Source organism: Thamnophis sirtalis, unplaced genomic scaffold (assembly GCF_051295495.1).
Source record: "Thamnophis sirtalis isolate CommonGarterSnake01/CBP01778 unplaced genomic scaffold, rThaSir2_p1.2 scaffold_5, whole genome shotgun sequence".
Lineage (NCBI taxonomy): Eukaryota > Metazoa > Chordata > Lepidosauria > Squamata > Natricidae > Thamnophis > Thamnophis sirtalis.
The window spans coordinates 105,786,411-105,924,987 of NW_028261385.1; the positions used below are offsets into that span (position 1 = coordinate 105,786,411).

Sequence of the window (138,577 nt, forward strand, 5' to 3'; positions counted from 1 at the left end):
CTATTCTGGTTCACAAAGGTATTCAAACTAATCGGCTATAAACATTGCACGTGGGTACAATGTCCCAGTGTCTTGGAACTACATTTCCCATAAGGCAGTGTCTGCCTACATTTCCCATGAGGTAGTTTCTTAAAGGAGACAGTTCTTAATTTCTACACTAGCTATATACTACTGGGGCAGCACAGTTTTCATGTGACTGTTTCTTTTTCTTTTGAAATGCCTGTGCATTCTTTAGCTTCCTCTATTTTTATCTTGCCAGAGAACTGGAAGGAAGGAAACGCAGAATAGTTGTGAAATATCTATTGATTGATCATATTAAGAGCCCACTGTCTGGAAACAGGGGAGAGGATGCCAAGGGCAAGAGTGATCATGGATGAAAATACAATCAGATGCAAATATGTGCCTTATGCTTTGTTTCCTTCAGAGGTTTCTAATGAAATTGTTAAACACTGTTCATCTTCTGCCTAAGTATTATATTTCAGGGCTTTTTTCTCCTGTAATGATTACACTTTTTTCTCCTGTAATGATTACACTCATGACCTTTTTGGCGAGAAAAGAGCACTGGATCCTGCCAGGTTGTTTTTTTTACAAGTCCTATTATTTTTTATGCAATGTATAGAGAAAACTCATATTGCTACTGTAAAATGTCAGATTCTGAATAATAAGTGGTGTTTTTTTTTTTAATGGGGATCTGGGGCTAAACAAGAATTGTTGATGTTTGATATCTCTTTAGTACAACTGTGCTCAACCAGAAGCACTTTTGCAGGAGAAACTTCATCCTTTTGAGGAACTGAATGCTGCAGTCCCCAATTAAATTTTATCTGGATGTTTGTTTCCACTCTGTACATTTGTGATATCCACAACAGACAACATAATATGAACTTTGTCTCAATAATCCAATACAATCGCCTGGTTAAGTAACATCTTCCAAAAAAGCAATGATATCAGAATTCCTGTTGTTAGTTGTTTACCAATGCAAATTGGCAATGAAGATATCAACATGTGTGGATAGGGTCTGCCTTTCAGAATCAACCATCAACAGTAAAGGACCAAGCAGTCATTGTCGTCTTGCACTTGGTTGAACAGCCATGAAAGCCTTGAAAAAAGATAGTTAAATGCCATGATGTGTTTTATGTTGTACATACAAAGATCAGAACTGTGCAAGCCATTTAGTACTCTACGGAAACAAAAGTTGGACTTTGAAGAAGCAGGATAGGAAGCGTATTGATGCCTTTGAACTCTGGTGTTGGAAACATTTGTGAATATCATGGCTAATCAAGAAAACAAATAAATGGATCATTGAATAATCAACCCCAAATTCTGACTTGAGACACAAACGACCAGGCTTAAATTAACCTAATTTGTGCACAATATGTAAAGACCCAGCTCTCTGGAAAAAGGTTCTAATTCTGGGAAGGGTAGAAGGAAAGATAAAGAGAGGATGTCCAGCAGCAAGGTGGATTGGACTCAGTTATAGTTTTTAATGAGGGCACCACTGGGAATCTTGAAAGAACAGGTTAGGGCAGAAGTGGCAACTTTATGATCTGTGAACTTCAACTCCCAGAATTCCTGAGTGAGCACGAATGCCTCAGGAATTTGGGGAGTTTAAGGCCACAGGTCATAAAATTGCCATAGTTGCCCACCCCTGGATTAAGGATAGATCAACATGGAGATCATGATGATCTCCATGGTCAATAAGGATTGAAAAGGATTTGATGGCACATAATCAAAATGAGTGTCAGCCTCTACTTTGCTTGCTTGCTATTGGCTGCCATAGAAACGGGGAGGGTGGGGGTTTGATGTATTTGGGAGGGGGAATTATTGGTGCTGGAGGAGTTATCAGGAAAGGAGTTTTGTTCTCACCATCTTCTGTGCATGCTGATGGCTTGTGTTTGGTCTTAGTCAAAGTCAACCATCTTTGCATAGCAACTGGATGAGGCCTTTTGAAGATGCACCCCACATGACACCAAAGGGCAGATTGGACATTGGGTTGCGGTAATTGGGGGGAGGGTGCTGGGAAACGTTTGATATGTACATGTTTGCACCTTTTGGGTTCAGATCTTGCTTGCTTTCGCTGCTATCAATTCATATCTAGTAAAAGTACTTTATCTCTATTCAAATGAAGTTGAGGTTTTTCTTTCTTGGATATTGAAGGAATCATGCCTGACATTAAGCAAGATCTCACTTCGCACCCGTCAGGGAGTTAAAAGCTTCTGTGGGGGAGCAGCCAAATGTTTTTCTTGCATCCCATTCCACATCATCGGTGGTAGGATCAAGTGGACTGTAATCTGGGAAATTGAGCTATTAAAAAATTGGTTTACAGGGTCACAATATTCTTTTTTTTTAAATGCGCCTTTAAAAAAAAAGAAAAAAGCAAAAGCAAGCGAACTCCAGCCTAAAAGCAAAACCAACTTTCCAAATAGAGACAGCAGGTGTGGAAGAAGGAAGAAGTTGCAAAATAACTGGGGGTGGGAGGTGGGAATCCACACAGTTCTCCTCCTTTTTCCCTAAGGACCCCATGTGCCAATTCGCCATCATTAATCCATGAAACGTAGTTAACGGAAAATATGATCCTAGAGGGGCAAGATTAAACGCAGCAGCAGAGACCGATTGCCCGGGCGGGCTGCTACCCGGTCACTCTCTGCAAGGCTGAGTTCCTGAAAGTGGCTTTATTTGAAAGGCAGATAGTGGAGGAGGCCGCAAAACGTTGAGGTAATGGTATATTTTTGTCCCTTCTGTCCCACTCCCCCGCCCGGGCCACTCCGCCCCCGCCGGCCTCCCAGACTGCAGTAGATCGTGCGATCCACACTAATCAGCCTCCGCTCTGCTTGCCTTTCTCCGGGAGACGGCGGGTTACGTCATTCCGTAACACAGGCAGCAGCTGTTAAATCGGCGGGATCTGCAGAGCTCCGGCGCTTTTTTCCTCCTCTCCCCTCCCGCCTCCCTCTTATTTCAGGTTTAGGCTCCGTTGCCTGGAGAAAACACGGATGGGGATTTTGGGAGTCGGAAATCTTATGGGATGGCCCCTTCGGAACCAGGCATCTTTTTGAAGAACTGTTTTATGGTTACAAGGTTTGGACTACAAAAGTCCAGCGACGCTTGGCGGCAGTAAAGTGGCCATTCGGATGTCTGCAGTCTAGATCTTAGTTACACCAGCTACGTAGGCAGAAGAACTTGGTTAACTGGCCTCTTTCATCTGCTGCGCTCCTCACCAGAGACATGGTCCCCCCCCCCCCCCCGGGGCCTTTTCTGCACAAGGGTTCAGTTTGTTAAAACATGTAACTCCAGCCAAGGATGCTTGTTTCTGCTTCTAAATCGAACTCGGAGAAATAAAACTGCAGGAGTTATAATATTGAAAATCCTAGCCTCTGCTTGCATAAGCAACCCCAAGGGCTTCTAGAGTAAAAGGTTTTCTACTTAACCCTTTGGTTATGTGCAGTTCTTCCAGCTTTCTCTCCTTAAGGCTGTGTTTTTATTTTTGCTTTTGTGGCAGGTGGTGATAGTAGTGGAGCTAACAAAATGTAGGAGAATAATAAACTTCAGTACGATAACTTTTGCCAGCTTTCCTTATAAAATTCCACAAACAGGCAAGGCAAATACAGAGAAAATGTTCCTTCCTGCCTTAGAATTTTTAATATTGCTCAGATAAAGATCAGAATGTGAAACCACCTGCTGGTACTACCTTACCTTTAATATGATGAATGTATCTAAATGCAAATAGCAAAGCCCTCTGAAACATGAATATACAAACTATTGCAGACACTGGGCTGCTCTTGGTGTGGATGGAAGCTATTGTTTGCCAGTTCTGTGGGTGTATACTCAGAAGGACAACTGGGTTGTTACCCCTAGGCATACATAGGCCTGGACTGGGGCAGGCAACAGGCTGATACGTGTTTGTTTTCCAGGCCACTGCATAGCAGTTTGAACTTTATACATATCACCAATTTTATTTTTATCCTTTCCTTCAGACAAGAAATTACTAGTCACTGTGAACAATGCGAAACTGACAGGTGTCTGTTTGAAAAAAGGGTCTTGAAACTCATTGCTCCAACATGTAGAAATTATTGTAACAACCTTTGCTTCCTTATAAAGAAAGAATATTTGAGATCCCAGGGTTTTAAAAGTGATTGTGATCTTTTTCTTTTGCCTCTCTAGGTAGCTCTCAGCAAGCCACAATCTCTTCGCACCAAACCACTGATGACGTCTTTGAAGATATCAGTTGCCATCCTGGGCTAATAATAGCATTGGAAGCTTGGGCATTTTAATAGGGGAAACCACATACGAAGAAAGAGCTACAGCAGCGAGATACATTTCAGAAGAAATGTGGAAGGGGAAATCACAGGTCACCCGTTGTCTGTAGACAGATGCTTATCACCTTGCAACAAGAGAAATATATTCCTGACCTAGAGAAAATTATTGTGTTAAGGATTATTGAGAAAATTCTGTAAAGTGCTAAATATACATTTATAAGCTAAACACTGGAGACCTTATATGTATCCAAACTGGCACACAACTGAATTCTCCCGTTCTTGGTCCTTTTCCATTGTTTCTACTTGACCCAGGCTAAGGGACTATACTCATTAGTAGACACCTGCCAGTGAGAATAGTTTAAGAAAGGCTTTTCTAGTTACCATGAAATACATAACATGTAATACCTGTTTTTGGAATAAGATTTAAACTAGAGAAAAAGAAGTAACCTCCTCCTTAACTGAGCAAAACAAAATTATAAAAAAAAAACTCCAAATACTGTTCAAATTGCAAAGCTATATTTTCTTAAAATAAGGATGTTACAGTAAGTGAAGGAGATTGCATAGCTTATATTCTATTCACTTCCCAACCTACCTTTTGTTTATCCCTCCTATTGCAATAAGTTGTTTTGGAAAAGGAGAGCAACTGACAAGAAATCTAGAATTCTATTCAATGTTAACACAAACGTGCCTTTTTCAAGAGGCAACTGGACTTTCTGGTTTTTCTTTGAAGACATTTCACTTCTCATCCAAGAAGCTCTGAGAAGCTTCTTGGATGAGAAACGAAATACCTTCAAAGAAAAACCAGAAAGTCCAGTTGCCTCTTGAAAAAGCACCTTTGGGACAACCATGACCTGGATGACAGAGTATCTCCATAGACATCTAGTGTTAACATCTGCTTGCTGAATGACACAAAAGATTCCCCTTTCTTTGAAGTTTCTCAACACCAGATATGTTCCAGAGGCCTCCTGCCTATCAAATAGCACAGGCATCAGTAGCTAATACATTCTAAACCAGTGTTTCTCAACCTTGGCAACTTGAAGATGTCCGGACTTCAACTGGCTGGGGAATTCTGGGAGTTGAAGTCCAGACATCTTCAAGTTGCTAAGGTTGAGAAACACTGTTCTAAACTCTTGCTCAAGGTAAGTATATTTGGGAAAAAGGACTACATGTTAAATTGGATTTTTCCCCATCTTTTTGCATAAGCATTAAAGCACAAAATTTACAGGGCTCTTCTATAAAAAAGAAGTCTGGAAGTTCCTTTTTTTTTTACTAACAATTTTTAATAAAAGACTCAACACTTTCATGAGCTGGAGCAAACATCATCAGATGGGGTGAAGTTTGGAGGAGGGAGGGAAAGACAGGGTGGCTATGCAGATGCAGGTTACATAAAAGTCAGATTACAAATGTCTTATCGATAATTGTACAGCAGTGCATTAAAACCCATTGTTGAAACGTTCAGAGGTTAAATGAAACATTTTGATTATAAGTGAGTTCAGTGATTTCTTGCTCAGTGGTGCTTTTTTCTCCCGAAACAAAACATTTTGAAGTCTGCCACAGAGAGTCCTAGTTAGAATGCTCTGATAATACTTCATCCTTTTTTTTTTTTTGAGTCCTGATGTTAAATTTGTGTCTACTAGTTTTTGTGCAAAAATGTGTTTCATTTCTAATCCAGAGGGAAATTGTTGATAGATTATCACAATAGAAGAACAACATGTGAAGGTGGCTCTGGTCTTACGCGTGCTTATTGGGGCCTGTGATGCTGCTGTCAATGTATATGTGGGGGCAAAATAAACATCTGGGTTTGTTGTAGGGTCTGGTTTTATCCTGTTTTTATCCTTTGTGAGAATCTGTTTCGGGTAGGGTTGCTGTCTGTATGCAACCTTCCAGCTAGCGCAATATAGACCGTAGTTTATTAATGATGCATTTGCCTGTGCATCAACTGTGAGCTATAGTTAACAACCAATCATGTTTCTGCAGTACAATTTTTAATAGATCTTCCCTACTAAGAGTGCTTTTTCTAAGGAATTCCTTATATCATTCCATTATTTTCTTAGGATGTAGATGTTTGGATGTTTTATAATGCCGTGTATATAGTCCTGCAAAAACATAAATACTTGGGAGACTCAATTACACATATTGTAGCACTTGCTAAGGTCACAGATATTTTTGAATAAAATATATCAAGGAGACAATGTATGTGGTTGCTAAGACTGACAATAACTTCATAGTATAATCAGCTACTCAATCAATACATAATATTTTATTTATCTTATTTTTACAGGAGGCACAAACTAGAAGCCTGCATGTAACTCTGTTGTAGATTGGTCTATCATTTGGCTCCATTGCTGAAAATACTGGGCCAGAAAAACAAGAGCTTTCGTATGTCAGCAATCATCCATTTGTCCTTGACTTTTTTTCTTTCTTTTTAATCACAAGGAAGAAGTAATCTCTGCCAGCATCACTGGCTAGCTGGCACAAGTACTGCCATCTTCTGGAGATGTTTTGGTCATTTCTGATGAATGGAAAGGAAGTGGGTTAATCAATTTTGGTGTCATCAACAGTGATGTTTGAGGATGCTTGGAAAAAATATTTTGTTACATGTTCAGAGATTAAAGCCAAAAAATGAACACTTATCTAAAAATTCCAAAACCACAATCATATGGCCACCCTCATCAGTCAGAACTTGATTAGAACTTCAATTCTTTTGCACCACTGTAATCCAAAGATACGAAGGCAGTTTATTCTCATTGCCGGAGCAATACCCTTCCTTCTGTCAGTTGAAATGGCTAATTGAATTCTTATGCTGGTAGGAGAGTTCTGGTGCAAAACAAAAGAGAAGGGTTATTGTCACCCTTTTAGGAGGATGGCCACTTACATGCTTACCTGCTATAACTAAAGGGGGCAAGCCACAAGCTGCTGCAACCTAACAGAGTCTCAAGTTGCCAGTCCTTCACCCCACTCCTGATTCAAGATAGAGAGGAGGCAGATGTAGTCTTCATAAGGAAATAAATTAAGTTCTTGCTTACTGTTTTGTTTTCCTTCCCATTTTTTTGCAATAGCACTAGCACTTAGACTTATATATCACTTCACAGAGTTTTTACAGCCCTCTCTAAGTAGTTTACAGAGTCAGCATATTGCCCCCAACAATCTGGGTCCTCATTTTACCTACCTCGGAAGGATAGAAGGCTGAGTCAACCTTGAGCCAGTGAGATTTGAACTACTGAACTAGCTAGCAGTCAGCTGAAGTAGCCTGCAGTATTGCACTCTAACCACTGCGCCACCTGGGCCCTCAAAGAATCAGAGGCACCCTAGCTGTGCCTTTTAGATCCTGCTTTGTTCCCATAACACAGAAAGCAAACACCATAAGAATGAACAGCTCCAGAAACAGATTTATTTATCAGAGGTTTCTGAGTCATAATAGCCATATGCTATCCCTGTCACTCCTATTTTCTAACTGCAACCCATTACTATTTATTTTTGCATGCCTAACACTACTATCCTAGTGAGTGGATAATTCAGCAATCATCACAGTGAACAGTTTTGCTGGAATATTGGCAATTGCAGCATCAAATCAGGCTCAACTCTTGAAACTTCATGGTTGCATCCATGGAGATTTAAGATAAAATACAAAAATGATTTACTGTCTTCTTTTAATTTTTAAAAATGTCTTAGTTAGTTTACAGGTCTGCATTTACTACTAGTCTCTCTCCCAAGCAGAGGTGGGTTGCTCCTGGTTCGGCCCGGATTGGGTGAACCGATAGTAGCGGCAGCGGGAAGCTCCGCCAACCCGCCTGGACAATTCTGCACATGTGCAGAAGTGTCACGCACGCGTGCAAGTGCGCCCAAACCGGTAGTAAAAAAATTGGCAATCCACCACTGCTTCTAAGGACTAACCACACCACACCTTGAGCTTAGGAGAGCCTGACATGAACAATATATGACTTTTTTTTTTTGTATGTCAATTTCTACTATGCACACACTTGCATTCCCATGAAATAAGGTACTCTGTGATAATATCTACTGGTAAGCTTTAAACTGTGTCTTAGAGGTATTTTACATATAAGAGATTCAAACTGATGCCAATTGAAGAGAATATATGTAGCTCAGGGTTGCGCTGTGGAATCCTTGGTGCCAAGACTGGTTCTTGCTTGCAGCATTTTGTTACCTGACTAGGTAACATCGTTAATGCTACAAGAAAGTGGGATTTGCTTTTGTTTATGTGCAGTAGCTTATCCTGTCAGTGTTGGTGGTGATATGATTTTCTCCTTGGTAGGTCCTTGACTAAGCTGCTGTTTACTACTTGTTAGTCTGCAAGGTCAGAGACACCAAGGACTCCCACAGATTAGAAATGTTTATTATATTTTGCCTTTCAGTTTAAATAATCATCAATGTGCCTTGCAAAATTAAGATTAAAACAAGATTCTCTGTCTTCCACATGTGCAAGAGTTCAGCCACAGAGACAGCAGATTGCATGGCTATTGAATTTTTTTTTAAATTATCCCAATTGGGATTCTCCATCAAAGAGAATGGAGGGTGGGACAGAAAGATTCCAGCCACCTATGACAACTGTTAAAGGAGAGCTTGCGGGGCAGTTTAATCATTCAGAGACAAATGCAAATGCCAAGGTAATCGTGATCAATTACTCCTGAAACAGATTGGAAGCTAGTGAAGCTGTGACAAAAAGAAGAATATGCTCCCAAATAAAAAAGGCGCGTTCAGGAGAAACATGTTGCGATTACTATATTAAAGTCTCATAATAATTAAATTATAAGTCAGTTGAAGCAAAACCTCTCTTTCTCTAAGAACAATGTAGATGATAAACCCACAAAAAACTTAGTTTGCTGGAGCTCCTGCTGAGCAAAGCTCAGTTCAGGGTCATTCCTGATCTAAAAATTGGACAGGAAAATATAACCCATTTGACACTTGGTAAAAATCCCTATTGACAGATCAGTGGTTCCATGAACTAGGAATCTGTTCTCTGAATAGTTGATTTTTGTGTATCATGTTGCCCTGCTTCTGGCTTTAGTCACCAGTTCAGAGACTTGACACCTGCGGTAGAGATATCGATGGGTCACCAAGATACCTTCAACCTGCGGTAGAGATATCGATGGGTCACCAAGATACTCCAAATCTTCAGACAACTATTTCAAGCATTTTGATGATACTATGGGAACCCTGAAGAATACCCTCAATTGTTCACCAATTCCCTAACATCCCATCTAGGGCTGCCCTAAAATATTGTTGTAGGACTATTCGGGATGGCAGCACTGTTTGGGATGGTGGCAGGATTGAAGGAAGTGGAGGGATGTGAATTTCCCAGAGACACAGCACACACTCTGCAGTTCGTGTTGGAAGAATTCCTGGAAAACAAGGTGGAGAAAAGGCCATCACTGGTCTACTCATTCATGGCTTTGCCTTCCTCCTGCAAAGCCTTGCAAAGCACTAGCAGCTTCTGATGCACTGAAGCCCACGGACCAGTTCTCCGGGGGTGCTTCTAACACATACTCTGCACCTTGCACTCTGGATCACCATCGGAAAGAAAATGGCAAAGGTTAGCTGCCAGCAGTAGGGGGTGGCAGGGGTAGTGGCAGAGTCAGGACAGCCAAAAGGACAGAGTTGGAGTGGGAGATAAGGATGGCATTGCCCTGGCCTAACAACTGCAATAAGGACCATTGGGACTCTTATCACGAAGCAGTGCAGTCCCATGGTATTTTATCTAATGACTACATCACTTAGTGATGGAAATTGCCATTTTAAGTTGAGGGCTACCTATGTACATATTCAACAAACAACCAATAATGTACCATAGGAAGATGAGGGTTAGGAATACTCCTTCCCATCTTCATGATAGATCTACAACCTAAGGGGGATGGGAGTTTTAAATCTCCATGCAACCTCTCTGCTGGGGTTGCAAAACACTCAGGATTCACCCTTTCAGCTCCAGGGGTGATGAATCTGGTCCCCTACCATGGGACCTGTTGATGCAATACTGGTAGTCCTCAACTTACAACAGTTCACTTAGAGATTGTTCAAAGTTACAACAGCACTGAAAACAGTGACTTATGACCATTTTTCATACTTATGACTGTTGACCATGGTCACGCAATTTACATTTGGATGTTGTCAACTGATTCATATTTACGATGGTTACAGTGTCCCAGGGTCATAGGAACATCTTTTGCAACCTTCTGACAGTCAATGGGAACCTCAGATTCACTTACATAACTGTGTTACTAATTTAACAACTGCAGTGATTTGCTTAACAAATGTGTCAAGAAAAGTCATAAAATGGGACAAAACTCATTTAACAAATTTCTCACTTAGCAATATAAATCCTGGGCTCTATTGTACCTGTAATCCAGTTGATACCATAGCATTGGAACAGGAAGTATGGGCATGAACTTCCAGCTACCAAGAGGAAAGCAACAAAGTGAAGCACATTGTGTGGTTGAATAATATGTAGAAGGCTGTGCAGGGGCCAGGTATTTTGAGGTCAGCATCTGAGCTTTTATTGTATTGCACTATTAACCAGTGGTGGGATTCAAAATTTTTTACTACCAGTTCTGTGGACATGACTTGCTGGGCATGGCAGGGGAAGGATACTGCAAAATCCCCATTTCCTCATCATCATCTGGGACTCGGTAGGCAGAGAATAGATGGGAGCAGGGCCATTCAGAGGTGGTATTTATAGGTCCTCCGAACTACTCAAAATTTCCGTTACCGGTTCTCCAGAACTGGTCAGAACCTGCTGAATATACCACCTCTGCTATTAACCCTTGGAGGGATTCAAGCCCATTGCATTTTATATTGAGCTACAGCTTTGCAGAGAAACATTTCCATTCTTGTTTACCCCAGGATAGACAGGAGCAAAGCAGTAGCCATTGCTGTGTTGTCTATATTTTTTTAGCTACTCTGCAGCCTCTGAGCTGTTGTGTGGGAGCACAACCAGACAGTGATGGCATCCATTTTGACAGAACTGCCTTGAAGAGTCAGTGTTCTAATAAACCCAGCAGAAAAGCAGCCTCTCCACATTCCTTTAGAATATCTAATGTTGAGCAATAAAACCTAAAGTAATCCATTAAATACCAGATGGAATATTAAGTTATGCAAGAGATGGAACAACTGGAGAGCATTGTTGACCTGCTCAGCGCAATCTGAAAGAGATCAGCATCTGCTTGAGCTGGGCAGGCTGGCTATTAGGCATAAAGAGCTGGCTGCCTTGGGCAGAAAATTCTGGTAGGTATGACAGAATAAAAACTGAATTTCCATCTTCTTGAGTCAATGTTCCTCCCCCCGCCCCACCAGATTACCTAATCTGAGTTACCTTTTCATGCCACCGAGACCCAGGCACAAGGCAGTGTAGAAAGGCTACAGACTGATTAAATATGCTCAACAGCCTTTACCTGAAAAACAACTTCAATCTAGATGAATGGATTTCAACTCCCAGCATTCTCATTAATGGCTATGCTAGCTAACTGGGAGGATTCTGGGACTGGTCTAGCAGAAAACATGGGCATTCTTGCACTGCAGCATTTGTCAGCAAACATGATACGCAATGTGCTGGGCTACAAAACCCAAATTTCCACAAGATGGCAGCCAAGAGATACAGTAAACCCTAGAACAGAGGCAAGAGAACAGTAAGTTACCTGAAAGACAGGACTGCTTGTGCTATGTGCCCACCCACCAACTCCTAAAGTGACCTCAGGTAGCAAAAGAGACTGCTTGTCCTGAGGCAGTGCCCAGGGTGATGGGGAGGGAGGGAAAGATGGGGGAGAGAGAGAGACTGACTGACTGACTGCAGAGTTGTCTGGCTAATTTCTGTTCATGACAAGGGGTTGGAGTTAGGAGAAACTTTTCCCCCAATGCAGCAAAACTTCTTGGATGGCCCTCTCTACGCTAACACTTGTATTTGTTACATCAGGCACAGAGATTCATATATAGCTTTCTTTTATGTGCATGAAACTCCCTTCAGATACAAGAGCTCAGTTGCACCGCTGAAAAGCTCCTCTAGTTAGCTTTCTGTAATACTGTAGGAGAAGCATAATCCAGGCCACAAATTGCTTCTGGCAGTTTCTCTCTGGAAATTAAATATGATCAGTAGCAACTGATAGCCAGACGTTGTTTGCTACAAATATATTTCATGAAGAGATGAGTTTGCAGGTATTTCAGTGCAGAAGCCAGATCAGATCTGAGCATTGAGGTGTTTAAGCCTATCTGTGATCACATTGAAAGAAGAGACAGATTTAAGGAGTAAAGAAGGACAAACTCTTCCACTTGAGCAAGGCAAAAAGGGGAGAAAGGGCAACTGAAAAGCAGAGGCACAGAAGGAAGAAGACCCAGCTATTTATCTGCTTCTTTGGATGCTTAAAACAAACCCCACCCCCATAGAACATCTAAAGTCATAAAACCAAATCTGCTGCTATCAAGTCTTACTTGGTCCCTAAACTAAATCCTAAAACTAACCCAAATTTACCCAGCTGACTTTATGCTTAAGATAGGACTAGAAGTCACAATCTTTCAAGTTTCCAGTCTGGTGTCTGAATCATTACACCAAACTGTCTCTCCCTCCCTTTTTCTAGGATTCTTAAAAAATGAAAGGCTACTTTTCTGCCATTTTCAAGTGGGAAAGAAATAAAGACTGTTGTCAGCCCTCAAATAGGTATAGTATGTCATGTCTTAAAAATTAATACAAATTTAAATTTCCCTACAACCAAGCCCATTTATAGAGTGGTTTGATCCCACCCACTCGCTTCTCTTTCTCCCAATTCTGAAGTTATCTACGCCTTTGCTATTTAATAGAAGCTATGATTAATTTCAGATGGTGACTTCAGAATGAGTTATGGCAGTTCCTGAAAAGAGAGGGGAATTTGCATTTGCTGAAAGGAGGAAGATAGCAGGTGGACTTGAGGATATTCCCCAAAGATCATGAGTGGGAATGATCAATACTTTTGAGAAACATATGGGCTTATACATTGTTCTGAGTAAAAATGGGATGGCCCTAGATTTAGTGGATGGCCCTTGATTTAGTGGATGTGCAAACCCAGCCCATTATTATTTGCATCACAGTACATAATTCAGAGTTTTGTGCGAACCTGACTACAAAAAACATGGTTAAAACAATCACAGCCTAACACAGCACACAAACTTAGCCAATGTTTGTTTTTTATCTCAGTGATAGAACTCAAGGGAGCCAAAGTCCCACTCCAAGCCATGAAATTTCCCAGCATAAATCAAACCCTTTTTTCTAGATTATTTTACAGTAAAAGGAATTAATCTGCATGTGAATTGAAACTTATCTCTCCCATCCACTTTAAAAAGGGGCAATTAACAGAAAATCTTTAATGAAACCAAGATATTGATCACCACTTCTCCTCTTCATTGAAGATTTCTATTTAACTTCTTGTTTCTACAGGGACAGGTTGCTATTGCAAGCTTGGAAAATGTATAGCCAAGGTCACACAAGACTTTGGGTTCTTCCCCTGTTTCATTGTGTGGCTTAGCAAAAAAAGCAAACAAACCACGGGACTGTCTCCAAAGATGGTGCACTGGGGGAATCTGGCTTCAAGGGAGCACAGAAAGGATCGGACTGACTAGACGCCACCAGCCACCTCACCCCTGCTGGTTGTCGGGACTGAGACAAACTATGTTAGGCAGGTTTTGCTTTCGTCACACACACACACACACACACAACCCCCTCCCCATACACACGTTAAAGTAAAAAAAAAATACCCCAAATCCTACTCAGATTGGGCTGCCGTCCAGAGGTCACGAACCTGATTTTGAGAGAGTTCAAGACATTAATTTCAAACCATCAAAATTGCTAGCTCGGGGGAAACAGAAAACTGCCCTGCCTGTTGTAACTGGGCTCAGATTAGCGCCGCTTCCCTCATCTCCTTCACGGGAAGCAGAATCGGGAGGGGGCTCTGAGCCGTATATCCTCGGGAGGGCATAGCCATCCAAGTCCGCCTTCCCGGTGTCCTCGCGCCCCTTTCCCCTTCTCCGCCAAATCGCCCTCAGCCGAAGTACGGCTGCCGTCTGCAGGTGGAGTCGCGGCAGCGGAAGGGGAGGAGAAAAGGACGCCGCAACCTACTTGAATAATTGATAGGCTGGGCTGCGAAGGGGAAAGCTAGCAAATGCAGAGGAGCAGCCGGGCGCCGGGCTCCCTGCGTCGTTGCCGCCGTCCGCTTGCCTGCTCGCCGGCGATGAGAGAATTGCGCGCAGGTAGGGGAGCTCGGCCGCCGCGTGGCGCCTCTCCTGCCAGGCTAATTAAGGAGGCGCGGGAAAAGGGAAGGAGGCACGAAGGAGGAGGGAGAGCCGGCGACGGCTCTTAACCGTGACAGATAAGTCGAGCCTCCATCTTCAGAAGCAGTGTACCCCTTCGTGGTCATTTACTGAGAAGGGCTGAGACATTCAGACTCCTCTCTAAAAAAAAAGATTAAATGAGTGAACGAATTCCTGGACAGAGAGATGTTTCGACTGGGCTGAGCTCTAAGTTGAGCACAAATCACATCCCTCCCCAGGTGGAGCTGGTGGGTGGAAAAGAAGACGAGGAAAGAGAGAGAGATGGTCCAGAAGAGTTACCATTTCTCCCATATCCTTTCTTCTGGGGCAGTTTAAAACATTGCAGGCAGAAAATGCTGCAAGAGTTGTTCCTTGGGACTGCAACTTGATGCCCCTCTTGAATTGCTACCTGTCATTGCTATGGTTGAAGGGACAGTATTAGAAGAAACGGTGCAAGCATCTTTGGGATCCTTGGCTAATAAGAGATCTTGATTTCTTGCACCAATAATTATGGTCTTTGTATGTGCAGGAACACAGTGGTGTTTAGATCCAGCAAATGTTTTCATTGGTAAGGCTTATCTATGAAATATAACAAGGATTTTGTTGTTAAGAATGTTCCTGAGCAGGTATAAAATAAGAGAGGAATTTATATTTAGGCAAAAAAAACCTATCCCAAAACTCATCAGCCTGACAAGAAATGCAATTGAAGATTGCTTGCCATTTGTCTCTGTGCCTGCTGGTCAGCTATGTTGGTCTTAGAGGTATTTACGAAGCAATGGTGAACCAAAAGGGGCTCTGATTGCTCCAACTGCATCTTGTCTAGGAGGCATTATTGTAGGTTTGGTATGAATGAAGAGATCTTGCTTCCATTTTCATGCATTAAAAAGAGATGATCATATTCATGACTTGGTTCTGCTGCTCTGCATGGAGCAGATGTTTGCATTTGTGTTTGACACATACTGATCTGTTGCAGCAAAAACAGAAAGAGTGTGTGCATGTGTGTGTATGTGTGTTCTGTGGCATTTTAAGAACTAACAGATTCATTGTGGCATAAGTTTTTGTCAAGAGGATTCTATTTCATCAAACATCACTGTTACCTTCAGTTGGAAAACTGAATTCTCTGGGTGATAAAGAAAGGTTTAAGTTGGTCTTTCAGTGACTATGGCTCTGTCCTGTTTTCTTCTATTTCACATCAGGCTTGTACAATCTTGATGTCATTTATTTAACTGATGGATGGCACATCAGTTTGTTTGATCTACTCATGCAGCCTAAATTGTGCCCTTTCATCAAAGATAGGGAAATATACTCTGACATATTTGAAGATAGCCTGGTAAATGATATGGAGTGCTTTCTCTTATCTCTTTACTGCACATACAAATTAAAAATGTTGTAATATCCACCAGGAACAAAAGAGGATATTTCTTGGAACACTGACAGTAAAAAAAATTGTTTTCCATGAAAACCTAGGCAAATGAATTTAAGAACAACTATGCTAAAACTTTACAGTTTTATATCAAGCTGCTCTTTAAATGTTTGCTTATAAATCACTGCACCAAAAATAAAAATCTCCCAGTATGCACTTAAATTCCAATTTGGCTGCAGAATAAATGCTACCTTATTTCAACTGAATGTTGACAAGTGATTTTAAAAGGGAAACATGATTGGATTAGTAAATCTGAGCCCAGTTAACCAGTCTGGAGGAGTTTGTAATTGCTTTTGGAAAACTAACATCTGATGCCAGAGATGCTATCATCTGACATATGCTAAACCAAAAAGTATTGTTGCTGTATTTTCCTTTTCAGCTTGGAGTATTTCCATTTTTAATGGAACTAAGGGAAATCTAAGATAGGACTTATTCTTTTATACTGAGATTGTCCCAAAAGAGAGTTCCACAAATTTTCCCTTGTAGTAATATAGTCCTACTTTTTTTGCCTTTAAATGTCCTAATTATAGATAGGAATTATTGCATGTTCAGATGCGCAAGATCAAGATTTATTTTTCATTTAGCCCAATTAAGGAATAGGGATATCGTTTTCTCCTCAGCAAATATATGTATTTGTTTTGCATAATATCACAACCTGCACACACTCCTGATGGGTGACATCAGTAAAATGGCACATAAATGCAGACCAAAGCAACATCTGGTAATCCAAACAGCACTAATCTATTATCTTTCAGATGTTCTCTGGAAGACCTATTTTCACTACGTTCCAGAAAACCTTCTTTAAAGCAGGTATAAAAGAATCTACTGTCTATGAGCTCCTGCCCTCTTAATCTCACAAAAGTGGGGAAATATTAATATGATTTGTTAGAGAGGACACACTATTGATCAATTCTATATGAAGAAGTTGGTCCTGAAGGTATTTGGGACCAAATTCATATAGGGCTGTATTGGTTGAAATCAGTACTTTGAACTGTACCCAGAATATGAACAGTCAATGCAGGCTATTACATTTTGTATCAACAGTCATTTTTAGTAGTCTTCAAGGGCAATCTCAAGTAGTGCATTGCACTAATCCCAGAATTTGTAGTTCCATACCTGTCAGAAAGAGTGAACATCTTCAATTTAAGCATGTTCTAATGAACCAATATGGGCCTGCTACTTTTGCATCTTCAGAGGCACCTGAGTTGCTTTCTTACATGGACTCAATGAGAGAAGTAAAACTTACACCAATAATATTTTTAAAGTGGACATTTGTAGTACCGTATATTTCAAACATGGACTAAAGAACTAGTATCCAGTAATACCTCATCAATGGCTTCATGTCCCTTAAATGGTATCTACAGATTTGAGATTAAAGTTGATTCATCACAAATTGTATTCAGGGTATATTTGACACCCCAAAGGATGTATTTGAAAGGATGGACATCAGATTTTCTACATTGGTGATTTACAAAACCGAAGGTTCATTAACCCATATTATATGGGCATGTGATCATCTGGTATATTTTTGGAATAGTATTTTAATGCACATAAGTCGATTCAAAGGAAAATATTTAAATTTTAAGAAGTTAACATGATGTTGAATTATATACCAAAGCTTTCATTGTTTATCGGAAATTATGATTCTATCAAGCATGGGGGAATGATTCAAATAATTATATTGAAAAACCTCTGAGGCACCCTGCAAGGGAACACCCACTAGACCAACTTATCTTCCGCAACCACACAGCACCTCCAACTCCCAACTCTTGTAGATGGTACAGAAGTAAATTGTGGTCAGTGATACCAGTTAACCATGAGAAGTCTAAAAAGGGAAGGATGGAAATAATTGTTTAAAATAGCTGGCTCCAGGAAAGATCGTATTTTGAGGAGATGGCATACTAATATCTATTTCAAGGCTAGCATCATCTCCATTGACTATCTCCCAGACCATCTCTCTCTCTGAGAACAATTAATCAATGGAAAGGCTTGTCTCCCTGAACTTGTGGATGCTCCATTACTGGAGGTTTTCAAGAAAAGAACGGATAGCCAGATACACAGAGATAGAAACTTGATGGACATGGATGGCAGAAGTCATATCAGAGAACATTCTAGACATTTCATTGGCATCTACAGGCAGGAAGGCACCTCAGATAACTGCATGACGCTGCCCCAGGCACCACTTTGACTCTGCCCATAGTCAAGAACACAGTGAACAGTAAACAGTTATAACATTTTTCTACCAAGTGGCAGATTTTTACAATGTCAATAAACTCCTGAGATGATTATCATAACTCACCTGATCACAGAAAAGGAAGATTCTGCCTTTTTATTTACAAGAGCCAGTTTGAGATATATATTGGGCTAAATCTGGAAGGTTAGTAGGTGACTTTGTCCCAATTACCTTCTCTTAGCTCAGTATATTTTACAATATTGTTTTGTGAAGATCAAATTGCAAAAGTATATATAGTGCCTGATGGCTTAAACTTCTAAAGCAGAAGGTCATCTTGAGGACCACACAAAGTTTTATTGAGGGCTACACAATGGGCAAATCTGTGAACCATTGTGGAGGTTTAGAAGTTTTAAAGGCTGATATGAACGCCTTAATTATTTGGAAGATATACAACTGTTCCATAAGCTCCCACCTTTGCGAGATATGTGCCTCAGGGTGAGCTGGGAGCAACAAGTGATGCTGTAGATATGATGTGTCCCATGGACTCCATTTTTTGTATCAGTTTGAGAAGAAAGACAGGATATAAATCTAAAAACCTAAAATGACACTTAGAGAGGAAAGGAGAGGAGAGGAAAAGAGGGAGAATATGTTAGACTCATATATCTTTTGAAGAAGTAACTGAAAGATTTAATAACTTCTGAAGTCATTAACTTCAGTTATTAGCTATGAAGAACATAGTTATGTACTGTGATGGTTCTCTTTTGGCTAAAAGATATTTAACACATTCATTTTACTTTGGGGGACATGCAGACATATATAAATACTGATGTTCTTTTGAATTATATAACAATGGTTTGGAAATCAACAGGAGAACAATGAAAATAGATACTGCACATATTTATAATGGTGAAAACCTGAAATTACAAAATTGAAAAGACGTCCATTTCCTTTCAGTTATATAGTGGTCTGATATACGTCTCTGTATTCAAACGAGGATTTAATTGGTAAGAGTCTTAATTTGAAGACTGTTTAGACATTTGATCTGTGCATTCTAGTTTATTATTTTGATTCCCGTCTCAAACTATTATAAGTGAACAATTGTATGATGCGATATACTTACAAGGGTATTTTTCGCTCTTTCCTTTTTTGCATGTAAAATAAAATTTGAAAATGCCATTGAAGAGAAGAAGATAAAAGCTTCTTTTTTCAGAACTACTTAGGACAAAGGAAGAATAATTTTATTATCTTTTATTATTAGGGTGATTCTATTTGTTAATAGCCAAAAATCATTATCAAACTCTTATGTACAGCAGCACTTGAGATCTGAAATGAAACTTCTCCCATTATATTTTTGCATGGAAGTTGCCTTACAATCCATAAACATTGTAATACCTAATGTTTGTATACAGAAAAGTGGCATGGTCAAAACCCAACAGCTGGGAATTGGCAGAGAAGAATCTCCTCTCGCTCAGGATTATCATGTCCTAATCTGTCCAAAGACTGAGTCATAACTTTAGCCATGCATCTCTGACTCCTCCTCCTTGGCTCCAGTTTCGATGAGGACGCAGCCATATAAAGATGATATTGAAATGACCTGATTGGAAAAGAAAAGAGGGGGAAAGAAAACCCACTCCCTTCCCCCACCCCCAGTGGGCCTAACAACGGACCCAGGGTGGGGCCTGGACCCTCGTGCAAAATACCTAGAAGCAACGTTTCAGGTAGGACCAACGTTTCTTCTCTGGTATTGATTGCAGGAGAGTCTATTCTTCTTGCAGAATTAGTATATATAAACACAAAATTTGGAATACAGTTCTAACCCCTTGCTCCTTTTCAGGCCTTTGAGTCTTTTACTACTATTTATTGCTCAGAATGGAGACTTGTCTGTTCTTACCCCAATTCCACGCCTACAACTTTTGGTCCATATGTGCTTTATACTATAGTATTAAAATGTTCAGAATTAGAAATGGCAGGTGGATGGGATGGAAATCCTCAGCAAAGACAGTAAAGTCCACATTTTGGATAGAGAGGATCATTGGTTTGAAAGAGGAGTAAAAGAGGCCATTTATGTTAACATTGAGCAGCTCTCTCTCAACAGAGGGAGAGGAATAAAACACCACCTATCTCCTATCTACAACACAGCCCTTGCAGCAGTTCCAAGAAAATTTCACAACCAATTGCACTTTGATTCAGGTGACACTTAGGTCAAAGAGCTCTCGGGGAGAGTGCTAACGACCAGTTTACTGCAAAGAAATGCAATTCTTCTTTCACATACACGCCCCCCCCAATCCTGTCAGAATCTATCTTTCCATCCCCCCACTATCCATTCTCCTGTCAGTATCTATCTTTTCATTCTCCCCCCCCCCCGCCCCCGCCATCACAACTGGTGAAGTTTCTTGGATAAAAAACAAAACCTTTGGTCTTCCTTAAAGAAAAAGAAAAAACCAGTCCAGTTGCCTTTTGAAAAAGTACCTTTGAGATAAAATGAGGATAGCGGAAGCCCCTAGTTTCTCATCTGTGAAATAGAGATGTTCTTGCACTGATGAAACTTGTAGTTTGGGATTTGGAAGCGAGATTCTCAGTTCTTCATTGCCCTCAAAGTGGTGCTGAACCTCAGAACAATATTGTTGGAGATTTGGGGAAAAGAGTGCAATCTTCTAAACAGAGAGTCAAGATTCTATATTCAGAAATAATGGCGAAGCCATATAGGAGGAAATTTGTCTTTCTGATTGGTGTGTACCAAGGACCTGTGGATAGCCAGAAGAACTGAGGCGGAGACGGGAATAAAGGCTAACAAATTTTATTCCCTGGCAAGTACAGGCTAACTTTCAGAACCGGCTTTAGACAGGAACGCGCGCTGCTCGTTTGGACAGCTCCCTATTTATACAGGAGCTGTCAAACAATCAGCCAATCAGGTGTCGAGCGCTTCCCGCTTAAACTCTTTATTTTAACGCATGCTCAGAACATGACACTCCTCCCCCCTAAGTTTGCGCAAGCGTAGTCTTGTAAATATGCTGGACGCCGCCTGATTCGGCCGGACGCCCTAGGCCCTTCTGCACCGCTTGGAGGCTCTGGTTGCTCGACCGAGGACTCTGCGTCTGAGGATGGTGATCGCTCGGGCCGTCGAAGAGCAAAGGATGGTGCTGGCCCACCAAGTAAGTCGCCACTTCAGTTTGGGGCACTGGCTGCTTGTTCTTCTGCGGCCTCCTCGTTTCGGGGCCCCGCGCCGCCCATTGGAGTTGTCAAAGGTGGTCGGTTGCCTGATGGCTGCTGGCCGGTTGGTGGTTGGCGTCTGCTCCGCAACTGGTCGCAGTGGCATTTCCAAATTCTGCCGTCATGGAGCCTGACCCTGTAGGAGCAGGGCCCAGTCTGGTCAGTCACTATGCCTGGTAGCCACAAGGGATGCCCTCCATAATTCCGGGCATACACTGCCTCCCCCTGGACGAAGGATCGGGACCCGCCCTGGGAATCCAAAGGAGTTGGGGTGGCATAGGCAGGGTGCAACCGGTCAAGGGTTGTTCGCAACCGGCGTCCCATGAGGAGCTCGGCTGGGCTCGTATTGGAGTCGGGCGAAGGAGTGGAGTGATGGGCCAGCAGGAAGGCGTCAATGCGTTCTTGCCAGGGGAGGTGGTCCATTTTGGAGAGAGCTTCTTTGACGGACTGCACGGCGCGCTCTGCCAAGCCATTGCTAGAGGGGTGAAAAGGGGAGGTGAGGGCATGTCGGATGCCTTGGGAAGCCAGAAATGCCTCAAACTTCGCAGCCGTCAGTTGTGGTCCGTTATCGGACACCAACACATCGGGTAGGCCGTGGGTGGCAAAAAGGTGGCGCAGGGTCGCGATGAGCGCGTCTGTCGAGGTGGAGGACATGTGGACGACCTCAACCCATTTCGAGAAGGCGTCCACAGCAATGAATAGCATGCGGCCCTGAATGGGGCCCACGAAGTCAACGTGGACTCGGGACCAGGGAGTGGAAGGAGGTTCCCATGTCCGAGGCTCGGCTTTTGGAGGCAAGGCTTGGGCGGCCTGGCATTGCGGGCACCCGGCGACATGGTTGGCAATGTCCTGGTCTAACTTAGGCCACCAAACGTAGCTCCTGCCTAGGGCTTTCATCCTGACGATTCCCGGGTGTGCGCTATGCAGCTGCCTCAAGACGGTAGTCCTCAGTGAGGCCGGCACAACTACTCTATGGCCCCAAAGTAAACAGCCGCGCTGAACGGACAGCTCCGCCAGGCGTGATTTGAAGGGAAGGAAGGTGGGGTCTACGGGTTCCTTTGGCTACCCTCGCTTAACCCAGTCTAGCACCCGGGATATTACCTGATCCCTTGCGGACAACCGGGCGATGTCGGCGGCAGAGATTGGAAGGTGGAGATCGTCAATAAGGAACACAGGTGCCACAGCAGCAGGGTCTTCCGAAGCTTCCGGCAGGGGGCAACGGCTGAGTGCGTCGGCATGAGCAATCTGCTTCCCCGGGCGGTGGTGCGGAAGTTTAACGTGGCCATTCCTGTCAGGGACCCAGCGACGTCTCGTCGCGGTAGAAAGTAAGCGCGGTTCTAGTGACTCAGCGAGTGACTTCAGCAGCAAGTGACTTCAGCTTCTCGCACCTCAGTTTGGCAATCCCACCCTCGTCGCCAGTGGTGTGTACCAAGGACCTGTGGGTAGCCAGAAGAACTGAGGCGGAGACGGGAATAAAGGCTAACAAATTTTATTCCCTGACAAGTACAGGCTAACTTTCAGAACCTGCTTTAGACAGGAAAGCGCGCTGCTCGTTTGGACAGCTCCCTATTTATACAGGAGCTGTCAAACGATCAGCCAATCAGGTGTCGAGCGCTTCCCGCTTAAACTCTTTATTTTAACGCATGCTCAGAACATGACACTGATTTTTTGATAAAGCCATGGGATCAGAAAGCCAGGATTCATAAGCTAATGTCAAACCAAGCTTCAACTTAGTGCTTCTTGCCCAAAAAAATTGGCCAGAGATTGTTATTGGGGTGACACAAACATTTTATTATAAAAATATTTCCAGGGCTACCTATCACAACTGACAGCAGTGTGGAGTTTATTAGTATATAGTTTGAAACATAGAGAATAATTTGTCCTATGGGTTTTATAGTACTCAGCAAAGTAAAATCTACCTGATGCTAAGTATAGTTTGTTTTAAGCAGAGTATTTTAAATAAACCACAATGGCTGGATTCCATAATGTGCTAAGCTTAAGCCATTAACACAATACAGCTTGGTGGGATATGTGCAGCCAGTTACTGGAGAGAATTACATTTTTCAGATTAAATTTAACATCTGTATTTTCCTCTGCAGCTTTGCCCTTTTAAAGACTCTTTATACCTTGTCCTTTTAGTTTTCCTTCTAATATTTATGTTTATTAAAAAAAACAACTACCCCAAATAATGATGATTGGGATCTTTTAAGATTGTGGCATGAGAGAAGGATTTATATAAAAGGACCTTTTGCATAGTTTTAGGCAATAATTTATTGTCCTTAATCTGGCAGGATGTTTCTCATCAGTGTTAAAATTCTTAATATATTATTAAATATTAAACATTAAACAATAGAGCACTATTCAGTGCGATATGCTTTGCATTAAAATTCAGCTAAAAGCCAAGCAAAAGATATTTAGAATGTCCTTCTATAACTTACTACTTTTGGATCATTCATGTCTAAATGAGGTTACCCTGGCTATCTGGCAGAGAAAAGCCATTTTCACATATTTCTCTTGCTGTTAAATGACTGTTGCAAATTTGGTTTTGGTTGCTTGTATTTTAATTATGTATTTTTGTTCCTTTTACTTTTTGCAAGGGCCTAAGGGTAATATCAATAAAAAAGAAAGCACAGCAGGAAAAAAAAAATCTGAAAACAACATCATAATTAAAGATAAGCACCAAACCTCTCTTAAGAGAGTAATTATATACAGTATATACTCATAGTTTCATGGTTTAGTTCAATTTATTTTTAGAGTCCTAAATACATTTAGGGCCAGAAGATCTTGAATTGGCAAATCTACATACCACAATAAGTTAGAATTTAAAACACCACACACACATTAAGGCTTAGTACATGATATATAACCAACTTTATCCCTCTGTCCAGCCTATTAACAAAAATTAATGTGAGGATAAAGTAAAGATGATACTTTCATGTATTTTACCCTGAGCTTTCATACAAAAGAATTGGTATAATAAATAAGTTATGGGTAATTCTGCTTGATATTTATTACTGCATGAAGTAACTAAGAGAGTAGAAATTCTGTTTTTTCTGCCTCTGATATCTATTTTGTATTATTCCTTTTTATATTTTTTACCTAGTGAAATGGTTTAGGTTAATTCCTGATATAGAAGAGCAAGATTCAAAATATTAATATGAACAAAATATTAGCAAGATGTCTGCTTTAGAACCCTAATCCCATCTATCTTAATATTCTTGTTGATAGAAGCAGGCAATATTAATAACAAAGAATTATGTTAGCAAAGACCTCCACTTACAGAACTTCTAGGTTTTGAGTAGATTCTCACCCTGTATAAGGAGAATTTTACATAAAGAAAAATAATTTATATTTATTTTATTCTTTTCATTTATTTGAAGAAAAATAATCTATTAAAGATTATTGACCAGGATGTGACTTGAGGCAGCTAAATGGAATTATATACTATACCTCTGCATTGTTAGCACCATTGAAACATGTGGGCTATTCCTTAAACATTCCACATACATTCTCAGAATGAGGATCATTTTGTCCTTCTTCAATAAAGATTGAATACATATTAGACTATTACATTTCTTCCTTCATTTCTATCTTTGTTTCCCTGCAAATGTTATCCCTGTAGCATCTAAGGATCTATTTTGCATGATATACCAGAAATCTCTGTGTATTTTTGTGGCAGGTAAACCATGAAATAATAAACATGGTAGGGACCCAGATTACAGTTCTTCTATAGATGATATGCTATGCTTTAAAATGTATTTTCACTTTCTACCTTTATGTTTATTTCATTCAGTTCTCTTTTTTTTTTTTTTACATGAAGCCCCTCCTCTCTCGTTTTCTCTGTGGTTGTGCCGCTCACTGGCTCACATTCCTGGTAACCTGCAGTGTCTCCCCAGGAGTTTCCTGCTCTTGCGCAGAATAGGCTCTTCTTTTTCTCATTTGAAGTGTGTCTCAGGAAAGAAAGGCAGTAGCCATTTAACTTCCAGGGAGGAAGTGATTTGGGGATAGCAGTTGTGTCTTCTGGAGACAGGCTGGCCAGTGTATACTGCACAGAAAGAACAAAGCCTACATGCAGGAGACCAACAAAGCCTCAACAGGCACAGAAGAGCCTGCAAGAAGAGAGCATGTTTTCTTGGAAGCGTAGTTTGACCTTTGGGACCTATGGAGGGTATGTATAGATCAACCCTGGCTTTACTCTACATTCCTTCAAGCTGTGTTATCGCTCTCCGTGTTTATTCCAGGGAAATAAAAAGGCTGCCATGTGCTTTTAGCACATCTGAGAATCTGGAGCCACTTGCAAGAGAAGTATGGCTTTGTATACCTTGGTGAGGAAGAGGAGTATGCTTCATTATTTCAGGATGCTTTTGCCTCAGGTTCTCTTTCTCCCTTCTCCAACTTGGTTCTCTCCAGAGATGTTGGAAACGAAGCTTCCAAAATTGCTAGCTATTGCTAATGTTGCTTGGAGTTCTTGGAGTTGCTATCCCAGGAAATCTGGAGGGAACCAGATTATGGAGAGTTGGCCTACATAGTTCTGGAAATGTAGAAATGGTGAAATTTGATAGAAGAATTACCTTTAAAATGTGTAGATACAGAAGGTCTTTGTAGTCTTTGGTTGTGAATTAGACTGGAGATGGAGGGCTAAAGTGAAGGATTTCATTCCATTTACATTTTTATAAAGACCTAATGGTATGCTTATAAGCCCAGAGTAGCAATATAAATTAGCCCAGAGTAGGTAACCAAATGTGTTTTCAGTTATTTAATATTAATATTAATAGGATACTTATTTTTATAAACTGTAAATTAAAGTGTGTGTCAATTAGCCCAGAGAAGATGATAGTTTTGCTTTTGATGGCAAAGCACTGCAGACTAAGTGCAATTTGGAATAATTTCTGCCCGCACAGTCTACCACATATCTGAAAAAGAAAAATACTTTTATCACTTGTTTTGCCCCCCTCCCCTTAAATTCCTTGGAGGGAACATCAGTAAGTATGCAAGGTGGGTAGCGGAAGTACAGTATTCTACTTCTGCCATCCCTCTGCATCCATCACTAGTTTGGTGCACTGTCTATGTATAGAAAGTTTCTGTGTTCCTGTAGCCTCTCTGAACAACTTAGAAATCTGCATTCTCAATTGGGAAGAGGTGCCCAAAAATACAAAAATCCCCTTGCAGAAGACCATCATTTCCCCAAATACGAGGGAATGACAGCCCTCCCTTGCACTCACTTTTTTATTCTTAAAAGTCAAGAGTGCAATGGCTGACATCATTTGAAATCTTGCTTTAGCCACAAATCCAAAAGATAGTTTTAGGCAAGTCCTCTTAATATTGAACTCTTCTCTTTACTTTGGATTATTACAAGGGAAGGGTCTAGCCCCATTATTTCCTTTCATTTTCTTACTAGAGAAGATCTGTGGAAGATGGAAGGGCTGCCCAATTTATTTTGACTTCTAATGCTGAGAGTGGACTGGAGGCTACAACATATGAAGAACAGTTGCAGGAAGTGGGCATGTCTACTCTAATGAAGAGAAGGATTAGGAGTGACATGGTAGCAGTCTTCCAGTATCTAAGGGACTGCTACGCAGAAGAGGGAATCAACTTATTCTGAAGGCAGGACAAGAAGCAACAAATGGAAACTTGTCAAGGAGAGATCCAACCTAGAACTAAGGAAAAATTTCCTGATAGTGAGAACAATTAACCAGTGGAATGGCTTTCCTTCAGAAGATGTGGGTGCTCCATCACTGGAGGCTTTTAAGAAGAGACTGGATATCCATTTGGCTGATATGGTATAGGATCTCCTGCTTGAGGAGGAAGTTGGACTAGAAGATCTCCAAGGACCCTTTCAACTATATTATTCATTATTTTGCTAGAAACTGTTTGGAAATATAATGGATATATGAGGTTTTTGTACAGAATCCTGGGAACAGTACTTGAATGAAATAGTGGGACTTCTACCAAATATTCCTGTTTTATTAAAATCTCAGTCATTCCTGCATGATTGTGTCTGGACTTTGGAGTTCCCTGCAGAAAGGGGTTAATGCATTATTAGGATCACTTTGAGCAGTCAAATATGCTATAGAAACGTTCTGGGTCTGAAATTGATGTCTTCCAGAGGTTTTGGATTATAAATAGTCCCTGATCACTGTCTGACCAGGCTGAACGTAGTTGATGGAAACTGAATGCCAAAACCACTGGAGGACACCAAGCTGCCTTCTCCTGCAAATGTTCTCCTTTTTTTTATAGCTATTGAAACTTGCCAGATAGCCATTATTCTGTGGTACCAATCAAATATCCCACTGTTGGAAGGTTTTAAAAGCTAATACATTTTGGTGGCCACTCAACAAGAGTTTTATTATTGGCCTCTGGCTGTTGATCCTATCCTTTCTTTTTTTTGATCAATCCATATTCAGTTCCCATTATTTCTTGTCCTCGGGAAACTAACTTTTTTAGTTTGAAGTAGATTATTCTGGTAATTATTGAGAAGATGTGTCAGAATTAGATTTGCAATGGGCAACTTCAGGTAACCCAGCTGTTCTTATTTGATTTTCTAGCTGCTTTAAATCTACATTACAAAGCTTACAGTGAACACTTTAATTTGCATTGGACACAAATGGTTTACCTATGTGAATGAGCCATGATGAGGTAATTTTTTCCTCTAATGCACATTTGTTCTAGAAGCACAGGATCTTCTAGGAAAGCCTAAAAGTGGGTTTATTGGAAACAGTAATTGCTGCTTACTGTGCAAAGTCTGCCTTGCCCTTTTACATGATTATCTGTGAGAAACTGATGTGAAGGCAGAGCTGCTTCCTCTGTTGTTGTGTAGTTCATTTGTGGATACTGTTATGATCCAAGTGGTCAAAGCAAGGCAGGCTTTTAGAGAGTCCTTTATTGCTTTGTTGTAAGTGTTCCAACAAACGGCCCTCCAACCAGTGGTGAGTTTCAATCTATTTTACTACCGGTTGGCTCATGCGTGTGCTCACACATTCACAAAATGCTTCTGTGCATGTGCAGAAGCATCCAGGTGGGTGGGTGGAGCTTCCCACCGCCGCCACTACCAGTTCACCTGATCCAGCAGAAACCTACATCTGCCTCCAACTTCTGGTAAGGCTCCACCCCACACTATCCTGAAGGCAGCCACCCTCAGTCCCCCCAAAACACCCCGTAACAAAGAAAGTCCACACAGTAGGAGCACCCTCACATGGCAAGGTCCAGGGTCCCAAGTCCAGTCCACCTGGTTAAGCGAGCCCATGAGGTAAACTGTAGTTCTTAAGGCAAAGTCAAGGCACAAGACAAAAGGCAGGCTTCAGGGAAAAGACAAGGTACAAAGCAAAAAGCAATTCTCACAAAAAGGAAAGGCAAGAGGCAAAAAGCAGTCCTCAAGGTAAGGGCACAGTACAAGACAAAAGGCAATCCTCAAGGCTAAAGGCAAAAGGCATGCGTTAAAGCTGGGGAAGTGTAAGTCAAAACAAACAATTGTTCCTGGCAAAGACTAACTCCCCACCACTTCTCCTTAAATCAATCCACTCCAGGTGTTCCTTGGGGTGTCCTTTTGAGTAGCCTAGCAGCCCTTCTCTGAGTATGCCTACTCTCGGCGCCCCATGCCCTTGGATCAAGCAGAGGAGGCAGCTGTTCCTCATCAGAGGGGATCTGCTGCCTATCTGCCCTACTGCCTGTCAGCAGCCCATCCTCCCCTGTGTCTGTTAGGCAGGCAGCTCTCCATCCAGTCAACCACCTCTCCCAATGCCTGGGAGGCTTCTGACAGCATTGTCCTCAGTCTCTGGCCTCTCCAAACATGCCAAGGGAGTCATGCCATCCCCATCAGACAGTCCTGATTCCAACTCCCCCAAACCAGGCTTTGCATTCCCAGTCTGGAAGGCAGAGTCTAACACAATGGAGGTACTGAAAGCCCATTGTTGTAGTAACTGTGGATGTTGTTCTGTGATACAGTTCACAGTTTTCTATCAGCTTTTGTCTGCACCTCTCTTCAAAGCTGACAAAAGGGCTTCATAGCACAGAGCCGACCAACAGGTTGTGTCAGCAACCACAGCTTCTGGTTCCCTTAGCTGAATGTCACAGTGTCATTAGTTTCCTTCACAGCATCTTTGTAAAAGCCTGTGTGAATGACCTCAAGGTCTCTTTCCAGTCTCCAGTACATTATACAACAATTGGCAAGGTATACAGTGGTCATTCATTGGATGACATGTCCCGTCCACCACATCTTGGCTCTGATAATAAGGAACTCAATGCTGGTGGACTTTTTGTGACCCAGAACCTCCAGGTTGGAGACAAGGTCTTGCCATCAAATGTCAAGGATGGAGCTGAGGGCACCCATGTGAAATTTCTCCAGTTGTTTGATGTGTCATTGACACAGAATTCACATCCACATAGGAGAGAAGGGATAACCACAACTCTGTAGACTTTGAGGTTTGTGAAGGTATGTATAATCTTTATTGTCATTGTACTTAAATACAACGAAATTGGTATAGACATTGTATAATTGAGCACTCAAGTATGCAGCTGCCCCAGCACTTGACTGGTCTTGCTGGTACTGGAGTCAGTTTCTTTGTTCAAAGAGCCACCACTCAAGATGATTCTTCCCAAGTATTTAATGTTTGTATTTGTCAACTGGGTGGCATCAACAGTGGTTTTTGGTTTTATGGCCTTCATATTTGTTACAGGCTGGTCAAGTATTTCAATCTTATTCAGGTTTATAGTCAGACCGAAGAGCATAGCAGTGTCTGAGAATTTACATAATACTGCTAATAATAGAGAATTTACATAATACTTCTAATTATAGAAAATTTCCATAATACTGCATAATAATACTCTTTATATAATACTGCTATTAATGCAGGTAAGCTCTCTGCATAACTAAACAACAGCTTAGTCACTGAATCCCAGACGGAGTGTATAGCTGGCTACAGCTGGAGGTAATCCAGACTGAAATACATCTGGAGCAGTGAAACATGTCTCCTGGCCTTCTCTAGGCAAATGGCTCATACACAGAAACAATTCTTATTATAGTATTGGATACTTTTTATTGCTTTGATAAATGATCCAAGCATATTCTACCAGCTACAGGTAATGCCTGCCACTTCGGAGTGGAGAAGTAGCTTGCTGGTTGCTATCTTGTGCCTTTTAGGGTAGAGGGAGCTTGTCATCTGTAGGTAATTCAGCTGTTCTGTCGTGTTACGACAGATGTCTGCAAAGTGCAGGGAGTCCTCAATTTACAACAGTTTGTTTAGTGACCGTTCAAAGTTACAATGACTTATGACTGTTTTTCGCAGTTATGATCTTTTTAGCATCCCTATGACCATGTGATCAAAATTCAGATGTTTCGCAACTGATTCATATTTATGATTATTGCTGGGTCCCAAGATCATGTGATCACCTTTTGCGAACTTCTGCGACCAATGGGGAAGCCAGATTAACTTAACAACCAGGTTATCAATATACCAACTGCAGTGATTCACTTAACAACTGAGGCGAGAAAGGTCATAAAATGGGGCAAAATTCACTTAACAGAAATTTTGGGCTCAATTTTGGTCATAAATCGTACTACCAAAAATAGTACTGCTACCTGTACTACGAAAAGGTAGGCAGATATTAAGAGAAAAAAAACCTATGGAAATTTTGTTACCTGACTTCAAAAACATACATTAAAGCATTTGGGCATCTTAACTTAGAATGAGGGCAGATAAGAAAAGATCCAGCAGAAGCATATATTTCTATCAGCACTGATAGAAAATGTGACAGAGATGTATTTTTCTCCCTCCCTTTTTTCTTGCTCAAGGAGCCCTGTGCAAGGAGAATCAGGACTCTTTCAAAGAAATAAATGACTATAGAAACAAATAGGGAAGATGTAATGAGGAGGGCTATAATCTTAGATTATTATAAAAGAAGACCACTTCATGGAGGACAGGCCTTTCAATGGCTACTAATCTAGTAAATTAGTCTAGAATCAAAAACAGCCTATCTTAAAACACCAGCTGTTGGAGACCAAACATAGGGCGCTGTTGCTAAGGATAGCAAGATAAATGAAAACATAAATCAAAGAAAGAAGGCTATTGCTATTATGTCCTAATTCTGAATTTTGTGGGTGTACGTGTCAGCTGCCAGGGTACAGAACATTGGAGTAGATGGTCTTTTGTTCTACTCTGTCAAGTATTTTGTCATGTATTCTAAAAACTTCTATACTGTTGCATTGTGGTTTTGTATGCATAGAAAACACATATTTCATATATGCCGAAGAGGAAGCCTTTCTATATCAGACTAGGATTTTTTGTGGCAAAAAGTTAAATCAGGTCAAATTATTATTTGTAGAACTTCCACATGATGCATCTTTTGGGGCATCATTCCAGGAGGATACTATTTTTTATTCATAGCCTTCTCCTCTGTTATTTATGAATGGTCCCAATATGATTCTTCAGGATTTCTCTTTCTAATTATACTTTCTTGTACATCCCATCCATCCAAATACTTGTTTGGAAGAAGAGATGGAGAAATAATTGTCACTGTAGCAAGTCAGAGTCCTATGCATCTGAAATGGAATGTGAAAAATCAGGCGTCTGGCAGCACCTTTTCTGATACATTTTATTAAAAGGCATCAGCATTCATGAGTTGCAGCTCACTTCACCAGATGTGGCTAGACTGATGTAGGATTTAAATAGGATGAGGTGGGGGGAAGAAAAGGGGGGTTATGCAGGCACAGGTTACACGTGCAACAGATTATCTTATCAGTTCATTATTGTAGAGTATTAAAACCCCTTATGCTTGTTGAAATCTTCTGAGATTGTCTGAAACTTTTTGATATATGTAGGTTCAACAATTTTTCATTCAGTGGCACTATTAAAGTCTCCCAAAAAATTGCTTTGCACGAAAGGGAAAGGCGGCTGTAATAGAAAGCTGAAGTGCCAAACTGGATAATATATAAAAGGTATCAGTCAGGGGTGATGAACATGCTGGCCACAAGACCATCGAAACATCTCCAGACATCACTGGCTTAAAAAAGGCTCCAGACTTCTGGCTTAAGAAATGGAGATGAGCATAGCCCCCTTAAGTTGGTCACAACTGGTGAGGTTAAACCTGCAGGGACACCTTTACATCAGTCCAATAATGGGAGGGAGAGATAGTGCTTAAGGGGTAACACTGGCATTAGGGAGACTTAAGTCCAAGTCCATCCTCAACCATAGAAGCTTCCTGTGTGGCTTGGGGGCCAGCAATTCTCTCTCAGCCTAACTAATCTCACTGGGTTGCTGCTGTGTAGAGGAAATGGGAAGAGGTAGCATATGCTGTATACACTGCTTAAGCTCCTGAATGAAAGGTGATTTGTGTCTAATAAATAATAAATAAAGCAGAATGCAACCAGGGATGCAACAATGGATTGGCAAGAATGATTTGTGATTGCATGTATAGCCTGCACAAGCTCTGTTCTTGGTTTTTAAACATGCTTCTGTTTGACTATTCACTGACTGAAGTTTAATTGCAAATGGCTTTTGTCTCTGAAACCATATTCAGTGTTGAATGCTTGTGTGAGGCACATTAATAAATGTATGCCTGTGATGACTAGGGGAATTTACCTAGAGTTTCTTTATTTTAGTGCTTTGCTTTGGCTAGGTATCATTTTAAAAACCTTCTCTTCCTGCCCATTAATAGTTATAATCTTTCCTTGAAAATAATTATGTATATTTCTCTGAATGGATTTTATAAAAATACAGTCTGGGCATTGTCTGAACTACAATCAGGCCAGTTCATAAGCTTATGAAAAAGAGTGTCAGCATCTGGGAAATTGACAGTTCTGCAGCTGTTGTTTGTTTTTATTATACTAACTGGCATGGCCTCCTCTTCATACAGGAGATCTGATGAAGCAGAACACTGCATCAGTGACATCTTAGATTCACCTATCCAGGACCCTCAGGCTGCCCTTAATCTAGGTGTTCAGAATAAGGTAAGGAGTCCCCTTGCTTTCTGCCTGCCTCTAATAATGCAGTTGTGCTTAACTCAACCAGTTATGTCTTGTCTTTGCTTTAGGAGCTACAGATAATCCTTGTTACCCTTAAGGACATAATTTAGCTTGAGAGAGAAGCTAGTCTAAGGTCACCCAGACAGTTTTCTGACTGTCTGAGTATCTTCTAAACTGAATGCCATTAGTATCAGTCTCCTTAGGGACAGGAACTGGGTTAGCATAGCTGGACGATTCTCAGCTTTTTCAGCTGTATATGCTTAGAACTTCAGTTCTTGGCACCCAAGTATGAAAGATTGGAAATGGAACTGGTATACTTAGAGATTTGGGGAAGGTTTTGAGCATGTTGGTTCCCCCCCCCCCAAACTCTTGTCTCTTTAGGTCATTTTGAGGGGTTCATGTAACAAACCTACCTTTTGTATCTCAGTTTGATGCTGTCAATAATATAATTATTTTATGCATTTCTTTGACCTTACTGCTTATAGTTCTTCCTCTTTCCTCCCTTGCAATGGCATATATATTGCTAAGTCAGTAATGGTTCCTGTGTTTTGTCTATGAAAAACTATCATCTAGGTGTTTAATGAACAAAGGAGAAGGTTCCATTCAGGTTTCTCTCATGAAAGTATTATATGTAGTCTTCAATTTAGGACTAATCATCTAAGAGATGGAAGCCAGGAAAAATATTGACAAGAATATATCAGTGGTATCTGACAGTTTGAAAGGTTTTCATGTTGAATATGCAGCAGATTAATTTCTTTTGTCTCAGTGAGAAAGATATGGATTCAACCAGAGGTAATTTTGTGGCTAAAATTTAGAAGAACATTTAATGGAAACAGACTTAAATAGGAGTTGATGCCCCTTAAAGTGTTTAAACAGAGCTGGATAACCTTACGTAAAGCACCTGGTCCTGATGTTACTCAGAATGAGATGGATGGTATCTAAATTAGACAAGTGAGAGAGAAAGAGAGAAAGAGAGAGATGATTGATAGATAAAATATGTTAGGAGTGCTATAATGCTGTCCTGTTTTTAGCAGGTACTTGAACTTTCCAGGGTCTCTTCCAATTACAGTATGTTTTTTTTAAGGTTTAAAATTTAAAGGTTGTCCTTTAAATGGCAAAATATTTGGTTCTTTTCAGACAAAAAAGAATATCTGAGTAAGGAATACAATAGTAATGAGCAGCTCACTAAAAGGTGTAAGACATGACACTTTTCCAAAGTGGCCTGGTTTCCAGATAATTAGAGCTTATACAATATGTTTTTTCTCTTCTGAGACAGCAGCTATCAGGAAGCACTCTGTATTTTGTATTTTCATTTTTTTAAAAAGCACTGTGCAGTATTGAAAACACGATCTAACGAAACAGTAATAATGACCTAAAATCTGGGGCCTGCAAATTGATTTCTTATTTTATGTGATTCCATACAGGTAGTCGACTTATTTGAAATGATTGAAAAAATGCAGGTATGTTTTTGTTTCATGATCAAATTTTGAACCTCTGATAACAAGCTGATTCTGCTGTGGAATTGTCTTGCCACCTGAACATTACCCAAATGCAATAATTACCTCAAAGGTCTCTGCCCTGTCTGTAGCTGTGTAAGCTGTTAACCCTCTCCACGCAGCTGGCTTCTGGTGACTCATCTTCCTTCGATGCCCTTAAATTTCACCCTGCCTGTTCCTGCCATGATATTTCTATTGGTTCATCTGGCTCCTGTGAGATTCTCCTTGTAATTTACGAAAATGTTTTTACCTCTCTGCTGTGTCTGTTTGTTAGAAATGGATGCTTTCTTTCTGCTGTGCTTCTGGAAGTCATGTAGCTCCAAGAGCTGTGCTTTCCCTTAGTGATACCTCAGTTCTCTTCCTCTGCCTGTGAGCTACATCTCTGTTTTCATTTGGGCCTGGTAATTATCTGACTCCAGGGTGAAATGCTTTTTGAGTCACTTCTCTTGCACATCTGTGTTCCCGCTTTCTTGTGTATTGGAATTTAAACTGAAATCACTCTACTGATAAACTCAATTGAGATTCGTGGAATGAATTATAAAAAGAACTAACTTACTTTCCAGGGCAGATTGTGTAACATATAGTTTGAGTCTAACACACTGTGGATGTGTTACATTTGGTAATTTGATGAATGTAAATGTGTTACATTTGGTAATTTGATGAATGAAATTTATTTTTCCATTTGAAGCTCTCAGAAGAAAGTGGATGGGAGCAGTTAGTTTCACTGAATTACTACTCTGATGAGTGCCTATGTGGTTTAAACTGAAGCAACCAGTGAGGGGAAAAATAACCTTTGGTTAATTGCATTACAGGCAGTAGTGATTAGGTTTGGGGATGGATTGATTCCCTCACTTGGTTGAGCAAGAAACCATATAGAAATAGTTTTGTTAGTTAAAAAAAAACCTCTCCTGGTTTATCACAGCTGATCCCTTCTGTCTCTTCTTCCCAGGATTTTAGGCCAATAATATTTTTCTCAAATGTCTTAGCATTTCTGAATATCATATTTGTTCTATAATCTGACTGTTACCTATAAGGAAATACATGTTTGCATGTATGTTTGAATGACAAAAGTCTCCTCTTTTGAAAAAAGGTGATTATTCTAGAGTGAATGATTAAGCATAGCAGCATAACAAAAGCATATTCTCTAAATATGTTGCCTATAATGAACTTTGGGGATCTTACTCTTTGCTCCTGAAATGTAAAATGGTTTGGTAATGAGGCTCTTGGTCCTGAAAAGAGCAGTGATTTGCTGTTGTCAGCTACAGCTTCTAGAGCCCCTCCAAAATTTGCCACCCAACCATAATATTTAACATGATAGAATGGAAGAGGTATTAAATATGTGGCAAACGATTATATTAACTGTGTTTAATATCATTATATGTAAATTAAATTGTGCTTAGTTGTTATCCTTGCCCCAGAATGTTATTTGAAGGCCAAATGGACTTTCAACAGCCTTCCCTCTCTAAGGCAGAGGGAAAATAAACCAGAGATTGATTGATTCCTTTGTTCTTCTTTCCTGCCTCTCTTCTGGCCTTCCTTGTCTCCCTATCTGTCTGTCTAGAGAAGTCGTTTGGATGAGCAAAGATGTTCACTTCCAGCCACACTCAAGGTCAGTTTCCATTGTTCATTGCATTTTTTGAATTAGGAATGATAAACCCCCAGGAAAGGGCTGCACATTATTCTATGACAGGACAAGTTGCACCATAGTATTTCAGCAGAATTTTAGTCAATAAACAACCCAGCAGGATGCTTTGCAGGTGAGATTTTTGGGGGCGGCAGTGTGGTGTGGTGGTGTCTGTTCTTAAGGACTTGAAATAGGCTTCACTCCCAATTGAGTGGAATCCTCTCTTTCTCCATCATGGAATGAACAGCAGTCTTCTGTTTCTGTACAACTGTGGAGTTAGAATTGCTGGTGCAGGGAATGGACACCCTTAGAGGAATGGGAGCAAGGCTTACTGGTTTTTTTTTTGGCGGAGTGGGGGGGAGAGAGGCAGAAGTCACAATGGGTTGTATAGTCTGGGAACAGACTCACATATTTGGGCCTGTGCCCAATTTGAGTTTTCTCTGTTTTTTATTTTCTTCTTTAACTCAAACCTTAGCTATGGCTTGCATTATGCTTTTAATGAAAATCCCATCCCTTAATGTGAGAGAACGTATACCATGACTTTTCAAAATTGTACCACTAAAATTTAGTAGTGCTGTCAGAGAAAGTCCAATATCTGTGGGTATCACTGTGAGTACTGATTAGAGGCAAATTGGAGATAGCCATAGTCCAGGTGAGGGAAGAAGAGAAATAAAAGAAATAGAAATAATTATAGTAATAAAGGAAAATTAATATTAATATAAATCAATACCCTTTATACCGTAGTATTGGCTTATTATAGACTTCAAAGTTATATTACTCTAGTCATGCTAGCTGGAAATTCTTGCCTCTAAGGGGAAGGCAGAAAACAGAGCAAGGGAAACCACCATTGTTTGTGTATATTTCAGTGTTCAGAAAAATAAACTATTTTGGTCTAGTGATTAAATTGTAAAATTGTAAATTTAATGAATTTATATGCCGCCCAATCCCGAAGGACTCTGGGTGGCTTACAAGATACAGAACTAAAAAGATAAAAAGTTAAAATAAGGGAAGAGGAAAACAGATTAAAAAGCAACACATCATACACTCAAACTAGGTGGGGCTGGACCTCATTTATGAGGTTAACAGCCCCAGGCCTGCCGGAATAGCTAGGTCTTTGTGGCCTTTGTGGCTGAGAGAGTGGGAAGGGTCCGGATCTCTGGGGGTAGATCGTTCCACAGGGCTGGAGCAGCTACAGAGAAGGCCCTCCCCCAAGGAGTCGCCAGCAGGCATTGTCCGGTCGACGGCACCGGGAGAAGGCCCATCCTGTGAGATCTTATCGGCCGTTGGGAGGTATTAAGGCACTAGGCTGGAATCCAAAGGTATTCCCACTTTAGGCATGAGAGCCAGTGGGTGGCTTTCATGCCTAAATCACTCTCTTAGCCCAACCCACCTGACAGGATTGCTGTGGGAAAAATAGGAGGAAGAAACAATATTGGGGCCATTCACCAACTTGAATTATTTCTAAAAATAATAAAGGTGGAATATTAATTAATTAAAAACAAACAAACAAATAAATAAATGAAGTGTTCCAAAGCAGACTAATCTTCCAAAACTGGCACCTTCTAATTGTACTGAGACTGCAGAGCCAAGAATTCCCAGTCAGCATGACTAGAATAATACAACTTCAAAGTTCACAATAAATAAACCAATACTATCATATAAGGGGCCTTAATTCAGGAATACTTCCAAATAACTCTGGAAGAGCAAGATTAAAAGGAATGGCAAGATGAAAAGGAAAAGTCACTCTTTGCACCTATTTCTTGTTCTCTTGTGATTGTAAGTATAATTGTGTGCCAATCTAGCAATTGCACTACTTTAGTTGAATGTTTCTTTATGCATGCCATAAAATATCCTTCTGATTTTTTTTTCTTTGATTCAATCATGTCTGGTTCTTCAAGATTCCCCTGGCAAGTTTTCTTTAGCTTCTGACATTAGTCAAGATTCTGTTACTCACTAAAACATAATCTTTACAAAATCTATCAAACAGGTCAATTGCCTGAACTCAGCAAGAAGCACCTTACAGGCTTTTAAAGTGGTAATCAGCCTTTCTCATTAACTAGAAATAAACTAGCAGACACTTCAATAGTCTTCATGTCTTGCAAGTCTTTCAATGACCAGCTTAGCTTGAGTTCTTGTAGGAAGCCATGGAGATGACCTTGGAAAAGTTGTTAAGGCAACAATGGGTATTGAAGCATGTATTAATGTTGGAAGTGGGAGAAGGGTATTAGAAAAAAAACCCTCAGATTTATTCTCTCCTCATTTACTGGAATAGGAGGAGGAGGAGGGGAGGAAAAACATAGGCAGGCTTGCAAGATTTTATTACTACAGCTGATCTCCTTAATTTTCCTGTGGAGTCAGTTTCGTGATCTGTTCTACCATGTAGAGTTGAAAGTTGAATACAAACTGGAAGTTTCTGAATTAGAGGCATAGACAACGTTATAAAGAGTGGGTTACAGTATTCATGCCTAAGCCTGATCTAGAAGCATTTGTAATATTATAACTCTGGCATTTCTGCCACAAAAGCAGATGGCAACATCCAGCAGACAGATCTGTTTAGTATTTAAATAGGACACCATCATGAAATCCCACCATAGACTATTTCAGGAAATTTTTAAAAAACCATCCTGGAAAAAAGCACCCAAACCATTGTTGCCAAAAAAAACTATATAAGTAATTTTTGACTTACAACCATTCATTCAGAGTTTAGAAAGTGCTGATTAAAATGACCCACTTTGGCTGTTCATACAGTTGTGCTGTCTTTGGAAAGTCTTTGACAAGATAGCCAGTTTACAAAGGCAGAGCAGCTTTCTGAAGACCCAGGGAGTCACAGATAGGAAATGTTCACCAGAGAAGCTGAGTCCAAAAAGTAGTGAAATAGTGGCTGAGGACAAAAGCTGAAAGGTCAATGAAGAAAACTGAGAGCCAAAGGAGCTGGGTGAATGAATTCATGCTGGGGTAGGCTGGGGTACCCCAATATGACAAGCAGTCTAAGCCAGTGGTGAAATTCAAAAATGTTCCCTACCGGTTCTATGGGTGTGGCTTGGTGGGTACGGTTTGGTGGTCATGTGACTGTGTGGGCCTAGCTTGGTGGTCATGTGACTGGGTAAGGGTGGCTTGGTGGTCATGTGACTGGGTGGGCAGGCATGGCCAAATCAATGTCACAATATAAAAGCAGCTGGACTTCACACAAAATGGCCCCTGCAACAAGCAGGAACCTCAGAGACAATCAGACGCAGCTGATTTTTAAAGCATTTTTTTACTACCAGTTCTGGCAAATAGGTAGTAAAAATGTTTTAAAAAAATAAAAACAAGTTCCGACGATCGTGTAGCACAGCTGATTGTCACACAGCTGATCATCGGGTTTTTTTTTTTTTTTACTTTTTAAAACATTTTTTACTACCGGTTCGGACAAACCGGCCTGAACCAGCATGGTGCAGGATAGAGATAGGGAGGGGAAATTGGCGGTTGGGTGAGTTGGAGGCAGTCCTTTACCGGAGGCTCTGGCCTGAGAAAGATCAAACCCAGGCGGGGGCAAGTACTTGCTTGATGATCCATGATTGGACTCCAATTGCTCAGAGCCAGCCGAGGTACCGGGGGAGGGTCTTTAGCGGAATTTATGGATTGATTTTCAACTTGTCACACCTGAGGAAGTGGACAAGGCCATGGGAGCAGTGAGTGCCTCCACTTGTGTGCTGGACCCGTGTCCCTCCTGGCTGGTTGTGAACAGCAGGGAGGTGACACGGAGCTGGATCCAGATGATAGTTACCGCCTCTCTCCGGGAGGGGTCCTTCCTGCCCATCCTAAAGGCGGCGGTGGTGAGACCCCTCCTGAAGAAACCGTCTTTGGATCCAACCATTCTAAGTAACTACCGTCCAGTCTCCAACCTCCCCTTCCTTGGGAAGGTTGTTGAGAAAGTGGTGGCCTCTCAGCTCCGGCGGTCCTTGGATGAAACTGATTATCTAGACTCCTTCCAGTCGGGATTCAGGCCTGGCTACAGCACAGAAACTGCTTTGGTCGCGCTGATCGATGATCTCTGGAGAGCCAGGGACGGGGGTCATACCTCCGTCCTAGTGCTCCTTGACCTCTCAGCGGCCTTCGATACCATCGACCATGGTATCCTTCTGCGGCGGTTGCGGGAGGTGGGAGTGGGAGGCACCGTTCTTCGGTGGTTCTCCTCCTACCTCTCGGACAGGTTGCAGTCAGTGTTGGTTGGAGGGCGGAGGTCGACCCCTAGGCCCCTTAAGTATGGGGTGCCGCAGGGTTTGGTCCTGTCCCCCCTCCTGTTTAACATCTACATGATGCCACTGGGTGAGATCATTCGGCGGCACAGGATAAAATACCACCAATATGCAGACGATACACAGCTGTATCTGTCCACCCCGTGCCAACTCAGTGAAGCGGTTGACGTGATGTGTCAGTGCCTGGAGGCTGTTAGGGTCTGGATGGGTGTGAACAAGCTTGCACTCAATCCCGACAAGACCGAGTGGCTTGTGTTTTTCCCTCCCAAAAATTGGCCTTGTATTCCAACTCTCAGGCTGGGGGGTGAAATTATACGCCCCTCAGACAGGGTTCACAATTTGGGAGTCCTCCTGGATCCACAGCTGACTTTTGAACACCATTTGTCAGCTGTGACCAGGGGGACATTTGCCCAGGTTCGCCTGGTGCACCAATTGCGTCCCTACCTGAACAGGGAGGCACTCAGAATAGTCACTCACGCCCTTGTGACCTCAAGACTGGACTACTGTAATGCGCTCTACATTCCAATTGCACGGTACCAGCCGAGGTACGGGGGGAAGGTGTTGAGCATACTTTATGGATTCAGTTTCAATTTGCTTCTCCTGAGGAAGTGAACAAGGCCATGGGAGCGGTGAGTGCCTCCACTTGTATACTGGACCCGTGCCCCTCCTGGCTGGTCTCGACCAGCAGCTGGATCCAGATGATAGTTAACACCTCTCTCTGGGAGGGAATCCTCCCGCCCCTCCTAAAGGATGCGGTGGTGAGACCCCTCCTGAAGAAACCATCTCTGGACCCAGCCATTTTGAGCAACTATCGTCCAGTCTCCTATCGTTGGGAAGGTTGTTGAGAAAGTGGTGGCCTCTCAACTCCGACGGTCCTTGGATGAAACCGATTATCTAGATTCCTATCAGTCGGGTTTCAGGCCTGGTTACAGCACGGAAACTGCTTTGGTCGCGCTGATCGATGATCTCTGGCGAGCCAGGGATAGGGGTCACCCCTCTATCCTTGTGCTCCTTGACCTCTCAGCGGCCTTCGATACCATCGACCATGGTATCCTTCTGCGACGGTTGCGAGAGGTGGGAGTGGGAGGCACTGTCCTCTGGTGGTTCTCCTCCTACCTCTCGGGCAGGTTGCAGTTGGTGTTGGTCGGAGGGCAGAGGTCGACCCCAAGGCCCCTCAATTATGGGGTGCCACAGGGTTCGGTCCTGTCCCCCCTCCTGTTTAACATCTACATGAAGCCACTGGGTGAGATCATACGCCGGCACGGGATTAAATACTGCCAATACGCGGACGATACGCAGCTGTATCTGTCCGCCCCGTGCCAACTCAGCGAAGCAGTAGAAGTGATGTGCCAGTGCCTCGAGGCTGTTAGGATCTGGATGGGAGCAAACAAGTTGGCACTCAATCCAGACAAGACCGAGTGGCTTCTGATGTTCCCTCCCAAAGATTGTCCAACTATTCCATCTCTCAGGCTGGGAGTGAAATTATACACCCCTCAGAGAGGGTTCGCAATTTGGGAGTCCTCCTGGATCCCCAGCTGACTTTAGAACACCAGCTGTGACCAGGGGGACCTTTGCCCAGGTTCGCCTGGTGCACCAATTGCGACGCTACCTGGATCGGGAGGCTCTTCAGACAGTCACTCACGCCCTTGTGACCTCAAGACTGGATTATTGTAACGCGCTCTACATGGGGCTGCCCTTGAAGAGTGTTCGAAGACTTAAGTTAGTCCAGAATGCAGCCGCGCGAGCGATTGTGGGTGCACCTAGGTACACCCTCGTCATACCTATCCTCTGAGAGCTGCACTGGCTACCCATTAGTCTCCGAATCCGCTTCAAGGTGCTGGTCGCTACCTATAAAGCCCTACATGGCATCGGACCTGGGTACCTGAGAGACCGCCTCCTGCCGATTACCTCCCTCAGACCGATAAGATCTCACAGGTTAGGTCTCCTCCGGATTCCATCTGCCAGCCAATGTTGGCTGGCGACTCCCCGGGGGAGAGCCTTCTCTGTTGCAGCTCCAGCCCTCTGGAATGACCTCCCCGTGGAGATCCGGACCCTTACTACCCTCCTGGCCTTCCGCAAAGCCACCAAGTCCTGGCTGCTCCAGCAGGCCAGGGGGCTTGTGAAACACCCAGCCCCACGGAAATTGTGAATGTTGCGCCTTTTTTTAAAGTGTTGTCTTGTCTATTTATCCCCTTTCCCTTGTCTGTTGTGAGCCGCCTGGAGTCCTCCGGGAGTGGGCGGCATACAAGACAAATAAAATGAAAATTAAAATTAAATGGGGCAGCCCTTGAAGAGCATTCGGAGACTTCAGCTTGTCCAGAATGCAGCCGCGCGAGCGATTGTGGGTGCACCTCGGTACACCCACGTTACACCTATCCTCCACGAGCTGCACTGGCTGCCTATTGGACTCCGGACGCTTCAAGGTGCTAGTCGTTACTTTTAAAGCCCTACATGGTATCTGACCTGGGTACTTGAGAGACCGCCTCCTGCCAATTACCTCCCTACGACCAATTAGATCCCACAGATTAGGCCTCCTCCGGATTCCATCAGCTAGTCAGTGTCGATTGTCGACCCCCCGGGGGAGGGCCTTCTCTGTGGCTGCTCTGGCCCTCTGGAACGATCTCCCCATGGAGATTCGGACCCTCACCACCCTTCAGGCTTTCCGCAAAGCCGTTAAGACCTGGCTGTTCTGGCAGGCCTGGGGCTGATGAGTTCCCAGCCCCACTCGAATTGTTGTGTCTGTTGAGGAGTTTTAATCTGTTTTTTGTAATTGTTTTGTCTTGTTTGTTTTTTGTATTACCCCCTCCCCTATGAGTTTGTTAGCCGCCCTGAGTCCCCCTGGGAATAGGGCGGCATACAAGTTTAATAAACCATAACCATAACCAACCATGATTCTTAGTAAACAACTGCAACAGGATGTGCCAGGATTGCTGTCATAAATCAGTGCAGTTATGTGATGTTTCAGACAATAGCAACAAATACAATGATGGGTCTAGAAGCTAAAACCTATGAAGAACACCTAAAGGAACTAAATATTTTTAGCTTAATGAAGAAAAGATTGATGGGAGACGATAGTAATCTTCCAATACTTGAAGGGTATTGGGAAAGGGCATTGATTTATTCTTCATAGCACCTTAAGGTAAAACAAGAAGCAATGTGTGGAAACTCATCAGAAGGGGATCCAACCTGGAAATAAGGAATTTCCAGACAGAACTATTTAGCAATGGAACAGCTTTCCTCCCAGAGCTGTGGATGCTCCATTGCTGGAGTTTCTCAAGAAAAGATTGGACTACTATTTGTCTGAGATGGTATGAGGACTTCTGTCTTGATCAGGGGGTTAGACTGGAAGAGCTACACGGTCCTTTCCAACTCTGTGATTCTACAAAATACTACAGAAACTGCCACCCAGCAGGGTGTCTAAATGCAAAAGTGCTTTTTCTCAGAGTGCTGGCTAAGCCTATTTTGGTGGGATTCTTAAAGGGTGTGTTTCTGCATGCTTTTGAGGGACCAAGGTTAAGAATTCTCTATATAAAAGACTCTTAGAAAAGACTCAAACGCAGCCATTTCTGACAATTGATTCTGTACATTGTGCTCTCAGAAATAAACTTTACTTCTGGTTCAAGCAACTGTCTGTATTCTTTACTCTCTGCTTGGAAACAAACTTGGTCAGATTTATTTTCAACACTCCTATGTATTTACTAATGGCCTCTATGTGTTTTCAGAGAGAAGAGGAATACATCCCATACCCCAGCATCCATGAGGTGAGTCAATGATGGATTCAGTTCATATGTTTTAATTGAACAAAGCTAAGTCTGGCTCAGGTTTGTCAGCTAAAGAAGGATCAAGTATCACTTTGGGTGATTGCACATCTGAGTTCTTTGATAGGATTTTTGGTCTCCAGACCTAGTTCCTTTTTTGAGCTTAATCCATAGCTATTTCAAGAGGATGAACTCCTTGAGCTCTGAAGTAGAAAGAGGATGCTGAGATATGCTTAATAAAAGTTGTAATCCAATTCATCTGGAAGAAGTGGAGTGAGGAGGGGTGATTTAAAGTGTTCCGATGTCTATAGCTATGGAATTTGATTAATTTCAAATGCAAGTGCAGATTCCCTGTCTTCTTTCTTAAAAGGTATTACAGAGGGGCTGGCCATACCCTCTAATCATCTTACCACAGTTTGGAGGTTACTGGATTGAAGGGACCTCTCACAGCCTTCCTGTATCAGGCCCTGAATTGCAAGATTTGCCTTCTCCTTGCAGTGGCAAAGTGAGGTTGGAGTGCGATCCAACAGCAAAGCTGTACCGCAAACACTTCCTGGGAAAGGTAACAGTTTATATTATTTAACATACTCCAAACCTTTATATTATAGGTCTTTTCTTTGTAATAATTTGCAGTATAAATCATTGGACACAACTTGGTTAAGAAAGCAAAACACTATACATCAATGTTAAAAATATTACTTTTCAAGTATTTTATTGAAGATTCAAACTTGAAATTTACTACGTCAACTCAATTTTTAATTTTATTATAATATAGTACTCTACTTGGCTAGAGTAGAGAAAAAAACATATAGAGAACGCAATATTATCAGTATAATATAACTTCAAAATTAATCAACTTCATAATAAAAAATAAAAAAGGCTTGGGAAATTATGTAATCAACAGCACAGTTCCAAAACTTTATTTCTATTGCTTGAAAGTCTTGCACTATGCTAGAAAAAATGAATTCAAATTCAAACAAACAACACATACCCTGTAAGTCAAGAATAGATTTTCTGATAAATCCAAGGTGCTACTGAAAGAAGATAATATATACATTATCATTGTTTGTTAAAGGCATTTGCATAATGAGTTACTTAGCTTACAGTACTAAATAAAACAAAAAAGACTACTAAAATGATATAACATAGATTAATTAGCAAAAAATAGCTAGTTCAATTTAAACAGCAAAACTGAAAGTTTCCATTCCTGTGCTTAAAAACATAATGTTCTCCTGTGTGCTGCTCCGGGAATCCAATCATGGGTTAACTTAGCCTTCTAGCCTTGAGACTGAGTATGCAAATATCAAAGTTACGCCTCCTCTGACTGGACTTCCGCTTCCTCCCCAGTCCTTATTACTCAGTCAAGCCTACGAGACTTATTTTCAACGCTCTCTTGATTAATTGCTAATATTTCTAGGTTAAGGATGAAATTACTTGGTTTTTCACTGTGGATTTCTTGCTGGATTGGAGGTAAAGCGGCAGATTGCTGTCAGCAGATTCCTCCCTCGCTATTTCCCTTAAAGGGATATCGGATCGCTGCAGCTGGAGTGGGGCTTCTCCGCCTGCCCTCCCTTATCATCAGCGCGCAAGGAAGCTGAGTCTCCCAGCGCTGCCACCCCTGCCGGATAGCACCCGCCCGCGGGCGCGGTCAGATCCGAGGCTTTGGCTTGTCGGAGCGGGTCTTCCCCCCCTTCCCCGCCTCCCTCCTTTGTGCCCTCGCTGGAGCGGCTGCCGGAGGATTACACGGATCGGCTGTTGGGAATTTCCCTTGCGGTTCCTTTGAATTTCGCGCCTTTGAAGCCGGTGACCTTATTTGGAAGCGCTTTTCACGCATGCGCTCTAACGCCTGGGATGAGAAGGCAGATTTTGTTCGCGCGCTTGAGTCTGCGCACTGCTTCCGCCCCTCCCTTTTCCCTCACTCGAGTTTGCTGACTCAGGGAGGAGGTCGCTTCTCTTAGTCTCTGCTTCCACGTGGCGTTCTTGGCGAAGTGCTTTCAATTGCATTCCTTTGTCTCGCTGATTGAGCTTTTTCAAACTCATATCATGGCTGATCAATTGCAAGGTACTGTCCGGCCAGTTTCTGAGCCCCGTTCCCCTGGCGAGGGAGGGGCCAGCCCTGGGCCCAGCAGGGCCGCGACCAGGGCCTCTACTAGTAGGCCTCGAGCCTCATCTACTGTTCGGGATAAGTCGCACAAGCGCAAGGACAAGGCCAAAGTTCCCCCCAAGGCATCTGGGGCTCCCATTTCTTCCCCTCCGGTTTTGGTTCAGCAGCCTGTGTCTCCGGTGAGGGTTGTTGAGCAGGGTTGGTCTCCTGATATTCAGCTCCCCCAGGGCCCTATTCCCGAGGTAGGGGCTTTCGGGCCTCGTTCTCCCCCAATTATTTCGGAGGCTAGTGGGGCTTCTCTTCGTTCACCTCCACGCGCTGGGCCCTCTGCCACGTTCACCCCCACAGCTGCAGGCCTCAGGCCTCTGGAGGGCCAGGATTTGGGCCTTTCTGCTGAATTCTACAGCATGATCTCAGAGGCTATTTCCAGAGGGGTGGATGCGGAATTAGCGCGTAGATCCCAGGTCTCCAGGCCTACTCTGGCCTACTCAGGCCTGGCTCCCCAAGCAGTACAAGGGGATTCTTCCATTCTGCAAACTGATCCTCCTTCCCCTTTACACTCTGTGTTTAGCGCACAATCTCCCTTAGTGGAAGAAGGTGAAATCCAGGATAGGGAACTCTCTGGTGACGAGGGCCTTCCTGTGGACCAGCCTCCGCCCCCTGGGCTTTTCAGGCACACTCTTTTCAAATCCCTGCTATATAAGGCCAAGACTACCACCCACATGGGGGAGGCAATTTCTGCAGAAAGTGCTGCTGTGGGCCTGGATGCCACCGAGCGGCTCTTTGCTGAGCAGGTGGCTCTGCAGGATTTTATCCCATCTCCCAAGCTTTTTCTTGATTTAATCCAAAAGCAGTGGGATGAGCCGACCGCGGTTAAGCCCCCTGGGTCTGGTGATAGGAAGCTTTTCACATCTTCCCCAGAGTTGGAGGCCCTCCTGCAGTTTCCCACAGTGGATGCTCCCATAGCGGCTCTTGCTTCACCGGCATTAATTCCTTCTGAAATTTCGGAAGGATTGAAGGCCGAGGACCGCAAGGCCGAATCGGTCCTTCGCAAGACTCATCAGGCAGCAGCGTGGGCCTTGCGATCAGCCACTGCAGCTTCCTTCTTTAATAGGACTTCTTTAGTTTGGCTGAGACAGCTACAGGAAAGGCTGGATCCGGAGGAACTGCGCCTCCATCAGGATGTCACCAAACTGATAGCGGCCCTAGAGTTTTCTGCTGATGCCACCCTTAGCGCGGCAAAGTTTGCTTCCCGAGCCGTGGCTTCCAATGTGGCCTCTCGCCGTTTGCTCTGGCTCCGCCACTGGCAAGCTGATATCAAATCCAAGTGGCGTCTAGCATCCACGCCCTTTAAGGGCGGGGCCTTGTTTGGTTCAGTGCTGGATCCAATTCTCATTGAGACTCGGGACAGACGTAGGGTGCTTCCCTCCACAAGTGCCCGTGTGGCCAGAAGGCCACAGCCTTATGGTAGACGGCAGCCCTTTCGGTCTGGGGACTCGGGGTTTACCTCTGCCCCCTATGTCCCCAACTATACCAGGGGGTTCTCCCAGGCACAGGACCGTGGCCAGGACCGAGTCGGGGCCAGAGACAGGGGGCGCCAGCAGAGTCAGGCGCAGAGTAGACGGTCATTCCGAGGAGCGGGCAACCGATCCTTTCGCAGATACCGCTGACTCGCAGGAGGTAGGGCCCATAGGAGGACGTCTCTTGGCCTTCGCCCACCGGTGGGCGGAGCTCACGTCAGACGCCTGGGCCCTTCAAGTAGTGAGTTTGGGTCTCACGCTAGAATTTCTATCCATCCCCCCGAGGAGGTTCATCAGGTGCCCTGTGCCCAGGTGCCCGTCAAAGCGGCGCCTTATGGACACCGAGATATCTCATCTTCTCACCATCAGGGCCATAGAGCAAGTTCCCAAAGGGCAGGGAGGCCTAGGGTTTTATTCCATCTTGTTCCTAGTACCAAAGAACTCCGGGGGATGGAGGACAATCCTAGATTTGAAACAGCTCAATCAGTATATCAAATACCAAAAATTCAAAATGCACTCTCTAAAGAGCATATTGGCTTCCATCCGCCAAGGCGACATGATGACTTCCATAGACATCAAAGAAGCGTACCTCCATGTGCCCATTCATCCGGCACATCGGAAGTTCCTGCGGTTTCACTTCAACGGCCGTCATTATCAATACCGGGCCTTGCCATTCGGCCTCTCCTCGGCCCCGCGCACGTTCACCAAGCTTCTGGCAGTATTGGCAGCCTCCCTTCGCTCAATTCCAATACGCATCAATTGTTATTTAGACGACGTGTTGGTGCTGTCGTCCTCTCGAGATCAGGCCCTCCGAGACCTACAGGTCACGATGGACGCATTGCGGGACCATGGCTTTGTCCTCAATCTGCCCAAGAGCCACCTGCGCCCAACCACGTCCCTCCTTCATCTGGGAACCACCATCAACTCGATGTCGTGCGAGGTTTTCCTGTCCCCGGAAAGGAGGCAGAGCATATACCGCCTAGCGCATCATGCGCTATCCCATCGGCGAGTACCGCTGCTGTCGCTTTCCAAACTGCTAGGGAAGATGATCTCCTGCATCAGCGTGGTGCCCTGGGCCAGGTTCCATGCGCGTCCTCTCCAGTGGTTCCTGCTGCCCTTCCAAAGAGCGCATACCAGTCATTCCCACATCAAGGTGCAGCTCCCGGGCAAGGCCAGGCGGTCCCTGCATTGGTGGATGTCGTCCAGGCTCCTCAGGGGATGTCCATTCAAGGAGCCGGACCGCGTTCAAGTTACAACGGACGCCAGCTTATTCGGATGGGGGGCCCATGCCCTGGACAAGGTGGCCCAAGGTCGATGGTCGGATCAGGAGCTGGCGAACAGCATAAACTGGCTGGAGTTGCGGGCCATCCGTCTGGCTCTCCTGGAATTTCGGGACATTGTATCTCATCACCATGTGTTAATCCTGACCGACAATGTGGCCTCCAAGGCTCACATCAACCGCCAAGGGGGAACGCAGTCCAGAGCTCTGATGCTGGAAGCGGAAAGGTTGTTCCATTGGGCGGAGCCCAGACTCTCATCGATTCGGGCGGAGCACATCTCGGGCGAAGCCAACACTCAGGCGGACTGGCTGAGCAGAGCGACTGTGGATCAGGGGGAGTGGCAGCTCCACCCCATTCTCTTCCAGGAGCTCTCTCGCCGCTTCGGCCTGCCCGAGGTGGATCTGTTCGCTCACCCGCGCAACGCACAACTTCCCCGGTTTTACTCCCGATACCAGGCTCCGGGGGCGGAGGGGGTAGACGCTCTACGCAGCCGTTGGCCGGCCGGCCTTCTCTATGCCTTTCCTCCTCTCCCGATCCTTCCGTCGGTCATTCAGAAGATATTGACAGAACAGGCGGAAGTGCTGCTGGTCGCTCCAATGTGGCCCAGACGTCCCTGGTACGCAGACCTCGTCCATCTGTCCGTTTCGCGTCCTTGGAGGATCCCGGACGACAAGATTCAGCTCCACCAAGGGGCTCTCCGGCACCCGGGCCCTCAGCTGTTGCAGTTAGCCGTGTGGCACGTGAGCGGGAGATGCTAGCGGCCCTCCACTATTCAGACGAAGTCATCTCTACAATTCAAGCGGCCCGTCGCCCGTCGACTACCCGTATTTACGAAGCTACCTGGCAGGCCTTCTGCCGCTGGTGCCGACGCACCGGGGTCGATCCCATCAAGGCCTCGGTGCCCCAGGTTCTGGATTTCTTGCAGTCCGGCCTCAACAAGGGGTTGGCACCAAACACACTTCGCCGTCAGGTCACAGCCTTGTCAACGGTGGTCGGGGGTGGCCAAGGCCGCTCCTTATCCCAGCACTTGCGAGTTCGAACCTTCCTTAAGGGTGCTTCCAACTTACGACCGCCGACGGTACATCGTTATCCCACGTGGGATTTGACCTTGGTTCTCAGGGCCCTTACAGCTGCCCCCTTTGAGCCTCTACACTCCATCAGCCTCCGCTTGCTGACACTCAAGACGGCTTTCCTGGTGGCCATAACATCGGCCAGGAGGGTGTCGGAGCTAGCAGCCCTTTCGGTTCGTGCGGATCTTTGCATCTTCCACCCGAACAAGGTAGTGCTTCGTTTGGATCCGACCTTTCTTCCAAAGATAAATTCATTGTTTCACAGAACTCAAGAACTTGTCCTGCCGGACTTTTGTCCTCACCCGTCTCATCCGCGGGAACGTCAGTGGCACCATCTGGATGTGCGCAGGGCTCTTCGTCGCTATGTGAAGCGCACGGCGTCATTCCGAAGATCGGAGGCCCTGTTCGTCTCCTTCCAGCCATCTTCAATGGGACAGAAGGTGTCCTCCCACACCATCGGCCGATGGTTGAAAGCTTGCATTGCGTTGGCGTATGACACCCACTCCAGACCGGTTCCAAGGCGAATCACTCCTCATTCCACCAGGAGTGCGGCCACCACAGCGGCCTGGGCGACGCAAGCGTCCGTGGAAGAGATTTGCAGGGCGGCCACTTGGGCATCCCCCTCGCCTTTTATTCGCCACTACAAGATTGATGTCTTCGCCTCGGCCGAGGCGTCCTTTGGGCGGAGAGTGTTGCAAAGGGTCCTTCCGTCTGCGGAGGAGCCTGACCAGCCTAGCTCCCGCCCTGGGAGTTCATTGCTTTGATATATCCCATGATTGGATTCCCGGAGCAGCACACAGGAGAATGACCGTTGTCTTACCTGAACGGTCCTTCTATGGGTGCTGCGAAGGGAATCCAAACCCGCCCGCGGCTTCGGCTGGTCAGGGCTCCATTTGACTGTGACTAGTTACTGACTGGACTTGACTCCGTAGTGCCGGATGACTTGCGGCTTGTTGAGGATTGACATAATGCTTCTTCGGTGGACTTCGTAATAAGAACTGGGGAGGAAGCGGAAGTCCAGTCAGAGGAGGCGTAACTTTGATATTTGCATACTCAGTCTCAAGGCTAGAAGGCTAAGTTAACCCATGATTGGATTCCCTTCGCAGCACCCATAGAAGGACCGTTCAGGTAAGACAACGGTCATTTTAGAAATATCACTAATAGCAGAGCAGTCTTGTTCTTTCAATATTTCTCCAATAAATGTGCATATATGTAGGAAATGTGCCTTTCCTGACAGAATATCCACTCCATTTTAGGAATATCCAGTTCTGAAAAAGTGGGAAACACAGAAAATTCAAAACTATTGTAAAAAATGTCACGGCTCTATTAGTCCTTGAAAGAACCATTGATGGCCACTTGGCAATCCTACAATATGCTGTGACTGTCCCCTTGAAAAAGTGCCTATGTCACAGCAGCATAGCACTTGGACCTATTACTGCAACTCTCTTGTTATTTCAGAGTGGGGGGGAAGAGGGAGTGCCTTCAAGTCACTCTTGATTCCTGGTTACTTGCTGGATAAGTCTCTGCAGCTTTCCTGGCAAGTGGTTTGTCCTTGCCTGCTTCCTAGGACTGAGAGAGAGTGACTGGCCCAAGATGGCCCAGCTAGCCTTGTGCCTAAGGCAGGATTAGAACTCCCAGTGTCCAAAGTTTGTAGCCTGATGCCTGGGTTACATAAGGTGGGTTAGTCAACATTTGTAGGAGAGACAGAGCCTGTTCATTTATTTGCTCATTTTCAAGCATTGTAAGATAAGACAATCATTTTGATTTCTTTGTTTTAGGAGCATCAGAATTTTTATGCCAATGATTCAGCTTTGGGCTACTTGGTTCTTTCTGTGAAGTATGAACAGGTTGAAGGGCAAGACAATCTTCATCTGTTGCTGAGGTAAAATTGCCCTTTGATGTCACCACCCTCATGATATCACAGGGCTAGTCAGCCTTTTCAGTAAGTTCTCCTTCCATTTGTTGGTTTTCTAAAGCTTGTTTTAAATCGGCAATTGCCGGTCCTTGTCCCAGTTTGTTTTTTAGACTTTTCACAGCGACTTGTTCAGTTAGGTTCATTACTGCCGATATAAGAAATGTGCACAAGTCTCCTTGGTGTTTACACGTAGCAGAATTTGCCACTGTACGTCTTTCTCTCCAGCAAATTAAATTGTGGTGGGAGAAAAGTGGCTGTAACCCATCAGGGATGATTGCTTGGTTGCTCATTAATTTATTCTGTTTTTTCTTGTTGCTCAAACAGAGCTCGAACGTCTACCAAGCATGATCTCATCCCCATCTCCTGCCTGACAGAGTTTCCTAATGCTGTCCAAATGGCCAAGGTAAGTGTTTCAAGCTTTACTCTTTTTCTATCAAAGCCTGGCTTGGGCTTTTGCTATTTAAGTCTCTGCTGTGATGGTTTGAAATGTTCCATGAAAACTCTGACTCCTCCAATTATATTATTGCAGCAACTATTATGACAATTCTCAAAGGTTGGGTGGAGAACCTTTACCTATTCAGGGATTACATGTGTATGTACAGGCATACATGTGGAGATATATGTTGCCCTTATACCCCTATCCTTCATATATGTCCACATGCAAGATCATGGATCCAGATCAATATATTTCTACAATCTATCCACAGTGGAGAAACAGCAATGTAGAGTAACGTTGGAGGAGGAGAAGAAGCTATAAATCTCTACAGGAATGAAGGATCTACAGAATTGGTTAGATCTAGGTCCCTGATGGATCAGGAAATTTCCTGGATGCCCTTGAGGAATTTCCTGCTTCACCTGTCAGCAATATTGTTAAAACCCTGGCCAATTTGTGGAACACAGTTGTCAATATGGTTCTTATGGCCCTCTTCTTTCAGTAGCACCTTGGATTTATCAGGAAAGCTGAGTGCATTTAAGGAAATTGGCGAGGGCTTGAGTATGGGACTGGCTTTATGACTGTGGAAGATGGTTAATTCTTCCATGGGTGATATATGCCTTTCCCTTTAGTTGAAGATCTCAGTTATATCAACTTTATTTTTAAAAAAGCCCTTCCTGGACCTGGAAAATCTTAGAAATTATAGAAAGTATCTACTCATGGATCAGATAACTGAAAAGGTAGGGGCAGCAAAGTTCCAGATGTTTCTTGACATAATTATTTGGATCCATTTCAAATGGAGTTTTTCCTATGAGGCTAAGACTGGTCTGGTTGCCTTGGATTATGCCCTATGGCAGAACCTAGAACAGCGATGGTGAACCTTTTTTGGCTTGCTTGCCATTGAGCGCTGGGGGGGGTCGTGTGCGGGCGTGCCGCACCCATAATGCAATGCACGACACACACACCCCCAGTGCGCATGCACACACTACAGGCGCAACCCCCCATTTTTTTGCATGCTTTTTTCGCCCTCCCCTGGCTCCAGAGGCTTTATAGGAGCCTGGTGAGGGCGAAAACAGCCTCCCCCGCCCCCCCGGAAGCGCTCCGAAAGCTTCAGAGACCTTCAGGAGGCTTCCCTGAAACCTTTGGAGCAGTCAAAATGACCCTCCGAGCAAACCGGAAGTGCTCAGAGGGTCGTTTTAAGTGCTCTGAAGGCTTCAATTACCTTCAGGAGGCTTCCCTGAAGCCTCCGGAGCAGTCAAAACAACCCTCCGAGCAAACCGGAAGTGACTTCCGGTTTGCTCAGAGGGTTGTTTTGACTGCTCCGGAGTTCAGTCCGTTCCTGAACTTCCGGTTTGCCCGTAGAGCCGGTTTTTCGCGCTCCAGAGGCTTCAGGGAGCTTATGAAGCCTCCGGAGGGCCTCCGGTGGGGGAGGCTCTTTTCACCCTTCCCAGGCTCCTATAAAGCCTCTGGAGCCTGGGGAGGGCAAAAAATGGCTTTAAAAAAGGGTGAACTCAGCTGGCCAGCACGCACATATGTGTGCTCTGACAAATGGCTCCGCGTGCCAACTGTGCCATTCGTGCCATAGGTTCGCCATCCCGGCCCTAGGAGGAAATGAATGTGATCCTTCTAGTTTTCCTGGAATTCTCAAGAGCTGCAATTGCCAACCCCAATGGGTCCTTGTGGACCGTGTGCTGGAACTGGTATATTTTGCAGAAATTCAAATCATTTGGATGCACCCCAAAGGTGAGGTTGTGTGAACTATTGCTCAACATCCAGATCCCTGATTTATGGAAATCCAGAGGACTCAATTTCAATTTCATGTTGTTTATCATCTACAAGAAACTGCTGTGGGAGGGCAAATTTGGAATGTCATAATGTCAGCTCCACACACCTCATTATCTATTTCAAAGGAAGCAGTGAGTAATTAGACTGTTGATTAAATTCAGATTAGATGGAGAAAAACAAGCTGAAAAAATGTTGAGGTGCTACTGGTAAGAAGAATGTGTGACTTGAAGCTTAAAATGGAATCTGTTTGGAATGGCACTGTTCTCATCCAGAAAGAGCAGATTTCCAGTCTAGGAAAGCCACCTAGATTTGAGCTGTCATTCGGTTGGTAGGGGATAGCTGTGGGGAGAAGCAAGTTTTCACAGCTATAAGCAATGGACTAATCCTAATCACATTCGAGTTACATCCTGTCCCAACTACTGCTTTATGTGGGGCTGCCCTTAGCAGGTTTCTACAAATTGCAACTGATGTAAATTGTTGTGGACAAGCTACTGATTACTGGAAGGAACATCAATCATAAGATTGAGAGATCTTCATTGATTGCCAATTGCATATTGGAGCCATTTACATTTTGGTTTTGACCTTGGCATTCCTAACAGCTTAGGATATAAATATCAAATTTTCTCAATATAAAGCTTCCAATAGTTTCTTGGCTGGCTCCTTTTCTGTTGAATGGGCTCCTTTGCCCATTGAATCCTTTACTTTCATTCACCTAATGCAGCAATCTTTTCCAACCTGGCAACTCTTCATTTTGGTACCTTTGTAAGATAAATGGAAGAGACTTGTGGGGGACTAAGTATAATGGTTTCTTTTCAGCTAACTTGCATGTAAAACTCCCAAGTATATATGCTTCATCCAGTCTTAATAGTGCAACAGTTTAACCAATTACAAGTTTAAAACCTACATTTAATTTCAAAAACCCACATTTAATTGCATTGAAAATGTATAAATGTGAGTTTAATAATTGAACAAGAGAAGGAATAAATTAAAAGACAAATCCCTTACAAATGCAAATCTATTGAAAATACAATGCCTCCTATGACTCGTATTAATCATAATGGCATTTGTCCTTTGGCTAAGAAGTCAGGTTCCTACATTAGGAATGCTAAGTCCTCCTACTTTGCCTTGCAGCTGCTTTGTGAAGATGTGAATGTTGACCGCTTCTTTCCTGTGCTGTATCCTAAGGTAACCCCTATATGTTTCTGAATGTAGAAAAAATATAGATATTTTTTCTCCAACCAGCTGCCTGCTAATTCAAGCTTTTTCTCCATCTCCTAGGCTTCCCAACTCATTGTTGCATTTGATGAACATGTCATCAGCAATAACTTCAAGTTTGGTGTCATCTACCAAAAATTTGGGCAGGTAAAAATACTTTTCACTCTCACACCTGTTGCTCATGTATATGTGGGGAAACTGGAAACAAACTTCAATTCCTTCCATTGCATCCTCCCTCTCTTCTGCTGCTTGTATATAGTCAATTATTTCTTGTTAATCTTACGCCCTCTGTTCTCAGTCACTTCTGCCTTATCTTCAGTCATCAAAAACAGCAGCAGTGAGAAATAATAGGTAAGGTTGGGTGGAAAAAGGTTACTTCAAAGGTTGGAGCCATTTCAGGCCACATTACTCTTTTTGAAGAAAAGGTCAATTGCCTTTTGGAAAATATAAAGTAGTATACCTATTATTAGAGATGTGGATTTTGGAGGATTTTTTTCTTCTGCAAATGAATTTGATTCTACCTTAATATTTTGCACGTGTATTTGGACTACATTATTTGATGTGAAAAAATCAAAATCTAGTCCATTTAACGATGCATCCACTGTACATTCAAAGAAATTAAAAGCTTTGATGGTGCGGAGAAAAAATGCTTTTAGTGTAACAATGGAAACAATGTTGGGCAATAGATAATCAAATTCCATATAGTTTTGAAACTGCTAAATTTGTTTCAAGTGGAAAATATTCTGCAGAACATTTTGATCTGAGAAAGTTTTCTGATTCCAGAGCTTTGCCACTTACAGCACAATAACTCTGCCAGCATCTTCATCCTTATGCTTTTGTTTTAAAGTGCCAAATAGAAAATGAGTACTCAAACAGCAATAAAAAAATTAAACAAAATTAACACTTTTCTAAAACTGTAAAACATAGATTAGTAGAGACTGTTTCATGCAGGAAGACACTGGATATACCTCCTCCCTTTGCTGTAAACTTAATATTTATTCCCCCACCCCCACCATACAGAAAGAGTTTTTCAGGCTAAAGTAAAGTAGATATTGAGTTTTCTGTTCCATGTTCAAGTCATACACATTCAGTCTGGAAAATCTTTGTTATTGTTTGAAGAGCTGATCAAATGAAAAAGAGGGGGGGGGGTTCCTCCAAGAAGACTTATAACCCTACCCTTGTTAACTGTGAGCAGACCAAACTGCTGTTGCTCTTCATTGTTCTGTCATGGTTCTTATGAGGCATCCAGAAGGGCCCTCAGCCAAGAACCACTAGAATCAGCATCAAAATCACTTTTCTTGTGTATTTAAATATTGTGCTCTGCTATACATTAACATAAAGTTTAATTTCAGTGCAGTTTTGAATTACAAAACCAGAGAGTTGTTTTTCATAGGCTTCATGAAGGATATGGCTGGGCCAACCAAGAAAAAAGGCAGTTTGGTACTTGGTACTAGGCCTTGTCTTTAGGCCCATCCTAAATGATGTTCCATCATTCTGTAGGTAAGGAAAAAAATGAAGCATTGAACAGGAAAAGAAGTTTTATTTTTCTACTAACATTTTTAATATTCTTTTTTTCTTAAAAAGCAAATACCGGAATGCATATTTTACCCCAAATACATTTTACTCTGGTAACAATTCTTTAAAGAGGTTGACAAGGCTGGGAAAGAGGCTTGTCCAAAATCACCCAGTGAGGCGAATAACTCACTGTGATTGAACCTGAGCACCTCAGCTGTACACCATTTCAGACTTATATCCTTTGTACAAAAGGATCTTTAGGATAATTTAAGAAAGAATAAGAAATGACTGTCTCCTCCCTCTTCCTTTTCTTCTCTTTTTTACTCCCAGACCACAGAGGAAGAAGTCTTCAGTAATACAGAAGAGAGTTTAGGCTTCTTAGAGTTTTTAGATCTCCTAGGCGATAGGATCCAGCTGCAGGATTTTCGTGGGTAAGTGCTTTCCATGTTAAGCCTACTACCAAATTATTTTTCTTGTATTGCTCTTGATGGCCTTCTTTTTAAAATATAATTTAAAATATAATTTTATTGAAGTTTTTAATAAACACAGTAAAAAACAATACAAACTAAACTAGAAGGAAAAAGTGTAGGAAGTGCAGAAAAAAAGAACAAACGGAAAAGAAAAAGGCAACAATAATAATAAGGAAGTGTCTTCCAAGCTTTGTTACACCAAGCTTAAGATAACATTTCACCCTCTTTTAAAGTTACAAATAAAAACCCTTATTTCCATAGCCTAACTATTTATCTGCAGTTCATATAATGTCATCTTTTCAGATGGTTCAGCAAAAGTCCATTAGGAGTTATCAGAAATATTAAACAAATAATTTATCCCTGATCAAACAGTCCAACTTTATATTATTTCTTTTTGCTTTTTACAATTTTAGCCTTTAAATGAGGGGTGTCAACATGCGTCGTCACATGACGTATCGTGACTTTTTTCCTCTTCGCTAAATCGTGGGTGGACGTGGCCAGTGCGTGATGCATCCAGCCCACGGGCCATGAGTTTGACACCCCTGCTTTAAATTATTCCAGTGGGTTTGATTTTTCATCAGTCTTTGGCATTCAAGACATTCCAACCTACTTTATAAATCCCATAAAGAGACCTTGTCCAGGATTCTTGTTGTATCTGTTCCATGTCCAGATCTTTTTCTTAATTTGTTCTTCGTATTCCCATTTTGGTGATCTCAATTTGGTTGTTTCATGCCTTCAAATTTTATAATGTCAATACCTGGTGAAAGTTTTTAATTTTTTTCTCATCTTTTAAAAAATTATCCATTGAAATTTGTATTTATTCTGAGATTTTAGGTAACACTTTGGTCCACTTATCCAAAAACTCTAGGATAAGAAAAAGATTGTAGCCAACGTAGCAATTTTGACTGGAGTTTTTTTGTTTTGTTTTTTGTTTGTTTGTTTGTTTTCTGGCCTGGCCCTTTGTTTCCCTCTAGTGTCCATTTGCAACCTTCATCAAGGCTCAGTTCCTAATATGGGTTTACTTCCATTTTAATCATTTCCAACAATAGCAATAGCAATAGCAGTTAGACTTATATACCGCTTCATAGGGCTTTCAGCCCTCTCTAAACAGTTTACAGAGTCAGCATATTGCCCCCAACAATCCGGGTCCTCATTTTACCCACCTCGGAAGGATGGAAGGCTGAGTCAACCTTGAGCCAGTGAGATTTGAACAGCCGAACTGCAGAACTGCAGTCAGCTGAAGTAGCCTGCAGTGCTGCATTTAACCACTGCGCCACCTCGACAAGAATATTAACAGATTAACAGAGTTGGAAGGGACCTTGCAGGTCATATAGTCCAACCCCCTGCCCAAGCAGGAGACCCCACGTCTATCTCTACCCTAGGATCAAACTCACAACCTCCTGATTGTGAGGCAAGAGCTCCACCTCTAGGCCACAGTAGTCCATAATATTATTTAAGATATTATTTAACTCTAATAACTATAATAAGATATCATTTAACTATAATAAGATATCATTTAACTATAATAACTAAGATATCATTTAACTATCTACTTGTTTTTCAGATCTTATAGCAAAAATAACCGATATTCCTAGTCTCCCAATCCATTTAACTTTCTTAAATGTTTTTTTTTTTTTGCCTTTTGCTTATTGTATTTTATTTGAAAATTCTTAAGTCTCTACTTAGGTTTTGTTAAACCGAAAGAAGTAAGTAAAAGTCACGGGTTCCAAATTCATTTTGAAGATCCCTAATATCCATAAAGTCATTATTAGACTGAACATTTCCAAATATGATTGGAAAGTGAAGTTCAACTAATTTAGTGTCCTTGTTAAAGGCTCTACTGTTGCTGAGAGCAAAGATATTGTCTTCCTCGGCTCCTGGCACTCAAACCCACAGGAAACCATTGTTTTATGGTCTGTTTATGAGGTGCCTACCTTTCAGAGCACTTGTGGGCTCCTGTTCTCTCCTTCTCTGGAGAGCTTTGAAGGACCGGCCTACCCACCAGTCTTTCATTCTACACAGCAGTCATCACTTCCACTCATTCATGGACATGTCTTCAGTCAGGCATGACTCACAGTGGAAGCCAACAGGGAAGATTTCTCACCAGCCCTGAAAGGTACAAAATGACTCAGAATACTTATTAGAGCTTAAGAATAGACCTGCTCTCATCTTTGTGGAGCTTCCCACAGTGCCTTCCTGGTATGGTTTGCCTATAATGATTAAACCATGCTACGACTCTTTTGTTTTCAGGCTAGCACAATGGATAAGCCCATCCAAGGAAACAGCATTTTTTTTTACTTTTTAAAATTAAAAAAATCTATAACTCTCCATCTTCTAAAAAAATCTAAGTGGCTTACAAGTGATAAAACAGTATAAAACCAACAACACTAGAAAGTCATAGCACCACAATTATTCTGCTCTAGTGTATCCATATTCTGATCGTGCCCTATTTCAATGCCTGGTGGAAGAGCCAGGTTTTAAGCCCTCTCCAGAATGATAGAAAGATGGGGGCCTGATGGATCTCAATGGGGAGGATGTGCCATAGGGCAAGAGCTGCACCAGAAAAGGCATGGTTTGAAGGACCCACAAGGTGATAATATATAAGGGAAAGCACCTGCAGTGTACCACCCTGTCCACTCAGATGGGATGGAAAAACACATATTTACTCAGAAATAAATTCTTCTGTAGGCTCCTTGTGAGTCTGTTTGCATCTGTGTGTGCCGTCAAATCAGGGTTGACTTCTGGCAATTGCCTGAACTAATACCAGCAGTTTTCTTGGCAAAGTTTTCAGAAATAGTTTGCCCTTTCCTGGTCTAAGGCTAACAGAGAGTGACCCACCCAGGTGGCTTGTACCTAAAGCAGGAGACTAGATCTGATACTCACAGTATCTTGGTTTCTAGCATCATGCCTTAACCACTACACCACACTGACTTACAAGTGAGTTAGTTTATCTTTACTAACTTAAAATAGCCCCTCTGGTTCATGCTCAGCCCAAATGATGGAAGGGTGCTGTAATATGCTAATAGGAGGTGAACTGATTCCTTTAAAATACTGAAAATAGAAGGGAAATGAAGCAAATAACAATCTTCAATAATGTGGCCATAGGTTTCCTTAGTGGCCTATTTTGTTTCCTGAGATATGTATCAGACTAAACGTTTTGACCAATAGTAGTAGATGCAATTATTACAGTCATGAATTAGGTCTCCAACTTTGATTAAAAAAAATTAAAAACCCTAATTTTTGTCCTTCTTCTCTTGGCGCTCTTCCCCTTTGCCTTCCCTCTGTTGTTCTGTTCAGATTCCGAGGTGGACTGGATGTTACAAGAGGTCAGACAGGAACAGAATCCATCTACACAAATTTCCGGGGCAAAGAGCTCATGTTCCATGTCTCTACAATGTTGCCTTTCACAGAGGGAGATGCCCAGCAGGTATGTTGAGTAGAATTCTGAAAGGGGCAGTCTTTAGATATTGTCAATTTGATGCTAATAAAAATTCACAGAGAAGGACAAGATGGGCTGCAAAATCTCCTTGAGAACCTTCAAATTATCTTAATTGCTTATATTTCCCAGAATGAGAAGGCAGCATGAACTCCCTTCTCAGTGTTTGCAGGACAGACACCCTAAAACCCCATTAATTGAATGCACTCCCTCATATGACTGGAGAAATTGAAACAATGTAGTGTGTATTGTACTTACAGGGATCTCTGTGTTATATTTTGGCCCTCTTACACTAATATTCTGCCAGAATAGATGTGTTAAATTGCTTCCTTTTTAGACCCAAACATTCCAAGGTGCTAGCCAAATACACTATAGTAGCAGTGAAAATTGGGCATTGCAAGGATGACCATGCCATCTATTATGTTTTACATGTTTTTGTAATTTTGCTCATTGTTGATTGTGAATAAAAAAAATCTGTACTTAAATCTAACTTCCAACTGTGCATGAGTTGGAATTTGAAAATGACAAGCCAGGATTCAGGACCTAGTCTTAAATTCAAACTATTACATGGGTTATTTTGAAATCATTCATAAATTACTCAGTTTAGTTGGGTTATGGTCCTTTGCAGTCCTGCATTTTTGCTTATATGCAAAAAGAGAAAATAAAATGTACATAGGTGCAAAATATGTACTTATTCTGTCTTACAGAATTTGATATCAAAATCCTGGCCCAGGGCCATGGTCTCTGCAATATACTGGTGGAGCTATGATTTTTGTAATTTCTTAGATTTGGTGGGTAGGAATTTGGCAAGTATTCTTTCTAAACATCATTAAGCCTATTTTAGGATTTAGGGTTTTAATTTTAGGTTTAGATTTAGGTTCCTGTTTCCTATTCCAAAATAATAGAATGGCACCATTGTTTTTGAGCAACAGAAATTTCAAGGGATGTCATGATTTGCAGGAGAAAAGATTCTAGTTGTAAATCAACAAACTTTATTTTATTTTATTTATTACATTTTTATGCCATTCATCTTCTACAAGGTGACTATGGACAGACTAGAGCTTGCTATAAACATCCCTCAATTTGGAATAGGATGGAATTGGTTTGTGGATTGCCCAAACTGTAAAGGAGGAGTTACCATTTTGTGCAATCTTCTTTGTTTCTTTTCAGCTCCAACGCAAGCGCCACATTGGGAACGATATTGTGGCCATTGTCTTCCAAGATGAAAATACTCCTTTTGTGCCCGATATGATCGCATCAAATTTTCTACATGCCTATATGGTGGTGCAACTCCATCACAATGCCAGTGGAGAGACACTGTACAAGGTAAAGGCACACAGTACACAATTTACCATTCCTGGGGAAGCCATAGAATGTTCTGTGGCATTACAGTTGCCTGCTGCATTCTGAATTCCTGTTTTATCATTCTCTAACTTTTCTATTGTCTACTGCTGGACTGTCCTTCTTTTATTCCTCAGCAACAACCATTAGTCTATGCTCATGCGTAGCTATTTTATTTTGGGGAGTCTAAATGGGGGTCAAGGGGAAACACCTTGTTCTCCCTTTACTTTCTTCAGAATCTCCAATCCATTCTTGTTCTCATTTTTCAACAAAAATAAAATATATGTCTTTCTTCTTCTATTCATGAATAGAATAAAAAGTATGCAACATAACATGGTGAGAGTAATTGTTCTTGATGACAGGTCTCGGAAGAAATACTGCAACTGCATTAAAAAGGGCCTATTACTTTAATGTCAATACTGTACAAATATCCATGTGAAGTAGTAGTATATGGTTTCTGTGATTGTGTGGGTCTATGTGCAAAGGGAGGCCCTCAGTCTCAATGATGTGACCACCATCTTGCCTGTTTTGACCGCCTGGTGGATGCTGTGCCCTTACTTACTTGATATGTAGACTTAAACTTAAAGAGAATAAGGGAACTAAACTAAAGGATACTAATAATTCATTTAGCATTTCAGAATGGCACTGCTTGAATTAACTAGAACTTTTAAAATTCAAGCATCAATAGAACATGAACTGTATCAGGATGTAAACCTAATACTGAATAATCAGTAAATTTATATAAATCTTTATAATATAATAAATATTATATTAAACAGATTTTTTAAGAGTAGAGTAGGAGCAAAAGTTGAGTAGAGTAGAGTAGAGTAGTTTATTGGCTGTGTGATCAGATACACAAGGAATTTATCTCTGGTGCCTAAGCTCATAGTAAACATATTAACAGCAAGTAATAGGTCATAGGTTATAATCATAGTTACAAAAATTAATCATAAGTTACAAAAAACAACTGATAAATCATAAGAAACCAATAGGAGAAAATAGTAGGAAAGATGAGAAGAGATAAAATGAAAAATGAAACATTGCTGTGGGGATTAAGTGTTCATCAGAATGATGGCACAGGAGAGAAAACTATCTTTATATCTGGTTGTTTAGCCATGAATGTAATGATGGTTCTAATGTTAGGTGTCTATTTCAAGTCCTTGGAGATAATAGAAACTACTAGAAAGTCTCTACTGTTGATACTATGTTGCCTATTATAAGAGGTGGTAGAATAGGAAAATATATGAAATCTAGACAAAATTTCCTCCTCATGGAATTTGGAAATGTAAGATTATTATATTGGGGTATCTAACTGGATAAAATATAAAAAGTAATCCGAGGACCAACCCACTCAGTGGGTCACACGCTTGACCTCGTATTCCTCTCGGAGCAGTGGAATTGTGATCTTGGTCTGAGGGGTAGCGAGATCTTGCCCCTGTCATGGTCAGACCACTACCTATTGAGGCTTGACTTTCGGAGACCAAACCCCCACTGTAGGGAGGAGGAACCGACCAGATGGTTCCGCCCCAGGCGACTTATGGACCCTTCGGGGTTCCAGACGGAGCTTGGGGTTATTCCTGATACTCTCGCCCGCAGTTCGGCGGAGACTCTGGTTGCTGCCTGGGATCTGGCAGCGGCGGAGTCTCTTAACCGGATTGCGCCTCTACGGCCGCTCCGAGGCAGTGGATCCCGGAAGGCTCCTTGGTTTACTGAGGAACTCCGGGAGATGAAGCGCCGAAGGAGACGCCTAGAGCACCTATGGAGGTCCAGCAAATCCGAATCGAGCCGAGCATTTTTGACAACCTACACCAGAGATTACGTTCGGGCAATTAGGACGGCTAAGAAAACACACATTGCCTCTCTGGTTGCGTCTGCTGAGTCGCGCCCAGCCGCCCTGTTTAGGATAACCCGTTCCCTCCTAAATAGGAGGGATACGGGCGATCCGCTGCAGGGCAGGGCTGAGGACTACGTCCAATTTCTCGCAGACAAGGTTGCTCGGCTCCGGGCGGACCTGGACTCCAATTCTGCAGTACCAGCTGAGGCACTGAGGGATGATCTGGTAAGTCATCACTGGATTGAGTTTCAGGCTGTTGCCCCTGAGGATGTGGACAAGGCCATGAGAGCTGTAGGTGCCTCCACATGTGTGCTGGACCCATGCCCCTCCTGGCTGGTTGTAAACAGCAGGGAGGTGACACGAGGCTGGATCCAGGCGGTTGTTACCGCCTCTCTTCGGGAGGGGATCTTTCCCCCCGCTTTAAAGGCGGTGGTGGTGAGACCCCTCCTGAAGAAACCATCCTTGGATCCAGCTGTTTTAAATAACTATCGTCCAGTCTCCAACCTCCCCTTTGTGGGGAAGGTTGTTGAGAAGGTGGTGGCCTTTCAGCTCCAGCGGTCCTTGGAGGAAGCCAGCTATCTCGATCCGTTCCAGTCTGGCTTCAGACCTGGCTGCAGCACAGAAACCGCTTTGGTCGCGTTGACCGATGATCTCTGGAGAGCCAGGCGTAGCCTCCATCCTAGTGCTCCTTGACCTCTCGGCAGCTTTCGATACCATCGACCATGGTATCCTTCTGCGACGACTGCGGGAGGTGGGGGTGGGAGGCGCTGTTTTACAGTGGTTCTCCTCTTACCTCTCGGACAGGTCGCAGTCGGTGTTGGTTGGGGAGCAGAGATCGACCCCTAGGCCCCTAACGTGTGGGGTGCCTCAGGGTTCGGTCCTGTCCCCCCTTCTTTTCAACATCTACATGAAACCACTGGGTGAGATCATTCGACGGCACGGGATAAAGTACCATCAATATGCGGACGATACTCAGTTGTATCTGTCCGCCCCGTGCCAACTCAACGAAGCGATGGATGTGATGAGCCAGGGGCTGGATGCTGTTAAAGACTGGATGGGGGTCAACAAGCTTGTGCTCAATCCAGAAAAGACCGAGTGGCTGCTGTGTTTCCCTCCCAAGAATTGGCCAAGTACTCCATCTCTCAGGCTGGGGGGTCAAATTATACCCCCCTCAGACAGGGTTCGCAACTTGGGAGTCCTCCTGGACCCACAGCTGACCTTCGAACATCATTTGTCAGCTGTGACCAGGGGGGCATTTGCCCAGGTTCGCCTGGTACACCAGTTGCGTCCCTACCTGAACTGGGAGGCCCTCACAACAGTCACTCGTGCCCTTGTGACCTCTAGGCTGGAATATTGCAATGTGCTCTACATGGGGCTGCCCTTGAAGAGCATTCAGCGACTCCAGCTAGTCCAGAATGCGGCCGCGCGAGCGATTGTGGGTGCACCTCGGTTCACCCACGTAACACCTATCCTCCACGAGCTGCGCTGGCTACCTGTTGATCTCCGGGTGCGCTTCAAGGTGCTACTTATCACCTATAAAGCCCTTCATGGTAGTGGGCCTGGGTACTTGAGAGACCGCCTACTGCCAATTACCTCCAACAGACCGATTCGATCGCATCGATTAGGCCTCCTCCGAATTCCATCTTCTAGCCAGTGCAAACTGGCAACTACCCGGAGGAGAGCCTTCTCGGTGGCTGCTCCGTCCCTTTGGAACGAACTCCCCGTGGAGATTCGGACCCTCACCACCCTCCAGTCCTTCCGCGCCGCTGTAAAGATCTGGCTGTCCCGGCTGGCCTGGGGTTAAGATTGTAGCCCCACTCGAATTGTGCGATTGTTGTGTTTTCTTTTTTAACATACTGTATTGTCTATTGTTTGTCTTTTTCCCCCTCCCTTTTGAATTGTGAGCCGCCCTGAGTCCCCTTAGGGAAAAGGGCGGCATACAAATAAAGGCAAAAGTAAAAAGTAAAGTAAAAGTAAAAAGCAATCCAAGCAGCATAATAAACTTAAAACTAACTGCAAAGAACTAGAATCAAAAAAATCAAACAATAGCTTAATCAAATGCTTGATTTTTTTAAAAAACCCAGCTTTACAATGCTTCCTTCTTCTCCTGAGTCAATGTGGCATAAAAAAGAAACCTATAACTGGAGTGTTGCCAATTTCATGCTTTGAAGACTGTTTGGCAGAAATGTAACTTATTAATTCTTGTCTTAAGTCTGCAGTGACCTTTCTGCTCTCTCTTACTCTGTTAATTATGATTGTTTCAGGTTTCTGTGACTGCCCGTGATGATGTTCCCTTTTTTGGACCCCCTCTTCCAAATCCAGCAGTATTCAAAAAGGTTGGTATGTCTGGTCCCTAGAGCAGCTTTTTCCAACACTGCAGGCTGGAGATTTCTGCAGATTATCCAGGACTGAGAAAATCATATATGATATCAGATACTTTTAGGGAACTAACCCTTCATATCTGTGGTGTGCAGTTTGATTGTCTGAGTAATAATCCTTCTTCCCGTTTTAACACAACAGCCAATTCAGAGGCAATTATTGCAGTTCATTTCACATTGTCAAACAGTGAACCAGTTAGCAACAAGAGCAACAGCATCATGCAGTTAATCTTACAAACAAATCTTGGTTTTCTATTTTTTAGACCCAGCTGGGCAAATCTGAAGCTTAGTTTTTCATATTTGGGGAATGTTTCAGTCTATATCCAACAGTTAAGTACAGAGCAAATTCCATCTGCAAACCTTTAGACTTTGCGGCAGTTAAGAACTAGGCAAACAGGTGCAGGGAGATTTTTATAGATTTGTCTTTGCTGTTCCTAGGTCAAAATTTTTACTACTGGTTCTGTGGGTGTGGCTTGCTGGGCGTGGCATGACTTACTGGGCCTGGCAGAGGAAGGATACTGCAAAATCCCCATTTCCTCCCCACTCCAGGGGGAGGTTACTGCAAAATCCCCATTTCTTCCCGATCAGCTGGGACTCAGGAGGCAGAGGATAGATGGGGCCAGGGCCAGTCAGAGATGGTATTTATAGGTTCTCCAAACTACTCAAAATTTCTGCTACTGGTTCTCCAAAACTGGTCAGAACTGCTGAATACCACCTCTGGTTCAACTGCTTGAAAAATATCTGATAGTGAACAGAGAGAGAACATTTACGGAATTCATGTTCTATTAATGCTCATTCATGTCACAGTTCTCAATATATCCTGAGGCCCAGAGGTGGGTTCCTACTGATTCAGCCGGGTTCAACCGAACCGGTAGTGGTATGCTGGCCTGGGTTGCAGAAATGGCAGCGACCCAGGCTGGCCATGCCACCGAACCGGTTCCCCGGTCATCCCCGTTACCGCTGCCATCTTTTTTTTTTTAGTTCTGCGCAAAGCACACCCACAAGCAAACCGGCAGTAACGCCAGCCAGAACCCACAGGATCAATTGAGATTCTTCAGTGAAGCCTCGGTTAGGTAAATCTCTTGAATCTTAACAGGTAGTACTTGACTTATGGCTGGTCATTAAGCTACTGTTCAAAGTTATGATGGATCTCTCAGAAGTATTTACAACCCAATTCTAAAGTTACAACAACCACTCTCCCAAGTCCTGTGACTGCATTTCTTGGCAACTTTCCCATATTTATGACTATTTGCAATGTTCCATAGTCATATGACCACATTTTACGATGTTTTATGGAAAAGTGGCATTTACTTCTGATTTTTGGCAAAAAAAAACAACAACAAACAATCCCATAGTGAACTGACTGTTTAATAACCAACACAGAAAAGGTCATACAATCCAGGTCAGACGCTTGGCTGTCTGAAGAAAAGCTCACACTCTTTTTATATAGAAGATAATTTTTTCCCCTATGAGAATCATGTACATTGTTGTGGGAGAGAGCGACTTTACACTGTGAATGGAATCATATTCTTAAGACATCCTTCTGGGTTCTTGTATTTCCATAGAGTCCATGTTAGTTTGGCTTGCTAAAAAAAGCATTCCCAAACCCTCCATTCTTAAACCAGAATGGTTGTAGCTCTCATTGATTAAAGTGAGAGAGGATGCTACGGAATGTCCAACATGATGGAGGAGTCTCCCTTTTTTCCTCCCCATAGGGCACAGAGTTCCGTGAATTTCTTCTGGCAAAGCTTATCAATGCAGAGTATAGCTGTTACCACGCTGAGAAATTTGCCAAGTTGGAAGTAAGTTTGGTTACATTTCTATTAATAACTTTTCAAGCAAATATCTGTACGAAACAAAATATATGAAATGAAAATGCATAATTAGCAATGTATATAAATTGCTGAAATATCAGCTTCAGAAAATTTCTCCCAATGTTAAAATTACATTTAAGATTCCTAAGAGTTGGGAATGAATGAAAAGAATTTGATGCCCTTTTAAAATAAACATTTCCCTTAAGAAAAGGACAAATTCTCAAATAAGGACATAATCCAATGGCATGCTGTTTTTGCCATTTAACATCTTATAGTAACAATCATCAATAAACAAGCATTTGGATGAAGCTGGATCAGAGATTGGCTGTTCTTGGAAGTGGGTGGTTACAGGTTTTCCTGAAATCCTTGTACAATTCAGTCCATGCAAATGTGCTTGAATGCTATTAGCAGTTGATTTGTATGAACTCTGTCCAGTAAGATATTTAATTTGTTATTCTTACTAGTTTAGCTGTACAGGCATAGAGCTTTCAGAAATAAAGGTGTAACTGATTACAGTTATTTCCATTACTTTTTTCCCTACTAAGTGACCCAGTTTAAACTACTGAGTTCATAAAATTAAGAAATCACAAAACTTCAACAAATCCAAAATGAAAATGTTCTTATTTTCATTTTAAGAAATTCATCTGCAATCTGGTGCCTTCTGATTTGCCCACTTTGGGGTCTATTACCTAGGGGCCTAAAAACTAGCTGGTTAATAATATGGTAAGCTTCTTTAAGGAATGTTCAGAATAACTATTTTTAAAAGGAAGTGGATGGTTGTATTTGTATGATGTTTTTGGCAGATGCATTCTGACTCTTACTTGGGACGTCGGGTGAAAGCATCCAGAAAAAAAGCTTTTCAATAACATATTATTTTTGCTGACTCTGGTGTCATGTGTAAAAGGAGAGTAAAAACAACAACAAAAAATAAAGGAAAGCCTGAACTTACTGGCAACAAGAATAAATTATTTTACACCTCAAACTAGTAATTACCATCAACTTGTCAAGATACAGGTCATCTTTTTCTGGCAGATTTCAACTAGGAGACATTCTATACCATCATCATGGAGACATTCCTTTCCCAGAAGCTCTCTTGCTGAATCTCTGAAGAGGGATCTAGATTATAAGACTTGATATTAAATATTAGTTTTCATACAGGCTTTTATGAAATAGTTCCTAAGGCAGGGTGGGCAGTCTCTTTGATTTGGAATTTGGAATTGTGAAAGCATACCTGGATGTTCTCTCAAAATGCCTGCCTAGGTTTCTTTTTTAGCATAACCCATGTCTACCTGCAAACTTCCTATTTACTCTTCCTTTTTAGAAGTAGAGTCGGACAGACAGACATAAGCATCCCACTGCTTATTTGTTTCTAACTTTCTAGTGTTGGCCCTTTTTAAATGAAAAACAGAATTAACATATATTTCAGTAAATAAATAAGGGACTTTTGAACTGAATGCAACAACTTGACACTGGAGGATGTAAGCTCAGAACTATGACTCAACAGATTATGTAACCCATCCAGACATGAAATGGCCTTCTATTTTGCCTCTTTCTCTTTTGCACATGCACTTCCATAGTTTGACTTGAAATCTTTGACAACAATGCTTCTCTTTGTTTCTCTCTTCCTGTCGCAGGATCGCACCCGCAGTGCACTTTTGGAGAGTCTTTTTGAAGAACTGCAGATTCGTAGCCGCAGTATGATGGGCCTGGCCTCAGGAGAGGAGGACAAAATAGAGAATGGGGGTGGTGGCTTCTTTGAGAATTTCAAGGTGAGAGATGGTGTAAATGCTGAATTTCTCAATGTCCTTCCATGTTTATAAATTGATGCTGCTCTGGCTAGTACCAATAAAGAAACAACAGCATATACAATCTGCAGCCAAGGTGGGACGGGGAAGCTACAACACAGGTATTGCTTGGACCTACACACAGATCACAAGGCCCAGTGACAAAACCATGTCTTTAAAGCCATGCAAAAGGCCAACAGAGGCAGGGACAATTTAATCTTGTGGAAAGGACGTTCCAAGCAAAAGTTGCCGGAATAGAAAATGCTCTATTCCTAGCCCCACGAGAGGGTACTCCCTAATTTAAAAAGTCTTTATCGGCACCTTGAATTGCACTCAGAAGTACTGGCAACCAACATAAGTGACAGTGAACAGAGCCTCACACTCCAAGAATGGACCCAGTTGGTGCACAATATGAAGTTGTGCAAAGGCACATCTGGCCACTTAAAATATTGCAATAGGTAGGCCTGCAACTGTAAGTTCATATTATGTTGTTTTTCAAAGCTGAGAAGTAAGCCACATAATTTCCCATCTCAGAACTCAGTCTGTTAGGTACTAGGCTCGTTTATTCATTTTTCTTGGAAAATAAGGCCACTTCATGCTTGGAGGACAATTTGTAATACCTGTAATGTGACTTCCACCTGGCATTTTGGTTTCTATGTATCTGCATCTGTACATTAGCTGGAAGGGAAAGTATATTTGATCACTATGTGGAAGGGAAAGTGGATTCGATCATTTATACTTGAAATATAACACATTTTACATTCCAGGGAAAATTTGTTAAATTTTATTTAATTTGGAACTGCCCATCTCCCTCACAGATGGACTCTGGGTGGTGTACAATAAATTATTAACGCATAGAAACAATGTATAAATTCTCAAACATGTTTTCTTTCTGTCCAGTTATGTAGTCTTGCATCCCCTACTCTCATTACAATACAGTGGAGAAGAATGGGAATGAAAAATTGGAGAAATAATGTTGGAAATCTGGAGGCCTAATCATGATGCTAATTCTAAAAATGCGTGTTGTGATATCACAGCATAAGAACTGCCCTTTCATAGTAGCATCACTGTGTTGTATAAAAATACATAAGGGGAGAGGTGGTATCATGGCCCATGTTTCCTCACCTCTGCTTGTCGTGTTTCCTCACCTCTGCTTGTATAAAAATACATAAGGGGAGAGGTGGTATCATGGCCCATGTTTCCTCACCTCTGCTTGTCGTTCCCCCACATGCCTGTGTTTGAAAGGTGGTTTTGTGTTTCACAGGGTACTGCTTTCCACAGCTATGGTAGCAATAGCCAGGATCAATTATATGTTGTATATTTGAGTGAAGTAAATCTGGGGACTAGAAAAGGGAATCCAACTCCAGTCTGTAGTGGCACAAAAATGCATACTCGTTGGTATTTTATGTGTAAATCAGACCAAAGATTTGAAGGATCTCAGTCTACAAATTACAAATAATATTATATTGTTGTTGTTTTTTGCTCTGTGTGCACCATCACAGAGAAAATTGTTATGCATTTTATACTGAGAACATACTATCTATGCGAGTAGTCTTCAATTTATGACCACAATTGAGTCCCAAATTTCTATTGCTAAGTGAGACAGTTTTTAAGTGAAGTTTGCCCCATTTTACAATCTTTCTTGCCACAGTTGTTAAGTGAATCACTGCAGTTGCTAAGTTAGTAACACAGTAGTTAAGTGAATCTCGGTTCACCATTGACTTTGCTTGTCAGAAGGTTGCAAAAGGTGACCACATGACCACGGGACACTGCAATTGTTATAAATATGAGTCAGTTGCCAAATATCTGAATTTTGATATGATCTTAGAATAGTTCATAGATTGGACGTTCCCCGGGATGTGCTGGTTGGTATTGGGAAGACTTCAACTTCTAGTTGACTTCCTGGAAACATTTTAAGGAAAGGTCGAATTACATAGAACATGGGATTTCTAATTCTTTAACTTGGTTTGTGCTTGAGCAGTACACAGATATAAAACATATCACCTGGACATGGGTTAGAGGAAGGAATGTGGGAGGGCGGCAGAAGTGGGTTGCTCCTGGTTCGGCCTGGTTCGGGCGAACCGGTAGTGGAATTCAGGGCTGGGTCGCAAAACTGGCAGCGACCCAGGCCTGCCATGCCCCTCAACCGATTCCCTTGCTGCTGCTGGGCCATTGCCATTTTGGTTTTTAATGACTGCGCGTGCGCAGTTCAATGTAAATTGTTCGCTCGCACATGCGGGTTGCACACGGGTTGGGAACTGGTAGTAAAACCGGCAGCAACCCTTCCCTGGAGGGTAGGATAGGCTCAAAGCCGAAATAGATCATGGTCTTGATACAGAAGAATAGTTGTAGCTCAGGGTTGAAATGAGGGGGTCCTTGGGGCTCTCTGAGCTTGGTTGTTTTCTTGCAGATGTTTTATTACCGAAACTAGGTAATAACATCAGTACTATCACTGTCAATATTACAAAAATTGAAGGACAGAGGAAAGACGTTTCAACATAAGCTGAAAGCAGTGCTGCCTGATATGATATAATTTTTATAGAAGAGCAGTTGAATAGCTGAAAGAAATACATTTCCTACAGAAGTAAAAAGTGAAAGATAAAAGATGTGGTTATATGTAAAACTGCTGACAACACAATGAAAGTTAGTACCGCTTTTATTCTTGTATGCCATTAAAAGAAAATCATGGGGAACTTGGTTTATAATTCAATATACCATCATTTTACTTTATTAAATTAATTTTATAATTATTTTTTCAGTAATTGTAGTGGAAGTACCACCTTAAAAAAGATAATTTAATTTTTATTGATCACATTTTTAGATAAGAACTTTCAGGATAAATATTATCTTCAGGATAGTTAAATTTGACATGAAATGCCAGGGTGAGTGGGGAGGAACCTCCATTCAGAGCATGAGAAGGAGTAATTGATGTTTTCATTCAGGATATGTGACTCCTCTGTTTTTCTTTCTGGATAATAGTTCATTATACAGTGCTGCTTGTTCTATGGTCTGAGCTGACCAGCCTGGAGAGAACTATCCATAAAAAGCTAGAAAATGAATTCATATTTCTTTTGAGATAACATCTTATTTTCAGTACTATAATGTAGATTTGGTGTCCCAGTTTGTGTCTTCAAGATTCATATAATAGAGGAAAGAGTTAACCTAGAGAATCATTATTATAGTTGTCCAGTATCACTTAGAGCAGGGGTCTCCAACCTTGGCAACTTTAAGCCTGGCAGACTTCAAATCCTAGAATTCCCCAGACAGCAAAGCTTGAAGTTGAAGTCCGCCAGGCTTAAAGTTGCCAAGGTTGGAGACCCCTGACTTAGAGGAAAGCAACAAAGTTCTTAATGAAGACTGTAGCCTTGGATTGCTTGGGAAGATTCTTCTGTCCACTTGGATATTGGGGGGGGGGGAAGGATACTTTCTCTGCTTAAGGTCCAATAGTGAGAGGAAGTTCAGGGTTAGTATTCTTTGCCTCCCAGTTCTTATCCACCAGCATCTCTGCTACTCTCCGTGCTTTCCTTGTGTGTGTATGTCAATGTCTCTGTGTCTGTTTCCCTGTTGCCCTTCTCTCCAGCGGGTGATCCGAGGCCGTAGCCAGAGCCTGGACACTATGGGGATAGCCATGAAGAAGCAGCAGCAGCCCCCAGCAACTCTACCCAGCCGCCCAGCTACTGCAGGCCTTGCCCTCAACCAAAGTGTCGCCGAGGGTCCCAAGGCTATTGCTGCGGTAAGGTTTTATGGGGTAGGGACTGGGGAAGCTAATAAGCATGCCTTCAGCCCCATTTTTCCCCATTTTTCTGTAGATATGCTGCTTGTCAACGCTCTTTGCTGATAGCTGTAACTCTGTAAAAATAGCTCAGATGTCTATATGGATTTGTTTTCATGTCTCTGTGTTCATTTGTCAATCATAGTCCTCTGTGTTTGGAACCCAACTCCATTAACGTGAAAAGTGGTATATGGGAGAATTTTAAAATAGGGAGATAATCTAAGGTAAAAGTCAAAAAAGTATTGTCACAAATACACCAGATATTTCAAAGGCTTAAAAAAATACAAGCTTTTATACTAACACCAAAATATTGCTTCCCACCAGCCTCACATGCCAGTGGCATTAGAGGAGGGCTTTGGGGAAAGATCTTGGTGCAAGAAAGATGATTGTTGGGAGAAATTCAACCAAGGCTCAAAATGAGCAAGAAAAGCACTGTAACTTTGAAACTGTATTTGTAAAAGGCTTCGTACATGATAGTAGGTTGTCATATGCATTTTCTGGAAAAAATGATGGTTATCAGAATATGGATCATCCTAGCCATTTTATCTCTGGGGGGAAAAATTAAAAATGTCCCTTGAGGCTTCAGTAACAAAGCTTAATTAGTAAGCAAGGATATGTTTAAATGAAGGAGCTTATCAGTGGCATCTTGAAAACCCCAGATAACCAAGCTAAGTGATTTCTTGCAGACAATTGTGTAAACCCAGGTAGAACTCTTTGGGATTATTTCATGTTAATCTCCTTAGTCTAAACTGTGACTTCATGGCACTTCCTTGTAAAACCAAGTCTATCAAAAACATTATGTTTTCAATTCTCCATCCAATTCATCTAAAGACCTTTTCCCGGTGCTGAATTGAAGTGTTTTCCTCCCATTAACAAAAATCCATGCCAGCATGAAATTTAATATCCCTGATACCCATCCCAATTTTCCTTGCATGGTCCCTCTTTTCTCTCATTGCCAACCAATTTCACCATGTTCCTGACTGGCCATGTTGCAGGGGCATACCAGAAATTAAGGAGATTGCAGGGCATGTGTATGCCAAGTTAGGTACAAGTTGGGAAGGACCGAAGTAGACAATGCTATGATACTGAAATTCAAAAAAAAGAAAAGAAAAAAAGAAAAGAAAAAAAGAAAAAGAGTATTTCCCCTGTTCTCAGTTTTGGCAGTTTTCTCAATCTTTAATTTCGCGTGCTCTTATTAAGGATAATTTGATAGGGGATATAGCAAATAAAGCCTGTTTCATGATTATCTGACAGCCTCAAATGAAGGAAATAGGAGTAGTTTTCACTAGGCATTAAACCTGCTGCACTGAACTAGTGCATGCAAGTGAACATTTCTGGTTTAACAGGCATGGAAAGCATGTGGAGAAAACCTTCCTATAGACAGTCTGAGCAATTAGGATGGATTTGTCACTATTGTTAGAAAATATGTGGATTATTAGTTAGTATGACTTGGCCACTATTGTTAGAAAATATGTGGATTATTAGTTAGTCTGACTTGGCCACTATTGTTAGAAAATATGTGGATTATTAGTTAGTCTGACTTGGCCACTATTGTTAGAAAATATGTGGATTATTAGTTAGTATGACTTGGCCACTATTGTTAGAAAATATGTGGATTATTAGTTAGTCTGACTTGGCCACTATTGTTAGAAAATATGTGGATTATTAGTTAGTCTGACTTGGCCACTATTGTTAGAAAATATGTGGATTATTAGTTAGTATGACTTGGCCACTATTGTTAGAAAATATGTGGATTATTAGTTAGTATGACTTGGCCACTATTGTTAGAAAATATGTGGATTATTAGTTAGTATGACTTGGCCACTATTGTTAGAAAATATGTGGATTATTAGTTAGTATGACTTGACTGCATATATACTTGGGAGGTTTTGGCTGGGATCTACTGCATTCAACTCATATGTTCTTCCATTCGGCCATGGCTCAGTCCACTGTTAATGAAGGACAAGCCTTTCTCCCAACACTGAACTTGCAGGTCTGGGAGCAGAGTATGTGAAGTTGCTGCTTACAATGAATCCCAGGTGTTGGAGTCACTCCTCTTAGGGGACTACAGTTTTAATTATTAGCCTGAAGATGGCATTGAGATCCATAGTTACACAAATCCATGTCAAGATGCTAATTAATTCTTTTCTCTGACCACTGCTGTAGATTTCTAGGTCCCAAACTGCTTGTTGGAAGGAAAGCCAGGAGAGGGAATCTCCATTTGGAGAAATTATGCACAGAAAATAAATGCTAGAATGACAAGTAGATACTGATATTCTGTCCAAGATGCATGTTGCTTGTTATCAGTGATATAATGAACATTTATTTTGAAAGAGGAAGTTCTTCTGGACATTCATGAAGGGAATGACATTAGAGCATCATTTTTAATGGTAGTTGAAGTTGTAGTTTGTAGTTTGTAGTTTAAGTTTATTTATAGGAGCCCTTTTCCCTGAGGGGACTCAGGGCGGCTTACAACTTATATAGGAAGGGGAAACATACGATGACATATAGGACAATACATAATTAAAAGAATAGAGCAACATTCATCATTTGGGCGGGGATGGGTTATAATCTTTAACCCCAGGCCTGACGGGATAGCCAGGTCTTGAGGGCTGTGCGGAAGGTCTGGAGGGTGGTGAGGGTACGAATCTCCACGGGGACTAATGTTAGTGCTTTGTTTGGTTCAAACTGTGGCTCTGTATATTTTTTCCCTCTATTTTTCTTTCTCCTTCAATCTATATTGTCTCTACTGTCTCAGCGCCAGTATCATTCTATATATCTAAAGTATTTCTCACTGCTGTGTCTGCAATTACTAGTTTATTGCTTTTAGTGTATTGCTTTTTCTTTTCTTATTCTACATTTTCTCTATTGAATTAGCTTCTTTAGCTTTCTAAGTTTGACAGATTGATCTGTTAGCATTAAATGTATGGACGGGATCTGGAAATCTAGTTCTCCATCTTTTGCTCCTGTTCCAACTCGTGCTTTTCTATTTCTTTCCTCCTCCTTCCTCTTTTTTTCTCCTTTCTATCATTTCCTCTCCACTAGTCCTTTGCCCTGCCTGGGAGAAGCCCATCACGCAACCGAGGCAGCCGCTTCAATGGGAGACGTAGTAGTGCCATTGGCATTGAAAACATCCAAGAGGAGAAGAGGTATGGACCATGGGAAGAATGGCAGGACTAGAACTAGAGCAGAGGGAGGAAATAGTGTTTGGTGCAAGTGTTAATCTAACCTTGTATCCTCCAGGTATGGTTGGACTGCATCTGCCAAAATCCCTAGCTATCATGGCCTTTAACCAATATGTAAGAGATGTGCAGTCTGAATATATCGGGAGGGCATTGATTTTGAAAGATGGGGTTAGTATGGCTATGTATGTTGTTGGCAGGAGAGGTCCTTAGTGCCCTCAAAAGGTAATTTCCTTTGTCACTGAGTAGAAATTTCAGCTGTAACTTTTAATCTACTGTTGTGACTCATGGGCTCTGATTTTATTCCAAGAATCAAGAGCACTTGTATCCAAAGCTACTTGCTAATCAAACCTAACTGGAGTGTTCCTCTTTGTTTATCATGCAGCCTGTTGACCCCATTTTCTCCATCCGTGTGTCAGCTGTTTTGTTTCTGATGTGTCATCCTGGAGTCTGTCAAGATGACTTTCCTAACAGTTCTGTGATTTCTGTAATAAACAACTTAGTGCTTTCATGGGACAATTTCATAGCAGTTCTGAATTTAGTTTCTTGAACAATTGAAAACTTCTGAATTGGGCGTAGAACATATTTTTTGTTGCAGAACCTATCTTAAATGGATTAAGAGAACACTAGGTTGAGCCTATGTGAAGAGAGATGAGAAAGATTCAAGGGAAAAGAAACAGAGAGGAAGGAATAATTTTCAGGGTTGACATGAGGATTAAAAATGAGAGAAGAGGAGGCACTGTTCTTGCTTGAATTTGGGCCTAAACAAATGACCTCACTGTGTTTTTCTGAGCAAATTACAAGCATGCTCTGAAATTCTAGCAAGCTGATTTGGGACATGCTGTGGCACCACAAATTAAGCAAAAAAGGTCTAAAAGAAACTCATTACGTTAATGCATTTGTTGACTTAGATCAAGTTAGACAACTGTTTTCTAGCTAGGAGCTGTACATATCATAAAATCGAAGTGGTTCCTGAATGCTAAGGAGGGCATGACAGCTCTGTGGTGTTATAACAAAAACAAATTGTTTACACCATTGTCATGTTTCTACATTAGAGTGGAGCGGATTAATCTGCCGGGTTTTTTTTGCCTTTTTGTCTAAGTGCAAACCTGTGCCACTGAAATGATTTGTTTACACTTAAATTTGGTACTGGATCTCGGAAGTCAGCACACAAGATGAGGCTCTGTGACTCCATTAAATTTCTGGAGTGCCTGATAAACAGATCAAGATAAACAGATACATGTACAAGCACATTGCTAGTAATTTTTGAAGAGCTGAACGATGATATATTCTTTGTTTATTATTTCTGTTGTATAGTATATTAACAACTAACCTTGTATCTGTAAATAATTATGAACCTGATCTATACAGGCTCCATACTCTATTCTAATTAATTTATCTGCTTCTCCTTGTCTGATTACCAGATGAACATGGTCTGTAATAGTAATTATTTTGGGACAGTTCTATTAATTACTCTGATAAGCTCTTCACCAACATTTCAGCTTGTTGCACTATACAAATAATTTATGGAAGCAATGCCACCCTTCAGCCCCTCAGAATAAAAACAAATAAAACCTAAAATGCCTTTCTTTCTATCCTGAAAATGGAACGAAAGCAGAAGAAATAAAAACTTCCTAAAAGTAATGGTATTCAGTCATAAAAGCAACATGGATGTTTTTGCAAAATCATGCTAAAGTGTTGCAAATGTAATTATATTGAAAATACTGCAATTTGGTGTTCAAGTTTGCATACAAGTTCTACTTTAGTGGTATTATTGCCCAAGGTTTTAAACTGAGGAAGGATGATTAAATGTTTCCTCTTCCTCCAAGGAAGAGACAGAGGCCAGCAGGCTATGGTTGAACAGAGACATTGTGGTTCACTGTCACACTTTCCTTGCCTCTGCCCTTGTCAATAACCATGGTGCCATTGGTGGGTGCGCAACGAATCAAATTAATCCAGTTTCCCGCTAGACTAATCTAGGATCAAGTCCAGCAACTGCTCAAGATGAATAAGGAGGAGGACCCAAAGTAAAATTAGTACCTGCAGTGTTAGCAGACATGTCAAGAATGATATATTTTGTAAAGTGAAAGAAAACTCAACTCATGTTAGGTTTGGTGGGAGATCCAAACAACATTTCTGGAAGGGGTCTTCTTGCTTTAGTGCAAAATTCAGGGAACTTGTTTTCTTCTTACAAAGAAAGTTAGAAACACTTACTGAAGGAGAGGGACTAGTTTCCCTTGCCATATTTGGTTTAAATTAAATTTAGCATCTGTTGTAGCTGCTTTACTTTTAATCAATATGAAACGGCAACACTGCAGCTATCTCCTACGATCAGAAGACTGTGTCTGCAGTTTTTCTTCCTCTACTACTGCAGAGCAAGGAGATAATTAGCTTACCCATAAAACAACTGCTGAAGAGTTCCAACAACATGGGAATAAAGACCAAAGCAAAGTTCTACTTGATCATACCTCTAGTCCAGCAATGTTTCTTATTGCCAACTACCTGCAGAAGGAAGACAGTCTCCAGCAAGTGACTTTCAGAGGCTGTAACATTGCCCTTGAGGCTAATAGTTGTTGATCCCCATGACTTTCATGAATGGATCCAAGTCCAAGTATTTTTATTTTTTAAGCCAGCCAAGCTGGTAGCCAGCATCACATCTCATGCTAGCAAACTTCAAACTTGAATTATGCATTGTGTAAATAAATTGATTAATTGCAGTTCAAAAAATGCAATATGGGCAGGATCCCATGAGTATTTTTCTTCAGGCAAAAACTGGGCTGAGACATAACTGTCATGAATTCATGGCTTCTGGTCATCTGAAACATATTTAAAAAACCAGTGCTGTTTCTCAGCCATAAAAACATTTTTTCAGCCCAGCTGAAAAACATTTTTTTACAATGAACTGAAAAGATAATTGTAATGAAGATGTTTTCAAACACTTTGGAAAAGAATAAGATGAGCTTTTTTGCTCTGGTGGGCACGATAAGAATTTTATCATACTCAAAGTGCTTTTGCAAAATGGTGGCTGGGAGGCTTATTCATTCATTTGATGGTTGCTATGAAAATTGAGCCCTTTTCAAAGGACTAATTTATCTGAGCATTAATTCCCACTTGCCTTAACCATCACTACCACCATGAAACCAGGTGCCTCCTATAAGCTCTGCTTATCTTTGTCCTTTTTCCAGGCAAATGGATTCATTTCTGAACAAACACTGAATTGCAAAAGCCGTTCATTTACTTGAGAAACCATACTGTGCCCAGACACTTTTGGAAATTAAAATAAAGGTGCAAGAGATTAATACTTTGTTTTACAGCTAGCCATTTATCCCATTGTTTAATTATTTATTAGCAGCCATAAGGATTAATGAATCTGGCAAGTTCCAAGAAGGATGTTACAGACTAGCTGGTGTTCTGTGTTTCACATTTGAAGGAGGGGTGGGTTTCCTAAGATTATGAAAAGTAGTTCTGGGAAAGGACCACCAACCTTTACTCTGGAGATTAGAACTTCTGGAGCATCCATAAAATTAGTCACGGATCTTACAGACCTCATAGAAGGGCTTTTTCCTCTGTAATAAAGTTATTCTTTTCTTTCTAGCAAAGATGTGGCTGAAAGGATACAGAAGGTATTGGAGAGTCCTGGGCCTTTCTTTGATCTCAAGTCAGATGGTTCCTCCAGTCCGAGTTCACCAGAATTCCCTAACAGGAAGAGCAAGTGAGTTGAACATGAAAGATCGTATGGGCAGGAGGGATGACTTGAGATTATTTCCACAGAATAAAGAAATATAGCACCTGCCAGTGTCATTAGGGAAGACCAGTGGTGGGTTCCTACTGGTTCGGACCGCTTCTCCTGAACCGGTAACTCTGCCATCAAGCAGAGAGCGAACCGGTTCTCTGTTGCTTTGAAAGTGGGCCTGCCCGCCCGCCTCTGGGTTATACTTACCTTTATTTCAGCTTCTGAAGCCCAGCTGATCAGGGGTGGCAGATTAAATTGCCGCTCCTCAGCTGTTTTCCTTGCTTTCTGAGCAAGTTTCTTTCAAGTGCGCATGCGCATGCAGCAAAGCGGTAGGAACGCCGGTAGGAACCCACCACTGGTGGGTAAGAGGATTTAGGAAGCAGCAATTCAGATTGCTATGCTACATAGGCTGATATTTGTCAGAAGGGAAGATTAATATTTAGGATGGGCAAATAGCTCTTGAGGATTGTGACAGTGATTCTTTGGAACTTGTGTTCCTTCAGCAGAGGTCTCTCCAATCAGACATCAGGATATTGTGTGATGCAGCCCCTGTCCCGTTCTTCATCTAATGTGAGCAGCTGTTGTAGTGGAGTCAGAGAGAATGAAACATCAGAGGAGGAGGAGAATGAAGCGGTCAGTGTGGGATCTTTTATTACTCCCTTTCATAGAAGCAATCTTCCAGATACAGACTAAGTGACCTCTAAAGCTGTTTCCCATTTTTCTTGTGCAGGAGTTAATGTGTTCTCTTGAAGGTCCCCAGAAGCAGGATTCCCTGGTTCAGAATGCATGGTTAGATGACAGTGTCTGTACACCCAGTAGTACCAGCTCACCAGGTAAACACTGAAATTAGTTCATTTCTAAGGCAGATCTGCTAGGCAGATCTTTTTATATCATTTTGTTGTTACAAAACTGTAACTTAAGAAGCAGCAAGTGACTCACACAGCAGTGGTAGGTAATGAACCATCTGGATTAGAAGGAGTTTTCTGTGTTCATGATCCTCAAGGAGAGAAATGTAATCAAAACCCACACGTAAGAAGAAAGCATAGATGTGTAGGGGAGCATAACATTTATTTAGAAAAGGACTATTCCTCCCACCCTAAAAACAGCATTATTAAGGACTGAACATCCACAGAAGGTTGATCAACCGGGAGGGGAGGCAAGCATTGTAAATTACTAATGCATTATTGGAAGCATGTACAGTGGTACCTCAGTACTCACCATTAATTGGTATCAAAAACAGTGAGTACCAAAAAAAAATTCCCGTAAGGAATAATGTAGTGAGTCACAAGGCAGCTGACACCAACAAGTTCTAGCTTGTGTGTTGAGTACCAAACAATGAGTACTGGGACAAACTTTTTGCATCAAAATGCATTGAGTACCAAATTTGATGAATTTCAAAGCTACCAAGGTACCACTGTAATTAAAGTATTACAATTTCTGACCCTACTGTCAATCAGTTACATGTTTACCAGTAGAGTTTTCAGTATAATTTCATATATATTTTACCACCTTCTAGAATGGATACAGTGGTGGTACTAACAGGTAAAATTTAATGGAGATTCTTTTTATTTGTTCAGATGACAGACTGCTTACAGAACAGAAATTGTGTATGTGTGCACGCGCGCGCGCACACACACACACACACACACACACACACACACACACACACACACCTGCCCTTAACCTGGTCAGTCCAAGATGTCAGAGAAATCTATCTAGATGGATCTTAAAGGTAGTTAACAAAAGATGGTGCAGTCCTTACCCAATCAAATTACAATCAGCATTTGTGAAATAATTTCAGAATATAGTAACATCTTGGATGAAATCATTTATTTAAATATGTTCCACCCTAAACCACCCTGGTTTATGGGCTGAAACTCCCTTGTCTGAGAGATGTCTATTCCAGCAGATGAATGTCGAAACTGTGATCATTTTCTCCTAGAACTCTCCTAATGAGCTTCTGAAGCCAAGATAAAACTAGGTTGACTTCACATTTAGTTTGACCAAATTTTCAGAATTTTAAGACAGAAATTGCATTACTATTAATTATGTAGCTCAAAATTCCTCCCTCCTCTCCTCCCTCCAAAATGAGCTATACAAATGTTTAGGCAACAAAGTCAATGTCTCTTTTAAAAAAAGATGACTTTCCCATTTGATGATTCTCCAATGTTCCCCTTGAGTTTTTGATCCCCTTGGCTCTTTTAGATTCAATCAGGTGCTTTCTATTGCACCATTCATGTTCCTTCTCTATGAATAGAAAATCTCTTTGTCACAAATCACTTTTTAGGTTTCCTTTCTAGACTTTTCCACTGAGATCACCAGAGATTCCTAGGGCTGTAGAGAAAACTTCCTGGAAGTAGTGACAAATTACGTCCATGCTATTTCTAGAAAACAGCATGGAATGTATTCATGTACTCATCAAAAATCAAGCTTACTCAAAGGAACTTTTACTTAATATGTAAATAAAAGTATTCTTGGCAAGAGTATAAATATAACTGTCAGTACTTCTCCAAGATCCTCAATTTGTTTGATTATTCCCAAACAACTACCCACCTTGGTTACAAAATTAGGAGAAGTAGCCAGTTTATTCATAAACCAAAATAAGTGGGAAGAACAATTATACTTTTAGCAAGAAATCAGGCCTGCATGAAATTGGTTTTATATACTCACAGGGCTTCTGACTATATTGACATTGGCATGTAGATATACTAGCTGACCTCACTGTAGAAAAAGGAATCCATGATATTTGATGGGAGGGGAAAGAAACAAGCTGGAACTTTAGAGGAAGATTAATGCCAACTGGTCACTATTCATTCTCTAGCCCAAGTAGTCCCAAAGGTGCTTTTTCAAAAGGCACCTGGACTTTCTAGTTTTTCTTCGAAGACATTTCACTTCTCATCCAAGAAACTTCTTCAGCTCTGGAGGATTAGAAGGATTTATACTCCTTTCAGACAGCTGGACATTTGCATTCTTTTAGCAAGTTATTAAAGCCACCTGGAGGTTTATCTGTGTCATCAGGATTACATGAGTGGTGCAAATGGCTGTGGAGCCGCCTTCTTTTGAAAAGACTGTGTTATAGAGATGAATGATGTTATATCTCTCCCCCTCTGTTGAGAGAGGACTATTCAATTTTGATATAGATGGCCTCTTTGATCCCTCTTTCAAACCAGCGGTCCTCTCTGTCTAAAATGTGGACTTTGCTGTCTTCAAAATGAGAAGTGATTGTCTTCAAAGAAAAAACAGAAAGTCCAGTTGCCTCTTGAAAAAACATCTTTGGGACAACCATGACCTGGATGACTGAGAATCTCCACAGATACAGTATCTAGCCCAAGTACTAAGCAGATACAATTCAATGTAAGAAAAGACTGGTCAGGCATTGCCACCACCTGATGTTATATGTTATGTAAAAGTAGGGGCAAATATATTTTGTTTTAAACCCCAAATTAATCCATTGTCTCTCAAGATTTTGACCAAATTGGTGAGCTACGATTTGACAGAACCAAAACATGGAATATTGTGGTGGTTCTAGTTTTCAATGAAGACAAATTCTGGAGTACTTGATGAACAAGACAATTGAGGAATATGTTTCTTTCCTCAATTTAGGATAAGTTTGAACAATTCTATCCATTTTTCTGAATAATAAAATGATAACATGCATTTTAATGGGCTTTTCTGTACCATGTTTATTAGTAATTTTTTAAATACACATTTACAGTTTCTCTAATGTGTTCATTTTTATCAATGAACTATGTCACAACATTCAGCCAAGGGTAGCTCTCGGAGTACACATTCAGTGCAAATGCAAAAACTTCACCTTAAAAAGTTAATCAAATTAATTTCTTTCTCATCTTCCCTTTCTCAAGGGAAGATACAGTATGTTCGTCTCCTCCCCACTCAAGATTTAAATTCTAAATCCTGGAATTCCAAATCAAATCACCACCAGGTATCTTCCAAATGGTAGACACAAAAATAGAAATTTACTAAGGAGCATTACCAAATGAGAAATATCCCAGATAAACATGCCATTTGTACATATAGGTTGTTGATAACATTGATGATCTCATTCCCAGACGTTTTTCCGTCACAGCTGAGTCTCCTTCAGGATATGTTTTGATATAACTTACTGTTTTTTTGTGCTTGGTTCCTTTCAGTAACTCAGCTGCTACCTTCTAGCAATGCTGCAGGCTCCATGGAAAAGGGGAAAAGCAGTAAAGTGGATGCTCAACGTTACAGCCCAGTATGTTTTATTCTTCTTTTAAATGCATGTATGAAATTCAGGTAGGGAGGTGATTTGTGGGTTCTTCATATACAGGGAATCAGGGCAAGACGAAGGTTAAAGAAACTGCCACTTCCTTGTTCCACAGGCCTCCATTTTATGCTGTGTGTGATGCCATCGCTGGAGGGGTATCTCAGTGCATGCTGGGTAATTCACAGGTAATCTGCTTCCTAGGGGGTCTCAATACCCTAGGACACAGGGGGATAAGGGCACGTAGGGAAAAAGTGACAGGAGAATTGGTTATCTTTGCTATGCTCTATATATCCCACCGCTTTGAAAAACAGCCAAATGCTGTTAAAAGTAAAGCCTGTTGGTTTTTTTATATTTTTTTTAGTCCTATAATATCTTCCAATTCTCCATTTTCTCAGACTAACAATTTGGAACATTTTTTTGAAGTAGCCACTCAGTCCTTGCTCAACATGGTTTGTCAGCCCACATCCATGTATCTTATCAAGGCTAACTTCATAACTTGGCTAACTCCTTAATACTGCATCCTCGATTCCCACAGTGCCCTTTTCCAGCCCATCTCCTCTCATTGCTGTGACTTATTATTTGCTGAATCATCACTTAGCTCACTAGCTAGTTTTGTCTGTTTCTGTCTATTACTGCTTTTTCACTGTCATTGGGAGGTGTGCATCCTTTGTGGATTACATCAAATGGTTAAGAGTGGGAGAGAGGAGAAAGTTCCCAAGGGGGAGGGGATTTTTTAAAAATGCAAATATTGCATGTAGCTTCTTCCTTAGTCTTGATAATGTCTTTTAACACATTTCTCTGTTGGAACATTACTTTTCCCCTGAGCATTGTAGAAAGACAAGGCTTTATTGCTCCACGAGTACTGAATGGCTATCAAGTCAAGATATTCTGACAACTTTATAAAGATGTTACCACAATTAACAGGAAACCCTCTGAATCCACCTCTGGTTGATTACTGCCTTCTGCCTACTTATTCCCTACAGCATTATCCTTATCAAATACAAGGTTATAGCTTCTTGTACCTTCCCTAGCCTTGCTCTGTGGAATATTGTTGTCTTCTACAACAGAATAAGTAGTCTGATGAAGTTTTTGAGCAATCTACATAGCTGTTTCCTTGTATTTCCTGTAAGATTGATTACGGCAAAAGTTTGTTACCAAGCCCATGGAACTTCTTGGCTTACCAGATTTTAAATCAGATTTCTCCTGTTACATAGTAATTTGAACATTATGGTTATCCCTTTACAGACCAAATGTGGGTTGCTGCCGGTTCAGCTGAACCGGTAGTAGCAGCGGCGGGAGGCTCCACCCACCCACCCGGATGCTTCTGTGCATGCGAACCCGAACCAGTAGTAAAAAAAATAGCAACCCACCTCTGTTACAGACTACTTCAACTTGGTCAATTACTGGACTGTTTTCCAGGACTGTTACTTTCCAAAGCTGCAAATATTAAATTGGCCACCTTATAGGGAGCTTTACTCATCCAATTGTGCACCTATTCACAAAGGGTCATTCTTTATGAAGTTGCTGAAAATGATGTTTTGGCTTCCCATCTGCTATGATGAATGATACAAGGCTTTATGTTTATTCATGGCTGAGATTGTCTCTCTTCATTAAGCTTATCCATCTCAGCTGAAGTATAGGAGGAAAATGTCCCTGCAGTATTCAGTGATTGCATTTGTCCATTAGTTGATTCTTGGAGTTATCTTCATCTTTTCTCTGTATGTAGGATCTGCTGCTGAAGTGAGAACTCACAGCAGTTCACTTTGGAATTCAGAGGAAACAATGGTGGATTCCCAGAAACGCCTCACCTGGCCCTTCTGCTTCATTGACAGCTGCACCACAGGCAGTCAGGAATCAGAGTCCAAATGTGGCATTTTACTCATCCATATGTATCATTCCAATTCAGCAACCTCAGGAGAGCGGAACCAATCTAGATCTTTAAAAATAAGAGGGAGGGCTCTCCCATCTGCCATAGCTTTAGAAGCAAACAAAAGAGGAGTGCTTTTTTCTCTGTTATTACAGCTAAAATTTAGATATCCAAGATCCCACTTGGAAGGATTTGGGTGTCCTACAGGGCCCTTTCAAGAAGGCTGTATTTGTGTTCATTCTTCAGCATGAAGGCCTCAAAAGAGGAATATATCTTAGTGCTCCCAGGATTATACCTGGTTCATAAGCAAAACATCAGAACTGCATTATGCAGTATAGGCAGGACACATAGTGCCAAAGAGCATGTGTGTGTGTATGAGACAAAGAGCATTTGTTTCATTATTCATCAGATTACTCAGATCTGTTAAATATTTCACTGTACCACTGCCACCCTCTTCCCTGAGTCTTTGTGCCATCAAGAACCAAAACCTGTAAATGTGAATCTATGACTCCTTGTCCAATGCTTGTTATGTCTGTGATGTGTCTTGGGCTTGCAATAAAAGACTACCGTGACCAATTCATTCTTGTGTGTGTGGCATTTTTTTGTTTAAAGCTGACAAACATCTAAGGTTTTATTCAAAGAGGGAGACCTGGAATCATAATGATCTGTAGCTTAGTTAACACTTTAACGTTTCACCTAAAATGTTTAATTATGGGAGTTCATAAGCCCTAGTAGAAATATATTCCACCAAATAATGCTTTGATAAAAACTCTCAAATACAATAGCAGTGTGGTTTGCATTCTTACAACCTGTAAGAATCATTCTCAATATCTGTATCACAACATAACATCTCTCCTATCCCCTGCTCTTAACAATTGTTGTATATTTAAGAATGTTAGAAGCTATTTTAATATCACTATTGTATTTATAGTCCTAGAGCTCGTTTTACATGTTCATAAAAAAAACCCTCCAAACGTAATAGTTAACTGTTCAGAAATTAGAACAGACCTGTGGCAGATTACCAACTGACATTACATTAAAAGCATTTGCCACCAATTTCATATCTTCTGTCTATGTAAATTAGGGTTAAGTTATGAAAGGGTCAATGTATCCAAGCTCTATACAGACCATGGTTGGTAACCTGCATACCATAAGATACCTTTGACATCTTGTCTACTTTATTTTGCAAATCTTAATTTTTCCATTGGGATGTTTTAGGGGCAAAATGGCTTGAGATACTCATTCTACACTTTTAACTTTCCTTAAACACCCCCCCCCCAAAATAAGAAACATTTTGATCTTAGTTACTCTAGTGATATAATGACATCACTAAGCATGTTTCTTGTGGGCCCCCAGGCACAAAAAAGCAAATCCTTGACAACAAATTACATAAATTGCTTCAATTTGCCTTGTTTCCTGGAGGGACACCTGGTAAATATTAGCAGAAATGGCTCATTTCCATCTCCTTTTCTCATGTAGTTACAATAATTATTCTTTACTGCTCCATTACTGTGTATGTATGGCAAAAAGCAGTGAAGCATGAACAGAGACATTTAGAGCAATGTGATCAATGGGCGGACTTTTACAAGATAGGAAAGGGGCTTATGTATAGTTCTTGCTTAGAGATCACAATTGGGATCCACAATCTGAAAGGAAAAAATGATGAGAAACTACCTTAAACTATAATAATAATGCAGTATATGCAAAAATAACACCACCCAGCTTAAAATGCCTGAGAAACCACAGTTACTTAAATAGACCTTGAAGTTAAAACAACCACAAAAAGCTAGAAGAATGTTTTATTATTTTAGTGGTTTTTTGCCTGCTTTATTTTATGCAATTGTCTCAATTTGTTCAGACATTTTAACAAATCCCTTTCACGCCACTCTTCACCAACTTTAATATTTCAAGTATTTTACAAATCATGTTCAAATTCAAACAAATCATATTTAATTCTTCCAAAGAAAGTGTTTCTTAAACTGTCTTTGATAAATGAGCTGCACACTCTGCTGTTTAAACACACAAGGACCCTTACAGACCTAAAGGCTTACGTGCTGCCTCTCTGCTTTCATGGCTTAGCAGTTTGCATAGAGAGCTTTGTAAGATATAAAATAAAGGAGTCCCTGTGGGTTTTACTCTGCTATAGTAGCTAACTTTAGGGGGTAGCACTCATCTCCGTTTCTAGACCACTGAGCCAATACTGTCCAAAGATGTTTCCATGGTCATGACATCACGCAGCACAGAGCATGCGGAAAACAAGGGGTGCTGTTACCTTTGCACTGAAGTGGTACCTATTTATCGACTTGCATTTACATGCTTTCAAACTGCTAGATTGGCAGGAACTGAGGTAAGTGATGGGAGCTCACTGGGGGGCGGTATCAAACTGCTGGAGTATAGACCTTCTCCAGAGTCTTTTAGGCCACTGAGCCACCACACCTGTTTTATATGATATAGGAGTCCTGCAATTTGAGACCAGAAAAAAAAGCTAAGGCAGCCTTTCTTTAGCAGTCAATACAGGTAATATAATTACCAGGGGCAGAAGGAGGATGTTACACACAAAGTATCTCATCCTGTGCTATTCTGGTAAAGCATTCCAACACTTTTGGAATGGGCCCCAATTGCCCCAAAACAACTCAATGTACAATTCATCTGCACCTTTGAAGATCTCTTAACTTTAGAGAAATAATAAACAAGAGTTTGCATTGTATTTTAAAGGCTGAATTGCATGTTAATCCTACTTAGCTTGTATGTGATACAGAATTCCGACCAATTTGATTACTTTATTATTATTCAGTGTCCAATTGAAACATGTTTACAAGCTAAAGGTTTACAATATCTAAGAGGATCCTAGCCAATATTCCTAGCTCTGACAATATAAGATTCAAACTGAATGTTTAATTTGGAGAAAAAAGCACTCTTTAAAACATTCCTATCAGTCAAAAAAAGAAGACAATAGCTATTGCAAGAAAATCTGAGCAAAGAAAGCAGTGTGTATATAAGGCACAAAAATCTTAGCAACCTTTTCTTTTTCTGGAACGTCTTAATTTAAAATTCTCCTGTATTCAAAGATTGTTCTCAATTGTATTTGAATCAGAAAACCTCTTAACTTCCTTGAATGGTGCAGTGAGCCAAGATGTTTTCATAAACCCTCCTCATGAGTAAGTGAGAATTCATTCAACGCATCCCTCATCTCTTGCCCCTTTCCTCAAACTTTGCCTTTGCACAGAAATGCAAATTTGCAAATTATAAATTTCTGCCTTTCAACCAATAGATGCCCCCAGCTATGCACTCAAGTCACATACCACCTGCAGTGATTTTTTAACTGGTTTAATATACCTTATTTTTAGGACTATAAGACGCACCTTTTCCCCCCAAAAAGGGGGTGAAAATCTGTGTGTCTTATACATTGAATACAGCATTTTTGGCCTACCAAAACCCTGCCCCTTTGCAAAAACAGATGCGCAGAAGGTTTGGGAGGCTTGCAAAGTGCTCCTGGGGGCCGAGGAGGGCAAAAACAAGCAAAAAACAAGGTCCGTCCCCCCCCGCGCTGCAGGAGCACTCTACAAGCTTCTCAAAGCCTCTGCATGCCCTTTTCTTTTGCAAAAAACGAGGCATGCAGAGAGCAAAAACTTTTTTTTTTATTTACCTCTTCAAAATCATGGTGTGTCTTATGCTCCAGTGTGTCTTATAGTCCGAAAAATACCGCACACATATGACCAAGCTTCTTGTACCTAAGAACAATGCACACTGGAGTGAAAGTAACACTACTCTAGTTGCATGAAACCTCATCTGAATGAGAAGGCAGCAACCAGTAATTTTCACAGCATCTGTCTCTCTCTAATGCACACCTATTTAGAAACTATTTCCCTTAATGACAAAGTTTCTGGAACAATGCTGTTGCTAAATAAGGAGAGAGTATAAAATGCAGTATTATATAAATGATGGTGAATGATGATGAAAAGTAACCTATACATATTTTTACAGATAGTTGCTTTTCTCAACAAGACTTATAATAGCTCGTTGCGGTGGTGGCTGCTAAAGAGGGTAAAAGACAGAGAAAATAATTTTTGCAGACAAACATCCTGAATACTGAAGATTCCTAACACATGTTAATTGTCAGTTATCTTGACCACCAGGTGGCAAGTGTCATTTTTGGGGGGAATCATCAATCGCAGGTAACCAGATATTATTCTATGACAATTCATTGCATTCAGGAGCCATCTAGATCCTGGTACTCAGTGGTTGCAAGAAGGGCTATATAACAGCTCTCTGCTGTGAGAGCTTCAATCTTGGCAGCTGCATGATATTTGAAGACAATTATTCTGATCTTTTATATTAAGCCAGTTCCAGTGCCAGTCATCTTGTAAAAAGTAGGAAGGATATGATGTTTATAATTTTACTAGGTTGCTGACTTTTCTCATTGCTCCTGAGAACTAGAGCTTAGACGATGTGGGAACTGGCCCCAGCCACTTCTCTCCTGTGAAGACAATCAATACCAAACAAAAAAATCAAATTCATAAAACAGGTTAAAACCACAAATGAGGATAAATTTAATTACATCTCATCCTACACTACAAACTTTCAAATCTGAAACATTTCAAGCACAGAACAGTTGCCCTCATCTTACTAAAGTGTTCTAAACCTGTCTCAAGGGCCATTTAGCAACACTTCTGGCAAAACTGAAATGTATTTTAAACTTAAAATGTTTTGAGCTTAAAATATTTCATACACCTCTAATTATTAGTACAAGACTTGCTTTATTACCTCACAAGATCCAGTTTGACTCAATATTCCTGGCTGCCCAACTGTATTCAAGACTTGAGTCCAAAGTATGATTTGTACCTACTCTACTCAAATCCTAGCCCTAAAATACAGTGTGAAGAAACAAAGAGAGATGATCCTCTAAGTATCTGAGAAATATTTATTGTGCAGCCCAAAATATTGCACTGTATATTAGACCCTAGAACTTTTATCAAAGGTCCTGAAAACTCTTCCACAATTGAAAGAAATAGAGGAACTTTGTTCCAAAGCCAAAGAAAGTGCTGAGATCTGAAGAAAAGATCTGAAATATGTCTGATCTGTAGTTAGCACTTTGCAGGCACACTTTACTACTTCTGTTATCCTCACATATTTGATTTTTGACATGACAGAAAGACATCCAAATGTAAAAGTGTAAAACATACACAAATTCTATTTATACAGATTGACGTGTTCCTTTCTCCGGTAACTGGCTCCAATGTGCCAGTTATATAAAAAGGTTATGTTTCAATTCAATTCAGAACATAATTGCTGGGATTATTCCTATCTTATAAAGCCACCCACCCACCCCACCCCAAAGAGCCTGTTTGAATTCAGAAGTCAGCCTAATCCAGTCCACATCTCCAGGTATTACATTTATTCAATGCATAACTGCCTGCAAGCCACTGTTTGAGGAATCTCAATCCAGTGTAGTGCTTGCTCACTTACTGAGTGCTTCTGTTTCAGTAATAAATGAATGAGGCTTAGATCCATAGTAACGGCTATACCGAGACTGTTAGATATTCTCAGCTGGAAATTTATGTAATGAATTTTAAATGCTATTGGCCAGAGAATGTTTCTAGCCACTATGTTCCAGCAGCTTTCTTCTAGTATCTCCAAAGCATTACTTGCTGACCAGTTGAAACTCTGGATGATCGCACCTAATTTTAGGTTGCTTTTAACATCTCAAAACTCTTCTGTTTCAAGCAGTACTTCCAGATTAAAATGCAGAGGAGGGCAACCTTAACGTTTTCACTTTAAAAAACCCTACTAGATCAATCAAATTATAAAAAACACCAAACAGATTGTTTCCCCTGTAAAGGAAATTGACAGTTTAACAAATAAATTTCTCTGTGCTCCAAAATTATCTATTCCATTTTTTTCCCAATGAGTTTCATTCAGACTCCTTTGCTTTCCTACTTGTGCTATCTAAAGTAATTCCCAAGAGCAAAAAGCAATTTGGATGAAAGCATCAGTGTGGAAAAAACTCCTTTCTTCCTCTTTCATGAGCTTTAGAACAAAAGTAGAATTATACAAAAGGTAAGTTACATTCTACTTACATAATGTTTAAATTATGAGGACATTTGACATCTCTTTGTAAATTATTGGTTACACATATTTCTCTCCTTTTTCTTTATAGTACTCAGTAAACACAACGCTTATACATGCAGTAGTCCTCAATCTTTTAATCTTGGTGGGACGGCCTAGCATGCGTTGGGCATAAGTGCAGACGCATGTGCCCGCACACAGTTCCATTGGTGTGAGCGCACAAATGGAGTGAGTGGAGGACGCTTGTGCTCATGTGTGATGCTCCACTTGCACAAGCGGAGAGTGCTTGCGCACAAAGCTCTATTTGCATGAATGGAGCTTCACATGCAAGCGCTCTCCACTCGCGCAGTGGAGCTTCACACGCAAGCGTCCTCCAATCAAGTGCCCATTGCTTGTGTGGTCCAGTTTAAAACAGGCCATGTTCGGGGGAGTTGGGGACCCCTGTTCTAAGGTCCTCAGAGACAGAGTAGGATAATAGCAAGCTGTTTGAAGTAACAGGGAACCCAGCTGGATGATGCCAACTTGAGAGAAAGCTAAACAGGTTTTGGGGCACACTGTAACCTAAAAGAAAAAAACAAGACAATAGCAAACAACTTCCATATTGTTAAGTGATAATAGCAGCAAAATAGTTTCCTCCTAACCCAAGGCATTCAAGATTTTCCTTTTTTTCCTTTTTTTATGGAAACTGCAAGCAAACAAAATAATATTTTGTAACGTTTTGGTCCATTATGGAACCTAAAGAAAATTCCTCAATAATTAACAACAGAAACATTAATAACACTCACCCAAAACATTTCCTAGTAGTTCGATACGATCTGAACCAAAGAAAAGCTGGGGTTGTCCGTCAGTCTGGATAACAAAACATGGCATTCCAAACGCCTACTTGGGAAAACCCAACATAAGGTATAAGTAGAAAATTCTGCTTCTTGTAACTACGTAGTTCAGGGTAACAGATGCAAACCAGAAGAGTTCCAATGTGTCAATTAGTTTCTGTTTAGATGGCTGCACATTTAACCTGCATTTCCCCAAGGACAGTTTTTAAAGTTAAAAAAAAAAGTGCATTATTGCTCCCCCGCTCCCTTCCAAGAACTGGAAAATGGATCCAGTTCACCTGTGCCTCCACACCAATGCTATTTTGTCACAAAACATATTCAAGATTCATAGAACATCAAAATTTACCTGCTCGCCTGGATGAGGAGAAAACAGAACAAAAGCCATAAAAGGAAAGATAGATCAACTGTCACACTTGCAAAATCTCCCAACTTTAGAAAGTCTTTGCCTTTTGTCAACTTTTTGAGTTTTCTGAGTATCACTGTTTTTTACAGTTCTGAACACCTTGCCAGCCATCCAACTATCTATACTTTGGTAGATGCTGGTGCATTTTTGCTTAAACTATAAAGTTTAAGTGAGATTAAGAAGCACATGTCTCGTTGCTCTTAAGCAAATCTTACTTATCTCCCATTGGACCAAATGTGGATTACGCTCATCGCTTTTCACTGCAATAATGTTGGCACACAAGTATGCATCAATCCTCATAAACAAATCTTAAGCATTATTACACATCAGTTCAAGCTGATCTGCGCATGGAATGGTTTTGTAAAATACCTCACTAAATGGGAAATAATAGGCAGTTACCTTGTTGCTGTGCTATATTATATTATAAGGTTGACCATCTGCCCTGTTCTTCATGAATATGACAGCAATATTTCAATTGGAAATTATGGATAATAGTTACAAAGATCAGGAAAAATAAGTCAGAAGGTTCTGAGGGGCTGTAGGTCTTCTAAGGTGACTTCATTAGCCAACAAAGTTGCTCGTCGGAGCATGAAAGAATTCAGCTTCCCAAGATCCTACATCTTTTTGAAAACAGACTGTGACTGAATGATATATTTCATAAAATACTGGCACTTACCCCAAACTTCAGGGCTTCGTCCGTTGTCTCTTTCAGACGGTTCTTCACCTCAGGTGAGGTGCTCATTTTCAGAAGCTCCTGGCTTTTACCCGAGGACAAGCCTGCTTTCTCTGCAGCCTGAGGGAGGGGGGAAAACCAAATATCCTAGAAGATGCAGCCAAGTTTGTTTGTTTGTTTGTTTGTTTATACTACATATTTCTTAACTGCCAATTTCCCAGTGGCTCTGGGCAGTGTAAAGTTGACTGGATAAAACCTCAGGCAGCTTTCCATGTTGAGAGACACATAAACTACCTGAGATATTAAAAGGAAAGAAGAGGTTTGCACTTAATTGAACTGGAAACAAAATGGCCCTATCAAAGAAGCAGCATACTAAACTTGTGGCCCAACTCAAATTGTTCAACATCTTCTTTTTGGTTTGCTGGTATTGATTTAGCTTCTATTCTTAACTACTAAAATACTTAAATTCTCTTTAGACAATGGATTCCCTTTTTTCACATGAGACTTCGTTTTTTACTTCAACAGTAAGACGATAATCTACAGCAGTCCACAATCACAAGGAGTCTGGCAGCATTTTCTCTGAGCAGCAAATATTATGAAATGGCCTCAGCTTTTGTGAGCCGCAATTCATGATGAAGTATGATGAAATAATCTGCCACGTATGGAAGCTTATGCCCTTTCTTAAAATTTATTAGCCATAAAATTAGTACTAGATTCCTTCTGGGTTGTTATTATTAGTCTCTCTGGCTAAAAGTTTCCTCTTCTCACTCTGATCTCAAGTCTTAAACTGAGATTTTTCTGCCTAAAGATTCTAAGAGTGAATGAATCAGTATGCAGAGTATTTACTGACTTTGAGGTAATATTCCATATAAATTAAGTAGCATACAATTCTTTTAAAAAGTAAACTACGGATTGTATGGGCTTTAAGTCTAAGTCCTAGGAAAACTGCATTTCCATGCACCATGAAATGATGTAATAACACTACTGACAAACTTATTTTCTCCCAATTTGCTAATTTTAAAAGAATAATAGACATCTACATCCTTCAAAGAATTCATGACTGAGGAAAAGAACAAAGCCACACAAGTTCCCTTCTGCATGGACAGTCCTGCAAGAGTCCCACACTTAGGACCACAGGCATCTAAACACTGTCCAATTGAAACTTCTTTCAGAATTATCCAGCCAGAAGCACAGACAAGTCCTTTTGCATCTAAACCACCCTGAAGGAGAAGAGCAAGAGAAGAAACATGAAGAGGAGCAGGAACTTACTGCCAATATACTTTCTGGCTGAATTATGTCTTCATCCTGGAAAAACAAAAAAATATGCAACTGATTAATAAAGCTTGTGAATAAATGGGTCAGGGAAATAGTGAGGTAAGAAAACAAAACTAAACAAAAACCATGAAGGACAACAATGGCGTTTGTCTAAATGAAATTGGAAATAGGTCCATTTAACCTACCCGGGGAATAGGGAGAGAATGAAGAGGAAAATGAGATATAGCTGAAATTAATTCATTTCATTAATTAATGTTCATTTAATTGGGTCTTAAAGAGTATTTAAATTTCTGTAGGTCCCCACATAGTTCTGTATTTTGCTTAGTTGACTCACATGCATGCAAGTCTCATTAAGATGATTTCAACTTTCTTGCCTAAATGATTATTTGAAAGGATAAAAAAATGCCAAGAGAGATGCATTTGTGTGCAGGATTTCCATACCTACCCTGGACCAAATACGCATCCAGAGTTCTCTAGAAACAGACTCCAGAAACTGAGGTTCTGCTATATCCACAGCAGTGATGAAACGCATGGCAGACAGACTTCCTGTAGACAGTAGAGACATACACAAACATGCACACAAAAGCTGTATAAATGCTAAATTTTAAAAGAATATCTTTGACTTTCTACTTCCTGATGTCCTCCACATGAGCAGAAACCATTATTTCCAAATTGCTTAACGGGCACCAATTTGGAGAAAACAATCTCTTTCATTACCTTTCACGATCACAGTGTTTAGGAAATCCTTCGGTATATTCATTGGCACTTGGCAATACTTTGCCATTCGATTGATATCCTTTAGCATATATTCTCCTCTCTTGGGAAGCATTGCTGGAGGCTGGTTCCCTGTTGCAAAAGATTGCAATTCACAAAATATGATTTCAATAGTAAACCTTTAATTTTGTATTTGTGTTTTAATTCCATCTATCAAAGTATGGGAAGCTAGTATTCTAGGTTTGGATAGGACTGTGGAAATCTGAATATTGCATGCTTAATTTTAATGGAGAGAAGAAATTATTTATTTTTTGAGTTTTTTTACTTTAAGAAATTCGACCAAAATTAGTTGTTACAAAAGAGCCAAGTAGAAAGTTAACGGCGAACAAATTATACTAGACAGTGGCAATTCCCAACAGGATTGAGCATCGAGATCTTGCTCTCAACCCAGCAAAGCCTTTAAATAGGAAAATAATCCATCTGCAGTCATTTCTAATTTACCTTTAGAAATGGTCAATTTAAGGCTCTCATAAATATCAAAGACCTTCAAAAATGACAAGTTTAATTTGACACCTGGTGTTCTACTTTTTTTTCTCTTTGATATAAGGATTTTTAAATAGAGATTTTAAGAGTTTAAAAACAATATATGGACAACAAGGAAAAAGGATTAGGAAAGTTATAAACAGAATAGGAAACCAGAGGAATAAATCAATACATTTTCCAAATAAATAAATAAATTTGTAGAGTTTGGGGGGAAAGTATAGAATTAAATAATACACCAGTGAGAACAGAATTAAATCTATATTAGAAAGAGATTCTTTCAATGTTGCAAATGAACACTAGAGGGGACTAAAGAACCACGCATAAAGAAAAAGAAGGGGAAAGTTTAAAATGGCCAATCCAGTATAACTTTTGAATTACTTGAAGAATTCATTAAAAATGGACCAAGGTATTAATAATTAATATCTTAGAAAGCATAAAGCTTCCAATGAAGATGTTAAGGGAAAAATTTAAAAATAACTTATACCCAACCACATATACAGAATACAGTATAATAGAGTTTGAAGGGACTTTTGGAGATCTTCTAGTCCAACTCCCTACTGAATCAGAAGACTCTATACCATTTCAAACAAATGACGTCCAGTCTCTTCTTAAAAGCCCCCAGTGATAGGGCATCCACAACTTCTGAAGGCAAGCCATTCCATTGTTGGCTGTTCTTGTTTTTAGGGAATTTCTCCTTTGTTCTAGGTTACTTCTCTCAATTAGTTTCCATGCATAGGTTCTTGTCCTACCTTCAGGTGCTTTGGAGAAGAGGTTGGTCCTCTCTTCTTTGTGGCAGCCCCTCAAATATTGAACACTGCTATCATGTTACCCGTAGTCCTTTTTTACTCTAGACTAATATGTGTATATATGGTCCACAGAAGCCTCCCTTATCCTACCCCCTTCTCTCCCTCAGGCTTGCCCCACAGAAGCCCCATCTATCTTATCACATTCTCTCCCTCAGGTTTGCCCCACAGAAACCCCCGCACCATATTTTTCGGAGAATAAAACGCACCAAGGTTTTGAAGAGGCAAATTTAAAAAAAGTTTTTGCAAACCTCTCCAAAACAGCCTGTTTTTCGCGGAAATTGGCTCATTTTTTTAAGGGCATGAATAGCCCTTAGGAGGCTTATAGAGTGTTCCAGAGGGGGGCAAAAACGAGCAAAAAATGGTCCCTTTTTTGTGAAAACAGGCCCATTTTTTGTCAAAAAAAGGGCATTAGGAAGCTTATAGAGTGGGCTGTCTTTTGCTCATTTCTGCCTCCCCAGCCCCCAGAAGTTCTCTGAAAGCCTCCTACAAGCTATGCATGGCCATTTTGGTGAAGGGGCATGATTTCAGGAGGCAAAAAAAAATGCTGTATTCAGTGTATAAGACGCATCCATTTTCAGCCTCTTTTTGAGGAGAAAAGGGTGTATCTTATACTCAGAAAAATATGGTATTTTATCACCTTCTCTCCCTCAAGCTCCTCTCCAAACTCCCAGCCAGCAGGTCTTGCACTGGCCATACCCACATCCAAGATTTCAGGTTGGGATCGGGAGTAGAATGTCTAAACTCCTAAGCATCAGAGTGTATTAATAATAATATACAAAATACTAATGTTCTGATGATCATTTTGAAAAATCCTTTGTTACAGAGCACCTAGAAGTGAAGAGGAACATACGTGCCAAATTTCAAGTTTGTAGGCTTTATGGTTCTGGAGATTTCGTGATTCCTGCGTGAGTGTTTTCACATAGATATAGATAAAACATATAATAGAGCTAGTTCAGATTTCCTTTAAAGAAAGACATGAGAAAAACAAACATGCAATGTTTCACCAATCTCTTTGATCTAGTGTTTTGCAACTCTACATTTGTAACTAGTTGCTTCACCTAAACTGGGTTGGACAATTAAATACTTACTTACCAGTTGCCTTCATTATCCCTGCAAGGAAAACTGGCCGCAAATGCACATCTAGATTCCAGATGGGACGGTACCTGCAAATAATCTACAGAGAAGACAGGGATTATTACAGGTGGCCCTCAATTTATGATCACAATTGGACCCCAAATGTCCATTGCTAATTAAGTGAGTTTTGCCTGATTTTATGAACTTTCTTGTCACAATTCTTAAATGAATCACTGCAGTCGTTAAGTTAGCAACAGAGTTATTATGTGACTCTTGACTTTTGCTTGTCAGGTCACAAAAAGTGATCACATGACACCAGAACATTGCAACATTCATAAATATGAGTCATAGTCATAGATGAGAAAAACTGTTAAAAGTCACTATTTTCAGTGCCATTGTAATCTCAAACAATCACTAAATGAATGGTTGTAAGTCAAGGACCACTTGTATTGAGAACTAGAAATTCAGAAAATGTAAAGCAACATCTGTAACATTAGAGAGTAAAAGAATTTGGGTGCTCCCGCAATAGGAAAAGGGAGCTATCACAAAAATTTGATTTATAATCCATTTTCCTTCAGGAGCATAGAATGGCATACATCAGTGGTCTCCAACCTTGGCAACTTTAAGACCTAAGCAAAGCTGGCTGAGGAACTCTGGAAGTTGAAGTCCACAAGTCTTAGAGTTGCCAAGGTTGGAGACCACTGGCATACATGACATTCTTTCCCCTTATTTTCCCCCACAATAGTTCTCTGAAGTAGGTTGATCTGAGAGGAAGCCACTACCCAGAATTTCCATACCTTGGGTGGAGTAAAAGCTGGGCTTCTTTGCCCCTAGTCCAATACTATAACCACTATACCACAATGGTTCCACATGCATCTATTTAAAGACAAGGCTCCAGAAGCAAGCAAGTTTATCATTTGACATGAACCTTTATAGCCTGTACTATCATGGAAGATCATAATATGTTTGTTGAAAATCAGGTGTAAATTTATTAGGATATAAATCCAGTCAAAGTAAAGAATCACAGGAACTAAACACAAAATGTGGCTTTTTTTTTTTTAAAACCCAACTTTATTATTTTAGTAGCTGGAGGGGGGTGTCTGTCATAACTTTGAATTGTCACTAAGCGACTGATCTTAAGTTGAGGACTTCATTTAACTGTTGTGGCCCAACAGGAGCCGTTGGAGCTGCAAACAGACTCCGATAGCGAGGGGCCCTATGAGTCGGCTCTGGAAGATGTGGAGGACCCTAGGCAGGGTTCCGACTCCGAGCAGGGACCAGAGAGGCTGGTTGGCTACCAGGAGGCGCCTGAGGCATGGAGCAGCGATGAAAGCCAAAGAGAGTGTGCCCATGACGCCAGGCCTTGGAGCAGTGGGGAGGAGCTAAGGGAGTTGGTCCCGGACGCCAGGCAAAGGCGGGCAGATAAACACCGAGAGCCACTACGCAGATACAAAAGATAATTGGACCCAGGTGGTTGTTATTAGGCTCCTCCCAAGAGAGTATGTAAGGAGAAACTTTGGGAGGAGGCTGTTTGCAGGATTCAATTAATTATACCAACGCTGGAGAAGCTCTCGGGTGTATTTCTTATCTTAGAAGTCTGAATTGCTGCCCAGGTCTTGTCAGTGTGTTAATTTACTGTGAATAAATTGTCTAGCACTAATCTTGTCTTGGAGTACCTCGGTGTACGGAGGGAGGTGAGGTCAGAACATTTAACTGTAATTTGAAGTGGGAATAAAGTACTTTGATATTTTAAGTAATACTATACATCATAGCCCACTGACATCAAACGACCGAAAATATTAAACATTCTTTGGAGGAAAAAGAAGAAAGGTGAAAGACTCTATATTAGCAAAATAAAGAAATCAAAACATCACAGCAAACATAGCTTTATTTTCCTAATAAACAAAGTTACACATTTGGTTTACTCGCAAACCAGTTCTTTCACAGCAGGAATTAATATATTTCCCAGGTAAAATGGATAAATTTGGAAATAATACATTAAGATAGCCTGGTAGTGGAAGCCATATGGTGTAATCATAGGGACTGCAAAAATAGGGATCACCACTAGATGGCAGCAAAAAGATGCAGAAATCCCTAAACATCTAGACTTACATTCTTGCAAACCAAGTATATATACTGTAACTGTATATAATGAATCCATGTGATATGATCCACTTCCCGCTTAACAAGAGTATTTTGAAATATTCATATATATCAGGATTTGTTTTCATCCAACTCAAGGCAACACACTCCATATTTACAAATAGTTCCAAAGTCCAATAATTCAAACTAAAATCAGACATATGTGACTTATTGCTACATAGCTTAGGTTAATATTGCACTCGAGTCCCAAAATATCTACAAATCAATATACATAGTACAGAAATGACAAATGTTGCAATGTTTTCAGCAGCCACAGAAAAGTGGGTCAAAGTTCAAACCAAGAAAGTCCTAGTAGTTTTGTGATTATTGCTGGCATTTGGGGGGTGGGGTTTCCCTCCACTCCTTTCCCCTTTTTTTCTAGGCTGGAGTATTTCCAGATGAGGATTTCATAGTATACTGAACATTATCCAGAAATAGCAAATTTTTGTCAAGGGCAACAGAGACTTTTCCTAAGGCTGGGGAAATCCCACAAAATTCCAGGAGCACAAACTTATTAGAGAGGAACAAGACAACCAGGGATCAAAAGATGGTTAACTGTTAAGAAAAATAGTTAAATGGTGAAAGGAAGAATACTAAAATGAAGTATCTTGGAGGCTGGCCCAGCTGACAGAAGGAGGGAGGAAGGTACTCCTCACTGCAAGATGCAGGTGTAAAGAGGTCCCGTTTGCAAATGGAGATTCTCAATCATCCAGGTCATGGTTGCCCCAAAAGTGCTTTTTCCAAAAGGCAACTGGACTTCAAGAAAGGGCCGTCCTCCTATGCTGCTGTCGTCCACATCTTCGCATTAGCAAACAGCATGACGCTGGACTTTAAACCAAGAAAATTCCGGTCATCTGAAGCTGCAATTCACAGGACAACAATCAAAGCTGATTCTTGCAGACTTGCAGATTTACCCTTCTAAGTCTTACTGCGCTTAGTTACAAGAGCATTAAAAAAAAAAAAAAACTACCATTGCTACGCTTATCCTACTCCAAATCGCACCTAACACGGCAGGAAATCAGACGGAAGCCCGACAGGTAGACTCCTGAGCAACGCAGGCTCTGCTTGATTTGGAAGACACAAGGTCTTTGCTTCCACACGGCTTTTCCCAGCGCTCTTACCTCAAAGCCAAGCCAGGAGTAGGGGGATAGGACGTCGTAGAAACACTCCACCTTCTTCTTGCTGACTCCCGAACTCCCGCGCCCTGTAGCCATGCTCTGTCGGAAAGCCAGGTTGACGAGGGAAAACCTGCCGGTCCACATGCCTCCAAAGCAAAGGGAAGGAGGCAATACCCCCAACTCACCCCCCCCAAGAGACGCGCTTTACGTCGTCACGTGCAGCTCTCGGAGCCCAACCCACTCCAGAGTTCCCTCTCGGTAAGCGGAGGAAGGCGGGGAAATGTCACATGGGCGGCCGCAGCAGCCGCAACAACGTTAACAACTACCAGCGGCTTTGCTAGAGAGGAAAGCACCAGTTCCTTCACACTTACGGCGCGGGGATGGGGGGGGCTGCGTGCAACTCTTGAAAAGTATCTGTACACACGCGTGTGCGCGCAACCTTCGGATCTTCGTGCTTTTTGCAATTTTTTAGATTTGAGAATTACGGGAGTGCGTAGTGTATATCTTTTAGATTGTACCAGGTGGAGGACAGTTTATTTCCCGGTCATCAGGTATCCAGGATTGTTAGTATCCCACAATCATAATGAAATGCTATTAAGAAATGAGTTCCCGGTTGTTTCACTTTAACAATCGAAAGTGAATAATTGGTGGTTTATGAGCAAATTCTAAAAACACACCACCACCAGTACTTTCTGTAATGTTTGCACCTCTATTTCCTAGACAGGGAATGCCAAGTATACTTGCAAGCCGCCTTGCAGCTAGCGGGTGTGAAAACACAGCAAAGTAAAATAATCTGTGAGAGTTTATGAGGAAAGCCATGTTTTGTTGATTTTGTTGATGTCTATTAGATTATTTTCATTTCTTTCACTTAGTTTGTCACTCATGTACAAGGTAACAGGAATAAGAATAAACATGAATAAGAACACAGGAAATGGGTACAAATAAATGGGGACATGGATGTTAGGCAGGCTGGTGCACTTATGCACACCTCTACTGACCTCTTAGGAATGGGGTGAGGTAAACAGACAGTTTAAGGTTAAAGTTATGGGGGTTTGAGGATGTAACAACAGAGTCAGGTAGTGCATTCCTGGCATTGATCACTCTGTTGCTGAAGTCAGATTTTCTGCATTCGAGTTTGGTGTGGTTTACCTTGAGTTTGTATCTATAGTGTGCTTGTGTATTATTGGGGTTGAAGCTGAAGTAGTCATTGACAGGAGTTGTAGCAGATAATTTTGTGTATTACGCTTAGGTCAGACCATAGGCGGCGTAATTCTAGGTTGTCCAAGCTGGATTGTCTGTTTGATTTAACATTTTTACCCATTTTTGTGTTTTCTGTAGTTTTGTATCCACCTAGAATCAACTGGAAGTGGGAGCCAGAAAATTTAAATAAATAACAACAATATTGAATATATTAGGAAGCATGTTAAACATAAGCCACCACAGATCGATGAGTGAGAGAAAAGGATTTAAACATTCAAAAAGATTCCACTTACAGATCAGAATTGCAGGCGCTGATGACAATTTCCAAAATGTTGTGCTTTGTTTCATGAAAATGTCTTATTTTTTGCAATAATTTTATTAAAAATCACATTACACAAATAAAACTGATACAATCTACATAGAGTAAAAATATATAAAAAGAAGCAGAGCAGAAGAAAAGAAAAAAAAAGATCAACTCTTCCTCCTCAGGAAGTACAATCAACACCAACAACTTGCCACCGTTTTCTCAAATGAAAAAAAAACCCAATCACTTCTTCATCCCATATCTCAAACACATTTTCTACAATCAAATCTTTCAGGCTTTTACCACTCCATCCTAAATCAACAAAAGTGCATTATGGGCTATCAGAAATAACAACCTAACAGTCAAATTACATTAATAAACATTTTTCCATCTCTCCTTTTCCATTTATCTGTACTTTTCATTTTCTATTTAAACAAATCTCCCTAGCCCATTTTTAAATAAAAAATTTAAAACATCATATACAGTACTAATAAAAAATTAAACATTGTCAACAATAGCAACCCATTTATGTTAACCTCGAGCAATAAACCAATTTTGTGTTCCCCCCCCCCCCGTTTTTCCCCGTTCTGTCCAGCAAAGTCTAAACTACTTTCTCATACTTTCTTTACCTCTTGTCTCATTATTGGCATCTTTATTAAGTCTCCTGTAATTCCAGCATTTAAAAATTATCCGTGTCACTGTTCATATTCTCACTGTCACTTCTTATGAAATCCTTGAAATTTCAACAAATCCTTTTTTAAAATCCATTGAGAAATTATCCACATCATTCTTCTGGTATAATATTTTTAATTATTAAATCATCTTCCAGTTTCATTTGTAAATCTATTATTTCCATATTTTTCTCATACGCTATCATTTTAAAATTCATATTCCAATTCAGTTCAATTTTTTTCAGTGGAGCATGGATCATTTCCCAAGTTTTATATTAGCAGATTACACCTTTAGCCTATTTTCCTAAAATTTCCTTTAATGCAGCCATCATTTATTTCCTTCTACTGCCCTCTGGTGTCCATCCTTTAAGTCATTTTATTAGTTGTTTAGATATAAACATACAGACATTTCCCATGAAAAAAGGATTATTTTTCAAAATCTGAAATCAAATCCATCTGAACCATTAGTTCATTTAAAACTTTCTAAAATTAATGCTGTGATCATCTTTTGTGTATATATATTTTTAAAAAATTGTTACAAAATTTTAAATGTATAATTTTCTTAACAGTTTGAAGGGAAATTCATTCAGCAAATACAACCCCGACATGCAGTTCTTAAAGTTTTCAATCTTTAATTAGCAGTATTTAAAAAGTGAACTTCAAAATATTTACAAAGATGAGATTTGGTCAATCCTTAAGTTCATGAAAGGCTACACAGCTCTGAAGTTGATAGAATCCGGTGACTCCCAGCTATTTACAACAGGAAACAAGTTTCCTGCCAATAGGGTAATGTATTACCCACAGACTCCATCAAGGCACAACATTTCAAGCAAAAGATTTGTAGGAAGTTAGCCATCCACCCCTCTCCTAGAAGAATGAAATATTCTAAGAAATATTAAAAAGGCAGAATATTATACCTCCCTGGATGAGAAAAGGAGAAACATGCTCTTGGAAAGCAGCCCCCACCTTTTTAATAGACCAGAAAGGTTGGGCCAGTTTATCTACAACACAAATGGCCCTTAGGACATGATAGGATTAGCCCTCTCACACACACCCATGTGCTCTTTTTTGGCCCAGGACCTCAAAACCATGTGGTCCTGTCCACCTTAAACCATCTTTCCAAGCAATCTCCATGTTTGTGTCTTTCTTCCCACTTGGAACTCAACCCAGATGGACATTTCTTCCAACAGATTGTACTTTCTTCCAACAGATTGTACTCTTTCGAACATACTATGTTTGAGGTAAAAATTATTTCAGCTCAGCTGAATCCAGATTACAATAACAGAAATCAAACAGATGCAAAAGTGAACTTGGAGTGGTGCAAAGATCCTGTGAGAGTATGCCTTGAGAAACCAGAATAAAATAGTACCATTATATAGTCATCGGGGCAAATATCCAATTTGTTTAAGTAACATCTGTATATGTCAACTCCTGTTGCTACTGCACTATAGTATTTTTCTGCAGCAATTGTTGATTTAATGAAAGTAATAACTAAAATGTTAATTTCAACTTTTTCAAGTTCTCACTTAATCCTAGAAAGAAAAATCTGAATAGGATATTTCCTAGAAGATTCCAGATTACATCTTTATCATCAAGAATATAAATAAATAAAAACAGGAACAATCAAAGATAGAAGAAAGATCCTGCCTGACACCATAAAGTGTTGTTGCCCGAAAGAAGAAACAGCCCAGAGTTTATAGACCACTACAAGGAATCTTATCTGTTTGTTTGGCACTCCAGAAAGCCTTCAGAACTGCAGGATTTTAGCCAAGGCTGTTTTTATATCCTTATTCTTCAAACTGTAAATAATGGGATTGCACAAAGGAATGACAATGCTATAAAACAAAGAAATCATTTTATCCTGGCCTGGAGAGTGACTGGATTCAGGTCTCATTTACATAAATATGGCGCTGCCATAGAAAAGTACCACAACTGTCATGTGGGAACCACATGTGGAGAAAGCTTTGTACAGCCCTTTTGCAGATTGGGTTTTCAAGATAGCTACTAGAATGCGGATATAAGTCATTGTGATAAAAGTAATAGGAATAATCAAGGTGAAAATGCAGCCCGCCAAAGTAATCTTTTCAATAACTCTGGTATCAGCACATGCCAGCTTCAGCAAAGCTGGCATTTCACAAAAGTAGTGATCTATCAAGTTAGGACCACAGAATGGCAACTGCCAAGTGAGAACGGTATGGACCACAGGGAGGACGAGGCCACCAGTCCAGCATGCCATGGCCATAAAGATGCATATTTTTTTGTTCATGAGGACTGTGTAGTGCAATGGATGGCATATTGCCACATATCTATCATAGGCCATCACTGCCAGGAGAAAACACTCTGCTGTGGCCAACGCCAGAAATATATACATCTGTATGGCGCATCCAGCCACTGAGATGGCTTGTCCTGGGCTTTGAAGGTTGGTCAGCATCTGGGGGATGGTGCTGGAAGTATAACAGATGTCCACACAAGCCAGATGGGTCAGGAAGAAATACATGGGGGTGTGGAGCCGGGCATCCAACCATATGAGCATTAAGATGATTGTATTGCCCACCAGAGTGACAGCATAGACAATTGAAAAAAGTCCGAGCAATAAAAGACGGATCTTCAAGCTTCTGGAAAGGCCAAGGAAATGGAATTCAGCCACATAGGTTTGGTTTGCCATTATAGCTTCCCAATCTCATTTTACAGGTACAAGAGGGAAATTCTGTCAACTACAGTATATATGGAATAATGAATATCAGTCACTTCCACTTCTGTAAAAAAGCAAATTGACTTGCTATCTGAAATAGCACTAGCACTTAGACTTACATACCACTTCACAGTGCTCTACAGCCCTCTCTAAGTGGTTTACAGAGTCAGCATATTGTCCCTAACAAAATGGGTCCTCATTTTACCCACCTCGGAAGGATGGAAGGTTGAGTCAACCTTGAGCCTGGTGAGAATTGAATTGCCAAACTGCAGTTAGCCAGCTGTCAACAGAAGAAGCCTGCAGTACTGCGTTCTAACCACTGCACCACCATGGCTCAAATGCCACGAGTCCTATAAAAGATAGGATTAAATACATTTATCAAATATTCTTGAACTACATACATTTCTTTTTTTCTCTAATTATCACTATGTAACACCATTTTTTTCCTGCAGTGTTGTTAGTCCATTTTATATGAATAAATTATGTCTTATTGATATGGCTGCCATTCTTACAATAAAGTGACTCTGGGTGACATACAGTGCTGGGATTCAAATAATTTAACAACTGGTTCTCTGCCCTAATGACCAGCTGGGTAGGCGTGGCTCAATGGACATGTGACTGGGTGGGCGTGGCGAACTCAACATCACTCATGTCAATGGACGCTTCACCTTAGCTGTTACAATGTAATAAGGGTTAACCGGAGAGGCAGTTTCTGTAAGCAGGGCAATCAAGATTAGGCTAGAAACAATACCAGAATGTTTCCTGCCTTCCTTACAAGATTAGCCTGTAAAGTGGAAAAAAACAAAATGAGATTTATTCCAACAACCAGTTGTCCGAATTGTTTAGAAAGTTAACAACCAGTTCTCCCAAATAGGTGCAAACTGGCTGAATCCCACCACTGGTGAAATACAACTAATAAACAAGTAGAAAACCAAACATTTCTTCATAATCAGCAGAAATGTTAGTCATCTAAAGCAAAGTCAAGTGAAAGAATTAGAAACAAATTGTTAAAATGAAATAAAGGTAATAAAAAGTGGGAGGAGCAGAGTCAATGCATTGCAAACATAACATAGCCTCATTTATTTCATCATAAATGTATGTCTAATAAAATCAAGCAGTGCATCAAAGGACCATGAAAATTAGTGTACATGAGAGCTTTGCTCTTCTTTAGGAATCATGGGAATTTACTAAAATTTACATATCTACATACAATTTTTCTAGACCAATCAGTTTATTTTCATTACGGACTTTTTTTTTGTTCTGTGAATTACTCTCCTGATTCTGTCAAGAAAAGACTTTGCAAAAAAAAAATGATTGCAGAATAAATCAACTGTAATTCTGTAAACATTGTAAGATTTTGCCTATACTGATTATTTTCTGTAGACTCATTGAGAGAATAGAAGCCCAATTACTATGTTTTGCAGAAGAAAGGGAAATGATGGCTTTAAACATTCCTTTAGGTTGCCTGCTTGCTATGCAGTTCTTCAAAGCTGTTCCCTCCTGTTTGCATGCTGTTTTCTAGCTGTCTAAGATCAGTTAGAAAATCTGACATTTGTGTACAAAATGGGGAAGACAAGAGGCATGTACATAAGTATTTTTACTCTGTATTCTTAAATCAAAGTGTCTTCCCTGTGAAATAAAATGTTAGATTTTATGTCAGTAGATAATATATAAATGTAAATAAATAATATGTATATATCCCCAATTTAAATTCATAACACATAAATTTTGACTATTTGCTAAAATTATTTTTAAAAAGACAAGATTTCTAAAATCTGTCATTAGTTAGAGGATAACTAAAAACTTCATTTTGTGATCAGTAAATTTTGTATGCAAAGTTTTGTTCAAATATTGTTTGATCATTTTCCAGATCAGATGTCTGTTCATTTTATAATGTAAAATAATATTTACAAACTGCTTTTTCATTTTCTTTGCTGTAAAAAATTATCTAATAACCATCCCAAATGGAGGTAACAATTCTTTTACTGTATCATATTTCTTATGCAGTTGATAAGCTGGATTTATCTGTTTCCTTACATTTCTCAAAATGTTTCTGTTTAATAATGTTCAACTTTTAAGTGCCATTAACTTCCATTAAATCCAACTGATTATGAAATGCTTTTATTTATTTATTTGTTCTAAATCTAGGATTGAATTATATTAACGTCTTGGTTCTCATTGTTTCAAATCATTCAGAAATATGTCCTTCTGTTTCTGCATAGCTTTACTTCTATTTAATGCCAGGGAGATAAGCAGTAGATACTTTACCAACCTCGTCGTTTGGATAAAGAAACATGGAGATTTGGAAGGAGTTATTCTTATCCAATGTTTGCTCCCTTGTTTAAGGTGCTGGACCAGAAGCCAAGAGAACATGAACATAATATAGTCAATGTATGGTAACTGTGGGCCTCTCAGTATTCAGCTCTAGAAAGTTACCTCTGAAAATATTCTCAAGAAAACTGCATTCACATTTCCACCCAGTCACCAAGAATTAGGAAAGGTTCAGTGGACCATACAATAATATTTCATTTAATATACTTTGTAAAATTATTGAAATAAGTATTACATGGAACTTAATGTATATATATTTAAGAGGTATCCAATATTAACCCCCATTAGATATTTTTGTATGTAGAAAGTTAATGAGAAAATGTGTTATGGCAGGCAAAAGCCCTTGAGTGTTCTTGGATAAATTGAGGTTAGTTACTATTGTAATGGCTATAGAGCAGTGATGGCGAACCTTTTCATCACCAAGTGCTCAAACCAAAACGTATGTGCATGCGCGTGCCAGAGCGCCAGAAACCCGGTCTTCAGGTTTCCAGCACTCCGGCACGCACGAAGACCCGCTGGCCGGCACGCATGTGCACGCTGGAAATTAGAAGAACAGCTGGGGACGACGCACATGCACACAGAGAGGGCCCTGCGTGCCACCTCTTCACCATCACGGTTATAGAGTGATGATGAAGAGGTGGAAGAGGAGTATTTGGGCCTTTATTTTATTTTAAAAAATTAGAAAAATAATTATGAATGTTCTTTTCATGGGTCTTTTTGGAAAGTAAGTTTGTTACATCTCTGAAAATCTGATATGTTTTAGGATTCAGGTACATTAAATAGGATTCTTCCTTTCCAGCCTTAAATACCAACATTTTGATTCCTAATCATAAGAAATTGTTGCAAAATGACACAAATGTTAAAATAGTGCAAAGATTTCCTAATAATTTAGCATAATGCTTAGACCAAACAAGGGATCGATACTATTCCTAATGATTATTTTAAAGATCTTGAGATGATCAATCTCAAGATCTTTAAAATATTTATTTTCCAACAAATTTTTCTTAGCAAGATACCTGCACTTTAAAGACCTTTAAGAGAAGTAGTGCTTGAATAAAACCAAAATTCAATATTAAAAGGAATTTCAAAGTAAATGAAAGTCAGTATTAGTTATATATCTGTATTTTGGAATAAAAATGAGAGTATTAATTTTTGGAGAATCAATGAGCCCACAACAATATTATTCTTATGATATAATTTGATATTAATTTAACAAAAATATTATTTCATCTTCATTGGACATCTTAAAAATGTTTGTAAAAAGTGTTGCACATTAGATTTTTTTTCTGTTGGCATAGCAAGAAATTTGAAGATTCTTATGAACTGATCCTGTCCAACTAGAATCAGCTTGATTTCAGATTACTATATACGTTAGAATAATTTTGAGAAGAAATAAAGTGAAGAATCCTAATATAATCTCAAACTGTATACCTAAAGAATGGAATATTTCGTCTCATGAAGAGTTTCAGCTCTATTGAAATTATAGAATGGCAAAGAAGATATTTTTACCTTCATGTAAAGAAATTTGCCTTCATAATTTTAAAGAATGGATTGAATCTGTTGTCTATTTTTGAAAAGTCTCAATGCTCCAGAGATGAGAAGTGAAGTAATATGTTTCTCTACGGCATAGATTTAATGATGAACATAAGGATTGAATTTGTTTTATGCTATTATTAATGGCTATAATAATATGGATCTTTAAAATTATTATTTTTATTAATTTGTTTTCTCTTTTTTGTTATGTTTAATTAATTTCAATCACCATACTATATCTAGGTGCTAAAGCATTGTATTGATTTTCAATTAAAAAATACAAAGACTGCACTGCAATGCACCCACCTGTTAGTTGTAATGTTGTGGGAAGGTTTACTCTGTTTTTGCCTGTATTGCATGCAGTATTTCCTCCCGCTTTTATTTGTGAGCAGAAAGACGTCTTCAATTCAGTTTTAAATGTCTGTTGTTATGGGAGGAACTAGCACTCGTGGCAAAACACATGCTTTTTCTGAAGGAGACCTCAAATTCAGTGGAACTTTCATAAAAGAAATTGCTGTTTGATGCCCTGGAGACCTCCACTTGGATCTAGACCAGTGTTTCTCAGTTTTAGCAACTTCGAATATACTTCAATTCCCAGAAATCCTCAACCAGAATTCCAGTGGGAATTGGATTCCATTCACCTTAAAGTTGGTAAAGCTGAGAAACTCTGGTCTAGACCATCACATATACATTAGAGCAAAGAACTACTGAAGTCAAGGGATCCTCTCAAAATATGACTACTGTGAGTGCTCTTCATGTAATCAACCTTTCCATCTGCCAATCGAGTGAACCGAGTTTAAACACACCTACAATTTGTTGGCTATTTTCAAATCTACTGGGAGCCAAAGATACTAATGTTCCCTAATGTATTTCCATATTTTTTCTGTCTAGAATTTTAAGAAATACTGGTTAATTGGTACTTGTCCTTTTGGGTAAATACTGTAGTTGAACACAAAAAACTCAAACCAGATTGCTTGCTCTTACGGATGACCTGTAGCAAAACCTTCAGAGATACAGAACACTTTTTTCTTTTTATGTGAGATTTTTTAGTAGTATTTGATACTGTTGGAAGAAATATCCTTCTGGGTTCAGTTCCAATTGGGGAAAAGACACTGGAAACATGGAGGCTGCTTGGAAAGTTGGTTTAATGATGAACAGGACCACATGGCTTGAGGTTCTGAACAGAAAAGGGGGATCACATGCTTCCAGCTGTTGGATGAAGAAGAAAAAGAAGCAGAGATGCTGAAAGTTCCTGGTTTCATGCCCTCTCTGGGCTTTGAACCTGAGCTTGTATTCTGATTGGTTATCAGACTCCCATGGGGCCATGCAGGGGCAACTCGGTTGGCTGTGCTTTTAGTCCAAGCTTGGTTGAGCATTGCTTCTTACCAGGTGCTCTGTAGTGAGATGGGTAAAGGGCTAATATTATTATGCCTTAATCCCATCACCCTGGAGATGAAGGGGGAGCTTTGTTATGTAGAATAGACTGACTCAGGCCTTTTAATGGCCCATTGACAAAGGTGGGGGCTATTAAGAGTGAGTCTGTTTTCTGCCTCAAAACATGTTTCTCCATTTCTTATCCAGGGAAATATAATATTCTGCCTTTTCAATATTTCCCAGGATATTGCATTTTTCTAGGAGTGAGTTTTAATTTTTTACAATACAATTCATCATGGAATTCATTTGGGACATCTGTGAAGGTTGCAGATTGGAGAAACTGTTTTGCAGGAATTCTGATCTTCCTGGTAGCTCTGTCTGATTTAGCTGCAGAAAGAGCGGTTGAGTCCTTGTGTTTCCAAAAATTGATCCTCTCACATTTTTTTTATTAACAAACATGTAAAATACAAACACACAAAACTTAGACGTATACCACATTTACACAATACAATACGAACAGGGGCTTCCTGTTCTTTCTAATAGCAATTATCAATCGATACCACTCACCTTATATTATTTCCCCTTCTATTGTATTTCATTCAGATTTCACCATTCTTAACCCTCTTATTTTACTCATAACTATTATTTTTGAGTTTTGTTATATTCCTTCATTGATTCTTGTTTCTTTCCTCCATCCACCTATACCATTTATCCCATATCTGGTAGAATTCCGATTCTTCTTTTCCCTGGATTTCATTAGTTAGTTTGTCCATTTCAGCATAATCCATAACCTTTCTTATTATTTCATCTTCGCTCGGAGTTAATTTGTTTTTCCATTTCTGGACAAAGACAATCCTTGCCACCATAATTATATGTAGTGTTAAATACTGGGTTTCCTTTTTGTATTTTGCAGACATTATTCCTAAAAAATAAAAAAAAACTTCAGGTTTCCATTCTATTTTAACCCCTGTTATTGCCTCCAGCCAATTTTTGATCTTTTTCCAAAAAAATTTAGCCTCCTCACAGGTCCACCATAAATGGTAATATGTTCCGTGTATTGATTTGCATTTCCAACATTTTGGGGAGGTATTTGTTAAGATTTTAGCTAACCTTGTTGGTGCCAGATGCCATCTGTAAAACATTTTGTACTGGTTTTCCTTGTATACGACTGATAATGTCATTTTTAAGTTTGTTCCCCCAAATTTTTTCCATTATTCAATATTATAGTCAAAGTTCTGCACCCATTTTATCATTTGTTCTTTCACAATTTCCTCTTCCATTTTATACTTGAGGAGAAATTTATATATTCTCCCTATCATCTTTCTATCTGAGCTTTGAATAATTTTATCCAATTCATGTGATTCTGTTTCGATGTCATATAATTTAGTATCATTATTGTATTTAGTTTTGATTTGGAGGTAAGTTAGCCAGTCAACTTTCATGTTCTGTTCTGCCAATTCTTCAATTGTTTTTAAATTTCCCTGTCTATCAATTAAATCTCTGTACCTTAGCATTTTGTTCAAATGTATAAAATTTGGATGGGTCGTTCTTTCTGTCGGTGATAGCCAATTCAGGATTTTCACATAGTGGATTTTTTTTTTTTTTTGGAACCATTTTTGCAATAACGCTCTCACATCTTGTTTAACTTTTGTGCAAAGACTTTGGAATAATTACCTGTCAGGGATTTGATATCAACATGTTGATTATATCAAGCTTAACATTTCTATCCCAGCCTGAGTAGGTGATATAGCAGAGAATTGCTAGAGTCTATATGGTACTGGATTGGGTGAAACTGTCTGAAACTGAATCCTAGCAAGACAAAGTTACTGTCAGTACAGATGCGATGGATATTCCAGCTATTAGTCTAGATGGGCTTACACTTTCCTTAAAAATCTACTCTGAAGGTTTATAGCTTCTGCTGGAAGAGCAGGTGGAAGCTGAACCTAAAAGAGCTTTTGACCATTTATAGTGGACATGCTGTTCCTGGACAAGTGAGTGATCCAAGCGTTGACATCATTCAGTTAGACTACTGCATGTGGCTTCACTTGGGGCAGCTCTTTGCAAAGGCAGAGAATACAACTGCCTTGTTGGAACTGTACCTAGGCAACTCTCCAGAATAGTGTGGATTTTGTTCCCTTTCTAATGGTCTGCACCATTTATGAGGCAAGACTCTCTGTCTTTCTATCCTTTACGGCATGCTTCAAATAAATACATAAAGGCCTCTCAGTGTGGTGTTGACATTTTGGTAATGGAAAGTAATCGTTCCTGGTTCCCAGTGCACAGTCGCTCAATCCTATAAGGGACACTGATAAGCAACTGCCATACAGGGAATAGTAAGCGTTCTTTGTGAAGCTGTATTGGCAGCTGGAATAGAGTTGCGCATTACACATTTACTATCTATCCATCAATAATTTCCATCAGCATCAATTTTTTTAATCTGAGTAGATAAATTACATTTGCTCTGGCACAGCCAGGAGAATATGCACTGCATGGACGTACAGGTGACATTGCAGTTCTTGTCCCCAATTTGTTTGAATGGCTACAGTGTTATTAGCAGCTTCTGCTGCTGCATGGGTGATGTTGGAATAATGAGATTTCTCTGCAAAGTCCGTCCCTTTGATTATTCACAAGTCAAATTGTCTATTTATGAAAGAATTCAATGTTGCTCGCCATAATTTGTGATAATATGTGAACTTGCCACTTCAGTTATGCATTTTGTAAAGGTCTTTGGACTGGCATTTGATAATTATGGCTACAGTGTTTAATTCGTTTGTATAGATTATTGTAATTGATTTGAGTGCTCTCTGGACTTGTTGTTTTCGTGCAGACTAGGTAACATCATCAGTTCTAGTAAAGAGTGTAGTTTGCTAAATTGATATTCTGGTGGCTTGCCCTGTCAATGTTGGTGGAGATGGACTTAGATAGTCTTTGGTTGGGCTGTTTACTGTTGTCTTCATTGGCAGTTTCTTGATTGGAATATTCTTTACTTGATTGTTGGTCTGATGTTAGCTTTGGAGTTAATCTTTGCTGATCTGGGTGCTGATTGCTGGTAAAGAGGTCCTTGGGTCTTTTTGTTCCTTTTTTGATCTGGGTGGCAGTCTCATTTGCATAGTCTATAGAGGTTGTTAATGTCTATCTATCTGTTGATGGCTGATTTGTCAGAATGTCAGGCTTCTAGATATTCCCTGGCATTTTGGGATTTCAACCCTGAGCTACAAATATTGTCCTTTATTGATAAACTAGCTGTACCTGGCCATGCGTTGCTGTGGCCCAGTCTAGGCGTAGTGGGGCAGCAGGTGGGTGCTGCCGTTGGTCAGGACTCGGGGCTGCTGGTCCAGGAGAGGCTGGTTGGGGAAGACAGCGCCAGGGATGTTGGCCTCGTGGAAGTTGTTGAGCATCTCATCGGAGGAGCTGAGCTCGGGGTCCCCCAAATCGGTCGCCCAGGAGAGTGAGATGTCCAGGATCTCAGAGGAGAAGTCCTCAATGTGCCGCCTCATGGGGCACCCAGGGGCCACTCCAGCCCTGCTGCATCTCAGGCTGACACCACTGCTGCCACCCCATCGGAACCGCCTTGGTGAGGCCATAGCTGGGTCGCTGTGAGGGGGGCGGAGAGCGCGCGCGGCCGGCCGGGCTGAGGAGACACTCCGCCTCCGCCTCCTCTGGAGCTTGGCTGGGCTGGCCGGGGGTAGTATATATACTATATTTAGTATAGCGTGTGTGGCTTTTACGTCCACCAGATGGCGCTGGTTTTCAAAAAAGCATGTTTTTACAAAAAAGAATGTTTTTACCTGTCACAGTTGTGACATCTATATAATATACATATATAAAAACATTCGTGTATTCGAATGCAACATTGTGTCAAAATATCAAAGCAATCGGTGATGAACTTTAGGAGATTAGCGATTTTGAACAAACAACCTTTACATTTTTATTTATATAGATTGATTTGTCTGGAATCCAAACCAGGGGAAAAGCATAAATTGTACGTTGTGGAAATATTACTGATTACTCAGTTGAATAAAAGCTTTCTTCTTGATTAGAGAAAAGATTTTCTATTTTCAAACAAAAGCCTGTTGTGTCAATTAAAAATTTACAATAGGGAGCATTTTTGCATAAACACTTCCTGCTTTAGTGCTTTTAAGGAAATACTTCCTCTAAGAAGTTACCTAATGTAACATCTATATTTATCACTTAAAAACAAAGGAATCATTTTTTTGCAATTGTGTTTTATTGTGAACAGACTGTTACTTGCATGGTGGACTTAACCTGGTTGCTCTCCCCTACTCAGTACAGAAGCATCCTGTGTGTTTCCAAAATATTTTTCAGAAGACATCCCAATGCTTTAAAACTAGTGAGGATAGTCACATTGGTCTGCAGAGAAAGGGAATTTTTGCTCCATTTGCAGATGCTATTCCAGGGAGAAATAGGCTCAATCAGAAATCACCCATAATTTTTCTAATGTGGACATTTATGAAGAATTACTTAATCAATCAATCTGTAGATTATTTTTAATTAGTTATGATCAATAGTAATAATAATGTAGACCATTGTTTATTACAATATATTTGTTCCATTGCCAGAGTGAGACTGCTATTAGAGTAATGTGTCAACTTTAGCATTACCATGACTATTATCAAGTTGACTTTGGAGGAAGGAATCCATGCATACCTTTGGCCAGAGTCGGATCTCATATTTCTACAACCTCATTGGTGGATATGATTTATGACACAGACTGAGGGAGGGGAGAGTTAGGGACACAGTGCAAAGATCTTTAACCGGAAATCCACAATCGGCTTCACAAAAGAACATGCCAAAATGTTGATCCTAATAAATGACTTCTTTTCTTTTGAACTTTGTCTCGAGGCTCGTAAATTAATTATGTCATCTTTTGGAAACTTCATATAATGGTATTAAAGCTCAAAAAGTGGCCCTTTTTGCTATCTAATCATCATTCAAAAGTTACATCATTGCAGCATTTTTAGAAAGGCATCTTTCATTGTCTTGCTGTTTAGACAGTATATCATGGGATTGAATATGGGTGCGACAATGCTGTAGAAAAGAGAGACTATTTTGTCCTGGCCTGAAGAATGACTGGACTCTGGTCGCATGTACATAAATATGGCGCTCCCATAGAAAAGAACCACAATGGTCATATGGGAACCACATGTAAAAAAAGCTTTGCGTTGCCCTTGCACAGATTGGATTTTTAAAATGGCCACTAAGATGCGGATATAAGTCATCAAGATAAAGGAGATGGGAATAAGTAAGGTGAAAATGCACCCCATTGAAGTAACCGTTTGAACCATTTGGGTATCGGCACATGCTAGCTTCAGCAAAGCCGGCATTTCACAAAAGAAATGATCAATCAAATTAGAACCACAGAACGGCAATTGCCAGGTAAGAACAGAATGGACCACTGGCAATAAAAAACCAATAGTCCAGCAGATCAAGGCTAATTTCATGCACACTGTCTTGTTCATGAGGAAGACATAATGCAGTGGGTGGCATATTGCTACATACCTATCATATGCCATTACTGCAAGCAAAATGCATTCAGTAATAGCCAATGCCAGGAAAATATGCATCTGTATGGCACAGGCAGCCAATGAGATGGTTTGTCTTGGGCTTTGAAGGTTAGCCAACATCTGAGGGACTGTGCTGGAAGTATAGCAGATGTCTACACAGGCAAGTTGGCCCAGGAAGAAATACATGGGAGTGTGGAGTCGCATATCCAGCCAAATGAGCATCAGGATGATTGTGTTGTACACCAGAGTCAGAACATAGACAATTGAAAAAAGTCCAAGCAAAAAAAGACGGATCCTCAAGTTTCTGGAAAGACCAAGCAGAAGGAATTCAGTCACAGATGTTTGGTTCATCATGATGCTTTATTTTGTTTGTTTGTTTCATTGGATATATTCATTGGACAAAGATCTGTATATATACATGGGGAACAAAAAAATATGATTGTGCTTATAAATCTTACACAAACATCTTGAGACAATTTCACCATTGCATCCCATTATGTGGGGGAAAACCTCTCACTTCCTTATATTCTCAGCATTCATTTCAATATTTGAAAAAGAAAAGAAGCCTACTCATATAGGACACCTGCATGATGGAGATTATGGGAGAATATGCACACCTGCAAAGTTTACCCTTTGCAAAAACTGCAGTGATCACAGAGTATTGGGCAGTGCCATACTTCGTCCACCCAATGGTACATATGGGGGTGACCCAGTGGTGGAATTCAAATAATTTAACTTGTAATAATTTAATAACCAGTTCTCTGCCCTAATGATTTCTCCCAACAACCAGTTCCCCAAACTGCTCAGAAAGTTAACCAGTTCTCCTGAATATGTGATGCTGGTCACAATTTTTAAAACTTTCATAGGTATATAATACTCTAAAAGTTATAATATTCTGGTAGATAATTGTTTAATACAGTCATAAATGCTTGGGGAATGGTGATAAATCTGGTTAATTAAAATCCATTGCAGTGAAATAGATTCAGCAACCATGAATTATCACTAGTTCGTTTAAAAATTAAGACCATTGGCCAGTATTTGTAATATTAATGTAATATTAATGCATACAGTAACTGCAATTTTTCCTCCAGCAGTCAGGATATTGGTTTTACGAAATACTGTACCCCAATTTCACATATATATTAATGGAATGAGTGTGCAGTTGCTGTAAAAAAAACATACTTAATAAGAGCAGAACTGAAAGGCAAACTGCCAATATAATAATGCCCTTTCATAAATCTATTTTAAGACCATGCGTGATACGCTATAAACACATCTAGTTCTACATATATGGCAGAAGTAGAAAAGATATCTGCCCACAAACCTCAAATGGTTAGGGGACAGAACAGTGACTGCATTTCTTAATCTCAGACTAAACTTGAGGAAGGACAAACATTACCAAGCATAACCATATCCTATTATAGAAATGGCATAATGAAATTTCTATGCTTCTTTTACAATATTAAAACTCTGTGAAACCAAATGCGAGGGGATTGTATGCACACCCGGACTTAAAGTGTAGATTTTGCTGTCGTCAGATGGATGAGAGACGACATTGTCATGAATATGTGCTTTCTCTGCTTAATAATTCCAACATAACAGCCAATCCTTTTGTCTAAAGATATATCAGCACAGCATCATTGTTTAAACATGAAACAAAAACTTGAATTAGTCTCCTCTAAATATTATAGGTAACATTTTGATACTGTATAAGGATTCAGACACTGATTTATTACTACGGGATGTTCCAATTCTTTATTCTAGCATTCTTGCAAATAATTAATACCTACCTTAGCAGAACTTTTATGCCCATCTTCCCTTTGGGGTTCTTCTTCTCCTCTCAGTTTAGTCTTCCACCCTTACCTGCCCATTCTACACTCCCTATACCTCTCCCTATGCAGTCTCCAAACTTCATCCAACTACCAGAATCATGTGTAGCTCAGCCTTTTCTGAAGACGTCTTCCTAGATGAAGGACCATCATCAGAAAACTATTCTTACTGCAACTTGTAGTCCACAAGCTATGATCCACAAAGTGTTCCTTAAAAAAGACCAGCAGAAACTGTGCAAAGCCCACATCTTTTCCAACTCGTTTATCTGAAGCACAAATATTCCCTCAGAGATCTTGTCTCCTGCTCCCTTGCTACAATGAATGGGGCTGAAAAATAAATCCCACTTCACTTAGTAGTGAAATAGTGATCTCTAATGCTTGCGAGGTGATAAGGGATACTATTGTGTACTAGGACAGTCAGTTATGGTCGGAATGACTGAGGCGGAGACAGGAATAAAGGCTAACAAGTTTATTCCTTTTAACACAACAAGCTAACAGTAGGAACCGGCTTCAAGACAGGAACAGCAGGCTTCTCATCTGACAGCTCCCTTTTTATACTCAGCGCTGTCAAATAGTAAGCCAATCAGCTGTCGGCTGTCTCCTGCCATTACACAAACTTGGTGAGCATGCTCAGAACGTGACACTCCTTCCCACCACGTTCGCGCAAGCGTAGTCTTGCAAGTAGGTAAGTTGCTGTTTCGTACTTCTGGGCCGGCTGCAAGAACGTTCGCAGGGGCTGCGTTTCCGGGCATGGTGCCGTCCTCCCTCTGGGACTGGGCAGGCAGCTCTGCCGGGTTTCCTCATTTGGCCCACAACTGGTCACAGTGGCACTGCCACTCCCAGCCGTCGTCCAGCTTCACCCTGTAAGAACAGGGCCCGGTCTTGTCAATCACAATGCCCGGTAGCCACAAAGGGTGTCCTACGTAATTCCTAGCGTATACTGCCTCCCCCCACATGAAAGATCATGTTCCACCCCTGGAGCCTAAGGGCTTAGGAGTGGTGTAATTGGGGTGCAGCCAATCAAGGGCAGTTCTAAGGTGTCAGCTCATTAATAGCTCTGCAGGGCTCATGTTGGTATCTGGGCACGGTGTTCTGTGATGGGCCAGCAGGAAAGTATCGATGCGTTCCTGCCAACAGGCTGGGCTCATTTTGGCGAGGGCCTCCTTGGAGGAGCGGACTATGCGCTCCGCCAAACCATTGCTAGCCGGGTGGAAGGGGGAAATCAATGCGTGACGAACCCCCATAGAGGCCAGGAAACCCTCAAGTTTGGCGGACATCAGCTGAGGTCCATTGTCAGACACCAGCACATCCGGGATCCTATGGGTGGCGAACAACCTCCTGAAGGCCCCTATCAGTGCATCCGCAGGGTTGGATGGCATTCTGACAACCTCTAGCTATTTAGAAAATGCGTCCAACACAATGAGGAGGACCTGTCCCTGAATGGGGCCAGCAAGGTCTACATGTAGGCAGGACCACGGAGAGGTAGGTTGTTCCCATTCCCGAGGCTCTGCCCTAGGTGAAGCTGCCTGAGAGCCCTGACATTGGGAGCACCGGGAGACATTGTCGGTTATGTCCTGATCTAGCTTAGGCCACCATAAGTAACTACGCGCCAATGCCTTTATCCGTACAATGCCGGGATGGGCGCAGTGAAGCTGCTGCAGGACAGTAGTCCTGAGCTGGGGCGGTACAATAACGCGATGTCCCCATAACAGGAAGCCACTCGGTACAGAGAGCTCCAGCAGCTGAGTCTTGTACGGGAGGAATTCTGGCCCTACGCTGTCCCTAGGCCACCCCCTCTTCACCCAATCTAAAACCCGGGAGATTACCTGATCCTTTGCAGACAATCTGGCGATGTCAGCAGCCATGACCGGCAGGCCAAGGTCTTCCACCAGTAACATGGAAGACATGGGCACAGGGTCTTCAAAAGTGTCCAGCAGGGGGCATTTACTCAGAGCATCGACGTGGGCGATTTGCTTGCCCGGGCGGTGGTTCAGGGAATAGTCATAAGTGGCTAGGAATACAGACGACCGGGTCATGCGAGGGGACATCACCTGTGGAGCTTGCCTGTCCCCAGCGAGCAACCCGAGGAGCAGCTTGTGGTCGGTGACGATCTGGAACCGGCGGCTGTAAACATAGTGGTGGAACCGTCAGACCCCAGCCACAATTGCAAAGGCTTCCTTGTCAATTTGTGTATAGTTACTTTCAGCTGTGGATAGCGTTGGAGAAAAATGCCACCGGCACATCTGCGGTGTTAAGCAACTGGTGGCACAGGACCGCACCGACCCCATACTGAGAAGCGTCACAGGCCAGCAACAGGGGTAAGTGTTCGCTGTATTGTGTGAGCACAGCTTTTGACACCAGCAGTTGTTTCACCACTTTGAAAGAGGCCCCAGACCTAGGGAGCTTTAAGGTCCAGCAGGCGGTGGAGCGGTTCAGCCACAGAGGCCTTGTGGGGTAGGAACATGGCATAGAAATTCAGTAGTCCAAGGAAGGCTTGGCGTTCAGCCCTCGAGGCCAGTGTAGCGGCCTCAACAATAGCTTTGGTTTTGGCAGCGGTGGGATGGATGCCCTGAGCATCAACCAGGAACCACAGGAATTCGACTTGACTGACAGCAATCTGGCATTTTTCACGCTTCACCTTCAGTCTCATTTGTTGAAATTTCTGTAAAATGGCCCGCAGCCGGGACATCAGTTCCTTATGGCAGGAGGCAGAAATGAGGACATCGTCAAAGTACGGGACGACACCACTGAGTCCTTGGAGCAACCGCTCCATCAAGCTTTGGAACAAGCCCAGGGCAATGCTTACCCCGAACTGCAATTGGCAGCATTTGAAAGTGCCCCGGTAAGTTATGATGGTTTGGGCTTCAGCCGCGTCATCGTCAACCACCAGCTGCTGGTACGCCTGGGCAAGGTCCAGCTTCGTGAAGATGGAGCCTTCGCCCAAGGTGTGAAGTAGGTGTTGGACCACCGGCACAAGGTAGGCGTTAGATGGCAATGCGCGGTTGATGGAGCAGTGGTAGTCAGCGCAGATTCTGACACTGCCATCAGGCTTGATTGGCACAACGATGGGGGTCTCCCACCGTGCATGGTCCACCGGCTCAAGGACCCCTTGCACGATGAGCTTGTCTAGCTCAGCGTCCACTTTAGGCTTGAGGGCGATTGGCACATGCCATGGCTTCATGCGGATGGGCAGCACTGAAGGATCAAGGTTGAAAGACACAGGGGTGCCAGTGTAATGGCCCAGCTGACCATCAAACACAGCGGGAAATTCTCTAACTAGGCAGTCCATGTCGGATTGGTTTACGCTATGTATGCCGCTGATCTGCAGGCCAAGGGAATCAAACCAATCCAGCCCAAGGAGACTAGGCAGCTTTCCCTCAATGATTATGAGCGGAAGGCTGCCTTCAAACCCCTTGAACTGCACCTTAAACTTGCTAGTGCCGATTACAGGGATCAGGTTTCCCTGATGGTCTCTGAGGGTCAAATTGCAGCTCTGCAAATGGCGCTTCACAAGTTGTGGAATGAGTCTCTTTATGATGCTCCAAGAAACAATGGACATGGCAGAGCCAGAATCGAGCTCCATCTGACATGGAGCTCCTTTGATGTAGACCGTCAGCTGGATTTTCTTTTTTATGCTGCGGCACGATTGCCAGTTGATTGCTTCACCGGTTGGTGTATTGCGGAGGATGGCGTGACACTCGACTCTTGGCTTCTTTGGACCCTCCAGCAGGCCGTGGGAATTTTGAGTTTTGCCAGCCTGGAACCCTGAGGTGGACATCGGCTGGGAGGTCCGACACACTCTGACAATGTGGCCACTTTGTCCACAGCGCTAGCAGAGGGCCTGCCTAAATCTGCATTCAGCTCTTTCATGGTTGCCTCCGCACCCAATACATGCAGATTTAGGGGTACCCTTGCCTCTTGCAAAGCCCTTTTTGTTCACCTCATTAAGGTGGTTGATGTCCTCCTCCCCCTCAGGCTCTGACTCTTCACTCATCTCCCCTTGGTGAACTGCAGCCATGCTGGTCTTTCCCAAGGGGTCAGCATTGGCAGAGGGGTGATGCTATTTAATAGCAGCCAAGGAGGTCGCGGCTAGCTCCGCGGCGCGGGCTTCGTCGAATGCAGACTGGAATGACAGGTCAGCCTTCACTAAGAGATGCCTCTGTAGCCTCAAGTCCCGGATGCCACAAACCAGACGGTCGAGTAAGGCCTCCTCAAGGTGTCTGAATTCGCAATGGAGAGCTGCCGTTGTTAGCACAGCCACGTAATTATTGACAGACTCTCCTTCACCTTGGTTCCTGCAGTGGAATGCGTGCCGGCAGGCTATTTTAGATGGTGATGGAGCATAATGGCTCTTGAATTTTGCCATTAACCGTGACCCGTCAAAAGCGCGGACCTCAAAAGCGCGATCGACGAAATCGCGCCTTTGACGTCATCACAGCGCGACGAAAAAGATCGAAAAATTCAAATAAAAATTAATAAAAATTAAATTAAAGCAAGCCGATTCACATAAAGGTAAGGGTTAGGTTTAGGGTTAGGGTTAGGGTTAGGTTAAGGGTTAGGGTTAGCTTTAGAGCGTTAGCGTTAGCGTTAGGGTTAGGTTAAGGGTTAGCGTTAGGTTTTTCGTTACTTTAACGGTTAGGTTTAGGGTTAGGTTTAGGGTTAGGGTTAGGTTAAGAGTTAGGTTTAGGGTTAGGTTTAGGGTTAGGTTTGGGGGGGTTAGGGGAAGGTTTTAGCTTTATTTTTACATTTTTTCGAACTTTTTCGTCGCGCTGTGATGACGTCACAGCGCGCTTTTGTCGAGCGCGATTTTGTCCTACGCGCTTTTGTGGTGGAACCGCCATTAACATCTGCCATGGAACCGCTTTGATGGGGTCAGGGGCTGTGAGAGCCGTCGCTGTGTGAAAAACATCAGACCCACAAAAGGACAGGAAAAACGTGCATTTTCTTTTGTCAGTTAAGTCAGTAATGTTGTGCGACCAGGAAACATTCGAACCGGGCTATGTATGACTCCCAAGTCTCGGAGCCTTGGCTGAATGGTGCGAACGTTAGGGTGGCCATTCCTGTCAGAATCAGCAGCGATGCCTCGTCACAAGTGACAGAGCTCGGTTCCAAAAGTGTGATTTTAGCTAGTGACTTCAGCTCATAGTGACCAGCTTGCTCCTGACCTCAGTTCGGCGATCCCATCCTCGTCGCCAGTATTGTGTACTAGGACAGTGGCAGAGGTGGGTTCCTACCAGTTCGCACCTATTCGGTAGAATCGGTTCGTCAAATCTACCGAACCAGTTAGAAGAGGTTCCACCAGTGGACCCGGAAAGCAGGCCACACCTACAGAAGAGGTTCCAAAAATTTTTGAAACCCACCACTGGTCCTTGGATATGATTATTCTACACTATCATGCTCATATTTATAAAACTCAGTGCCTCTGTGAAAAGTAAGGATGACTACTGCGTTTGTGGTGCAATCAGAACATTGCGTGCATTGAAGTTGTTTTAACTCAAACCAAAGATGCCTTTTAAAAAACAAGTTTACATCATATTCTTATGCATGCCAGTGCTGTGTGTGAGGTAATTTAAGGTGGTTCTGACAAGTGTTGTCGGCATCTTCATATCCGGTCACATGGGTGGCAAGCCACTCCCATCCGGTCACATGGGTGGCAAGCCATCCCACAAAGGAGGCCACACCCACAGAGTAGGTTCGAACAATTTTTGAAACCCACCACTGGACAGTGGGTTATGGCCAGAATGACTGAGGCGGAGACAGGAATAAAGGCTAACAAGTTTACAACAACATTCCAACAAGCTAACAGTAGGAACCAGCTTTGAGACAGGAACAGCAGGCTTCTCATCTGACAGCTCCCTTTTTAAACTCGGCATGTCAGATGGTAAGCCAATCAGCTGTCAGCTATCTCCCCTCATTACACAAACTTGGTGAGCATGCTCAGAACGTGACAGATACGTTCCTGGGAGAATGGAGGAACCCATGGATTGGGACCCAGCCATATCATTATGTAAATCCAAACATGATAAGACTGTTGACAAATATGTACTGGTCCCTTTAGATTCTTGCCTCTCAAAATAATTATTAGACTCATATTTTCCATACTTTACTTTCTAAGAAGTAGCTAAGTTAGAATTTGTGTTCAATATAAGTATCTATATTTGAAATCTTTACTGCCCCTGTCAAATAATGCACACCCAAGCAGAAACAAATAATTGCCATATTAGCAAATATTTTTTTTAACTGACCTTAAGTCATGAGAACATAAGGAAATGTTCCCTCAGTGAAGTAATAAAGTGTTCCAGAACACCGAGCATGTAGATCTTTCATGGTCAACATTGTAACCTTATTTATTCATTATTTTTTTATTGAATTTGAGATTCTGGGTAGTTCACAAAGTACAAGTCACAGAAAAAAATAATAAAAAATGTACTACAGTAAAAACAAAGAAGCAAAAAGAGGCAAAACCAGGCTACAAGATATATACATGTGCGTGTTTCAACCATCCTAGGGAAAAGCCTGGGCAAAGAGCCAGATTTTCAAGGCCCTTTGAAAAAATGCTAGTAGGCTGGTTGGTTGTTATTTTCCTCAACTGGAAATATAGTGTGTGTTCTGTGGTTGACAAATGTAAGACCCTATCATTTTCTTTTTACTCACCATAGAAACCTTGGCTTATGGGTCAAAATACATATTGCAACAAGAATTCTGTGGCTTCTGCTTATGTGGTGTGTGTGTGTGTGTGTGTGTGTGTGCGTGTGTGTGTGTGTGTGTGTGCATGATAAAATACAATTAAGATTATATTATATTTTTGTAAATATTTTACGTGAAAAAAAAGATATCAATAGCATCTCAAACTATAATTGATCAACAAAGAGATCTCTTACCCAGTTTCTTTTTTCTTTTTTGTTCAGTACATTGTGCATTCACATTACATTTAATATATCCATCCTCAGGAAACATTTCCATGTAAAGCAGGGGTTCCCTCTCATATCTCTTCTCTTAGAATTGTTCAGTTCCCAAATATACCATCATTAGTATGCATCATCATTAGTATGGCTATGGAGAGAAAACCTAGCACTGTACAGAAGGATGTATGAATGACACCAGGCTAAGAGGAAACAGAGGTCTGCATTTGCCACTTACTTGCTTATCTGAGGTTTCACTAAAGGATCTTAATTGATCCCATTTTCTCATGATGGGTACTGTGACGTGAGCGAGCATTGGTGGAACAGGAATTCAGCAAATTCACTACGTGTAATCCTTGAGTGACTAAAGGGAATGCTCTGAAGGTTTACCATGAGTGAAGATCCAGTGTCAATTTAGTCTCTAATATATCATAATTTCTTAATATTTTTGTAAGGTTTATAACCAGAAATTTGAAACTTTAACATTTAGGATTCAGCCCACACAGTATAATCAACGTTTGGTGTACAGAAACTGGAATAGTTTAGCATATCAATGTTGTTTTAGTTGACGTTCAAACTAGAATTTGTGTAAGATAAAAAAAGAGCAAATGTCAGCAATAGCACTTAGACTTATATAACCACTCCATAGAGCTCTGCAAAACTATCTGAGCAGTTTACAATGTCAGCTTATTGCCCCCAACAATTAGATCAGTGTTTCTCAACTTTGACAACTTGAAGATGTCCGGACTTCAACTCCAAGAATTCCTGGGGAATTCTGGGAGTTGAAGTCCGGACATCTTCAAGTTGCCAAGGTTGAGAAACACTGAACTAGATCATTGGAAGGTTGGAGGCTGAGACAACCTTGACCCAATCAGCACCACTATGGCACCTTAATAAGTTGCTCCATCAACTAAATTTTTATTTATTAGATATTATTGATTTTAAAAAACTCCCTTTAGGTCTAAAATTTTAGATCTAATAATACATTCAACAAAATGGCCGTCTCTGCAGCAAGAAGAAAGGGAGAAAGAGGGGCATTATAATTGTTGGCTTTCCCAAAATAGTGTTCTTGTGGCAATAGCATGGCAATTCATTCTAAGCACAGCATCAGTTGTGATATAGAGGCACTCCATAATCAATATGAATCTTTCAAAAATTTGACTTTGGAGAAGAACTTCAAATCAAAGGCCCATTCCACTAGATCAAGTCTTATGCAAATCTAGAAAAAAACCTGTTCTGACCCAGCTTTAGCAGAAGCAAGAAACAGACTCTTTGTCACAACCCCCCCTCTTTATTTACCTCTTGTGAATTAATTGCATTCACACAACAAAATTGTCCAGCTATTGTCCAGGCAATAGTCCTTCAATGAGTTAAGTGCAGTAACAGACCTTATCAGTTCCTTGCGATAATTGTAAGGCCATGAGCTCCCAGCCAAAAGGCTGCAAATTAAGTTCTAGCAAGCAGTCCTTGTGGCACGAAACACAACGATCAAAATCTTCAGAAATGCAAACTGTTGTCTCCTACGACAACCATTCTCCTTTCCTTCTATTTATTCCCTAGCCAGGGAGTAGACATCATTAAGAGGATTTGCAGTCCCACTTCCACAAACAAGACTTTTTTTTCCTCATCAATAAACCAAATCACTTGTTTTCAACTATTTTTCTGATATTCCACAAATTTGGATCCATCTGTTTATGGCTTTTGAAAGGGATGTGACCAAATAACATTTTGGTAAGCTTCTGATATTTAAAGATGCTCCAGCCCAGAGCTTCAGCAGAAAGTTCTCCCTAAATTTCTCCCTCATTTGGCAGCTATGTATTATATAAAGGAGCTATCTATTGCCATCCCTCTAATGCAATTTATCAGCTTTTGATGTGCAGTCTCCATGTTTGGCTCTGTTATGATATATACTTCAGGTTAACTTTAGTCCCCAAATGCTCATTAAAATGCAAGGTTGTTAAAATTTTACTTTGGAAACACCTCCCTGAAGTTGCAAGATTCCCAAGATTGGAAATTGTTGAATATGTTGTGAGGGATAGACACAGGAGCCATGGAATCAGAGAGTAAGATGTTTATTGCGAGATGACAAGCGATTCAAAATGTCCCTGCAACTGTCATGGTATTTATACTCGAGCCCAAAGCAACTGTCAAAAACCAGCCAATCAGAGAGCTCAAATGACCAGCCAATCAGAGAGCTGGTAACAGGGAACATTTGCATATATAACACTCCTTCCCCCCAGTTATTTGCATACTCGACACTCCTCTAACATTGGCATATATAACACTCTCCTTCCCCCCCCCCCCGTTATTTGCTTTGTGTGCAAAGAAAGTCCAAGCCTGTCGGTAACTTTGGTTTTTGGAGGCAGGTTGGTGTCCTCGTGCTTCAGCTTCCCGTCCAGCACCAGGCCTCACTTCTTCCGGTTGTTGGTCAGCAGTGGAGTCAGCGTGTAAACCTTGCAGAAGGTGGAGCTGGGAGGCAGGCAGCTTTGTAAGGCAGGTGGAGCAGCGGAAGCTCCAGGCAGCAGCAGCTGCAGACAGTTTGTATTATGCAGATAGAAAGCCGTGAGGAGACGGATGGCAGCAGCGGCTGCAGACAGGCAGGCAGTTCCAGCCGAGGTTGGCCTTCGCAGTCTTTGGCTCGTCCTTGGAGTTGGCGTGGCTTGTCCTTCAAGTTGGCATAGATGGAAGGCTTCACGGTGGCTAATGCTGCTGCTGAGTGCATGCTGGCCATTGGTTCTCTGTTGTGGCTTTTGTGTCTGATTTTCGCGGGGCCGCGACTGGCTTATTCTTCGTTGTTGTTTTCCAGGCTCTGCGAGAATCGCATATCCCACCTTCGTCGCCAGTGTTGAATATGTTGTGAGGGATAGACGCAGGAGCCATGGAATCAGAGAGTAAGATGTTTATTGCGAGATGACAAGCAATTCAAAACGTCCCTGCAGCTGTCAGGGTATTTATACTCGAGCCCAAAGCAACTGTCAAAAACCAGCCAATCAGAGAGCTCAAATGACCAGCCAATCAGAGAGCTGGTAACAGGGAACATTTGCATATATAACAGAAATGTCCCTTGGAAAATCAGCCAAGGGTCTCTTTAGACCTATTTTACCATCACTGTTCAACTCATCTCTGAAGATTATTTTGTCTTAATCTCCATTGGGTATGAAAGAAGGCAATAACACAATACATAGATACCTAATATGCTCCTTTGGCTTCAGAAATGCTGCACATAGTTGAATCAAAGAGGTTTAGTCGCAAGAGGTGGACTCAGTAGCACATTACCCACAACAGAATCATTTTATCCATTTCTTTTAATCATTACTAATCTGGGTAAGTAAAGAAAAAGCTACTATTGTTTTTTTCATAGCTGAAAATTATAGAGGAAGCAATTTTTTTAAGGTGCAGATATTTATTGTAATCCAAGACTGGCTAGAGATAATAATTTGAAAATTTGTAATATAAGGATTTTCTAAGAAGCCATTACTAAAACTGTACTAAACTAGCATTCCCTTCCCTCTCTAATATTTCCCAGATCTATTGGACGACATTTTTCTCCTGACCATGGTGAGTGAGGATGGTGAATCTTGTAATTCAACACAACAGAATAGCACTAGGTTTGATTAGTGTCTTGTCACTTGTACATTCAAGTTGTATTTATTTTATGTAGGAAAAATGGGATGGGGGGGTTAATCCTTATGTAATGGAACTATTTTAAGTCTGCAACAGATTGGGGAGTATTCCATTCATGCTGGTCCAATGTTGTTGGAAGCTGATGCACAAAGGCCTTTGATTCCCAATTTGTTAGTAATACAAAAAAGGAAGCATTTTCTGATGCTAATGATGACAGCAATATGAAAACGATGATAGTGGTAATAAATATTTTAAATATGTAAAGTAAGCAAGCAAGTAAGTAAACAAGTAAGTAAGTAGGGGAGTGTATTTGTGAATTGAACACTTGATCTAACTTTAGGTAAACACATTTCAGGAAGCCAAATTGCTCAATTTTTTGAAGTTATTCCTAAAGATAGATAATGGGGCTCTAATGAAAAGCAAAGTTGCTTTCCAGTGCTGATATATTGGGGACTTTGACTAGGAATTCTGCAAATTGTGCTCCTACCACATTTGGAGAGCACAAAAATAAGAAATGCTATCTTTGATATTGTCTAGGAATTGCATTCTCCTGATGCCAAGATTGATGCCTAAATTTCTGCTTGCTTTCAATTGCAAATTTGTCATACCTGATAAGGTATTCTCTCTTATGTATTATTATTTATATTATTTACAATATATAAAATATTACATTTGCATTAAAATATTGCAATATTGGTTATATTGTTATTCTAATTTATTATTAAATTAGTTTAGGCTGCTTCCTCATTAGGAAATTAAAGCACTTCATCAGCCCAACATCACTGAAGTGATGTAGGGCCAGTCCTGATTACTTTTAGATTGGCACAACAGTTGGATGATTCTAGAAAATGACAAAAGTTACTATTGTGGGAATGGCCACAGTTTCACCATGTCTCTCAACTTTCTGATCATACTTGCTTAGAAGGAACTTCACAGTTTATCTGTGATACTTCAGCTGAATGTATTCACATGACCCTTACAAGTTGTCTTTAAGGATCTTACTAATTTTGGCTAATAATAATTCAGATATTTGTATAATCACTTTGCTACAAGTGTATTTTATTTTGGCTCCACTTTGTCTCCTTTTAAAACTTTATGCCTTATGCACTCAATTTATGCCTTATTTTTATTAGTAATTTGAATTACATTCTTGCAAAATATCACTCTGAGCTCATTGTGATGAAGAATCTAATTTATGAATTTAATATACAGATAAATAGAATGACAAAAACTGAAATCCATGAAATTTTGTAACAATATACTGCTGGGTAGGAATTATTCCAGTAATATTTGCAGGAATGAAGAAAACCAGAGTTGCTGAAAAAAATCTTACTTCTTTGGCTTTAATATAAGTGAACAAATGCAGTAAATTCTAATAGGATCTCTCATTGATTAATATACTTGCTAAGATAAGCCATTGTATTTTACAGGAGAAGCTGTTTCTTCCATTGCAGTGGAGGAAGAGATGGCGAATCAAACAACAGTGACAGAATTTTTCTTCGTGGGTCTTACCAGTGACCTGAAGACCCGCTTTGTTCTCTTTGGGATGTTTGTGATTGTCTACAGCATCACATTAACAGGCAATGTGATCATCCTGATGCTCATTTGGCTGGATCCTCAACTCCACACCCCCATGTACTTCTTCTTAAGTAACCTCTCCTTTGTAGACATCTGCTACACAACTACTGTCATTCCTCAGTTATTAATCAACCTGTGGTCCCCAAAGAAGACCATTTCATTTGCTGGTTGTGGTGTTCAGATCTACTTTTTCTTTGGCCTGGCCATTACTGAGTGTATCCTCCTTGCAATCATGGCCTATGATCGCTTTGTGGCCATATGTTACCCTCTGCGCTACACCCTCATGATGAACCAGAAAGTCTGCATCAAGTTGGCTTTATCAGCCTGGCTCTTTGGCTTCCTCTTTGCAATGGTGCATGTAATCAATACTCTCCACATGCCTTATTGTGGCCCAAATGTCATTAACCACTTTTCCTGTGACATCGTGGTTCTGCTAAAACTTGTGTGTGCTGACACTCATATTAATGAAATCATTGTGTTTGTCATTGCTGTCCTCATTCTTTTGTGTCCCTTCTCCTTTATATTGATCACATATGTCCACATTCTAATAACCATCTTGAAGATTCGCTCCACACAAGGCCGGTCTAAAGCTTTCTCTACGTGTGCCTCCCACATGACTGTGGTAGCATTGTTTTATGGAACTGCTATGTTCATGTACATGAGACCTGGCGTAAGCCATTCACCAGACCAGGATAAAATGATCTCCTTGTTCTATAGCATTGTCACACCCATGTTCAATCCCATGATTTACAGTCTCAGGAACAAAGAAGTGAAAGGAGCCTTGGTGAAAGTGTTGCAGAGATGCAACGTCTGTCATGGGACTTAAAATTTTATTGGAGGTCAGAATGAAATGTTCACCTCAAATGTGGTCTAACTGGAAATGTGTTAGACTCAACGTGGTTGATGTTTTGTATTGATAACCTGGAGACTTATGTCGTCTTAACCATGCAATTGTATACCAGTGGATATTTAAGATCTTGCTACATTCAAGCCATGCGCAAAGAGAAAAATTGTAAAGATTTTGCAAGGGGCCTTTTCATTTTTGCACACCAGATGGGTAAGGCAGAATTTAACTGAAAGTTGTTTGCTTCCTCATCCATAATATTTGTCATATTAACAATGTTGACTTTTTACAAGTTTCATAATAGAAATTGTTTTTTTTATTGAAATATTCATTTAAGCTCTCTTTGCTGAAAAGATTTGCTCCAATTGTTATGAGAAGAATTGTGACTGGGCATGCTCTATCTTTACTTCTGACCTGTCATTTGTTAAATCCCAGTGTTTTTAGAGTAATGATTGATAAGAATGATTAGGATTTCATAGTGTATATATTTAAAACATCAAAATTAATATCATGTTCATTTAATTAACCAAGTAAGTTTGGACAAATTGCTCTCAAGTGAGTCTAACATGTTCTGTTTTGTTACGTTGATAAGATGAAATTATTTTTATATATTCCATGCTAAGGAGAAGTGTGGTATAACACTGCAATGAATGGTTAAATAAATATTTCCTTTGGGGAAAAAGTTTGTGGATTGTGTTTATTTCTCAAAATCATTCAAACTTTTATTTTGCCTTATTATATAGAGGAGACATTTGCAATTCCCATGTCACATCAACCCATAGCAACTGCAACTCATAGCAACTTCAATGGTGATTTTAATAGGCTAATTTCCACCATGGTTTGGATTCAGACTAAGCCCAAACTAGGCTCAGATTATTACACCCATCAAGACCAGGTTGTAATCATGACAGGGTTGTAAGTGAGAATCATGACAGAAATATGCAAGAACCATTTCCTAGGCAAAGAGGGGCAAACATTCTTTCAATCCTGGGAAACAAGATAATATTTAGAAGCAGCTCAGACAAACATTTTCTTGATTCACTGAGGTCTATAAAGAAGAGAAGGCACAGTACAAGCAGTCTTGCAGAATTTTGTTATAGCCTAGCTAGCTCAATAAACTTAGACTTAGATTTAGAATAACTTTACTGTCACTTTGAATATACACTAATTGGCATACATTAAAATGAAATTTCATTGCATGCAGCTCTCAAAGGGTCTCCACCTCTAATATACACTAAACAAAATAAATAAATACAAAATTATGCATATACCCACATATATGACATAGAGAAACAACACAGTCTAGTTTGATAGACGTATACATGTACATGGCAAGAGAAACGAATCTTGTGAGTTTACTAGACAGATCGCACAGGGAACAAAGCTGTTTCAGAATCTATTAGTCTTGCTAGAAATACTTTGAAATCTCCTCCCAGAGGGGAACAACCAAAATAGACCATGAAGTGGATGTGTAGGGTCTCTAACTCAAAGCATATGGCTCTTATAAGCAGGATTAGAAACACTTAGCCCTTATAAGCAGTATACTGAATGATAGGAAGCGAGCTTCCTATAATCTTCTTGGTTGTCCTTACCACTCTCTGTATCAACTTTCTCTCTGAAGCATTGCAGGGACCAGACCAAACAATGATGCAGTTTGTTAAAACAGTCCCAAGCATATAATAAATAAATAAAGTATTGCTCTAGACCAGTGTTTTTCAACCTTTTTTGTGCAAAGGCACACTTTTTTCATGAAAAAAATCATGAGGCACACCACCATTAGAAAATGTTAAAAAAAATTAACTCTGTGCCTATATTGACTATAGGCGGGTGTTTTTCCCACGGCACACCTTACACTATGTCATGGCACACTAGTGTGCCGCGGCACAGTGGTTGAAAAACACTGCTCTAGACTTCTATTGCTTTGTGCCTAAGGTAGAACTAGAACTCCCAGTCTCCCAGATTCTAGTCTGATTCCTTAGCCATTAGGGCAAACTGGTTCTCCAGTTTAACAAAAGCAATTCTCAATTTGATCCAAGGATGAGATGATAGTAGAAAAGGGCAAGAGTGTTTGATCATTGAACAAAGGGTGAGCTTTCACATAAGCAGCTGAATTCTTGATAAAGTATCCAACATATGAGTTCATATTTGGCCAATAAAACTCAGGGTGGAAAATCTGTTTGGATTGCATCACATCTTGATGTTTTCATCAGCTTTAACTATTTGCATATACTGATTCTGGGATATCAATTTACTCATTCTGCATATTCTTAGATTATTGCAGTGGAACAGGGATTGCTTATGGTCATGGATTGGGTTCTCATCAATGGTCGGTTTCAAAAAAATTTAGAACCTCTTCTGTAGGTGTGGCCTGCTTTGTGGGAGTGGCTTGCCAGCCATGTGACCAGGTGGGAGTGGCTTGCTGGCCATGTGACCGGGTGGGAATGTCTTGCCAGCCATGTGACTGGGTGGGCATGGCCAAACAGTTGGCTTTTCCAGCAAGCCAGTCTCACCTGAATAGAATAAAATATAGGATTGATTTGGTTGTTAATTTTAATTTAATTTTTAAATTTTTATTGCAAATATCAATTGGTTTTTTTGGATACTTTATTTAATGTCCCTTTTAAATTTTATGATATGTGTTTTATTTTATGTTGTATGCCACCCTGAGTCCTTGGGAGAAGGGCGGCATATAAATCCAATAAACCTCAAACCTCAAACTTGTAAAATGTGGTGAAACTCACTTAACAACGCTCTTGCTTAGCAACCAAAATGTTGGCTCAGGAACTCTGACATTGAAGTATGCAAGTCTTAAAGCTGTCAAGTTACAAGACTCTTGCATCCTAACCCTTTAGAAAAAAAACAACCCAGGAGTGTTCAAACTTGACAGCTTTAAGACTTGTGGACTTCAATTCCCAGAATTCCTCCTCTCGCTCTTCATCTTGATGATGTGCGGACGGGCAGGGGGAGGGAGCTGGAACCGGTTCTAAACGGCACTGTAGATTTGTGGAACCTCTTCTATAGAAGAGGTTAGAATTGACAGGGACCCACCCCTGGTTCTGACCCATATGTGTTATGATCAAAGCATCTTGCCAACAGTGAAGCAAAGTTGTTCGAAAGATAATTCCTTAAAATTCAAACATATCTAGATCACCAACCTGACAAGTATATTGCTCTAACAATGAGTTTGATTCTGAATCAGGTAATGAAAGTCAAGAAAAGGAATCAGGTGCATTCAGATCCCAAAACTCTGTTGTATTACAAAAGTGTACAGTTGCAATCGCCAACTGAGACACTAAATGCAAGATGACGAACTTCATATTGTCAAACCATGTGTGTGAGCAGTTGTGAGCTATCAACTACACAAATGGATCTCTCATAGGGAACATAAATATGTTCTTATATATTATCTTATCTTATGTAACTTACATTGCATGTGTCTCAAAATTATGTGTGGGATAAGAAATACATGATTCAGGGATATATTATTTAATATTGGTGATTCAATGTCCTGATGGACTTTTACATACGGGCCTTGAACGTGTATGTTCTTACCCCAAAAAGTTGGTCTACTTGAGTTAGGAATGAATATCATCTTCAAGAAGCAATTTTTTCCATGACAGGAAATAGTTTTCAATGTTCAAAACAAGATCCCATGCTTGGTTTGTTTTCTCTGCTGACAGTAACCTATGTGGCCAGTAACAGTGATGGAGCTGGCAGTGTTGGTGAGGCTTGGAGTTGGCTGTGGAAAATTAAATGGCAGCGTTTTCCTGGTAGTGCAACATTAATTAATAGGGATGGGGCCTTCTTATCCCATCAGTCACCTTCAGCAGTGAACATCCCCCCTCAGGGCCCCAGGTCATCTGACAAAGCCAGGTTGTGGAAGGTCCAAAGGGAGGGGGCAGTTCTTACCTCCGGTGGTAGAATATCCTACAGGGATGGGGGCCACAGCAGAAAAGGCTCTTCTCCTTGACCCCGCCTGTTTATATTCTCTAGCAGGGATCTTCCACTGTAGTGAGTGAGCAGGCTTGTCCCTTTGCGAAGAGATGGCTTCTCAGATAACCTGCTTTCAGCATTTCAACAAAGTGGATTGTGTGAGGTTTCAAAAAAATGTAAATGCTCCGGAAGAGCTGCTTGGCAGGTTGCATTGTGTGTAAATCTATTTTAAAGTATCTATTGTTAAAGTATCTATCTGTTTACTTTTCAAGCCTTCAGTTTCAATCTTTTTTTTTCAAATTTTCTTATCTTTTAATTTTATTTCTCCTCTTAGCTTGATCACTCTTTATAAAATTCTTAAACTCAGTTTTTAATACTGCCTTAACAGTATTTTCTCCATCTCATTTAGTACCCTCTCCTGTATCTGTTGGAAATTTAACCCTGTCATTTGTTATGTTAATTTATTAAACTTTATCAGGGATGATGATGTAGGTTATGATGATATCTAATGATGATAATGAAGGCATACACACACACACACACACACACACACACACACACACCCTAGTTTCCTGGAATTAAGGAGAAACTTCCTTACAGTGAGGACAAGTAGTGGAACAGCTTGCCATCAGAAGTTGTAGGTGCTTCACCACTGGAGGTTTTTAAGAAGAGACTGGATAGTCACTTGTCTGAAATGGCATAGGATCATGATGGCGAACCTATGGCACACATGCCACAGGTGGCATGCGGAACCATTTGTTAGGGTACATGAGGCATTGCCCTGTCAGCTCCAGCGCGCATGTGCGTAATGGCCAGCTGACTTCAGCCTTCATTTTCAGCAGTTTTTCGCCCTCCGGAGGCTTCCCTGCAAACAAACTTCCGGTTTGCACGTTGGGCTGTTTTTCTCCCTCCGGAGGCTTCAGGGAAGCTTTCTGAAGGCTCTGGAGGGCACATAATGGCCCTATGGGAAACTGGAAATCCATTCCTGAACTTCCAGTTTGCCCATAGGGCCATTTTTCACCCTCCAGAGGCTTCAGGGAAGTCTCCTGAAAGCTCCGGAGGGCCTTTGGGGAGGGTGAAAAATGGTTCCATCGCAGGCCAAAATTGGGGAGTGGGTTGGGGGTCACCCACACATGTGCACGGGGGGGAGGGGTTAAATGCATAGAATTATGGATGTGGGCACACCCACGCACGACCCCCCTGGCTTCCCTCACTTTTGGCACACGATGGAAAAAGGGTTAGCAATCACTGGTATAGGATCTCCTGCTTGAACAGAGGCCTGGACTAAAAGACCTCCAAGCTCTTTTTCTCCAGCTCTATTCTGATTGAAGATTATATATCCCTTCCTCCCAGTTTGACTGATTTGCTGAGTCACACTTTTTTATTTCATGCAGACAGCTTGACTTCATTACTCTTCTCTTCTTAAATTGTGATGTGCTGCTGTTGTTTGAGACTTACAGTTATATCCATATCTCCTCAGGAGC

At 41.1% G+C, this 138,577-nt stretch overlaps 4 protein-coding genes and 1 pseudogene across 11 annotated transcripts; 2 read left to right on the forward strand and 3 right to left on the reverse strand.

The window, feature by feature from the left end:
- Positions 1 to 14,320: 14,320 nt before the first annotated feature.
- On the forward strand, positions 14,321 to 87,686 carry LOC106550298 (rap1 GTPase-activating protein 1). 8 transcript variants are annotated; one of them, XM_087716415.1, is made up of 24 exons: positions 14,321 to 14,471; positions 33,185 to 33,278; positions 34,718 to 34,753; positions 36,351 to 36,398; positions 44,374 to 44,412; positions 44,780 to 44,971; positions 52,162 to 52,265; positions 52,623 to 52,701; positions 55,648 to 55,701; positions 55,795 to 55,878; positions 57,577 to 57,677; positions 61,014 to 61,143; positions 62,323 to 62,478; positions 66,592 to 66,663; positions 68,421 to 68,507; positions 70,154 to 70,288; positions 73,884 to 74,036; positions 77,121 to 77,224; positions 80,853 to 80,969; positions 81,494 to 81,623; positions 81,721 to 81,823; positions 85,142 to 85,227; positions 85,355 to 85,424; positions 86,966 to 87,686. In XM_087716415.1, the coding sequence occupies exons 3-23, from the start codon at positions 34,736 to 34,738 to the stop codon at positions 85,376 to 85,378; spliced, it is 2,016 nt and encodes a 671-aa protein (XP_087572541.1). In that variant the 5' UTR covers positions 14,321 to 14,471; positions 33,185 to 33,278; positions 34,718 to 34,735; the 3' UTR covers positions 85,379 to 85,424; positions 86,966 to 87,686. The 8 variants fall into 8 exon arrangements, 6 of the variants coding, with proteins under 6 accessions (XP_087572541.1, XP_087572537.1, XP_087572536.1 ...); XM_087716411.1 differs by lacking the exon at positions 14,321 to 14,471 and adding an exon at positions 25,296 to 25,505 and having other exon boundaries at positions 81,497 to 81,623; XM_087716410.1 differs by lacking the exons at positions 14,321 to 14,471; positions 86,966 to 87,686 and adding exons at positions 25,296 to 25,505; positions 86,485 to 86,959.
- A 1,213-nt stretch (positions 87,687 to 88,899) lies between these two features.
- Positions 88,900 to 102,941, reverse strand: GSTK1 (glutathione S-transferase kappa 1). The gene is made up of 8 exons (XM_087716416.1): positions 102,757 to 102,941; positions 99,512 to 99,593; positions 97,074 to 97,202; positions 96,802 to 96,902; positions 96,351 to 96,386; positions 95,085 to 95,201; positions 93,958 to 94,051; positions 88,900 to 91,583 (listed from the first exon to the last, which is right to left on the reverse strand). The coding sequence occupies exons 1-8, from the start codon at positions 102,895 to 102,897 to the stop codon at positions 91,540 to 91,542; spliced, it is 744 nt and encodes a 247-aa protein (XP_087572542.1). The 5' UTR covers positions 102,898 to 102,941; the 3' UTR covers positions 88,900 to 91,539.
- Positions 102,942 to 104,438: 1,497 nt separating this feature from the next.
- LOC106542828 (olfactory receptor 2A12-like) lies at positions 104,439 to 107,593 on the reverse strand (annotated as a pseudogene).
- Positions 107,594 to 117,822: 10,229 nt separating this feature from the next.
- On the reverse strand, positions 117,823 to 118,743 carry LOC106542829 (olfactory receptor 2A12). Its single transcript, XM_014058669.2, has one exon. It carries the CDS (start codon positions 118,735 to 118,737, stop codon positions 117,823 to 117,825), a length of 915 nt encoding a protein of 304 aa, XP_013914144.2. The 5' UTR covers positions 118,738 to 118,743.
- Positions 118,744 to 130,637: 11,894 nt separating this feature from the next.
- On the forward strand, positions 130,638 to 133,216 carry LOC148045525 (olfactory receptor 2A12-like). Its single transcript, XM_087715140.1, has 3 exons — positions 130,638 to 130,672; positions 131,276 to 131,354; positions 132,169 to 133,216. The coding sequence occupies exon 3, from the start codon at positions 132,204 to 132,206 to the stop codon at positions 133,140 to 133,142; it is 939 nt and encodes a 312-aa protein (XP_087571266.1). The 5' UTR covers positions 130,638 to 130,672; positions 131,276 to 131,354; positions 132,169 to 132,203; the 3' UTR covers positions 133,143 to 133,216.
- Positions 133,217 to 138,577: the final 5,361 nt, after the last annotated feature.

Coding starts and splice junctions, on each gene's coding strand:
- LOC106550298 (XM_087716410.1), top strand. CDS start 25,462: ATGTTTTCTTGGAAGCGTAGTTTGACCTTTGGGACCTATGGAGG. Junction 52,702..55,647: donor ATGCTGTCCAAATGGCCAAG/GTAAGTGTTTCA, acceptor TTTGCCTTGCAG/CTGCTTTGTGAAGATGTGAA. Junction 77,225..80,852: donor AACATCCAAGAGGAGAAGAG/GTATGGACCATG, acceptor TTTTCTTTCTAG/CAAAGATGTGGCTGAAAGGA.
- GSTK1 (XM_087716416.1), bottom strand. CDS start 102,897: ATGTGGACCGGCAGGTTTTCCCTCGTCAACCTGGCTTTCCGACAGAGC. Junction 97,203..99,511: donor AGGGATAATGAAGGCAACTG/GTAAGTAAGTAT, acceptor CTTTTGCAACAG/GGAACCAGCCTCCAGCAATG. Junction 91,584..93,957: donor ACTACTAGGAAATGTTTTGG/GTGAGTGTTATT, acceptor TTGTCTTCACAG/GAGAGAAGTGGCTGGGGCCA.
- LOC106542829 (XM_014058669.2), bottom strand. CDS start 118,737: ATGATGAACCAAACATCTGTGACTGAATTCCTTCTGCTTGGTCTTTCC.
- LOC148045525 (XM_087715140.1), top strand. CDS start 132,204: ATGGCGAATCAAACAACAGTGACAGAATTTTTCTTCGTGGGTCTTACC.